The sequence below is a fragment of the Dendrobates tinctorius genome, unplaced genomic scaffold (assembly GCF_039654945.1).
Source record: "Dendrobates tinctorius isolate UK_male_01 unplaced genomic scaffold, ASM3965494v1 ptg000034l, whole genome shotgun sequence".
Classification (NCBI taxonomy): Eukaryota; Metazoa; Chordata; class Amphibia; order Anura; family Dendrobatidae; genus Dendrobates; species Dendrobates tinctorius.
Genome location: NW_027361702.1, coordinates 15,512,223 through 15,656,401, shown reverse-complemented (window position 1 = coordinate 15,656,401; position 144,179 = coordinate 15,512,223). Strand labels below are relative to the sequence as shown.

Here is a 144,179-nt window from a genome sequence, read left to right as displayed (position 1 = left end):
TGAATGCAAGGCCTGCCCCAAATTTGGACACACCCCAAACCCCTTGGAAGAGATGTGGAGGAGGTCCTCATAAAAATCTGTTCCCATTACAAAGGAGTGGGTCTCCTATACTTGTAATGCCTATACAATAAGAGTATGGGCTGACAAACATTTCCCGCCGGGGGGTATACATCAACATACTGTATAAAAAATGTGTTTACGGGCATCATAAACACCCTTTACAACACTAATGTGGGTGTTGCATAGCGGACAATGGTCACCCTGGTGATCTAGTGGATAAAAAGACGTGGAGGAGGGTCTCCTAAAAATCTGTTCACATTACAAAGGAGCAGGTCTCCTATACCTGTAATGCCCAAACAGTATCTGTATGGGCTGACAAACATTTCCCCCTGGGGGGGCATACATCAACATACTATTTAAAAAAATTGTTTATGGGCATCGTAGACACCCTTTAAAACACTAATGTGAGTGTTGCATCTCGGAGCATGCTCACCTTGGTGATCTAGTGGTGGTGGATGATGAGGATGAGGAGAAGGAGGAGGACAACAGCAAATAGCCAAAATAAGGAAGCGCATACTCATGTGTGGGTGTGAAGAGGTGCATGGGAATAGACCTCCCAAAAAGACACTGGATTTGTCTTTATGTTACACTGCTATCATTCGATGGTGTTGAGAAGTCTGGCCCAATCCAGCCCTTGTTCATTTTTATAAGAGTTAGCCAGTCAGCATTTTCAGTTGACAGGCAGATGCGCTTATCAGTTATAATTCCACCAGCAGCACTAAAGACCCGCTCTGACAAAACGCTAGCGGCAGGGCAAGCCAGGACCTCCAATGCGTAGAGAGCCAATTCATGCCACGTGTCCAGCTTGGATACCCAATAAAAAATAAGGCACAGAGGAATCACGGAGGATGTTGGTACAGTCAGCAAGGTACTCCCTCAGCATCTTCCAAAACTTTGCAGTCTGTTGTGAATTCCCTGGCTCAGACTTCTGAGCCGAAGCTCACTCTGCTCTCTCCGGTTACTGGAGGTAGTGGAGCTGGCCAGATTGACAGAGGTCTGCCACCTGATGATGATGATGACGATTGTAGGTCTGGGGTTACTGATTGGAGTATTTAAGTCTTGAGACTTCCTTCAATCCTTGCTGGTGATTGCTTTCCTGTGCATTCTGAGGTCTGATGCCTCCTGCCCTGATCCTGCATTGTTCAGCTAAGTGCTCATTTGCTAATCCTTTGCATCTGATCTGTTTTTGTCTATCTCTGCTTGTTGTGCGGGTTCAGCTTGCTCCTCTGGGGGCTGTGCTGGACCACCGCTCCATATGTTATAGCCTGTGTCAGTTTGTTCAGTCCCCTGTTATATTGGTCTCTTTTGCTTTGCTTCTAGTTCATACCAGAGTGCTGATATAGTGGGGGCGAAGTCGTGTGACTTCAGTGTTTTTTGTTCATCAGACGTGTTGGATTTTTCAGGGTTTTTGCGTGATTGCAGACAGTGTCTTTCCTTTCCTATTCCTATCTAGTCAGTTTGGGCCCCCTCATTTTTTCAGTTTATTTTTCTGCCTGTGTTTGTGTTTCATCTTGTCTCACCAACAATATATGTTTGGGGGCTATCTATTCCTTTTGGGGTCTGCTTCGGGGCAGTTTAAATTTCACCTTTCTTGCTTTAGGCTTAGTAAGCTCTCCGGCTGTGCCGAGGCGTCTAGGGCATCGTAAGTATGCTCCACGGCTACTGCTAGTTGTGTGTATAGGATCAGGGGTCTGCAATCCACTTTGTTACCAACCTCTCTGGTTTTCTGGTGGATTAGCCTGTTCCTGCCATCCTCCTCGGTGACCCATTCATAACAGCAGTCCTTGTGAGAGTACTCCGTGCCTCAGGGTCAGTGCGATGGGAGGGTCTGAGAAAAGTCTCCCAGAACTTTGCCAGTGTTCCCCTGCCTCTGCTGTATTGGAGTTGTGTCTCTCTCGCCTGTACTCCTTGGTTTTCCAATGAAGTGTGACCTCTGCCGCCAGTGTTTTCAGAATTTTTTTTAATAATTCCGCAACAAGAGCCGTCTAGTAATGCACCATTTTAGTACACTTTTCTGCCTCTGGAATAAGAGATAGAAAGTTCTCCTTGTAGCGTGGGTCTAGAAGTGTCACCAACCAGTAGTGACTGTCATTCAAAATTTTGAGAACGCGAGGGTCACGGGAAAGGCAGCATAACATAAACTCAGCCTTGCTTCCCAGACTGTTAACAGGCAAGACTTAAGTGTCATCAATAAGGGGACGACTGACCATGCTCTCCTCCTTCTCCTCCTCTTCCCTGTTCTCAGGCCATCCATGCTGAACAGACGGTATGACAGCTGTGCTTCTAGTACTGTCTATAGTGTGGTGCTCCTGAGGGTTCAGTCACCACAGAGGTACTGCACCTCACCTAGAGGTATAGTATCCCACTTCCCAGGTAAGGTGGAGGCACCTGACCACACTCTTGAACCTACATCCAACACACACTTATTACAGCAGGGCACCCTGGATGGACCCTAAGGGAGGATGATCTCATCCCTGCTGTTTAGGAAAGGGTGTTGGGAGGTGAGTGGAGCTTGAGGGTTCAGAGCGGGAGAATTGAAAGGAAGTCAGGAGCAGTTCTCCCCTAGAGTAAGAAGTGGAAGGATGTAAACAGAGCAGCTCCTAGTTGGGAGGAGCTGCTGGACAGAGGAGATATTGAAAGAAGCTCCCTGTAGAGGGAAGGGATCCCAGAGGCACGGGCTGAGCATAGGCCACCCGTAGGGCTCATTCCATGCTGACCGCCATCAGGTGGAGGGATCAGATCGCAGAAGGGTCTCGGCCCCTAGCCTATTGGAGTGAACAACAGGACTCAGCTAGAAGCCGATAACTGTGGTAACTTTCGGGCCAACAGCTACTAACCACAGTTATCTTTACAGGAAAGGTAGCCATAAAGAAGCAAGGAAACGCAGTGTACATGTTATCTGATAAGGTCCACGGCTGCTGGCCTGGGACACTGACTGCGAGGTGTTGTGTAGGAAGAGGCGAGAAAGCAGCACAGTGAGATGGCCAGGGAAAGCATATACTGACGGGAGTGTTTGAAAGGTGTCCTCTATCTTCCTGGAAGTTTGCTGGACCCTTCACCTGAAGGATACAGCATCAAGCGGGCATCTGTGTGCACCAGAACTGTGAGTAAAGCTTTGGAACGGCACCCAGCTGTGTCCTCTGAATTCTATCCTCTGCACTCAGTCCACTCTGCTACATCTGTCAACTCTAAACATCACATCTTTAATTACAACTACTGCCCTGGGACTCATCTCTGCCTGTGGAGAGCTAATCCAACTCTGCTGCATCACAGCAGTCCCAGAGGACCTGCATTGCAGCTCTGGTTACTACTGACTAGAAACCACAGGTGGCGTCAAAAGCACTGTACTATAAACTCTTTATTTCATCCCTTGTAAACATACCCCTTTTTAGACACCCAGGGCCACAGACCGGGTCACCGCCGCTGTGACACATCACTTTAAAAAGCGTCCTGTTACTGAGTACTCCCCATGGCCCTGGCGGGCGCTCCAATAGCGCATGAAACTAGCTCCTGTTCTTCCTCCTCCTCTTCCTCTTTGTCACCAAATCCACCGTTGGGATGAGATGAGGCTAGGCTGTGTGTAATCACCCTGTATGGTTTCTTGCTCCATCTCATCATGCTCCGCCTGCAATGCATGCTCTTTGATTGTGAGCATGGAGAGTTTCAGAACACAGAGAAGTAGGATGGTGATGCTAATTATGGCGTTATCGCTGCTCACCATCTTGGTGGAGTCCTAAAAGTTTTGGAGGATGGTGCATATTACTGACATCCATGTCCACTCCTGAGGTCTTATGTGTGGAGTCTGAACTGAATAAAGACATCCTTATTGATTCTGGTAGTCAACAACTGTCCTTTTCTGCTCACAAATCCTTTCCAACATATGCAGTGTAGAGTTCCGATGCGTGGGGACCTCACACACCAGTCGATGAGCCGGAAGCTGCAAATGCTGCTGAAGCATGGCAAGGGAGGTGGAAGCTGTAGCTGAGTTTCTAAAATGGGCACACAGGCGGCGTACTTTCACAAGCAGATCCGGCAGCTCTGGGTAGCTTTTGAGAAACCATTGAACAACGAGGTTAATCACATGGGCCAGGCATGGTACGTGTGTGAGCTCACCTTGCTTCAAAGCCGCCATCAAGTTCCAGCCATTGTCACACATGACCATGCTTGGCTGTAGGTTCAGCGGTGTCAGCCACAGATCTGCCTCCTCTTTCAGAGCTGTCCACAACTCTTCAGCATTGTGTAGTTTGTCACCTAAGCATATTAGCTTCAGTACAGCCTGTTGCCGCTTGGCTGAGGCAGTGCTGCAGTGCTTCCAGCTTGTGACTGATGTGATCATTTTGGAGATGGAGGCTGAAGAGAAGTAAGAGGAGGTGCAGGAGCTGTAGACTGTGGGGGCACCCCTGATTGACGTAGGGCCCGCAATCCTCGGCGTCGGTAGGACATGTTTCATTCCAATCTCTGACTGGGTCCTGGCTTCCTCTATGTTAACCCAGTGTGCCATCTGCGAGATGTACCATCCCTGCCCACAAGCACTAGTTCATGTGTCCATGGTTAGGTGGACTTTCCCAGTAAATGCTTTGTTGAGGGCATGGCTAATGTTGTGGGACATGTGCTTGTGTAATGCGGGCATGGCACAACGGGAGAAATAGTGGCAGCTGGGGTCCATCAGGTTTCAGAAAGCTTTTGTCTCCAGGAGCCTAAAAGGCAACATTTCGAGTGCAAGCAGACGAGAAACATTTGAATTTAGTATTGTGGCCTAAGGGGAGTGTTGACTGTGTATTTGTGCTTGAGTTCCAAGGACTGGGGTATGGACAACTGAGCGCTGTGCTTTGACAAGGATGTGGACCTGCTTGATGATGGTGCTAGTTGAGTGTGTGCAATGACAGGTGCAGGGCGGGAGACATCTTTGCATGCACCATGGAAAGAGGATTGGCTTTCATGCACAACAGCAGAAGAAGCAATGGTGTCACCCGCAGACACTGTTCGTGGACCCTGGGGTTTGGCCCTCAAAGTCAGGTGCTTTGCTGCCATGCGCCTGATCATGCTGGCAGTGGTGAGGCTGGTAGTTTTGCTACCCCTGTTGATGCTGGCATGGCAGGTTGTGCAAATGGCCTTTTTGGGGTTATCGGCAGAGTCTTTAAAAAACAACCAGACTCGAGAAGACCTAAAGTTGTACTGGCAACTTCCGTCGTGTTGGTGTTACGGGAAATGGTTGCCTGTCTTCTGTCTATGGCCACCACACTGCTTCTTCCTGCTGTGGTGTAGTGACCACTGAGTCCGCTAGGGGGCGCTGTGTGGATGTCCCAGGAGAAAGGATGAATGGCAGAATACTGAATGGCTGTTACGTATCTCAAAGTGGGTGGCTTTGGGATGGAGACTTTTGTGTTGATCAGCAGTGATACTGCTGAGGTGTTGTTTCAATGTGTAAGGGAGAAGTCTCCAGGTAACTAGAGAGATGGGCGAGCCTGGTTACCTACAAACCCACCCAGGGGGTGTGTTTAAAGCCCTATTGTAAAGAGTGTGTAAAGGCTTGAAGGACCTATGATGAGGTCAGAGTCATGTGACCCGATGGGCGTGGCTATGGACCATATAATGTGGCCAGGGTAGGTCACATGGGGGTGAATGCTGGGACCTGGTTGGTCCAGTGTGGAAGGTCCCGCTGAGATGGGGCTTCCTGCCTGACAGCACGTGTGGACGGTGTGTTTAATGGCTGCAAGTGCCTGAGAGTTCCCTGGAGGGAATGAATGTCTGCAGTATGGAGAAGCAGCCATGAGAGAACCCTGATGGGGTGAGATATAACTGTGAGGCTGAAAAGCCTGCGTGTTGGACATTGCTAACAGAGTGAAGCTCTGTCATGGATTCTATGCCGTTTATATATTGCTGGTCATGGTTTATGATGTTTAATAAACCGCATGGACCATTCTGAGTTTATTGAAAACCTGTGCCGGATCTGATTTTGTGGCTGCCAAGTGAGTGACCCCCTACTTAAATGACAGCGCTACCTCACATTGCCTGTTGGGGTGCTACGCCTCACTCCCCTTGTGTGCTGCTGTCCTCGCTCTGCATGCCCTCCTACCAGCTTGGGTCAGTTACTATATCATCCACCACCTCTTCCTCCTCCACTTCCTCACCCTGGTCCTCCTCCTGACTTTCTGACAATTGTGTCTCATCATCATCCAACTCTTCTGACACTTTCCCATCATCACCTTCATGGGACCATAGCTGCTCAAATATTTGGGCATTGCTACATGCAATCTCCTCTTGCCCCGCTTCAAATGGACCAAGTGAGAGGCCAGAATCTATAAATAGAAAAGTGAACAGCTCTTTGGAGTGTCCAAGTGTGGGATCAGTTGTCTCCGGGCGCTCGGCATGGTGGGAGGAAGAAGGATCAGGGTGAGGAATATGCGGTCCAGACTCACAGCTACTCAGACTTGACCGTGTGGAATATATATTATACCAAAATTAGTCCAAAAAATGTGTTATCTGGCACTTCCAAACAATATCAAAACAAGTATTTTTCAAGTCTGTATCACAAGAAGGAACCTAAAAATGGGGCGCCCTCGCACACCCAGGGCAGCGGGGTTACTCGGTACCGGGCCGGTGTCAGGCGGGAACGTGTCACAGCAGCGGTGACCCGGTCCATGGCCCTGGGTGCCCAATATCAATGGCGGTGATGTTAATGGCGTTAGAGTTTATATGAATAGTTTGTGACGCCACCCGTGGTGTTTGGCAAGTAAGATGTTGAGCCAACGCTGCATGCAGATCCGCTGGGACTGATGGTGTGGTGCAGCAAAGATAGTGTAGCTCCCCACAGGTGGAGCTGTAGTCCCAGGGCAGTGTAGGTGCAATGGATGTGGAGAGGCGCAGGCTGGTATGGATGCTGGTACCCAGGTGTTGTGGTGTGGGAATAACTGGAGGACACCAGAGTATGCGGTTCCAAAGCTTTACTCACTGTTTGCAGTTCACACACCTGCCTGCCTCCGTACTGTGTTCTCCAGGTCAGGGCTCCAGCCAACCTCCAGGCAGGATAGGATTCTCCCTTCCAAACTCCGCCAACATGTACCTTACTGAACAACTCCTCCAATGTGCCTTTAGGTACGAAGCACTCCAGTACTTATTTACCCTGGAATGCCTCTCTTTAGGTGTTCCTTGTCTTTACTTGTATGACAGACAGCTGTAGCCTGCTTCGGGGACTCCACTCTGCGTCCCGGCTCTCTATTATGTTGCTGTTGTGTCCCAAGTCTATGATGGGAGTAAGGCGTTAGCGGCTCACTACTCCTCCGGTGTCTGTTGCCGGACATAAAGATCCAATAAACCTCGGGGACCGGGCCCCGGCCTTTGCGCTCTGGACTGGAAGGGTTATCTCTCTTTCTCAACCTGCTTCCCACCGTCCTTCTATTCTCCTTTGTTCCGATCTGTTCTATCCCTCTTATGGAATCTGTAGTCTCCAGTCTATGTCTCTTTCTCCTTCTCTTCCTTAGACAAGACACAACATTATCAAATACGTTATCATAAAACATTCAAAATTCTTGTAAGGTGCTGAACACTGCTCCCAGCCGGGATTTCCTGCAGTGTCCCTTTAGGTAGACATCATTCTTCGAAAAGTGTCCATGCAAAAACATCATCTTCGCAAAGAGTCTTTATATGTAAAACCAAGAAAGAGCACCTAAAGAGGTGCAAACTATTTACAAGAAAGTTTTGGATCATACAGCGTTCATGATCTCCACAGTTCCATTGGTAGAAAAACACTGCCAATCAAAAGCAGGCAACAAAAGTGCTACCGTAAAAACATGATAGCAAACAAGGCACAACTGGTGCAAACAAAACCCTCCTGGGTATGAGATTTAGAAAATTATTTTTCTTAATTGTGGTCCCCTCCAGGGGTTCTGGTAGCTGAACTGGAACGGTTCTCATCCTGATTCTGGTTCCTTGCTATAGGGTCTTGCAACTGTGGTAAATGGAATCCATGATGCATCTCCATGGCCATCAACTGTTCTCCCTCGATAGGTGTTTCCGCTGTTCTGGTACGAGGTCTAGCTCCTAGGGCCTCTGCGGTGTGTTGGTGCTGATGAGCAACTGCCTGGGGATCTGGCAGTGAAGGGGTCCCAAGATCACCGTCCTAAAATGATCCAAACCCCCTTCTGGCCTGTAGATGTCGGATCGAGCGCGCCGGCTCCAACCGTACCCCCACCAGCATGGTCCTCCTCCTCATCAACCCATTAGGAAGGCCAGGGTAAATACCTGGGAGTTCCCGGTGGTGCGGCCTCTGCTCCGGTGCAGGCGTGGTGGTAGCGGGTGCCGCCCGGTGAGATGTTGGGGATAGTAGTGGAGCCAATAGCAGCTCTGGTTCCGCGGGGGTGGCTGGCGGGACCTGCGCAGCCGCGCCAGGTCCAAGCAGGGGCTCCTCTTCCTCCGCTTCATCTCCCTGGGCTGTGTACAACTCCTCCGGTATCAGCGGCAAAGAAGGGACAGAGCACGCTGCTGGTGGCATGGCAGCAGCTCCAAGCTCCGTGGGGTCTGCCAGGAAAAGATCCGGTGCAGCAGCGGCGGGTACCGGAGTCGCAGGTACTGCAGGTGTAGGCCCCTCCTGGGTGCGCTGCCGGCTCAGTCTCCCCAAGGCCTCCTGCCTCAGCCTCAGCCGGGTGGTCAGCGTGACTATTTCTTCCTCCAAATGCTGACAGTTCATCTCGCAGATCGGGTTGGAGCCGTCAGCCATGGCGCCGGGGGGTTTGCACTTCCCCGTCCTCCGCAGGCCTCCTTCCCTCACTCTCCAAAATGGCATTCTGGCATTCTTATTCTTGCTCTGCCCTTCTGCTCGCCACTGACTTTGTCTGCCCCTCCTTCCGGGGGAGGCATCTTCTTCCTGCGCCTCCATACCAAGCCAGTATACGAACCCCTCGGGGGGGGGTGGGCCATGCATCTGTCACATAGTAATTCAGGCAGGGACTGCCCGAGACTCTTCGCGGTCTTTTCTTAGGACCTCCCATCTCCTCACGCCCCTCTTCTCCGCGCCAGCGGCCATTTCTAATGTCCATTTTACAGTCTATTAAATTTGGTCTTCTGCACATTTTCAAAAGTTGTAAATCCAAGGCACACAGAACCCGATGGCATCGGGTCTCGTCATCCTGTTCGTGACGCCAAAATTGGGGCGCCCTCGCACACCCAGGGCAGCGAGGTTACTCGGTACCGGGTCGGTGTCAGGCGGGAACGTGTCACAGCAGCGGTGACCCGGTCCGTGGCCCTAGGTGCCCAATATCAAAGGCCGTGATGTTAATGGAGTTTGAGTTTATATGAATAGTTTGTGATGCCACCCGTGGTGTTTGGCAAGTAAGATGTTGAGCCAACGCTGCATGCAGATCCGCTGGGACTGATGGTGTGGTGCAGCAAAGATGGTGTAGCTCCCCACAGGTGGAGCTGTAGTCCCAGGGCAGTGTAGGTGCAATGGATGTGGAGAGGCACAGGCTGGTATGGATGCTGGTACCCAGGTGTTGTGGTGTGGGAATAACTGGAGGACACCAGAGTATGCGGTTCCAAAGCTTTACTCACTGTTTGCAGTTCACACACCTGCCTGCCTCCGTACTTTGTTCTCCAGGTCAGGGCTCCAGCCAACCTCCAGGCAGGATAGGATTCTCCCTTCCACACTCCGCCAACATGTACCTTACTGAACGACTCCTCCAATGCGCCTTTAGGTGCGAAGCACTCCAGTACTTATTTACCCTGGAATGCCTCTCTCTAGGTGTTCCTAGTCTTTACTTGTATGACAGACAGCTGTAGCCTGCTTCGGGGACTCCACTCTGCGTCCCGGCTCTCTATTAAGTTGCTGTTGTGTCCCAAGTCTATGATGGGAGTAAGGCGTTAGCGGCTCACTACTCCTCCGGTGTCTGTTGCCGGACATAAAGATCCAATCAACCTCGGGGATCGGGCCCCGGCCTTTGCGCTCTGGACTGGAAGGGTTCTCTCTCTTTCTCAACCTGCTTCCCACCGTCCTTCTATTCTCCTTTGTTCCGATCTGTTCTATCTCTCTTATGGAATCTGTAGTCTCCAGTCTACATCTCTTTCTCCTTCTCTTTCTTAGGGAGCTCGTTCCACTAAGACCAGTCCTCAGCCTCTCCTGACTGACTGCCTTCCTCTGCCTTGAGCTCCTCTCAGGCTGACCTGCTGTCAGCCTGCTCTCTCTCTCTCCCAGACCCTCATCTGACTGACCTGAAATCCTACACCTTCCCTCTCTTTTGTATCATCTCACTCCACCCGCCTCCCAGCACATCTTGTGTTACGAAGCAGGGTTCCACGAGAGGTCCTCTGCTAACCCCCAGCCTGAAGCTGTTAGGTGGCCCCACTGAACTATCCTGTGTGTGGAATGCAGGTGTGGAGCGTGGTCAGGAGTTCCCACCTTACCTGGATGGTGAGGCACTACACCTTAGGAGAAGGTGCAGTACCTCTGTGGCGACTGAAGCCTCAGGGGCGCCACAAAAACATGAAGAGATCCAGTACTTAATTAAAATATCAAATTTTTATTGAAATATTATTAAAAGAATTTTAACCCATTTCCTACATTAGGCGTACTATTCCGTCCATGGACCAGGGACCTAAGTCCCAAGGATGGAATAGTACATCTAGCGCAATCAGCTGTGCTCTCGGGGGCAGCGCAGCTGATCGCGGTCGGGTGTCAGATGATTATCACAGCTGACACCCGGCTCTATGTGTCAGGTGTGGTCACGGACTGCCCCCGACACGTTAACCCCTGGCACACTGCGATCAAACACAATCGCGGTGTAACGGGGGTTTAGGGAAGCATCGGGAGGGAGGGGCTCCCTCTGTGCTTCCCTGAGACCCCCGCAGCAGCGCAATGTGCAGCATTGCTGCAGGGGTCTCCTTCCCTGCAGGTCCCCGAATCCAAAATGGCGGTGGGGACCTTTGGGGGCCTGCAGGGAGGCAGCTTCCTCATGCCTGCAAAGCGCCGGCATGAGGAAGCCTGCAGCACTGTGATGTGACAGATCAGCGAAATCCTCAACGACTACACAGCGTTTTTTTTTTACCATTCATTTGAATGGTACTGTACACCGCAGCTAAAACTGCTGTGGGTCCGCAGCGGCCAAAACCACTGCGGAATCGCAGCGGAATCCGCAGCGTGTGCACATACCCTAAATAAATTAAAGAAAAAAAATATTCCCTAATAAATTCATTTTTTGAAAAAACAAATCCAATAAAAGTACACATATTTGGTATTGCCGCTTCCGTAACAACCCGTCCTATAAAACTGTCCCATTAGTTAACCCCTTTATTGAACCCCTTAAAAAATAAAAATAAAAAACGAAGCAAAATATAAAGCTTTATCATCATACTGCCGAACAAAAAGTGCAATAACGCGCGATCAAAAAGACAGATATAAATAACCATGGTACCGCTGAAAATGTCATCTTGTCCTGCAAAAAACGAGCCACCACACAGCATCATCAGCTAAAAAATAAAAAAGTTATAAGTCACAGAATAAACCGATGCAAAAAATAATTATTTTTTATATAAAATTGTTTTCATTGCATAAAAGCGCCAAAACATAAAAAAAGACATAAATGAGGTATCGCTGTTACCATACTGACCCGAAGAATAAAACAGCTTTATCAATTTTACCGCACGCGGAACAGTGTAAGCGCACCCCCCAAAAGAAATTCATGAAACGCTGGTTTCTGTTCATTCTGCGTTCCAAAAATCGGAATAAAAAGCAATGAAAAAATGTCACGTGCCAGAAAATGGCAGCTTTAGAAATGTCAACTTGTCCCGCAAAAATTAAGACCTCACATGACTCGGTGGGTCAAAATATGGAAAAATTAGAGCTCTCAAAATGCGGTGATGCAAAAACTATTTTTACAATAAAAAGCGTCTTTTAGCGTGCGACAGCCGCCAAACATAAAAACCCGCTATAAATAGTAAATCAAACCCCCCATTATCACCCCCTTAGTTAGGGAAAAATAATAAAATAAATAAAAGTATTTATTTCCATTTTCCCGCTAGGGCTAGGGTTAGGGTTAGGGCTAGGGTTAGAGCTAGGGGTGTGTTGGGGTTAGGGTTGGAGTTAGAATTGGTGGGTTTCCACTGTTTTGGCACATCAGGGGCTTTTCAAACGCGACATGGCGTCCGATCTCAATTCCAGCTAAAAAAGTCAAATGGCGCTGCTTCCCTTCTGAGCTCTGCCATGCACCCAAATAGTGGTTTACCCCCACATATTGGGGTATCAGAGTACTCAGGACAAATTGCACAATAACTTTTGGGGTCCTGTTACTCTTGAGAAACTAACTATTGGGGGTGAAAAGACCATTTTTGTGGAAAAGATATGATTTTTTTAATTGTACGGCTGTATGTTATAAACTTCTGTGAAGCCCTTGGGGGTTCAAAGTGCTCACCACATATGTAGATAAGTTCCTTGGGGGGTCTAGTTTCCAAAATGGGGTCACTTATTGGGGGTTTCCACTGTTTAGGCACATCAGGAGCTCTCCAAACTTGACATGGCATCCGATCTGAATTCCAGCCAATTTTGCAGTGAAAAAGTCAAACGGTGCTCCTTCCCTTCCGAGCTCTGCCATGCGCCCAAACAGTGGTTCCCCCCACATATCAGATATTGGCGTACTCAGGACAAATTGCACAATAACTTTTCCTGTCCATTTTCTCCTGTTACCCTTGGTAAAATAAAAAAATTCAACATGAAGTAATTTCTTTTGTGAAAAAAAGTTAAATGTTAATTTTTTTTAAACATTCAAAAAATTCCTGTGACGCACCTAAATGGTTAATAAACTTCTTGAATGTGGTTTTGAGCACCTTGAGGGGTGCAGTTTTTATAATAGTGTCACTTTTGGCTATTTTCTATCATACAGACCCCTCAAAGTGACTTCAAATGTGATGTGGTCCGTAAAAATAAAATGGTGTTGTAAAAATGAGAAATCGCTGGTCAACTTTTAACCCTTATAACTTCCTAACAAAAAAAATTTGGTTCCCAAATTGTGCTGATGTAAAGTAAACATGTGGGAGATGTTATTTATTAAGTTTTTTGTGTGCCATATCTCTGTGATTTAAGGGCATAAAAATTCAAATTGGGAAAATTGCGAAATTCTCAATTTTCGCCAAATTTCCATTTTTTTCACAAATAAATGCAAGTTGTACGAATGAAATTTTACCACTAACATGAAGTACAATATGTCACGAGAAAACTGTGTCAGAATCACCAGGATCCATGGAAGCGTTCCAGAGTTATTACCTCATAAAGGGAACAGTGGTCAGAATTGTAAAAATTGGCCCGGGCATTAACATGCAAACCACCCTTGGGAGTAAAGGGGTTAAAATAACAAAATGCCCAGTAGGAGGCACTCAAAAACACCAATTCATAATATAGTCACATAAGTAATGCAATAGCATATCTACACGCCCCGGGAAGAAGCTAAGGCGAAACGTGCGTTGGGGTGAAGGAGGCTTCACCATTTATAGTCAGCACAGTCAGCAGTGTCTTTTCCTCACAGGCACAGTCTTTCCTAAATTTTTAGTCTGGCTGGTTTTTGCAACAGCATTACAAGAGACTAGATTCAGACAATCATAGTTATACTGAGACATTAGGCGATTTGTTGGATTGGAAATATTGATCTTATTGCCTGTATTTTTTTCATCCTGCTATAGATATTATGTAAATTTATGGAGATGATATACTCCTTATATTATAATTAATATATATCTAACTGTTAGAGTCAGGATTTATTTGTAGATGTGCTATTGCATTACTTATGTGACTATATTATGAATTGGTGTTTTGAGCGCCTCCTACTGGGCATTTTGTTATTTTAAAATTCTTTTAATAATATATCAATAAAAATTTGATATTTTAATTAAGTACTGGATCTCTTCATGTTTTTCGGTTCCTTCTTGTGATACAGATCCAAAAAATGCTTGTTTTGCTATTGACCGTGTGGAATACAGGGTGGTGGTGGTTGTGGTGGCAGAAAAGTGACTGGAACCATTATCAGCTATCCAACCAACAACCTTTTGACACTGCTCTGGGTTCAATAGTGGTGTGCTGCTGCGGTCCCCATGGGACAGGAAGGTCAGGCGAGAAGATGTGGGTGTTTGTTGTGACACAATTACAGCTTGCCTACGGCCTCGTCCTCAGCCTCTGCATGCACCATGACCATTAAGTCCACTTCCCCATTCCTTTCCACGTGCCTTGCCCATTTTAAGTAGCGTACAATATTTTCTGCGTTCAGTACAAATGGCTAAATTTGGAGTGAACTTTTATGTGATCCATGTGCCGGAAAACTACAGTTTAAAATATCTGGCCTCTAAGTAAGGCTGGTTTCACACTTGCATTTTTTTGAGCTGCGTTTTTGCGCATAAATGCGCATGCGTTTTTTTTTCCTATACTTACCATGGGTGCGCATAGTCGTGCATTTGTACGCCGTATGTATGCGCATGTGTTTTTTGAAATGTGCGCCCGGGCGCACAAAATACATCCTGTTGCGTTTCTTGTGCGCCCGACCTGTCTCAAAAAAACGCATGCGCACGCAATGGGCACGAAATTCACCCAAAAACACATTATAGTCTATGGGCATGCTGACGAAAAAAAAAAAGCATGACCATGTGCACGTAAGCGCAAAAAAATTCATGCTTTTTTTTGTAAAAACCATGTGCAAAAAACAAGAAAATGCATAAAAAATGCATGATGCGTTTTTTATGCGCGTTTGCACTGCGCATGCAGCACAGCGCAAGAAAACGCAAGTGTGAAAGTAGCCTTACAATTGTTTTTTGCAGCAAACTGGTGCCAATAACTAGGCTAAGACACAGCAAAAAATGCAATGGAGGCATGAAATGGCACAATTTTGAGCGCACTGATATATGAGGCCTGTTACAGAGATGCCCACTTTCAAATATCTGTCCTGTAGTTTTTTATATTTTTTTACAGCAAACTGGTGTCAATAACTAGGCTAAGACACAACAAAAAAAATTTAATGGTGGCCTGAAATGCCACAATTTTGAGCGCACTGATATGTGATGCCTGTGATGGAGATGCCCCACTTTTAAATATCTGGCCTGTAATTTTTTGCTGCAAACTGGTGTCAATAACTAGGCTACGATACAGCAAAAAATGCAATGGAGGCCTGAAATGGCACAATTTTGAGCGCACTGATATGCGACCCGTGTGGCAGGGAAAACCCAGTGTAAAATATATCTGTCCTGTAGGTATCTATTTTTTTTCAGCAAACTGGTGTCAATAACTGGGATAAGACACTCCTAAAATTTTTTACAGTAGCTCAGAAATGGCAGAATTTTCTGCGTACTCAGATGTGATCGCTGTGACTGCCAAACCCGTTTCAAATAAATGCCCTGTAGGTAACTATTTTTTCTCAGCAAACTGGTGCCAATTAATTGTATCACACACTCCAACAAAATTTTACAGTAGCACAGAAATGGCAGAATTTTCTGGGCACTTAAATGTGATCGCTGTGACGTCCAAAACCCTGTTTAAAATAGCTGGAATTTCACGCTGTTCAATGGAAAGGATCTGGCTGTATTCTGCAGTGCGAACAAGCAAATGGCAAAAATAAACTGTGTGCGCTGGATTGCTTTTGAAGAAAATAATCAGTATCAAGATGAAAAAATTTTTTTTCCTCGCCACTAGTACCTGGGGCTATGTATATACGGTAAATATCTGTAATAAGCAGCAGCAGACAGTAATATAATGGACCCTCTTGCTGTGTACAATGAAGTATGCCACATACACTGCCTGCCTACCTAGCACTGATATCTATACACACAGTGTGACGACGAGCACACCCTGTGCCACCAATATGTCACGATCCCACCACTGACACCGGTATGTCAGTGGACGGAGGGACGCGATGCACTGCCGGCGCACGGCTATCACAGGCACAATGGGGGCTTATCTTAGTTATCCCACCACTGGTACCATGTGACAAAAATATACAGCAAGCTAAACTCGCTCTAACAATTTACCGCAGGGTGGTTATTTTGGATGCCCCATCACTGCTAACAACCTTCCAAGAACTGCGGGGATTTATGTATATCCCACTTTCTCCGTTCCACTTTGGAACTCGCAGCTCTCCGGTGCCCCCCTTACTCTCAGGTCAGTCAGGGAACTGCACCTAGGATAATTAGTCGCCAGATGGGCTGCTTGTTGTGCACGGGCAGTTAGACTACTGCAGTAAGGGAATTATCAATGCGTTGGCCTCAGCCACTCATTCAGCACTATAAGACCCTTCTGGACTGCCAACTAGCCTAACCAACCGCACACACCACGCTGCCACCAGACAAAATTCACTTAATCAAAGAGTTAATTAAGAGGGTCCATGGCAAACCCCCAAATTAGTAGCGATTATCTAACAAAGGCGCATAGTTCATTTCTTAGAGCATGAAGGCAGACTTATACTTTTATAATTTATTCCCAAATTGTGGGCAGTGACTACATAGGTAAAAGTTGCTATAAATTGAGACATTAAATATGTACATTACAAATATATAAAAATAAACATGATTAAGAAAACAGAGATTAGCACTTACATGTGCTTAGTTGGTATTAGGCAGACCATGTGTGGCAAGGGGGATGGGCAGCAGCCACATATCCCAGGACATCTGCACGTCTTGTCAGTATCAAAACTCCAGCTCAACTGAGCAGATTTTGGGAGGGAATACCTTATTCCTATGGGTTTGTGACCTCACGAAATGGGCGGTCTGGTGAGGTACAACCCCCCTACTCTCTAAGTTGAAATTTAACTAAAAACTTATAATAACCATATCTTAAAGAGGGAAGCTTGAATAAACTCACAAAGGGTATCATTGTTTGTAGTCTATTGAACCCAATAAGACAACATCAAACACGCCGTAATTAAGACACTCCGTTTGGGAGCAATCCATATCTCAGTTTTTGGAGGTCCGAGAACTTCGCAAGAGCCACCGTAGCGAAGCAGGGTCCACTCAGATGACAGAAATGTCTGTTTCATTTTTCCACCGGGGCCTGTGCTAGCTTAGTTTAATATTTCCCATAGTTTTCATTCGGCCACATGTTTGAGAACAAAAGGAATCCTGCCACTTAGCTGTGCAGGGAGGGGAGAGGAGAAGGCTATGAGAGAAGAATCTTACACTGAAGTTTCAGGTTTCACAGCTGCAGGCAGATAGCTGTGTGTGGAGGAAGGGAAGATTCTAGAAGTCATACCTTACAGACATTTTACATTACACACAGTAATTAGTCCTTAGAGGTACTGTTGGTTTAGCTGGATTTGTGTATTCTATATGGTATACCCACACTAACTTGTACGCCACCAACTATGTCCCTATCTCTGCAGCATCTCTCCCTACACTGCCTAAGTCCAGAGTTGACTGGGACGAGCATGGCGGCGCCAGGTCTGATATAGACCTGATGACACTGTGCAGCCAGCCAATCACTGTAATGCCACAACCAACACGGCTGTGGCATCACAGTGCATAAAATATGCTTTAGTGAGCTTTTTTATTGTTTATTTGACGGTGATGAAGCAACAGCTGACATTTCGGCCTAACAACGGCCTTTATCACATAGTCGGATTATCCAATATAGCTAAAAGTCCAGGTGCTAGAGGAGCAGAGATCCTGTTGGTGTGGCAAAAAAACATTGGTGGCGCAGTGGGGGATGCAGGCACCGCCGTGCATCAGCGGTGCTTGCATCCCCCACTGCGCCAGCAATGTTTTTTTGCCACACCAACAGGATCTCTGCTCCTCTAGCACCTGGACTTTTGGCTATATTGGATAATCCGCATTTTTCTGAAATATTGCCTAGCAGTGATAAACTATCAACCGGTGATTACCAAAACTCTACTTCCAAAGGGTGACTATGTGATAAAGGCCGTTGTTAGGCTGAAACGTCAGCTGTCGCTTCATCACCGTCAAATAAACAATAAAAAAGCTCACTAAAGCATATTTTATGTGTGCAGTGATTCTATATTGACTTTATATTGACGGGACCAGAGGCTACCTTTTCACTAGCACCATATATTCATTATACTAGTCGAGTGCTAGCCATCTTCTATATCTACTGCATCACAGTGCATGGCAGACAATCCCTGCATGTTGATTGGTGCTCTAAAGAGTGCAAAACATGCAGAGCGGTGACCAGAGCTCCCACTGAGCAACCCCGGAAATGCTCGGCGTTCGCCAAGCATCTCGAGCAGCAAGATGCTCAGGTGAGCACCGAGCACTAGTGAGCATGCTCGCTCATGACTAGTAAATAGATAGATAGAAAATAAATCCAGTATATAGATAATAGTTAGATAGACAGACAGATAGATAATAGATAGATAATAGAAAGATGATAGATAATAGACAGATAATAGATATATAGATAGATAGATAGATAGATAATAGATAGATAAATAATATATAGATAATTGATAGATTGATAGATAATAGACATATAGATAATAGCGCCTCCTGCTGCTGTCACTGCTGCTGCATTTGGTGTTGAAGCTGCTGTGCTAACAGCTTATTTGTTCCTTGTTGTGCTGCTTGCTGCTGCTGACTGGCGAGCTGATGTTGCTGCTGTACTTGGACGAGATGCTTCACCAGCTCCTCCATGCTTGTTCCTGGAATGGTGCCTGCACTCAAAACACCATGTGCGAGGGGTTGACACGCTTAGCTGCTTCCTCGGGTAGACACAGGAACACTTTGGTGGTGAAGCACCTACTGGTTTATTGGAATCAGTGTAATAGTAGGGCCGGGGGGTAGACATTTCAGCACATCCAGTACTCACTGTGCTGGCTGCTGCTTCATCCCTCATGCGTCCCATGTTCTTCCTGGAGTTCAAAGGACTAGAGACAGAGTCAAGGATAACTTCAAACAAGAAAGATTTATTTTCCTCAGGACACAGCACATCCAATATACCTTTAGCACACTCGATGCAGTACCAGCAATACATTTTCTTCAGCTTTACCTAGCTTATTCAGTTACACCAGAATGGACCACAAAGTATGAGCGGGACGAGAAGCCCGGTGAAAACAGCACTTCAATGTAACTCCCTGGAAACGACTTCAATCGAGACACAGAATTATCTACTAGGTTGTCCACCCCCTTCTGGTTATCCGGCCCAAGCACTCACTGGTGGCCCACTCGACTACTTCGTCAGCACCCTGACTATGGCAGACGCTTCCACAGTGACACAGTATAGGACCGTCTGAGCCGCACCAGGAGTCTACTCCCAACTCACTAAATCAAGGAAGTCCTCTCTGCCTAGTTCCCAGCTGCCACTCCTCTAATTAACTCTGACTTGTCCTACGTTTGCTCTATTATGAGTGTGCTCAGTGCCCCCATCATGTGTCCTTTTTTCTAACAGCACTGTCCCTAACTTGTAAATCACAATATGGCAATGAACACGTGTATACAATTCTCACATAATGCACCAATACATAAATATCGGACATTCAAGTATTGCAAACATATACAAGCAAACAGTAGTATCAAAACATTTACAGGGCTATGCCCTGTCCCTCTTACATCAGCATACACCAAGGCAGTGTTCACAAAACAAAACACAGCCTTTCTGGCTTAATGGAAAAATCAAAACAAATAAAGTGTAACAGAGTCCTCATCCTGCAGGCACCTGGCAATGTCCTCCACTCCTCCTTGGAGCTGCGAGGGAGAAATTCCAATCCCAAGACACCACACAGACTGTCTCTCATGTCCAGGTATTTAACCAGGACCATGTGATGATCACATGATTGTGACATCACCGCAGGTCCTGCTAGAACACCTGCCAGTGTCAGCTGCAGGAAGAGATAGGGTGAGCACTCTCCCTCCCACTCTGAGAGCACACATAAAACCAGCCCCTCTCAACACTTAGTGTGCTGGAGGAAAAATATCCTGGTTTCATACCACTGATGCCAACATATGCAGTGACACATATCTCCCTTCGTACATTGTACCATTGACTTTGTCACAATAGATAGATAGTAGATAGATAGATAGATAATAAATAGATAGATAATAGATTAATAGGTAATAGATAGATAATGGATAGATAGATAGATAAAAGATGGATAATAGATAGATAATAGATAGATAATAGATAGATAGATAGATAATAGATTATAGATAGATAATAAATAGATAGATATTATTATTAATAATTATTTATTTATATAGCGCCATTGATTCCATGGTGCTGTACATGAGAAGGGGTTACATACAAATTACAGATATCACTTACAGTAAACAAACTAACAATCACAGACTGATACAGAGGGGAGAGGACCCTGCCCTTTCGGGCTTACATTCTACAGGATGGTGGAGAAGGAGACAGTAGGTTGGGGGGTTGCAGCAGCTCCAGTGATGGTGAGAAATAGCTCCAGTAGTGGTGAGAAGGCAGCGGGGTCATTGCAGGCTGTAGGCTTTCCTGAAGAGATGGGTTTTAAGGTTCCATCTGAAGGATCCAAGTGTGGTTGATAGCTGGAAGTGTTGGGGCAAAGAATTCCAGAGGACGGGGGATATTCGGGAGAAGTCTTGGAGGCGGTTGGGTGAAGAGCGAATAAGTGTGGAGGAGAGAAGGAGGTCTTGGGAGATCGGAGATTACGTGAGGGAAGATATCAGGAGATTAATTCAGAGATATATGGAGGAGACAGGTTATAGATGGCTTTGTAGGTGAGTATTAGTAATTTGAATTGGGTACGCTGAGGGAATGGAAGCCAGTGAAGAGATTTGTAGAGGGGAGAAGCGGAGGAGTAGCGAAGAGAGAGATGAATTAGTCGGGCAGAAGAGTTAAGGATAGACTGGAGAGGTGCAAGGGTGTTAGCAGGGAGGCCACAGAAAAGGATATTGCAATAGTCGAGACGCGAGATGATGAGGGCATGCACAAGCATTTTAGAGGAGTGAGGGTTGAGGAAGGGACGGATTCTGGAAATATTTTTGAGCTGGAGGCGGCAGGAGGTGGAGAGAGCTTGGATGTGTGGTTTGAAGGACAGGGCAGAGTCAAGGGTTACTCCGAGGCAGCGAACCTCCGATACAGGGGAAAGCGTGATGTCGTCAATTGTGATAGATAGGTCAGGTAAGGAGGATCTGTGAAATGGGGGAAAGATGATCAGTTCAGATTTGTCCACATTCAGTTTGAGGAAGCGGGAGGAGAAGAAGGAGGATATGGCTGATAGACACTCCGGGATTCTGGACAGCAGAGAGGTGACATCTGGGCCAGAGAGGTAGATCTGAGTGTCATCGGCATAAAGATGGTACTGGAATCCGTGGGACTTTATGAGTTACCCCAGGCCAAGTGTATAGATTGAGAAGAGTAAGGGTCCTAGAACAGAGCCTTGGGGGACTCCAACAGAGAGAGGGTGGGATGAGGAGGTAGTGTGGGAGTGGGAGACGCTGAATGTGCGGTTGGAGAGGTATGAGGAGATCCAGGATAGGGCAAGGTCTTTGATGCCAAAGGAAGAGAGGATCTGTAGTAGGAGGCAGTGGTCAACTGTATAGAAGGCAGAGGACAGGTCTAAAAGGAGCAGTATAGAGTATTGTCCGTGCGGTTTGGCTGTAAGTAGGCCATTAGTAATTTTGTTCAGGGCTGTCTCAGTGGAGTGATGGGGGCAGAAACCAGATTGTAGATTGTCAAAGAGCAAGTTAGATGAGAGATGGGAGGAAAGTTCAGCGTGGACATGCTGCTCCAGGAGTTTGGAAGCGAATGGGAGCAGCGATATTGGGCGATAGCTGGACATAGCGGTTGGGTCGAGGGTTGGCTTTTTGAGGATAGGCGTGATTGTAGCATGTTTGAAAGCAAAAGGGAAGGTACCAGAAGTTAGTGATAGGTTGAAGAGGTGGGTTAAAGATGGGATAAGAGTGGTGGCGAGGTTGGGGAGGAGGTGGGATGGGATGGGGTCAAGTGCACAAGTGGTGAGGTGTGATTTGGAGAGAAGATGAGCAAGCTCCCCTTCAGTGATGTTGGATAAGGAGGTTATGGGGTTTTGGCATTGGTCTGGTATACAAAGGGGTTGTGGTGGTTGAATAATAAAGACTTGCAGTGTTTGGTCTATCTTGTTTTTGAAGTGCATGGCGAAGTCCTAGGCAGAGATTAAGGAAGTTGGAGGGGGCAGTGGTGAGCGGAGGAGGGAGCTAAAAGTATTCAACAACTGTTTGGGGTTGTGGGATAAGGAAGATACAAGGGATGTGAAGTAGGCCTGTTTAGCAGAGGTGAGAGCTGATTTGAATGCGAGTGTTGCTTGTTTGAGTGCAGTGAAGTCGTCTTGGGAATGCGTTTTCTTCCAGCGCCGTTCAGCAATTCTGGATGCTTGCCGAAGCTTTTTAGTGATGTTATTGTGCCAGAGCTGTCTATTGATTCGTCGCACTCTGTTATGCATGACAGGGGTGACCGAGTCGATGGCTGATGCAAGAGTGGCATTTTAAAAACTAGTGGCAGTGTCTGTTTTGTGGAGTGAAGATATGGAGGACAGTGGTAGGACAGAGTCAGAGAGCATGCGAGTGTCTAGATGTGCAAGGTTTCTGCGGGGGTGCGCGTGTTGCTGGACATGGGTGACAGGTGAGGAAGAAAGTGATGAGAAAGTGAGATAGATAGATAAAGAGATACAGTTGTGGCCAAAAGTATTGACACCCCTGCAATTCTGACAGATAATACTCAGTTTCCTCCTGAAAATGATTGCAAACACAAATTCTTTGGTATTGCTATCTTCATTTAATTTGTCTTAAATGAAAAAACACAAAAAGAATTGTCCTAAAGCCAAATTGGATATAATTCCACACCAAACATAAAAAAGAGGGTGGACAAAAGTATTGGCACTGTTCGAAAAATCATGTGATGCTTCTCTAATTTGTGTAATTAACAGCACCTGTAACTTACCTGTGGCACCTAACAGGTGTTGGCAATAACTAAATCACACTTGCAGCCAGTTGACATGGATTAAAGTTGACTCAACCTCTGTCCTGTGTCCTTGTGTGTACCACATTGAGCATGGAGAAAAGAAAGAAGACCAAAGAACTGTCTGAGGACTTGAGAAACCAAATTGTGAGGAAGCATGAGCAATCTCAAGGCTACAAGTCCATCTCCAAAGACCTGAATGTTCCTGTGTCTACCGTGTGCAGTGTCATCAAGAAGTTTAAAGCCCATGGCACTGTGGCTAACCTCCCTAGATGTGGACGGAAAAGAAAAATTGACAAGAGATTTCAACGCAAGATTGTGCGGATGTTGGATAAAGAACCTCGACTAACATCCTAACAAGTTCAAGTTGCCCTGCAGTCTGAGGGTACAACAGTGTCAACCCGTACTATCCACCGGCGTCTGAATGAAAAGGGACTGTATGGTAGGAGACCCAGGAAGACCCCACTTCTTACCCCGAGACATAAAAAAGCCAGGCTGGAGTTTGCCAAAACTTACCTGTAAAAGCCTAAAACGTTTTGGAAGAATGTTCTCTGGTCAGATGAGACAAAAGTGGAGCTTTTTGGGCAAAGGCATCAACATAGAGTTTACAGGAGAAAAAAAGAGGCATTCAAAGAAAAGAACACGGCCCCTACAGTCAAACATGGCGGGGGTTCCCTAATGTTTTGAGGTTGCTTTGCTGCCTCTGGCACTGGACTGCTTGACTGTGTATATGGCATTATGAAGTCTGAAGACTACCAACAAATTTTGCAGCATAATGTAGGGCCCAGTGTGAGAAAGCTGGGTCTCCCTCAGAGGTCATGGGTCTTCCAGCAGGACAATGATCCAAAACACACTTCAAAAAGCACTAGAAAATGGTTTGAGAGAAAGCACTGGAGATTTCGAAGGTGGCCAGCAATGAGTCCAGACCTGAATCCCATAGAACACCTGTGGAGAGATCTAAAAATGGCAGTTTGGAGAAGGCACCCTTCAAATATCAGGGACCTGGAGCAGTTTGCCAAAGAATGGTCTAAAATTCCAGCAGAGCATTGTAAGAAACTAATTAATGGTTACCGGAAGCGGTTGGTCGCAGTTATTTTGGCTAAAGGTTGTGCAACCAAGTATTCGGCTGAGGGTGCCAATACTTTTGTCTGGCCCATTTTTGGAGTTTTGTGTGAAATGATCAATGTTTTGCTTTTTGCTTCATTCTCTTTTGTGTTTTTACATTTAAGACAAATTAAATGAAGATAATAATACCAAAGAATTTGTGTTTGCAATCATTTTCAGGAAGAAACTGAGTATTATCTGGCAGAATTGCAGGGGTGTCAATACTTTTGGCCACAACTGTAGATAGATAGATATAGAGAGATAGATAATAGATAGATAGATGATAGATAATAGATAAATAGATAGATAATAGTTAGATAGATGATAGATAATAGATAGATAAATAATAGGTAGGTGATCGGTAGAACACATTTTCTGTGTGTGACGCTCCAGCAGTGACATAGTTTTGGTACTTTCCTAAGAATTTTTTCATTTTCACTATTAAAGTGCAGAGACATTTGGGATGATCGTCTCGTCATGTGTTTGGCTGTGACTCAGCTTATCCATAGATGTTGCTGTTCAGACTCAAATGTGTTGTTTAGAGCTCAGTCTTTGTAGAGCAGAATATTGATTATAGACCAGTAATCCAATTAGACTACTTTGCCTGTTGGTTGAATCTGTGTAACATGAACTTCCAGTGCTCTGGTACTGATAGGGCCCTGACTCCAGGCAGCTCACCCACTGTTAGCTCTGGCCAGTCGCTGATTGACAAGTAGTGTTCCCTCTGAATTTAAGATTTACCTCCTACATAATAATGGCAGCTTCACTTAGCCAGCAAATGGCTTTAGAGGAGCATTCTCTTTTAAGTTGATGTTCATTACTGGGCACAGTTTGAGATATATATATATATATATATATATATATATAAATATATAAATATATGTGTGTGCTTTACTCACCTTCCCCAGGTCCACCAGTAAATCTCGGCTGCTTCAGAGAGTTAGGGGATCCAGCTCTTGTCATACCAGAATCCCACAACCTAGAAGTTCTATCCCGACTTTTACAAGAAAGTCAGGTTCTTTCAAGTGGCATTAGGGGCATTTATCATTATTTTGGATGTTATTTAGGAAAAATGATCAGTCTGTGGCTGTTGATTAAATAGGAGGAAATCTTAGTAGGAAAAATTATTCTGAATGTGTCACAAACACAATTTTCAGGGTCAAGGTCAAGTCAAATGTTTTTTAAAAAAAACCCTCCTCCTTCACCTTATTAACCCCGGCATGTCCTTAAAAGAGGAAGCAGAGGCGTCTTGGTCAGGAAAGCACAAATTACGTTGCTTCAGAGGGGAGTATGGAACATACCAACAGAAAAATAGATTTTTTTTTTTGTTTTGCAGACATTGCAGAAAAAATCAAAACATTTTTATTTACATTTATTATTTGCATTTATTATTTTATTTGTAAATAATGTTATTATATGTATGATGTCTGTATCTAGAATGCGGATCAAAGAGCCGTTTGTTGAACTTATCAACGACTATCAGGAAGTGATCTTGATCTTACTTTCGCAGCCTTTGACGTAGCAACTTCTAGGACATGAAACATGTCCACAACTGCGTTCTCCTCTGAGCAAGACATATAGGACACTATAGAGGTGAAGTTTATGGAGTATGGAAGATCGGTGGATTTTATTGCTCAACCTGTGGTATGTGCTTCACTTTGCTCGGAGCTGCTGCATCGAGGTAGGTGCTTCGTTGTTCTACCTGTCTTCTACTTTTTGTGTTTTCACATTCAGGGTAAAAAATAGAAGTCTATATCTCAAATCTAGGAAAAATATTGTATATTGCTGGCTGCAGAATGAGTTATCTTAGAATCTGTCAGTGAGCTCATTCTGACTGTCCAATGGAATCGTTTCCAACTCTTTGATTTGTCTTTTTCTGAGCTCCTTTCCCCGGTGCTTTATCACCAGCGACCAAATCAAAGTTGATTGTGCGGGGGAACAATTAATCTGTAAAAGCCAAACTGTGCAACATTTTTAACGAAACCCAGTTGCAATTTTTTTTCTTTCAGTGCCAAATACTTGTATCTAAGTTAACAATATGTCTCCGAACATATATAACATCTGGGAATCACTCTCAGAGCCAGAACAAGGAGCTGTAGAAAATGACGGACTGAAATATACATTTATAACTGGCTAGCTCAGCACTGAAAGGTGTCTAAGGGCATGTAATCTAAGGGCAGAAGGAGGTAGGAGCTGAGACCCTGATTTCAGTGATGTGTTACTTATTAGGCTGTGTGCTGTCGTTTCACTACAATTAGTAATAATCACTCCCGGACTAGTGTCCTTGTGAGACTTAGTCCAAGCACTGATAAGCAGCTGTCAATATTCATCTTACACAGAAAGCTGCGGTATGGGGTCAGCTTTTGAGCTCTGCTACATGTAAAAACTCAGATTGCATCACAACTGCTGCACAAAGTAAATCACTGATACATCACTGGAATCAGGGCCTCTGCCCTTCCATTACCCTGCTCTCAGATGAGGTAGCAGAAACCTGATGACAGATTCGTTTGAAGAACTTTGCCTGCATGGAAGGGATATACTGTAGGTGAATTGAAATGGGTAGTAAGAAGCATAAATAAAATGGTAAATTGGTGAGAAAATGAGCAAAAGAAAACAATTTTATAAATCATTGTATGCCGTCTCAATATTCTCTTGAACAGGGACCATTGATAGTGGAGCACTTTCTGAAATCCCTTGGTTTTGGTATGAAAAAATGAACTGTATTTCCAGTCCCTGTTCCCCTTGACAGCCAAATCCTGACAATGTCATATGGAGCTGAAATATTTGAATCAGGCAATAAAGTCAATGCAAAATTGTCATCACTCAGCATCATTAAACATCCTACGTGACCAAGGCAAACTTGGGTTGTCTTTCACCCTGGGCAAATATTCAGTTTGGCTCCCCTTCCTATATAAAGTGTTATTCCCATCATCATATATGGCTTGTGATCCAAGCTACTTGGCAATTTACTGCTCAATAAAAATGGTACCGTTCCTAAGATGTTAAGACTTTTCTCTTTTGTTTACAGCTCATTGCTAATGATCAGCGAACCGTCTCAGATAATGTCTTATGCGAGCACGCTCGGGTGTTATCCGAGTATCTGGTAGTGCTCGTATATTATGTTCGTGTCCCTGCAGCTGCGTGATTTCTGGCTGTTAGACACACGTGGGGATTACATAGCAAACAGGCAATAACATCCGACCTTGCTCGCATAAGACGTTATCTGAGCACGTTCGGTCATTAATAGTGATGAGCGAGTATACTCGTTGCTCGGGTTTTTCCGAGCATGCTCAGGTGTCCTCCGAGCATTTTGGCGTGCTCGGAGATTTAGTTTTCGTCACCTCAGCTGCATGATTTGCGACTTGTAGACAGGCTGAATACATTTGGGAATTCCCTAACAAACAGGCATTCCTCCCATGTATTCAAGCTGTCTAGCAGTCGCAAATCATGCAGCTGAGGTGACGAAAACTAAATCTCCGAGCACGCCAAAATGCTAGGAGGACATCCGAGCATGCTCGGGAAAAGCCGAGCAACGAGTATACTCGCTCATCACTATTCATTAATCCTCATTACCTTAGAAACCGATCACCATTGCCAGATAGTAAAACATGCGCAGTGCTTACAAGCTGTTTTCTATTTAGCTGGTAGAGTAGTTGGAAACTACACCAGGATGGGAGGAATCTACCTCCAGCAAAACAAACACCAATAGGGACCCTACACATGAATCAATCACCAATAGATAAAATGAAGAGGATTACAACAGAGAAAAGTGGGCCCCACAGAGAGCCAACCCTACCATACCAATATAACTGGGAATCCCAATCTCCGAAAACCTCACAATTAGGTCAACAAATAGAGGGACCAGAAAAGGTAGAGGGTCAAACTTCTACCCACAAATTAATCAAGATTTTTTTCCAGCTAAAAACTACAAAACCAAAAGAGGCAAAAGAGGGGGGAAACTCACCCAAAAGAAAACAACAACAGCTATCACTACACAAAAAATCTTTAACATTATTATTATTATTATTATTTATTGTTATAGCGCCATTTATTCCTTGGCGCTTTACATTTAAGGAGGGGTATACATAAAAACAAGTACAATAATCTTAAACAATACAAATCATATTTGGTACAGGAGGAAAGAGGACCCTGCCCGTGAAGGCTCACAATCTACAAGGGATGGGTGATAATACAGTAGGCGAGGGTAGAGCTGGTCGTGCAGTGGCTTGGTCGATCGGTGGTTACTGCAGGTTATAGGCTTGTCGGAAGAGGTGGGTCTTCAGGCTCTTTTTGAAGGTTTCGATGGTAGGTGAGAGTCTGATATGTTGTGGTAGAGAGTTCCAGAGTAGGGGTGATGCGCAAGAGAAATCTTGTATGCAATTGTGGGAAGAGGAGATAAGAGGGGAGTAGAGAAGGAGATCTTGTGAGGATCGGAGGTTGCATGCAGGAAAGTACCGGGAGACGAGGTCACAGATGTATGGAGGAGACAGGTTGTGGATGGCTTTGTATGTCATGGTTAGGGTTTTGTAATGGAGTCTCTGGGCAATTGGGAGCCAGTGAAGGGATTGACAGAGGGGAGATGCTGGGGAATAGCGGGGGGGGACAGGTGGATTAGTCGGGCTGCAGAGTTTAGAATAGATTGGAGGGGTGCGAGAGTGTTTGAGGGGAGGCCACAGAGCAGGAGGTTGCAGTAGTCAAGGCGAGAGATGATGAGGGCATGGACTAGGGTTTTTGCAGATTCTTGGGTGAGGAATAAGTACATAAGTACATACTAACTATCCCAAACGCTCCTACAAAAAGGATTAAAATTTGCTCCAACAGCTGAAGTCAATCCTTTTAACCTTTCTATGAGCATGAAGAAATTCCTGTGCAATTTAGCCATAAAAATATTTTTTACAAAAAGGGGGATGTCCAATCCAAGTCGAATGACCAGACGATATGACAATCTACACAAGAATATATACATATTACTTTATCCAAACCCTCTACATTTAATACGACAAATTAATACTCTAACGCCTTCCGTTCTTTTGATACCATGGTAACTGTGGATGTCAGAAAAAAAATTGTAGGAGGGACCTCATATATGCATCGCAAAATTTTAGTAATAAAGAGAGAAAATCGATTATTGACCTTCAGGAGAATCATGACATCATTATCTGCCCAGCGGACAAAGGAGGGGGCATTGCGATCCTCAATCACACTATATACCATAAAGAATCTATTAGAAGACGAAGTCACATATAAAAAATTGATTAATGATCCCACTTTAAAATAGATTAAAAACTCAATATTTTAGCCCTAAAAGGTAAATCAGTGGGTATCCTAACTAAAAAGGAATTTTACTATATAATGAACCAAACTCCAAGTATAGCAGTCTTCTATTATATCACTAAGCTGCATAAGAGCACCACATGCCCTCTACGAAGACCAATTATATCAGGTGTCAACTGCCTAACTGCTAAATTATTTAGATATGTTGATACACATTTACAAAAATGCATGACATGGCTACCAGCATATCTGAAAGATATTTGTCATGCAATACAAATTCTAAAACCAAACCAGTGGAATTACAATTTTATTTTGGGCACCTTGGATATTAAATCTCTTTATACGGGCATTAGAGTAGTACAATGACAAAAATACTTCACTTCTTACATGACATGACTGATATCTATTTTAAATTCTACAATAGCTCAAAAAACAGACAGTATATTACTCCATACAGTATTATAGCCACCACATGGTGCGCCACACAGAATAATGAGCCCCATATATTTCTCCATACAGAATAATTGGTCCCATATATTGTTTCATACAGTATATGTTGAGCTCCGCATAATGCTACAGTATATGATGGTCCCCATGGATGATGCTCCAGTGTCTTATGGGCCCATATAATGCTCCATATATAATGGGCCCATTTCTAATGCTCCAGTGTATAATGGGCTCCGTAAATGCTGCTCCAGTGTCTGATGTCCCCCATTTGGAATGCTCTAATATATGATGGGCCTCATGGATGATGCTCCAGTGTCTTATGGGCCCAAATAATGCTCCATATATAATGGGCCCCATTTCTAATGCTCCAGTGTATAATGTGTCCCATAGATGCTGCTCCTGTGTCTGATCTGCCCCATTTAGAATGCTCCAGTATATGATGGGCCCCATGGATGATGCTTCAGTGTCTTATGGGCCCAAATAATTCTCCATATATAATGGGCCCCATTTCTAATGCTCCAGTGTATAATGGGCCCCATAGATGCTGCTCCAGTGTCTGATGTCCCCCATTTGGAATGCTCTACTATATGATGGGCCTCATGGATTATGTTCCAGTGTAAGATGGGCCCCATATATCATTCTCCAGTGTATAGTTCTCCTCAAAAATTGCTCCCAACCTTTAAAAAAATTAAATACCTCTCCTCGCTGGGCACTGCTCTACTCTGGACTCCTCAGTGTCACCATCTTTCAGTTCTCTGCACTTGGACTGTTTAGGCAGAGGGCATACAGACGTGATGTCATCGCAATCTCTGACCTCAATGTCACTGTCAGGAAACGCAGAAGACGTCATGGCTAGAAATGAGCGACTTTGCCTTTTTTCGGTCGAGCCGGGTTTCATGAAACCCAACTTTCTCAAAAGTCGGGTCGAACAAAATCGGCCGATTATCGTGAAAAGTCGAAGGCCGACTGAAACACGAAACCCAATTCAAGTCAATGGGGAACCAAGGTCAGCAGGGAGTGGAGGACAGGAAACACACTTACAGTGCCCATTTTAATGCTAAAAACATCAATTCTTATTACGAAGCTTGTCAACCTTAATTTACTTTATAATAATAGTTAGGCATTGAAAACTGGGGGTTATTTGGCTAAAGTTGTGGAAGGGTAGGACTAGATCCAGATTTTCGTGGGCCCAGGGCCAAAGAGTGTCAATGGGCTCCTTTAACACACGCCACAATTCATGATACTCTGATACCGCAGAGAAATAGCAGTATAGTACAATGAAAAATACTTCACTTTTTACATCTCATGACTGATATCCATTTGAAATTCTCCAATAGCTCCAAAATCGGACAGTATATTACTCCATACAGTATTATGGCCACCACATAGTGCGCTATACAGAGTAATGAGGCCCATATATTTCTCCATACAGAATCATTGGTCCCATATAATGTTTGAAACAGTATATGATGAGCTCCACATAATGCTACAGTATATGTTGGTCCCCATGGATGAAGCTCCACTGTGTTATGGGCCCAAATAATGCTCCATATATAATGGGCCCCATTTCTAATGCTCCAGTGCATAATGGGCCCTGTAAATGCTGCTCCAGTGTCTGATGTCCACCTTTGGACTGCTCCAGTGTATGGTGGGCCTCATATATCATTCTCCAGAGTATAGTGCTCCCCAAAAATAACTGTCCCAACATTGAAAACAATTAAATAAGTCTCCTCACTAGGGAATCCCTGTACTAGTCTGGACTCCTCGTCGTCCCCATCTTCCATCTCACTGCAATTGGACTGTTTAGGCAGAGGGAGTACAGATGTGATGTCATCACGCTCTCTGACCAGAATGTCACTATCAGGAAACGCGGAAGACGTCACGGCAGTGGAGCAGGGAGAGGTAAGTATTTCAACTTTGCAAGTGCTGTGATCCTGAGCAAGCAGGGGGGCCCACTCGTTGACGACGGCACTGGCACAGGGCCCCTCATGGTACGCCGGTGTGTCTGATGGTGGGTGTGCACCCCCACCGTCAGAGACACTTGATTCTACTAAGAGGGACCTTGTGCCAGTGCCGTTGCCAAAGAGTGTGCCCACCCACCTGTCCAGGGCAACAGCACTCGCACGGGTGCGTGCGCCAGGTGGTGACCCCAGCCCTGTGGGGGGAGGCAGCCCAGTTAGGGAGGTGGAAAAATTGGCATATGTAGATGTTGGACATTCAGCAGCTACAAATGGAGTAATTGGAGAAGTCCGCGGAAGAGGAGGACAAAAGCAAGTCATTTTTCTGGCAACCTACGTGTCAGCAGGGTAGGGTGGAACAAAATCCTTTGAAACCCATGCATGGTTCATTTTAATGAAGGTTAGATCATCAACATTTTGGGTCGACAGACGGGTCCTTTTTTCTGTCAGGATTGATCCAGCAGCACTGAAGACTCGTTCATATAACACACTAGCAGCAGGGCAAGCGAGCTCCTGTAAGGCATATTGTGCCAATTCAGGCCAGGTGTCAAGTTTACTGGCTCAATAGTCAAAGGGGAAAGACCGGTGAGGGAGAACATCGATAAAGGAGGAGAAGTAGTTTGTTACCATAGTTGACAACTGCTGTCTCCTGTCACTTTCCATCGATGCAGTATTACCAGTCGTGTGAGCGGTACTTGAAAAGTCAGTCCACAACATGGTCATGAAACCCCTGTGTCCAACGCCACTTTGGCTGTGTGCACCACGAACACCTCTTCCATGTTGCCCCCTACGGCTCATTGGAAAAACATCACCGCCGCTGTGTACTGGGAATGCCTCAAGCAAACGGTTAACCAGAGTTGCTTGTTTGTTAGCCATTATTAGCTCTAGGTTCTCCTGTGCCATGATGTTTTGGAATTTGCCTTTATAGCGTGGATCCAGGATGCTGGCCAACCAGTAGTCATCAGCGTTCATCATTTTGGCAATGCGGGGGTCCTTTTTTAGGATCTGCAAGGCATAATCAGACATGTGGGCCAATCTTCCAGGTGTCAATGATGCACTGCGATTGCTGGATGGAGGAGCACTTTCTGGCAAATCCACATCCCTCCAGTCACGCACAAACCCTGTACCTACCTTGCCACGCCAACATTTTTTCTTGCCCCCTGAGAAGCATCCTCTTCCCCAAAATAATCATCCCCATCATCCTCCTCCTCCTCTTCCTCTTCTTCCTCCACCTCGTCCTCGAGACTTCCCTGACCAGACAATGGCTGACTGTCATCAAGGCTTCCCTCCTCCTCTTCCTCCTCGGCTGCAGACGCCTGATCCTTAATGTGCGTCAAAGTTTGCATGAGCAGATGCATAAGTGGGATGCTCATGCTTATGATGGCGTCATCTGCGCTTACCAGCCATGTGCATTCCTCAAAACACTGAAGGACTTTACAGAGGTCCTTCAGCTTCGACCACTGCACACCAGACAACTCCATGTCTGCCTGCAAACTGCCTGCCCGTGTATCCTCCCACAAATGAATTACACCCTGCCTCTGTTCACACAGCCTCTGAACCATGTGCAGGGTGGAGTTCCACCTTGTTGCAATGTCGATAATTAGGCGGTGCTTGGGAAGGTGGAGCAATCGCTGCAGCTTCTGCATACGACTGGAGTGTACTGGCGACCAGCGGATGTGCGAGCACAGTGTTCGCACCTTATGGAGCAGGGGTGTTAACTCCGGATAATTATTGAGCAAGCATTGCACCACCAGGTTCAAGGTGTGAGCCAGGCAAGGTATATGTCTGAGTTTTGAAAGGGCTATGGCTGCCACAAAATTCCGGCCGTTATCACTAACTACCTTGCCTGCCTCAAGATGTAGACTGCCCAGCCATGTGTCACGATCTGGTTCAGGTTGGAGCCAGTGTTATTGCAACCACTAGAGGGAGCAAGGCAGGAAGCGTAGTCAGGTGAAGCCAGAAGTCGGTACACTGGATAAGCAATACTTTAGCAATGGAGCAGGCAGATAACGAAGTCAGAGGAAAAGCCAGAAGTCGGTACACGGGATCAGCGATACTTAGCAGATGGAGCAGCTGCAGCAGCAGCAGCAGCAGGAGAAGGAGCTGGACTACAGGCTGGAAGCACAATAATCACGCAATGAGGAAGTGTACTGGCTGAGGTTATATAGGGTGGGCAATTAGCAATCAATGGGCCAATTAGGAGAGCACAGGGTGGAGCTGATCAAGAACAAGAATCACTGGTATCTAGTTTCGCATGGGATCTTCCAAGCAGCCGCATAGCTCAGATGGCTGAGCTGCTGGCCAGCAGACAAGAGGTTCCAGGTTCGATTCCTGACAGTACTCCCCTCCTTCCAGGATGGCCTCTGGACATCTCAGGGACTGGTTTATCTGGATACCTCTGATGGAAGATTCTTGTTAGCCTAGGAGCATGAACATTTTCCTCCGGTTCCCATGAGTTTTCTTCTGGTCCGTAACCCTTCCATTGCACAAGATACTGCAGGTTACCTCGGATTCTCCTAGAGTCCAGAATCTTCTCCACAATAAATTCTTCCTCGCCATGGACCCTTTCAAGTGGAGGAGGAGGCTGAGTTCTTCCTGGAAATGGATTTTCACAGAATGGTTTGAGCAGAGATACATGAAACACTGGGTGAATCTTAAGACTGCTGGGAAGTTCCAACCGGAAAGCAACTTTGTTAATTTGTGCAGCAATTTGGAAGGGTCCTATGAATTTTTGTCCCAATTTAGAAGATGGCACGTGTGTTTTTAGGTTTTTAGTGGACAACCAAACCTTGTCACCCACGTGCAGATTAGGAGGTTCTCTACGGTGTTTATTTGCTGCTTTTTTATAGTCTTCTTGGGCCTTTTGCAATATCTCAATTAATTTCTCCTGGGATTCCTTTAATCTGTTGAGTCGGTCAGCAACAGCAGGGGTAGAAGTTTCAAAAGGAAGATTAGGAATACTTACTGGATGCAAGCCATAGTTAGCATAAAAAGGACTTTGGGCTGTGGAGCTGTGTTTAGCGTTGTTATAGGCAAATTCCGCTGTTGGTAAATAGTCCACCCAGTCATCTTGAAGATATGAAATGAAGCAGCGGAGGTATTGCTCGAGAGTCTGGTTCGTCCTCTCCGTCTGGCCATTTGATTGCGGATGGAAAGACGTAGAAAGATTCACAGTGACTCCCAGGGCTGTGCAGAAGCTTTTCCAGAATTTCGATGTGAACTGCACCCCTCTGTCGGAGACTACATTATCAGGAGTCCCATGCAGCTTAAAAACCTCTTTGATCATTAACTCAGCAGTTTGTTCCGCAGTAGGAATTCTTTTAGTTGGGATGAAATGGGCCATCTTTGTGAGTCGGTCTACCACAACAAGAATCACAGTCATCTTTTTAGATGGAGGTAGATCCACGATGAAATCCATTGAGATTGATCCCCAAGGTCTGGATGGAACTGGAAGAGGTTGTAGAAGTCCTAAAGGAGAGGAACGTGGTGTCTTGTTACGTGCACATGTTACACAGGAGGACACATATTTTTTCACATCCCTTCTACAATTAGGCCACCAAAAGGAACGAAGTAGTAGTTCTTGGGTTTTCATGACTCCGGGGTGTCCTGCAAGTTTAGAATCATGGACTAATTTGAGGACTTCGAGTCTCACCGATTCTGGGATATAAACCCTGTGGTTCAGCATCCAAAATCCCTTCTTGAAAAAAAGATTGACATCTTTAGGAGGATGGTTAAGAAAAGGGTCGTTGTGGTAGCCATTTTTAATCTGAGCAAAAAAAAACTTTAGAGTCCAATATTCCCAAAAAATTTTTGGGGCCCAGAATAGTACTGTCAGTATTAGAACTCTTCTGAGGTTCAGAACAAATCCTGGACAGGGCGTCAGCTTTGCCATTTCTCGAACCAGGCCGATAGGAAATTACAAAATTAAATCTTGAGAAAAACAAGGCCCACCGTGCCTGTCTTGCAGACAGTCTTCTTGCTGTGCGTAAAAACTCTAGATTTTTGTGGTCAGTGAGGACGGTCACCGGATGATTGGCACCTTCTAGGAGATGTCTCCACTCGGAGAAGGCGACTTTTATGGCTAAAAGTTCTTTATTCCCAATGTCGTAGTTCTTTTCCGCAGGTGACATGGTATGAGAAAGAAAAGCGCATGGATGAAGCTGCATCTTATCTCCAACTCGCTGAGACAGAATGGCTCCCACTGCAGAATCCGAGGCATCCACTTCAACAACAAATGGCAGTTCCGGATTTGGATGGACTAGTAGTGGTGCAGAAGTAAAAAGATTTTTTAATTTGTCAAAAGCCTCCTGTGCCTCTGTAGACCAAAAAAAAACTTGGGTTTTCTTGGTTAGCAAGGTGATTGGCAGAATAATTTTTGAAAAGTTTTTAATGAATCTTCTGTAGAAGTTGGCGAAGCCAATGAAGCGCTGAACGTCTTTCAAATTCTTTGGGGGTGGCCAATCCACCACTGCATTGATCTTACCAGGATCCATGCTCAGACCTTCTGGGGAGATGACATATCCTAAAAATTGGATCGTGGGTTGTTCGAATTCACATTTCTCAAGTTTTATGTAGAGATGATTCTCCTGTAGACGTTCCAAGACTAACTGGACTTGCCTGCGATGCTCCTCCAAGGTATCTGAAAATATAAGAATGTCATCGAGATAAACAACAACAAATTGATCCAAAAAATCTCGAAACACATCATTAATGAAGTGCTGAAAGGTGGCTGGGGCATTGCTAAGGCCAAAAGGCATCACTAGGTACTCAAAATGTCCGTATCTTGTTCTGAAGGCGGTCTTCCACTCATCTCCAGGGCGAATCCGTATGAGGTTGTAGGCCCCTCTCAGGTCCAGTTTAGTAAAAATTTTAGCAGAGCGGAGTCTTTCTAATAACTCTGGAATTAACGGAAGTGGGTAGCGATTTTTTACGGTAATTTTATTAATTTCCCTGTAATCGATACATGGCCGCAGAGTTGAGTCTTTCTTTTCAACAAAGAATAAGGGTGCCCCAGCTGGAGATGTAGAAGGTCGGATGAAGCCTTTCTCTAAGTTTTCATCCAGATACTCTCTCAGTACCTTCAGTTCCGGTTCAGAGAGATTATAAATTCGCCCGAATGGAATAGTTGTTCCAGGAAGCAGCTCGATGGGGCAGTCATACGGACGATGAGGAGGCAATTGATCAGCTTTTTTCTTGCTGCAGACATCAGAAAATTGTTGGTATTGTGGTGGTAGTTTATCTTCCTTCGTATGAGAAATCTCAGATACTTGGATTTGTTTAGGAACAGGTGGATCACTATGGCAATTGTTCTTACAGTATTCTGAAGGGAAGGTAATGGTCCTTGAAGCCCAGTTGATAGAGGGGTTATGAGTTGAGAACCAGGGAACTCCTAGGATAACGGGAAATTTTGGAGAGGAAATCAGATGGAAACTGACAGTTTCGTGATGATCAGGTTCCATACAAATCTCAAGTTCAATCGTCTCATGAGTAACAGGTCCAGAAGATAAGGGTGATCCGTCCACCGTTTCCATTTCGATTGGTATGGATTTAGTTCTGCTTGAAATATTATTATCCAACGTGAATTTTAAGTCCATAAAATTCCCTCCTGCTCCAGAATCCAACAAGGCCGAACATCGTACTGTTTGGTTGCCCATTATGACCTGAATGGGAGTGACAAAATGAGATGATGATGCACACATCTTGTTTTTCTCCTGCGTTACTGATGAAATCTTCTGCATACTAGGATATGGCTGTTGGGAGAGGTCTGTATCGCTTGCAGTCATGTCGCTTATGAAGGCTATAGTCCTTTTATTAGGACAATTGATGGCGAAATGACCTGAGCCCCCACAATAGAGACATAAATTTTCAGCCCGTCGCCTCTGCTTTTCTTGTGCTGAGAGCGGTTTTCGAATAACATCGATTTGCATCGGTTCAGACACACTTTGCGTCTTTTGTTCATGGTTAGACGAAGAGAAAGAAAAGGCAGGGTTATTTTCCAGTACTCGAAGTCTCTCCTTTCTCCGCTCGGTGAGCCTCTGGTCTATTCGAACACATAGGTGAATAAAGTCTTCCAACTGATCAGGGGTTTCGCCCCTGGCAAGCTCATCCTTTACTGACTCTGATAATCCTCGTCGAAACTGACTTCTCTGGGCCGCTGAGTTCCATGTGGTGTCGGCCACCCAGCGACGGAACTCTGATGTATATTCAGCGACCGAGCGTCGTCCTTGGCGTAAATTATGCAATTTGGTTTCTGCTGTGGCACAACGGTTTGGATCATCAAAAACTTGATTCATAGCTGTGATGAAGGAATCTAAGTTATTAAGGATGTCATAGTTCTTTTCCACATATGGTGAGGCCCATGCAAGAGCTTCATCAGTCAGGAGATTAATCAGAAAAAATACTTTCTTCCTATCGCTGGTAAATGGAGCAGGTTGCATTTGGAAGTATATCCGGCATTGGTTGAGGAATCCTTGGTACTGCTGACGATCCCCACTGAATTTTGCAGGCAGCGGCATTCGTGCGTTTGATTCTGGGCTTGAATTGCGCATGTCAAGAAGTTGCCTTTGTAGTTCAATTATTTCCTTTTGTTGGCCTGATACTACTGTTTGTAGTTTAGAATATTTTTCTTGGTAAGTGGTACAAAAACTTTGACGTTCAGAAACTTGTTATGTCAGGGTGGCTACAACGGACTCCATTTTGGCGCGTGATTATTCTGTCACGATCTGGTTCAGGTTGGAGCCAGTGTTATTGCAACCACTAGAGGGAGCAAGGCAGGAAGCGTAGTCAGGTGAAGCCAGAAGTCAGTACACTGGATAAGCAATACTTTAGCAATGGAGCAGGTAGATAACGAAGTCAGAGGAAAAGCCAGAAGTTGGTACACGGGATCAGCGATACTTAGCAGATGGAGCAGCTGCAGCAGCAGCAGCAGCAGCAGCAGCAGCAGCAGCAGCAGCAGCAGCAGCAGCAGCAGCAGGAGAAGGAGCTTGACTACAGGCTGGAAGCACAATAATCACGCAATGAGGAAGTGTACTGGCTGAGGTTATATAGGGTGGGCAATTAGCAATCAATGGGCCAATTAGGAGAGCACAGGGTGGAGCTGATCAAGAACAAGAATCACTGGTATCTAGTTTCGCATGGGATCTTCCAAGCAGCCGCATAGCTCAGATGGCTGAGCTGCTGGCCAGCAGACAAGAGGTTCCAGGTTCGATTCCTGACACCATGACTCAGTTTGTCACTGCAAGTAGTCGGCCAGTACCTCCGCGGTGTGTCTGTTGTCGCCCAAACAAATCATCTTCAACACAGCCTGCTGACGCTTACCACTAGCTGTTCGATTGTGGGACACCTCGTGTGCAACACTGGCAGCTGTGGATGGACTGCTCGTGCGACTGTGCTCTGTGGACGAGCTTTCGCTTGAGTAGGAGGAGGGTCGAACGCCTACAGCGAAGTGTTTCCTAGACCGTGGGCTATGTAGCGCTGTCCCCTGTGGACCCTGCATCCACCACATTAACCCAGTGCACAGTGATGGACATGTAACAGCCCTGGCCATGCCTACTGGACCATGCATCTGTTGTGAGGTGCACCTTTCCACTCACTGATTGCTTGAGTCCATGAACAATGCGGTCTTTCACATGCACGTGGAGGGCTGGGATGGCTTTTCGCGAAACGAAGTGCCGACTAGATAGGTCATAGCGTGGTACTGCGTAGGCCATGAGCTCGCGGAAAGCTTTGCTTTCAACCAACCGGTAGGACATAATCTCTAGCGAGATTAGTTTGGCAATGTGGGCGTTCAAAGCCAGTGTATGCAGATTAGAGGATGAGCACTTTCTTGTCCTACTCAGAGTCTCTGGTAGGGTGAGCTGGACTTGAAAGCTGCATATGGTGGAACTAGCGGAGGACATGGCGGACTGAGAGAGGGTTGGTGATGGTGTTGGTGGTGTTGCTGATGGCCTAGATTCAGTCTTTTGTAGCAATAACATTGTGATTCCATGACTGTGCTAACCGGTGGGCTTACAGTGGGGGAAGCGATGTAGCGTTGCTGACTTAAAAAAGATAAATGTCCAGCTCCACAATATAGTGAAAATGCAATTCTTTATTCACTTAATCCATACACATGAGGTTAAAAGCCAGCATGAGGTTACAAGGCTAGCGTTCTACGCGTTTCAAGTGACTAGGCACTCTTAATCATGATCAAATGTATGTCGATGTAGCGTTGCTGACTACCTTCATTCGGAGGAGGTGCACATGTGGTACTTGAGGTTTGGTGTTGTGTCCATGCTTGCAAGTGCATGGTGGTTAAATGTCTAAGCATGCAACTGGTATTCAAATTTCTCAGATTTTTCCTTCGGCTAAAGGTCTTTGCACACTTCTTACAGATAACTTTTGCCTGATCATTAGGATTTTGTTCAAAAAAGTACCACACTGCACTCTTCCTACTATGGAAGACATTTTAAGACCTTGCACGCTGTGCTAATTTGACCGTCTGGCCAAGCTGTCCTGCAACCCTTTTGGTTTTTGTAACACGTTTTTGGACTGCTACTGTCCTGCCAGATAACAGTTGTTGCGGTGTCGTTGCCTGCTGCGGATCCTCCTCCTCCTCTTCTGAGCTATTGGCAGCGGCACCCTCTTCCCCAATGGATGCCAATCTGGGTCAACAACTGGGTCATCCATCACCTCCTCTTCAATTTCATGTGCACCTTCCTCTGTGTCACCGTGTAAGGTGGTATAGTATGCGGGAAGGGGCACCTGAGTTTCCTCAGGGTCTGAGTCTGCCTCAGTACACTGCGAGGACAATGTAGTGCTCTGAGTGAATGTACCAGCAGAAAAATCTAGCAGTGGCTATGCATCAGTGCACTCCATGTCAGATTCATCTTGGACTGGGGAATTCACGATTTGACTTGCTAACCCAGGCATGGTATGTGAAAAGAGCTCCATGGAGTAATAACCAACAGAGCTGATGCACAAAAATAGAGCCTCCCCTGTCACTGCACACAAAGTGTTGTGTTGTAAGTGGAAATCACTAACAGCAGAAGCAGTTTTTTTGGTTCTTCTTCCCTGCCTAACGCTCTCCCTACAGAATCAGCAACAGCAGCAGTTCTCCCTATGCTAAGATCGGCATAAGTAAGATGGCGGTCGGCGTTCACGCCCTTTCATAGCCCCTGTGACGCCACACAAAGCCAGCAAATCACTTGCATGCCCTTCTCAAAGATGGTGGTGACCGATGCCTATGTCATCGCGTTGCCACAGTCCTCCATCATTGGCTGAAAAAGGGTGCTGGAAGCATCTTTTGAAACGCGACTTTGACGCTCTGGTCGCCGACCTCATGGCCGACCTCACGCTATGGTCGGGTTTTGTTTCATGAAACCCGACTTCAGCGAAAGTCGGCGACTTTTGAATATGACCGACCCGTTTAGCTCAACTATAGTCACGGCGGTGGAGCAGGGAGAGGTAAGTATTGCAAGTGCTGTGGCCCTGAGCAAGCAGGGGGGGCCCACTCATGGACGACGGCACTGGCACAGGGCCCCTCATAGTACGCCGGTGTGTCTGACAGCGAGTGGGCCCTCCCACCGGCAGAGACACTTTTGCGTACTATGAGGGGCCCTGTGCCAGTGCCGTCACCCACAAGTATGCCCCCTCACCTGCTCAGGGAACTGGCACTTTCATCTGCACCTTCCTCTGTGTCACCATGTAAGGTGGTATCGTATGCGGGAAGGGGCACCTGAGTTTCATCAGGGTCTGATTCTGGCTCTGTAGAGTGCGAGGGGAATGTAGTGCTGTGGGTGAATGTACCAGCTGAATCATCTAGCAATGGCTGTGCATCAGTGCATTCCATCTCTGATTCATGTTGGACTGGGAAATTCAGGATTTGACTTGATAACCCAAGCATGGTATGTGAAAAGAGCTCCATGGAGTAATCTGAAGTGTGGGCTGCCGCATCCTTCCCTTTTGGTGGGGGTGAAGGACACAAGGAAAGGGGTTGTTCCTGACCAGAAGCCTGCACTGACGACTCAGTGCTTGCATTTTTTGACACTTCAGAAGAGGAGGCGATAGAGCTGGAGGCTGTGTCAGCAATGTAAGCCAAAACCAGTTCCTGATGCTCCGGCTTTAAAAGCGATTTACCTACTCCCAGAAAAGGGAGCCTTCCAGGCCTTCTGGAGCCAGATCATGACGTAGGCTCAACACCTCCTGCCTTAGCTGCTATTGTGCTTTTGGCACTACCAGCAGATGCTCACCACCACCATCTGTACCAGCTGGCTCCCCACGCCCATGTCCGTGGCCTCTTCCACCATACTTCCTAATTTTTGTGAAAATGGACCCAAAATACCAGCAGATATATGGAACTGTGTTGTGAGTTCATTTTCCCCTTCGTCACTGAGGTCTGGTGAACTCCCTATTCTGGTAAAGGAAGGTAATGAGTCTGATTATAAGGCACCTGAGTCTAATGAGGATGACTGGCTGAGTGGAGTCACGGACTGGATATAAGGCTGCCTTCTGCCCTGCGGGTGATTTCTCTGTGGACTTCTAGGACACCAGTCTGATTCCTGCTCCTCTAAAGCTAAGTTTTCTGTTTTGCCTGTTAGCCTTTTTGTTTTGTTTTGTGTTTTCCTTGCTTTTCTGTATTCTGCCATTCCCTTCTGGGGTGAGCTGAATCTCCTTTTGCCTGTAGCTCTGTCTTCAGAATATTCCTGAGTACTGACATAGCTTTTTTGAAGCCTAGCGTCATCAGGGCCTTTTTTACTGTCAGTCTGTTGGCTCTTATTTTCATAGGGTTTTTCACGGATTGCAGACAGCAGCCTTCCTGTCCTTTTCTATCTAAGTTAGCTTGGGCCCCGTCTTTGCTCAGTCTATCTTTCTGTCTGTGTTAGTATTTTCATCTTGCTTCACCGTCATTATATGTTGGGGGCTGCCTATTGCTTTGGGGTCTGCTCTGGGGCAGTTTAGATTTCCCCTTTCTTTCTTTAGGCCTATTTAATTCTCCGGCTGTGATCGAGGGGTCTAGGGCATCGTAGGAACCCCCCTAGGCTACTGCTAGTTGTGTTGATAGGTTCAGGGGTCTGCAATCTGATAGCTGCCAACTCCTCTGGTTTTCTGGACTTAGCTAGCATTTCTGTTTTTGCCTCCTACGGTGACTCAATCATAACAGAATCACCTGCCCTACCGCAGATCCTAGGGTACTCAATAGCAGGAAAGAATTGTGTTTAAAAAAAAAAAAAGGTGTGTGTATATTCTTTCCTCTATATCTCTGAGGCCGTAGGGGGAATTTTTTTTTTCTCTCTCAATGGAGATAAAGCAATTGTCTGATCGTGTGGAGCAGCTCGCTGCGGAAGTGCGGGGAATTTCCGCCTACCTTGCTCGTTCGCATGCTGTTGAACCAAAGATCCCTACACCTGATGTATTTTTTGGGGATCGATCTAAATTTTTGAATTTCAAAAATAATTGTAAATTATTTTTTGCCTTGAAGCCTAACTCGTCAGGGAGCTCCGCGCAGCAGGTTAAAATTGTCATCTCTTTGCTGCGTGGCGATCCCCAGGATTGGGCATTTTCTTTGAAACCAGATGATCCTATTCTGACTAATGTGAACGCATTCTTTTAAGCTTTGGGGTTGTTTTATGACGAACCTAATGCTATTGATCAGGCTGAAAAGACCCTGTTGGCATTGAACCAGGGTCGAGATTCTGCAGAGTTGTACTGTCAAAAGTTCCGAAAGTGGGCGGTCCTTACTACTTGGAATGATAATGCCTTGGCTGCTCTCTTTCGGAAGGGTTTGTCAGAAGCCGTAAAAGATACTATGGTGGGATTTCCTGTTCCCTCTGGTCTGGACGATTCTATGTCATTAGCCATTCAGGTTGATCGGCGTTTACGTGAACGCAGGATTGCACGAGAGGTGTTGCCACCGGTTGAACAGACGTCTGAACCTATGCAATGTGATAGAGTTTTGTCTAAGGTGCAACGTCAGGAGTTCAGAAGGCGTAATAAGCTGTGTTTTTTCTGTGGAGATGCCTCGCATATTATTTCTGTTTGTCCTAAAGGAGAGAAACGCTTTGCACACACATTTTCTGTTGGTGGTGTTCAACCTAAGTTTCTTCTTGCAATTACTCTGATCTGCTCCCTGTCCACATTTTCCGCCAAGGCTTTTGTGGATTCGGGAGCAGCGCTAAACCTAATGGACTTGGATTTTGCTAAACGTTGTGGATTTCTGATGACAGCTCTGCAGACGCCTATCCCTTTGAGGGGGATTGATGCTACTCCTTTGGCTAAAAATAAACCTCAGTTTTGGACCCAGGTGGTCATGCGGGTCGCCCCAGACCATCAAGAAAATTCCAGATTTTTGGTATTGCATGGTCTGCATGATGACGTTGTTCTGGGGTTTCCCTGGTTGCAAATTCATAATCCAGTTTTGGATTGGAAATCTGTGTCTGTGGTGAGTTGGGGTTGTCGGTGTGCCTTTAGTGAGGCTCCGGTTTTTTCCACCTCTCCTCAGTCGCATGATGTTCCTGACTATTTGGTGGACTTTTATGATGTATTTAGTGAGAATGAGTCTGCGTCCTTGCCTCCTCATTGGAGTTATGACTGTGCAATTGAACTAAGCCCGGGGTGTAAATTTCCCAAGGGTCGGCTCTTCAATTTATCTGTACCCGAGCACGAGGCTATGCGGTCCTATATTAAGGAGGCGTTGGAGAAGGGTCATATTAGACCATCCTCTTCACCCTTAGGTGCCGGTTTTTTTTTTGTGGCCAAAAAGGATGGTTCTTTAAGGCCTTGTATTGATTATCGTGCCCTCAATAAAATTACTGTTAAATATCAGTATCCGTTACCCCTGATTTCGGATCTATTCTCTAGAGTTAGAGGTGCTTGCTGGTTTACCAAGCTTGACCTCAGGGGGGCGTATAATCTTATCCGTATTAAGCAGGGGGATGAATGGAAGACGGCGTTTAATACTCCGGAGGGACATTTTGAGTACCTGGTGATGCCTTTTGGGCTCACTAATGCCCCTTCTGTCTTCCAGTGCTTCATGAACGATATTTTCCGAGATTTTGTCGATAAATTTTTGATTATCTATCTGGATGATATTTTGATCTTCTCCAAGGATTGGGATTCTCATGTGGAACATATTCGGACTGTGTTCCGGATCTTGAGGGAGAATTCCCTGTATGTCAAAGGATCAAAATGCCTTTTTGGAGTACAGAGGATTTCATTTTTGGGATTTATTTTGTCTCCGTCAACTATTGAAATGGACCCGGCCAAGGTACAGGCCATTTATGATTGGGTTCAGCCCACTTCTTTGAAGGCCCTCCAGAAGTTTTTGGGTTTTGCTAATTTTTATCGGAAATTTATAGCAAAATTTTCTAGTATTGCCAAGCCATTGACTGATCTGACTAAGAAGGGTGCTGATGTGTTGAATTGGTCTCCTGAGGCTGTTGCTTCCTTTCAGGAGCTGAAGCGAAGATTTACCTCCGCCCCGGTTTTGCGGCAACCTGATGTCTCACTCCCGTTCCAGGTAGAGGTGGATGCTTCTGAGATTGGTGCAGGAGCTGTTTTGTCCCAAAAGGATCCTGTAACATCTAAAATGAATCCCTGTGCTTTCTTTTCCCGAAAGTTCTCTCCATCTGAACGTAACTATGATGTGGGGAATAGGGAACTGTTGGCCATGAAATGGGCATTTGAGGAGTGGAGACATTGGTTGGAGGGAGCTAAACATCAAGTTGTGGTCCTCACTGACCACAAGAATTTGATTTACCTAGAGTCGGCTAAACGCTTGAACCCTAGACAGGCTAGGTGGGCCTTGTTTTTTACACGTTTTGATTTTGTGGTCTCTTTTCTTCCTGGAACTAAGAATGTCAAGGCAGACGCCTTCTCTAGGAGTTTCTTTGCTGATTCTCCTGTGGTGACCAAGCCTGCTACCATCTTAGGCGAAGGGGTAGTTCTTTCTGCCATCTCGCCCGATTTGAGACTTGCTCTGCAAGAGTTCCAGGAGGACAAACCTGAGCGTTGTCCCAGTGGAAAGTTGTATGTTCCTGACCAGTGGAAGAAGAGAGTGATGTCTGAAGTTCATTGCTCTGCATTGGCTGGTCATCCAGGTATTTTTGGTACTAGTGATCTGGTGAGTCGCTCTTTTTGGTGGCCCACCTTGTCTCATGATGTCAGGAATTTTGTGCAGTCCTGTGGGACTTGCTCCCGGTCTAAATCTTGTTCTCGCTCTAGTGGGTTGTTGATGCCTTTGCCGGTCCCCAGGAGGCCATGGACCCATATTTCAATGGATTTCATCTCTGATATGCCGGTCTCTCAAAGAATGACTGTTATTTGGGTGATTTGTGATAGGCTCTCTAAGATGGTTCATCTTGTACCACTCCCTAAGTTGCCATCTTCCTCTGAGTTGGTGCCCCTGTTTTTGTAACAGGTGGTTCGCTTACACGGGATTCCTGAGAACATTGTATCTGACAGAGGAGTTCAGTTTGTGTCTAGATTTTGGAGAACCTTCTGTTCCAAGCTGGGAATTCAGTTGTCCTTCTCCTCTGCTTTTCACCCTCAGACCAATGGGCAGACAGAGAGAACAAACCAGACCTTGGAGTCGTATTTGAGATGTTTTGTTTACGCTGATCAGGATGATTGGGTTTCATTTTTGCCCTTGGCCGAATTTGCTTTAAATAATAGGGCTAGTTCTGCCACTTTGATGTCACCTTTTTTTTGTAACTTTGGGTTTCATCCTCGATTTTCTTCAGGGCAGGTGGAGCCTTCTGCCTGCCCAGGTGTTGACACTGTGGTGGAGAGAATGCACCAGATCTGGGACCAAGTGGTGGATAAGTTATCTCTCTCCCTGGAAAAGGCCCAGCGGTTTTCCAATCAACATAGGACCATTGGTCCCCAGTTTAAGATTGGTGATATGCTGTGGTTATCATCAAAAAATATTGCTATGAAGGTGGCTTCTCCTAAGTTTAAGCATAGATTTATTGGACCTTACAAGATTTTGGAGATTATTAATCCGGTCTCTTTTCGTTTGGCTCTTCCTGTCACATTTAAAATCCATAATGTGTTCCATAAGTCCTTGTTGAAGAGGTTTGTTGAACCAGTTGTTCCTGGGGTGGCACCTCCTGACCCTGTATTGGTTGAAGGTAACATGGAATATGAGGTAGAGAAAATACTGGATTCCCGTCTGGCTAGACGGAGACTCCAGTATTTGGTTAAGTGGAAGGATTATGGTCAGGAGGATAATTCCTGGGTCTCTGCCTCTGATATTCATGCCAAAAGATTGGTGCGTGCATTTCATCGGGCTCACCCTGATCACCCTGGTGGCGTGGTTGAGGGTTCGGTGACCTCTCCTCAGGGGGGAGGTACTGTTGTGAGTTCATTTTCCCCTTCGTCACTGAGGTCTGATGAACTCCCTATTCTGGTAAAGGAAGGTAATGAGCCTGATTATCAGGCACCTGAGTCTAATGAGGATGACTGGCTGAGTGGAGTCACGGACTGGATATAAGGCTGCCTTCTGCCCTGCGGGAGATTTCTCTGTGGACTTCTAGGACACCAGTCTGATTCCTGCTCCTCTAAAGCTAAGTTTTCTGTTTTGCCTGTTAGCCTTTTTGTTTTGTTTTTTGTTTTCCTTGCTTTTCTGTATTCTGCCATTCCCTTCTGGGGTGAGCTGAATCTCCTTTTGCCTGTAGCTCTGTCTTCAGAATATTCCTGAGTACTGACATAGCTTTTTTGAAGCCTAGCGTCTTCAGGGCCTTTTTTACTGTCAGTCTGTTGGCTCTTATTTTCATAGGGTTTTTCACGGATTGCAGACAGCAGCCTTCCTGTCCTTTTCTATCTAAGTTAGCTTGGGCCCCGTCTTTGCTCAGTCTATCTTTCTGTCTGTGTTAGTATTTTCATCTTGCTTCACCGTCATTATATGTTGGGGGCTGCCTATTGCTTTGGGGTCTGCTCTGGGGCAGTTTAGATTTCCCCTTTCTTTCTTTAGGCCTATTTAATTCTCCGGCTGTGATCGAGGGGTCTAGGGCATCGCAGGAACCCCCCACGGCTACTGCTAGTTGTGTTGATAGGTTCAGGGGTCTGCAATCCGATAGCTGCCAACTTCTCTGGTTTTCTGGACTTAGCATTTCTGTTTTTGCCTCCTACGGTGACTCAATCATAACAGTACTGTATCAGAAGCTTACAGCTGTATACAGTCTAGGGATAATTGTAAATCTCCGTATATATTTCATGAGTCAGACACAGACGCTCACAGGCTCAGTATGGATTAGACAATAATATAAAAAGTTGAAAAAGGGTACAGTATCACCAGATTCAAGGCATATATAGTATAGTTTAAACATTCTAAATCTCTGTATATATTTCCGGAGGCAGACACAAACGCTCTCAGGCCCAGTATGGATTAGACAAGAATATAAAAAGTAGAAAAAGGGTACAGTATCATCAGATAGCAGGTATATATAGTATAGTTAAGACATTTTAAATCTGCGTATATATTTCATGACTCAGACACAGACACTCACAGGTTCAGTATGGATTAGACAATAATATAAAAAGTTGAAAAAGGATACAGTATCACCAGATACAAGGTATATATAGTATAGTTTAAACATTCTAAATCTCCGTATATATTTCCGGAGGCAGACACAGACGCTCTCAGGCCCAGTATGGATTAGACAAGAATATAAAAAGTAGAAAAAGGGTACAGTATCATCAGATAGCAGGTATATATAGTATAGTTAAGACATTCTAAATCTCAGTATATATTTCAGGAGGCAGACACAGACGCTCTTATGCCCAGTATGGATTAGACAAGAATATAAAAAGTAGAAAAAGGGTACAGTATCACCAGATACCAGGTAAATATAGTATAGTTTAAACATTCTAAATCTCCATATATATTTCAGGAGGCAGACACAGATGCTCTCAGGCCCAGTATGGATTAGACAAGAATATAAAAAGCAGTAAATGGGTAATGGATCAGAAGCGTACAGCTGTATACAGTGTAGGGGTCATTGTAAATCTCTGTATATATTTCCAGAGTAAGAAACAGACTCTCACTGGCTCAGTATGGATAAGACCAGAATATAAAAAGCAGTAAATGGGTAATGTATCACAAGCGTACAGCTGTATACAGTGTTGGGGTAATCTTAAATCTCCAAATATATTTCCAGAGTAACAGACAGAGGTTCACAGGCTCAGTATGGATTACACCAGAATCTAAATAGCAAAAAATTGTACTGTATCAGAAGCGTACTGCTGTATACAGTGTTGGGCTAATTTTAAATCTCGGTATATATTTCCGGAGTCACCCTCAGACGCTCACTCTGTCTGGATTTGACCATAATACAAAATGTTGAAAAAAGGTACTGGATAACAAGATAGCAAGTATATATATTATAGGCTACAATTTAAATCTCCGTATATATTTCCGTAGTCACCCTCAGACGCTCACTCAGTATGGATTTGACTGTAATACAAAATGTCGAACAAAGGTACTGTATCACAAGATAGGAGGTGTATATAGTATAGGGTAAAATTCTTATCTCCGTATATATTGAAGGAGTAAACCACACACGCTCACTCAGTATGGATTATACCGTAATAAAAAATTTAGAACAAAGGTACTGTATCAGCTGATACCAGGTGTATATAGTATAAGTGAAAATGTAAATCTCCCTATATATTTCCAGAGTCACATACAGATAGTCAGCATGTATTTCTCCATGATACCAGCTGGTACATGGTAGTGTGTGAGGAGCGTACAGCACTATATGGTGTAGGAAATAATGAACATTTGTTCACTGTGCAGAAAAAAAGAATAAAAGTATTAGTGCTGTGTAAAAAGCAGTCTGCACAGCAGTGTACACACAGCAATACTGCTATAAGGCAGGCTAATAATCACCGCTGCACACAAGAAAATCCTCCCTGCCACTGGCAGGCAGCCTAATAACTAGCGCTGCTGCACACAAGAAAATCCTCCCCTGTCACTGCACACTAACTGTACACAACAATTGCGTTCAGCACACGCACATAAGAACTTCTGTTTACAGGTCTAAGTGTCTCCCTAATGATAAACAGCATCAGCAACTCTCCCTACTGTAAAGATGGGCAGAAGAAAAATAGTGATCGGCGGTGAGGGCTTTTATATACACTCTGTATATACTGTATTTCAGGAGTCACCCTCAGACGCTCACTAAGTCAGTATGGATTTAACCGTAATCCAAAATGTTGAACAAAGGTACTGTATCAGCAGATACCAGGTGTATCCAGTCTAGGGGTAATTGTAAATCTCCGTCTATATTTCCTGAGTCAGACACAAACTCTCACAGGCTCAGTATGGATTACACCAGAATATAAAAAGTAGAAAAAGGGAAATGTATTCAAAGCGTACACCAGTATACAGTGTTGGGGTACTTTTAAATCTTCGTACAGTATATATTCCAGTCTCAGTAAACCAGTCCAGACTCTCCGCTACAGGAAACTAGATGGATACAAGTACAAACAGAAAGTTGAGTGATTGCAGAAATTTGGGAATTACTAATCACGGGAAAACCTCCCTGGAGAATTCGCAGAGGTGATGCTGACCCTCAATTACTTTGTCTGTGGAGACAGCGAAAATGGTTCATTGTGAAGAAAGGGTTGCTGTATCGCAGTAGTGTGGATCCCATCACCGTTACTCGTCTCCATCAAATTGTGATCACAGGGAGAGATGTAGACATGGTCCTAACTGCCTATCATGAACTGTCTGGTCACTTTGGAGTGCAAAAGACAGAAGCCACAGGCCGTAGGCAATTCTATTGGATTGGCATGAGAGGAGATATTGAAAAATGGTGGCAGGAATGTCACACGTCTGTGACTAGGAAAACTGTGAAAGCTGTTCATAAAGCACCACTGCATCCGATTGTGAGTCGACATCCATTACAAATGGTAGCCATTGATCATCTGAAGGTAGAGGCCAGCAGGACAGGCCATAGCTACGTCTTAACCATCATCGATCAGTTCACCAAATTTGAAGTGGCCGTCCCTGTGAAGGATTTAACTGCCCAGACTACACAGCGGTGGAGCAGGGAGAGGTAAGTATTGCAAGTGCTGGGGCCCTGAGCAAGCAGGGGGGGCCCACTCGTGGGCGCCGGTACTAGCACAGGGCCCCTCATAGTACGCCGGTGTGTCTGATGGCGAGTGGGGCCCCCCACCATCAGAGACACTTTATTGTACTATGAGGGACCCAGTGCCAGTGCCGTCGCCCAAGAGTGGGCCCAACCACATGTTCCGAGGAAGAGGAGCACAAAAGCGAGCCATTTTTCTGGCAACCTATGTATCATCAGGGCAAGGTGGGACAAAATCCTTTGAAACCCATGCATGGTTCATTTTAATGAAGGTTAGATCATCAACATTTTGGGTCAACAGACGGGTCCTCTTTTCTGTCAGGATTGATCCAGCAGCACTGAAGACTCTTTCAGATAGCACACTACCAGCAGGGCAAGCGAGCTCCTGTAAGGCATATTGTGCCAATTCAGGCCAGGTGTCCAGTTTAGAGGCCCAATAGTCAAAGGGGAATGACCTGTGAGGGAGAACATCGATATGGGAGGAGAAGTAGTTTGCAACCATAGTTGACAACTGCTGTCTCCTGTCACTTGCAATCGATTCAGTATTACCAGTCGTGTGAGCGGTACTTGAGAAATCAGCCCACAACATGGTCATGAAACCCCTGTCTCCAACGCCACTTTGGCTGTGTGCACCACGAACACCTCTTCCATTTTGCCCACTATGGCTCGTGGGAGAACCAGCACCGCTGCTGTGTGCTGAGAATGCCTCAAACAAACGGTTTACCAGAGTTGCTTGTCTGTTAGCCAATATTAGCTCTAGGTTCTCCTGTGGCATGATGTTCTGTAATTTGCCTTTATAGCGTGGATTTGTAGGGAAGGTGACCTGACGGACGGACGGACTAGTCAGAGTGAAGAAGGAACGGTTTGCACAGTGTAGGTAGGTGTCAATTATTACAGTGGGGAAACAGCTAGGAAAGTGTAGTGGACGTGCAGTACCTTGGGTTGACCATTAGATGGCAGGGAGGAGTGTGAGCAAAGGACTTGACATCAGTTAGGGCTTTAGAAACCGTTGGTCATGGGGGGCGGAGTTACAGTGACAGGGGACCGGGAGTGCTATAAATACTGAGGGAGGGTTCCAGAAGGTTCCAGTCCCCAGGGGGAGCTCCAGTGACAGGAGGACTGTGACAGTCTGTGCGCTGAGGAGAATCTAAACCAGGGGGACTGAGGAGAGAGAGCATCAGGGGGGTGGTCCTGACAGGAAGAACCGCAGAAGGGACGAGGCACTGGGTGTGAGACACCATATTTGACACGACGACTGATCAGTGGAAGTGCTGTTGGTTTACGGGCCTAAGGCGGCCACAGTGACGGACCTGTCAGGAGCATCGACGAGCGAAGAGGGGACGGTGTATGCATACACGTCCCCAGTGTAACATACGGTGTGTGAGAAGCGGCCCTGGAAACGGAGGGCCGTGAGTTGCAGGAAGTGCGGTGTGCTGTTGAGGCCGTCAGGCAGACAGCGAGCGAAAATAAACTTGGACCTGTTGCACCCAGAAACTGCCTCCATTTTGTCTCTGTTACAGCTCTGCGCGGTATAAAGAGGGACCACCCCCCCCAGCCCGGCCCTCTGACCCTACACTTGGCGCAGTCGGCAGGATCGCCGCTGAAGGCAGGCCTGCGTCTGAAGGACTGAGAAAAAACTTGGGCTGCTCTATTTTGGATTATAAACACCTGTGGACTACCAATTACTGACCTGTGGATTACAAATGGGGACGCTGTGGCAGATCTGCGTTGCTGCTGAGGATCCAAGGCGGCAGCTGATTCTGCCCAAGATGGCGGCATTACTCCAACGCAGGAGAGAGGTCCGGGTATTTGCCATGGTTCCGGATGGACTGGGGCCCCCTCCAATGTACCCCTGGGGCAAACGATATGTGCCAGGAGGCCTCAGGCGCCTGGAGTGGCGATGGCATCGGGAGATCGAGTCCCGCTGGGAGTCATGGACAGTCTTCCAGATCTCAGGCGGAGAAGAAGAGGGGTTGCGGACCCTACAGGAGCGGCCGCCAAAGACATCACTGGGAAGCCTCCCCGCGGAGCCCCTGAGCCTGGAGGCCAGCCCCGCCGGACGGCGGGGTGAAGAACAGAGACTGTGGGAGAAGCCGCGGGAAGATGTGACGGAGGCCGCGACGTCGGGGAAGGTGAGAGTTCCCCCGGCTCTGCCAGCGGCTCCGCAAGAAGTCCCCGCTACTCAGCCGCAGCACGCGGTCCCCTGTGTATCTGAAAGTCTGGCCGAGGAGGCCCTTACTGTTTACGCTGAGCTGAGCAGGGCCTCCATTCCAGCTCCTGGACCATCCCACCCAGTGGCGCCACGCCTGGTGCCGCCGGTGCAAAGCCTAATTTTAGGAGGCGCTGATATGCTTCCCCCGCCGCTGGCAGCCTCTTCTCCCAAAACGGTCATCCCTCAGGCGCGAGCTGAGACTTTAAGTGCGACCCACCCTGCGGCCGCAGTTATGCCGGCATAAGAACCGGCTGCGGCCTGTCTGACGAGCCCGACAACATAGTCTTCCAGAAACATGACTGCCCCCATCCGCCACCCGGCCCCAGCGGCTGCTGGGCCGCAGAAATCATTGGCCGCCTCTGCCCCGCTCACCCCTTCGGCGGAGCCCCGCCCACCGGACTCCGAGACCTATACCGGACCCTCCGTTTGGGTCGCGGAGGTCATCAAAAAGAAAAAGGCCAGGGAGCAGGAAGTCTGGAACCTGCTCCATGAGAGGGGAGACGCTGGCATGGCGGCTGCACCATCCTTGGGATGGCTTGTATATTCTAACTTGCAGAAAGGATTTTAGAGACACTCCCTGCATCCCGGGAGCTCCACGGCTGTGGGGTCCCTTGCTACCGGTCACCAGGAGATGGCGTGGACTGTCAGGAATTCGTTGCAACGTTATGCAGGTCATAGGGACAGTGTGCGTCAAGAAAAAAAAAATGTTTTTTTTTTGATTTGTTAAAGTTGTTGAAGTTGGTTTACCTGACATGGACGGGGTGCAGATATAAAAAAAAAAGGGAGAGCTAATGTTAAAGGAAGGGGGAGAGAGCTTGTTTCATTTTTTTTTGTTGGTTAAAAAAAAAACGGTAAATGAAAAAAAATAGAAAAATGGGTACTTGTGCTATTATAAAGTTGTTTAATGTATAATATGCCAAAGTAAAATGCAACAGGTCCGGGTAAGGGAAGGTCTGCGGGACCAAAGGAAAGTGTGAGATCCGGTAGGGATCTAAGAGTTGAGGAGGTCTGGGAGACCGGGACGCCGACCATGACATGTAATTGAAAGAAGGGTAAATGAGTTGGAAGACGTGAGAGAGACAGCCGTCCTAGGTCAGGTCCCCAACACCACGGACACCCCTGAAGCAGGAAGGCGGGCGCTGGTAATGATCTGGAAGGTATGAGACCTGTTGTGAGTTCATTTTCCCCTTCATTACTGAGGCCCGAGGAACTCCCTCTTCTGGTAAAGAAAGGTAGTGAGCCTGATTGTCAAACACCTGAGGCTGATTATGATGACTGGCTGAGTGGAGTTACGGACTGGATATAAGGCTGCCGACGCCCTTCTGCCCTGCGGGTGATTTCTCTGTGGGTCCTTGGAGACCAGTCTGAATTCCTGCTCCTCCAAAGCTAAGTTTGCTGCTCGGCCTTTTGCTTTTGTGCTTTGACTTTGTTTTTGCTTTGTTTTTCTGGATTTCTGCCATTCCCTGCTGGGGTGTGCTGAATTCATTTAGCTCTGTCTTCTGAAAATACCTGAGTGCTGATTCAGTTTTTGAAGCCTAGCTGCTTCAGGGCCTTTTTCATATCAGCTGGTTGGCTTAAGTCTTTGATAGGGTTTTGGCAGATTGCAGACAGCAGCCTTCCTGTCCTTTCCTATCTAGGTAGTTTTGGGGCCCCGTCTTTGCTCAGTCTATCTTTCTGTCTGTGTTAGTATTTTCGTCTTGCTTCACCGTCATTATATGTTGGGGGCTGCCTATTGCTTTGGGGTCTGCTCTGGGGCAGTTTAGATTTCCCCTTTCTTTCTTTAGGCCTATGTATTTCTCCGGCTGTGATCGAGGGGTCTAGGGCTTCGTAGGAACCCCCCACGGCTACTGCTAGTTGTGTTGATAGGTACAGGGGTCTGCAATCTGATAGTTGCCAACTTCTCTGGTTTTCTGGACTTAGCTTGTATTTCTGCTTTTGCCTCCTACGGTGACTCATTCATAACAGAATCACCCGCCCTACCGCAGATTCTAGGGTACTCAATAGCAGGAAAGAATTGTAAAAAAAAAAAAAAAAAAAAAAAAAAAAAAAGTGTATATTTTTTCCTCTATATCTCTGAGGCCGTAGGGGGAAATTTTTTTTTTTCTCTCAATGGAGATAAAGCAATTGTCTGGTCGTGTGGAGCAGCTCGCTGCGGAAGTGCGGGGAATTTCCGCCTACCTTGCTCATTCACATGCTGCTGAACCAAAGATTCCTACACCTGATGTATTTTTTGGGGATCGGTCTAAATTTTTGAATTTCAAAAATAATTGTAAATTATTTTTTGCCTTGAAGCCTAACTCGTCAGGGAGCTCCGCGCAGCAGGTTAAAATTGTCATCTTTTTGCTGCGTGGCGATCCCCAGGATTGGGCGTTTTCTTTGAAACCAGATGATCCTATTCTTACTAATGTGAATGCATTCTTTCAAGCTTTGGGGTTGTTGTATGACGAACCTAATGCCATTGATCAGGCTGAAAAGACCCTGCTGGCATTGAGCCAGGGTCGTGATTCTGCAGAATTATACTGTCAAAAATTCAGAAAGTGGGCAGTACTTACTACCTGGAATGATAATGCCTTGGCTGCTCTCTTTCGGAAGGGGTTGTCAGAAGCCATAAAAGATACTATGGTGGGATTTCCTGTTCCCTCTGGTCTTGACGATTCTATGTCATTAGTAGTGTTGAGCATTCCAATACTGCAAGTATCGGGTATCGGCCGATACTTGCTGTATCGGAATTCCGATACCGACATCCGATATTTTTTCAATATCGGGCATCGGAATCGGAAGTTCAAAGTTGATTGACAGCCGAAATGACGTCATCATGATGCGCGGTGTGTGCGCATCATGATGCGCCGTCATTTCGGGCCTTCCGGGGGTCTCTGCCGGCCTACCGGGGGGCTGTGCCGGCCTGCCGGGGGGCTGTGTGGACTGCCCGGGGTCTGTACCGGCCTGCCGGGGGGCTGTGCCGGCCTGCCGGTGGTCTGTGCACCCTGTGGGGGTCTGTACCGGCCTGCCGGGGGGCTGTGCTGATGTCCGGGGGTCTGTGCAGGCATCGTCCGATGGGACTACAAGTCCCATCTGGCGATGCCTGCTACCATGACAGTGATTGACACATTAGCCAATGATGGGACAGTAGCAGTCCCATCATCCGGCTAATGTGTTAAATGTTTAAAAAAAATAAAAAATACTACATACATACTACATACATACTACATGCATGTTACATACATACTACATGCTACATACATACTACATATATACTACATGCATGCTACATACATACTACATACATAATACATGCATGCTACATACATACTACATGCTACATACATGCTACATACATACTACATACATACTACATACATACTACATGCATGCTACATACATACTACATGCTACATACATACTACATGCTACATACATACTACATGCATGCTACATACATACTACATGCTACATACATACCACATATATACTACATACATACTACATGCATGCTACATACTACATGCTACATACATACCACATATATACTACATACATACTACATGCATGCTACATACATACTACATGCTACATACATACTACATGCTACATACATACTACATACATACTACATGCATGCTACATACATACTACATGCTACATACATACCACATATATACTACATACATACTACATGCATGCTACATACATACTACATGCTACATACATACTACATGCTACATACATACTACATATATACTACATGCATGCTACATACATACCACATATATACTACATGCTACATACATACTACATGCATGCTACATGCTACATACATACTACATACATACTACATACATACTACATGCATGCTACATGCTACATACATACCACATATATACTACATGCATGCTACATACATGCTACATGCTACATACATGCTACATACATGCTACATACATACTACATGCATGCTACATACATACTACATGCTACATACATACCACATATATACTACATACATACTACATACATGCTACATACATACTACATGCATGCTACATACAATACATTCATACAATACATACATAGACATACAGTACATATAACAGAGTAACATACTTACCAATACTTGTCACATTGTTCCCCGAAGCCATTGTCATCTACGGAATAAATATTAACATAACAAACCACAAAAATACTCACCCATGATCCGAAGCAGTCCACGAGTGTGTCCCACGACGATCTTGGGTAGAGAACTGCAGCATCAGCTGATGCTGCCGCTCTCTACGGGCTGCAGGAATCCAATAACGGAAGGTAGGTATCCTTCTGCACTGTATTCCTCCGCCACTTAAAAAAAAAAAAATCCCTAGTCTCACTTTATGGTAAAAGCCTACCTTCCGTCATTGGATTCCTGCAGCCCGTAGAGAGCGGCAGCATCAGCTGATGCTGCAGTTCTCTACCCAAGATCATCGTGGGACACACTCGTGGACTGCTTCGGATCATGGGTGAGTATTTTTGTGGTTTGTTATGTTAATATTTATTCCGTAGACGACAATGGCTTTGGGGAACAATGTGACAAGTATTGGTAAGTATGTTACTCTATGTTATATGTACTGTATGTCTATGTATGTATTGTATGAATGTATTGTATGTAGCATGCATGTAGTATGTATGTAGTATGTATGTAGCATGTAGTATGTATGTAGCATGCATGTAGTATGTATGTAGTATGTATGTAGCATGTAGTGTGTATGTAGCATGCATGTAGTATGTATGTAGCATGCATGTAGCATGTAGTATGTATGTAGCATGCATGTAGTATATATGTAGTATGTATGTAGTATGTATGTAGTATATATGTAGCATGTAGTATGTATGTAGCATGCATGTAGTATGTATGTAGTATGTATGTAGCATGCATGTAGTATGTATGTAGTATGTATGTAGCATGTAGTATGTATGTAGCATGCATGTAGTATATATGTAGTATGTATGTAGTATATATGTAGCATGTAGTATGTATGCAGCATGTATGTAGTATGTATGTAGCATGCATGTAGTATGTATGTAGCATGTAGTATGTATGTAGCATGCATGTAGTATATATGTAGTATGTATGTAGTATATATGTAGCATGTAGTATGTATGTAGCATGCATGTAGTATGTATGTAGTATGTATGTAGCATGTAGTATGTATGTAGCATGCATGTAGTATATATGTAGTATGTATGTAGTATGTATGTAGCATGCATGTAGTATGTATGTAGCATGCATGCAGTATGTATGTAGCATGCATGTAGTATATATGTAGTATGTATGTAGTATGTATGTAGCATGTAGTATGTATGATGCATATATGTAGTATGTAGTATGTATGTAGCATGTAGTATGTATGATGCATGTATGTAGTATGTATGTAGTATGTATGTAGTATGTATGTAGCATGTAGTATGTATGTAGCATGCATGTAGTATATATGTAGTATGTAGTATGTATGTAGCATGTAGTATGTATGCAGCATGCATGTAGTATATATGTACTATGTATGTAGCATGTAGCATGTATGTAGCATGCATGTAGTATATATGTAGTATGTATGTAGCATGTAGTATGTATGTAGCATGCATGTAGTATATATGTACTATGTATGTAGCATGTAGTATGTATGTAGCATGCATGTAGTATGTATGTATGTAGTATTTTTTTTTTTTTTTTTACATTTAACACATTAGCCGGATGATGGGACTACTACTGTCCCATCATTGGCTAATGTGTCAATCACTGTCATGGTAGCAGGCATCGCCCGATGGGACTTATAGTCCCATCTGACGATGCCTGCACAGACCCCGGACATCAGCACAGCCCCCCGGCAGGCCGGCACAGCCCCCCGGCAGGCCGGTACAGACCCCCACAGGGTGCACAGACCCCGGGCAGTCCGCACAGCCCACCGGCAGGCCGGCACAGAGCCCCAGCAGGCCGGCAGAGACCCCCGGAAGGCCCGTACAGACCCCCGAGAGGCTGTACAAGGGCAGGAAAGGGTTTTTCCAATTCCGATACCGGAAGTCTCATAGACTTGAATGGGACTTCCGGTATCGGCATCGGCGATACCGATACTTTTTTTAAAGATCGGCCGATCCATTCCGATCCGATATTTTGAAGTATCGGACGGTATCGCTCAACTCTAGTCATTAGCCATTCAGGTTGATCGGCGTTTGCGCGAACGCAAAGCTGCACGAGAGGTGTTGCCACCTGTTGAACAAATGTCTGAACCTATGCAATGTGATAGAGTTTTTTCCAGAGAGCAGCGTCAGGAGTTCAGAAGGCGTAATAAGTTGTGTTTTTTCTGTGGAGATGCCTCGCATATTATTTCTGTCTGTCCCAAATGAGAGAAACGCTTTGCACACACGTTTTCTGTTGGGGGTGTTCAACCTGTTTCTTCTGGCTATTACTCTGATCTGCTCCCTGTCCACATTTTCCGCCAAGGCGTTTGTGGATTCGGGAGCAGCCCTAAACCTAATGGACTTGGATTTTGCTAAACGTTGTGGATTTCCGATAACACCTCTACAGACGCCTATCCCTTTGAGGGGAATTGATGCTACTCCTTTGGCTAAAAATAAACCCCAGTTTTGGACCCAGGTGGTAATGCGGGTCGCCCCAGACCATCAAGAAAATTGCAGATTTCTGGTGTTGCATAATCTGCATGATACTGTTGTTCTGGGGTTTCCCTGGTTACAGATTCATAATCCAGTTTTGGATCGGAAATCTGTGTCTGTGGTGAGTTGGTGTTGTCGGTGTGCCTTTAGTGAGGCTCCGGTGTTTTCCACCTCTCCTCAGTCGCTTGAGGTTCCTGATTATTTGGCGGACTTTTATGATGTATTTAGTGAGAATGAGTCTGCGTCTCTGCCTCCTCATAGGAGTTATGACTGTGCAATTGAACTGAGCCCGGGGTGTAAATTTCCCAAGGGTCGGCTCTTCAATTTATCTGTACCCGAGCACGAGGCTATGCGATCCTATATTAAGGAGGCGTTGGAGAAGGGTCATATTAGACCATCCTCGTCACCATTGGGTGCCGGTTTTTTTTTTGTAGCCAAAAAGGATGGATCATTAAGACCTTGTATTGATTATCGTGCCCTCAACAAAATTACTGTTAAATATCAGTATCCGTTACCCCTGATTTCTGATCTATTCTCCAGAGTTAAAGGTGCTTGCTGGTTTACCAAGCTTGACCTCAGGGGGGCGTATAATCTTATTCGCATTAAGCATGGGGATGAATGGAAGACGGCGTTTAATACTCCAGAGGGACATTTTGAGTACCTGGTGATGCCTTTTGGGCTCACTAATGCCCCTTCTGTCTTCCAGTGCTTCATGAACGATATTTTCCGAGATTTTGTCGATAAATTTTTGATTATCTATCTGGATGATATTTTGATCTTCTCCAAGGATTGGGATTCTCATGTGGAACATATTTGGACTGTGTTCCGGATCTTGAGGGAGAATTCCCTGTATGTCAAGGGATCTAAATGCCTTTTTGGAGTACAGAGGATTTCTTTTTTGGGATTTATTTTGTCCCCGTCAACTATTGAAATGGACCCGGCCAAGGTACAGGCCATTCACGATTGGGTTCAGCCCACTTCTTTGAAGGCCCTCCAGACGTTTTTGGGTTTTGATAATTTTTATCGGAAATTTATAGCAAAATTTTCTAGTATTGCCAAGCCATTGACTGATTTGACTAAAAAGGGTGCTGATGTGTTAAATTGGTCTCCGGAGGCTGTTTCTTCCTTTCAGGAGTTGAAGCGAAGATTCACCTCCGCCCCGGTTTTGCGGCAACCTGATGTCTCACTTCCGTTCCAGGTAGAGGTGGATGCTCCTGAGATTGGTGCAGGAGCTGTTTTGTCCCAAAAGGATCCTGTAACATCTAAAATGAATCCCTGTGCTTTCTTTTCCCGAAAGTTCTCTCCATCTGAACGTAACTATGATGTGGGGAATAGGGAACTGTTGGCCATGAAATGGGCATTTGAGGAGTGGAGACATTGGTTGGAGGGAGCTAAGCATCAAGTCGTGGTCCTCACTGACCACAAGAATTTGATTTACCTAGAGTCGGCTAAGCGCTTGAACCCTAGACAGGCTAGGTGGGCCTTGTTTTTTACACGTTTTGAATTTGTGGTCTCTTTTCTTCCTGGAACAAAGAATGTCAAGGCAGACGCCCTCTCTAGGAGCTTCCTTGCTGATTCTCCTGTGGTGACCAAGCCTACTACCATCTTAGGCGAAGGGGTAGTTCTTTCTGCCATCTCGCCCGATTTGAGACGTGCTCTGGAAGAGTTCCAGGAGGATAAACCTGAGCGTTGTCCCAGTGGAAAGTTGTATGTTCCTGACCAGTGGAAGAAGAGAGTGATGTCTGAAGTTCATTGCTCTGCTTTGGCTGGTCATCCAGGTATTTTTGGTACTAGAGATCTGGTGAGTCGTTTTTTTTGGTGGCCCTCCTTGTCTCGTGATGTCAGGAATTTTGTGCAGTCCTGTGGGACGTGCTCCCGGTCTAAATCGTGTTCTCGCTCTAGAGGGTTGTTGATGCCTTTGCCTGTCCCCAAGAGGCCATGGACCCATATTTCAATGGATTTCATCTCTGATATGCCTGTCTCTCAGAGGATGACTGTTATTTGGGTGATTTGTGATAGGTTCTCTAAGATGGTTCATCTTGTACCACTCCTTAGGTTGCCGTCTTCCTCTGAGTTGGTGCCCCTGTTTTTACAACAGGTGGTTCGTTTGCACGGGATTCCTGAGAACATTGTATCTGACAGAGGAGTCCAGTTTGTGTCTAGATTTTGGAGAACTTTCTGTTCCAGGCTGGGAATTCAGTTGTCCTTCTCCTGTGCTTTTCACCCTCAGACCAATGGGCAGACAGAGAGAACAAACCAGACCTTGGAGTCATATTTGAGATGTTTTATTTCTGCTGATCAGGATGATTGGGTTTCATTTTTGCCCTTGGCCGAATTTGCTTTAAATAATAGAGCTAGTTCTGCCACTTTGATGTCACCTTTTTTTTGTAACTTTGGGTTTCATCCTCGATTTTCTTCAGGGCAGGTGGAGCCTTCTGCCTGCCCAGGTGTTGACACTGTGGTGGAGAGAATGCACCAGATCTGGGACCAAGTGGTGGATAAGTTATCTCTCTCCCAGGAGAAGGCCCAGCGGGTTTCCAACCGACATAGGACCATTGGTCCCCAGTTTAAGGTTGGTGATATGGTGTGGTTATCATCAAAAAATATTGCTATGAAGGTAGCTTCTCCTAAGTTTAAGCCTAGATTTATTGGACCTTACAAGATTGTGGAGATTATTAATCCGGTCTCTTTTCGTTTGGCTCTTCCTGTCACATTTAAAATCCATAATGTGTTCCATAAATCTTTGTTGAAGAGGTTTGTTGAACCTGTTGTTCCGGGGGTGGCACCTCCAGACCCTGTATTGGTTGAAGGTAACATGGAGTATGAGGTAGAGAAAGTACTGGATTCCCGTCTGGCTAGGCGGAGACTCCAGTATTTGGTTAAGTGGAAGGATTATGGTCAGGAGGATAATTCCTGGGTCTCTGCCTCTGATATTCATGCCAAACGATTGGTGCGTGCCTTTCATCGGGCTCACCCTGATCACCCTGGTGGCGTGGTTGAGGGTTCGGTGACCTCTCCTCAGGGGGGAGGTACTGTTGTGAGTTCATTTTCCCCTTCGTCACTGAGGTCTGATGAACTCCCTATTCTGGTAAAGGAAGGTAATGAGCCTGATTATCAGGCACCTGAGTCTAATGAGGATGACTGGCTGAGTGGAGTCACGGACTGGATATAAGGCTGCCTTCTGCCCTGCGGGTGATTTCTCTGTGGACTTCTAGGACAACAGTCTGATTCCTGCTCCTCTAAAGCTAAGTTTTCTGTTTTGCCTGTTAGCCTTTTTGTTTTGTTTTTTGTTTTCCTTGCTTTTCTGTATTCTGCCATTCCCTTCTGGGGTGAGCTGAATCTCCTTTTGCCTGTAGCTCTGTCTTCAGAATATTCCTGAGTACTGACATAGCTTTTTTGAAGCCTAGCGTCTTCAGGGCCTGTTTTACTGTCAGTCTGTTGGCTCTTATTTTCATAGGGTTTTTCACGGATTGCAGACAGCAGCCTCCCTGTCCTTTTCTATCTAAGTTAGCTTGGGCCCCGTCTTTGCTCAGTCTATCTTTCTGTCTGTGTTAGTATTTTCATCTTGCTTCACCGTCATTATATGTTGGGGGCTGCCTATTGCTTTGGGGTCTGCTCTGGGGCAGTTTAGATTTCCCCTTTCTTTCTTTAGGCCTATTTAATTCTCCGGCTGTGATCGAGGGGTCTAGGGCATCGCAGGAACCCCCCACGGCTACGGTTCGGTGACCCCTCCTCAAGGGGGAGGTACTGTTGTGAGTTCATTTTCCCCTTCATTACTGAGGCCCGAGGAACTCCCTCTTCTGGTAAAGAAAGGTAGTGAGCCTGATTATCAAACACCTGAGGCTGATTATGACGACTGGCTGAGTGGAGTTACGGACTGGATATAAGGCTGCCGACGCCCTTCTGCCCTGCGGGTGATTTCTCTGTGGGATCCTTGGAGACCAGTCTGAATTCCTGCTCCTCCAAAGCTAAGTTTGCTGCTCGGCCTTTTGCTTTTGTGCTTTGACTTTGTTTTTGCTTTGTTTTTCTGGATTTCTGCCATTCCCTGCTGGGGTGTGCTGAATTCATTTAGCTCTGTCTTCTGAAAATACCTGAGTGCTGATTCAGTTTTTGAAGCCTAGCTGCTTCAGGGCCTTTTTCATATCAGCTGGTTGGCTTAAGTCTTTGATAGGGTTTTGGCAGATTGCAGACAGCAGCCTTCCTGTCCTTTCCTATCTAGGTAGTTTTGGGGCCCCGTCTTTGCTCAGTCTATCTTTCTGTCTGTGTTAGTATTTTCGTCTTGCTTCACCGTCATTATATGTTGGGGGCTGCCTATTGCTTTGGGGTCTGCTCTGGGGCAGTTTAGATTTCCCCTTTCTTTCTTTAGGCCTATGTATTTCTCCGGCTGTGATCGAGGGGTCTAGGGCATCGTAGGAACCCCCCACGGCTACTGCTAGTTGTGTTGATAGGTTCAGGGGTCTGCAATCTGATAGTTGCCAACTTCTCTGGTTTTCTGGACTTAGCTTGTATTTCTGCTTTTGCCTCCTACGATGACTCATTCATAACAGAGACCTCGATCATGGCGTACCAAATAGTGGAAGGTGACAGTAGGGGAGAGTAGGGGAAGGTACACGCCATAGAGAGAATATGGGTGTACCTTGCCCAATTTGAAAGACGTCATGTGGCGTGTGCGCTGGTGAGTAGCAGTAGGCTGCTCAGAGCATGGTGCTCCCAGTATGGTTCAGCCCCCCGCAGGTAGTGGGTTTGGCCCAACAGCTGGTCCGACAACAGAGTGTAGGTGAAGCTTCAGAACGACGAAGGCAGGGATGACGATTGTCGAGGATGGCAATGGACAAAGGAAGGGGGAGTGTAGGGAAGGTGACCGGACGGACTAGTCAGAGTGAAGAAGGAACGGTTTGCACAGTGTAGGTAGGTGTCAGTTATTACAGTGGGGAAACAGCTAGGAAAGTGTAGTGGACGTGCAGTACCTTGGGTTGACCATTAGATGGCAGGGAGGAGTGTGAGCAAAGGACTTGACATCAGCTTAGGGCTTTAGAAACCGTTGGTCATGGGGGGCGGAGTTACAGTGACAGGGGACCGGGAGTGCTATAAATACTGAGGGAGGGTTCCAGAAGGTTCCAGTCCCCAGGGGGAGCTCCAGTGACAGGAGGACTGTGACAGTCTGTGCGCTGTGAGGAGAATCTAAACCAGGGGGACTGAGGAGAGAGAACATCAGGGGGTTGGTCCTGACAGGAAGAACCGCAGAAGGGACGAGGCACTGGGTGTGAGACACCATATTTGACACGACGACTGATCAGTGGAAGTGCTGTTGGTTTACGGGCCTAAGGCGGCCACAGTGACGGACCTGTCAGGAGCGTCGACGAGCGAAGAGGGGACGGTGTATGCATACACGTCCCCAGTGTAACGTACGGTGTGTGAGAAGTGGCCCTGGAATTGGAGGGCCGTGAGTTGAAGGAAGTGCGGTGTGCTGTTGAGGTCGTCAGGCGGACGGCAAGCGAAAATAAACTCGGACCTGTTGCACCAAGAAACTGCCTCCATTTTGTCTCTGTTACAGCTCTGCGCGGTATAAAGAGGGACCACCCCCCCAGCCCGGCCCTCCGACCCTACAGATCGACCAGAATGTCGTCATCCTTCATCATTTTGGCAATGCGGGGGTCCCTTTTTAGGATCCACAAGGCATAATCACACATGTGGGCCAATGTTCCAGGTGTCAATGATGCACTGCCAGTGGTGAGTGGAGGAGCACTTTCTGGCAAATCCACATCCATCCCAAACCTCTGAGAGGGGAGGACTGGGATCGCCTCATCTTACAAAGAGAGGCAAGATGGATTTTTCTCCTCAATACAGTCGCCCCAAATGGCCTGAAAAAATCAGAGAACGGGGGCATCACCGAAATATCTAAAGGGATCCAACCATGGCCTATATAGCAATGTATCAATATAAAAGAAGAAAAAAGAAATAGGCCACAGACAGGGGATCACCCAAGGCCGGAATTAGCATAAAATATACAAACTTTATTTGACAGAAAAAACATGCAAAAAACATTAAAAATGGTTACACATCTGACATACAAACAAATCACACTAGACTCATAATAGAGCCAACCACCTGCAGCAAAAATACTCCACAAAATACCAAAATGTGTGATAGCCCTAGAACCATAAAAACAGCATATCAAGATGTGATAGGTGTGGACCATTTAAATAGTCAATGCATGACTTGTGTAGAGAATATAAAAATGACCCACACACAAATATACCTGTAAGAAATAGTTCAAAGCTTAATAGCACGTAGCTGAAATTGGTAACTAGGGGTCACCATGAGCAGGGCACACACATAATATAGATAGTACAAAGATAATGTCAAATGAATCAGTGTTATCTAAGAGCAGCTTATCCATATACATTACATAAAGGCCCTTTTACATTTAGCGATGCACCAGCGATCCAACCAGCGATCCGACCCGGTCAGGATCGCTGGTGCATCGCTAAATGATCGCTAGTGAGCTTTCATACAGAAAGATCTCACAGCGATTCAGTAGCGACGCAGCGCACGATACTTACCATTCACACACAGCGATCCTGCGTCCTCCCGCCCGCCTCCACGCGTCGCTGGACGTCACAGCAGGAAGCGCCCAACGAGAAATGGAGCCGGACATTCTCGTGCGATCAGCGATGGACAGCGGGGGAGCCGGTCGCTGGTAAGTATCACACATAGCGATATCACTAGCAATATCGCTATAACGTCACAAAACCAGTGACGTTTTAGCGATATTGCTAGCGATATCGCTTAGTGTAAAACCCCCTTAAGTGTCAGGAATGACAGGCTTAAATGGCCAGCCACCTCAATATAATAGACCAAGTCCAACAGCGGACATGAAACACTAGAAGCCCACAATGTGACCGGATGGTAATGGGTACATAAGGACAAATAATAAGGGCTAAAATAGCCACTTGCAAAAAAAAAAATAAAAAATCACCACAGATTTGCATTAGCTGTGTGCGGACTCCATGTGGAGTAAAGCCAGGCAGAAAAGAGACCCGACGCGTGTCGCCACCCTAAGTCAAAGTGCAGACCGGAATCCAATCGAGAATCTGTGGAAAGAGCTGAAAACTGCTGTTCACAAACGATCTCCATCAAACCTCACTGAGCTCGAGCTGTTTGCCAAGAAAGAATGGGCAAGAAGTTCAGTCTCTCGATGTACAAAACTGATAGAGACATACCCCAAGCGACTTGCAGCTGTAATGGCAGCAAAAGGTGGCGCAACAAAGTATTAAGTTAAAGGGGCCGAATAATATTGCACGCCCCACTTTTCATTTTTTGAATTTTCACAAAAATTTAAAATGACCAATAAATTTCGTTCAACTTCTCAATTGTGTTCCACTTGTTGTTGATTCTTCACCAAAAATTTACAATTTGGTATCTTTATGTTTGAAGCATGATATGTGGGAAAAGGTTGAAAAGTTCCAGGGGGCCGAATACTTCTGCAAGGTACTATATATACATATATATATATAAGATTAGATATTTATTATATATATTAGATATTTATTATGCGGAGCTTTGCGTGTGGAGTGAGTGTGGCTATGCGGAGTGTGCGGGGCTATGTGGAGTGGGCGTGGCTTGATATATACAGACACACACACATATATATATATATAGATTATTTTTCTCCTGCAAAACTAAGAAATTGTGGCTGCCCTATGGGTATGACACAGATGCTCACACTGCCTTATCCCTGCTCTAATCGTCTAAAGACATACTGATAGGAAATTTAGATTGTGAGACCCATTGGGGACAGCGATGATAATGTGTGCAAAAGCTGTAAAACTCTGTGGAATATGTTGGCACTATATCAATATAGAGATTATTATTATTATTATTAATAACCCTTACTCATTTGGTGTGATCCTTTCTCCACCAACACGGTCACCCTCGCCTAACTATGACTGTAGCAGAAATCAATAGAGTTATATCTGCTGGATACTGACCCGCAGAAAATTTTTGAAATAGAAACCCTCAGCATGAACATTTAGGAGACATCAACATGAACACTAGCGCTCTGACTGGCATCAAACAAAAGAAACTTTCAGAAGGCACTAGCTTTCTGAATGTTTCAGGATGTTTTGAAACTTTTCTAAAACTCTGAGTGGTTACCCTTGTTTAAGGGAACCTCCCATGTGTGATTATGTATGGATACAGTAAAATTATATCTGTGTTCCGTGTTAGCTCATAGATAGAGAAATATTAAAATTTGAGAGACCTCAGTAATTTATACCTTTTAATGGCTAACTGAAAAAATGGTAATAAATAACAACGTTTCCACACTACTTGGGTCTCTTCATCAGGCAGTATTGCATTCATTTTATCAGTTAGCCTTTAAAAGTGTCAGAGACACCGCACTGCACTTGCTCATAGAGCCAGTGCGCGTGTCCTGAGTACAGAAGCAGTGCTAAAAGATACCTGTGGAGCAGGGCAGCAGAGGTGACCATGCGTGCTTCAGGCTAATAGTGTCAGGGTCCAGTCAGCGCTGGAAAGTAAAGAGGCATAGGACCTGCGGACATTGAAACTGAATAGTCTGCACGGGACCTATGGTCATGTGACTGCAAGGGGGCTGGGCTTAGCGTCCTGTATTCAGATAGGACAGGACACCATACAACAACTCAGAGTCAGGCAAAACAGAGGTCACAGCAGTACGGGCAAACGAGGTACAGGAGGGACAAACAGACGGGTAGTCAGACAAAGCCAAAGGTCATACACAAGAGGGCGACGTGGTACCAAGGGGACAAGCAGAGAGAAGTCGGGTCACAAGCAGAGAGTCATACACGAGAGGTAGCGCAGTACAAGAGGGTCAGGCAGAACTCGTAACAGGGACAGAACCAGATCACAACCGAACAAGCAAGCAAGTTATCAGGCACAAGGCACACGTATACAAGAGGTCACTTAACTCAGCCGAGGGCAGGAGTATAACTGACAGCGGACCCAGGTCCAGTGAGCACTAGATAGCCTCCTTCTGCCAGAGAGAGGCAGCACATTTAACCCATAGTCTAACCAGGACGGGTCAAAGCGAAATCCCGTCCTGGATCATGACAGTACCCTCCTCTCAATGGGGGGCCACCGGACCCCCAGGTCTCTCAGGGTACTTGGCGTGAAAGGCTCGGATCAACCGATCCGTATGAACTGATCGAGCAGGAACCCACGAGCGTTCCTCAGGACCGTAGCCCTTCCAATGTATCAGATACTGAAGGGCGCGACGGACCAACTTGGAGTCGACAATTCGTTCCACCTCGTACTCAGCCTGCCCATCTACCAGAACCGGTGTCGGGGAAGATGATGATCCCTCCCCACTGGACCTCACAGGTTTCAAAAGGGCCTTATGGAAAACATTAGGGATCCTTAGAGATGGCGGAAGACTCAACCGAAAAGCCACCGGGTTAACTGCTTCGGTAATTACATAGGGACCTATAAACTTGGGTCCAAGCTTCGCAGAGGGGACCTTGAGCCTTATATTTTTGGTGGATAACCATACCTTACCTCCGACCTGAAACACTGGACCCACGGATCGTTTTTTGTCCGCAAAAAATTTAAATTTGTCCTGGGCCTTCGTAATGTTATTCTGGACCTCCCGCCATACCTCCCCCAACCGCTGGATCGTCTCGTACGCCCCAGGACACCCAGAATTCAAGCGGGAAAATTCTCCAAAATGAGGATGAAACCCATAATTGCAAAAAAAAGGAGATGTACCCGTAGACTGGTTAGTGCGGTTGTTAAATGCAAACTCAGCCAATGGTAACACAGAACACCAATCATCCTGTCGGGCTGAGGTCAAACAACGCAGAATTTGCTCCAGAGAGTGATTGGTCCGCTCAGTCTGCCCATTAGTCTCTGGATGGTAGGCGGATGAAAAGGACAGACCAATACCCAACCTCCTACAAAAAGCTCTCCAAAATCTGGACACAAACTGCACTCCCCTATCAGACACCACATTCAGGGGTACCCCATGCAACCGCACCACATGCTCCACAAACAATCTGGACAATATTTCCGCATTAGGTAGAGCTGCCAAAGGTACAAAATGTGCCTGCTTACTAAACCTGTCCACTACGACCCAGACCACGGTATTACCCTTGGAAGGGGGAAGGTTGGTGATGAAATCCATGGACAGATGAGTCCATGGTCTCTCAGGAATTGGCAGTGGTACCAATTCCCCGGCCGGCCGGTTATGGGGAGTTTTCGCACGGGCACAAACCTCACACGCAGACACATACTCCCCAACATCAGAGGCTAAAGAAGACCACCAGAATATTCTAGCAATGGCCTTCCGGGTCGCTGAGATCCCTGGATGTCCACCCAGAACTGAGTCATGGAACTCCTGGAGGACCTTGAGACGAAACTGAGCTGGCACAAAAAGTTTATCCAACGGCTTAGCTGGAGGTGCAAGAGCCCGGGCTTCTCGAATCTCCCGTTCCAACACATTTGAAACCTCTGCCACCACCACCCCAGGCTGAAGAATGGAGGATGGAGGTTCCGGGGGGACACCGGATCAAGACTGCGTGACAACGCATCCGCTCTGATATTCTTGGATCTTGGTCGAAAAGTGATCGAGAAATTGAATCGGGAAAAAAAAAGTGACCATCTAGCCTGTCTGGGAGTCAACCTTTTAGCCGACTCAATGTAAGCTAGGTTTTTGTGGTTCTTGATTACCGTTATAGGATGAACAGCCCCCTCCAAAAAATGCCTCCATTCTGCAAAAGCCAATTTTACGGCCAGAAGTTCCCAATTCCCCACATCATAGTTTCTCTCTGCAGGGGAGAACTTCTTTGAGAAAAAGGCGCAAGGTCTTAAATTGGTCAAAGTGGCGGGTCCCTGGGACAATACCGCCGCCACCCCCACCTCTGAGGCGTTTACCTAAACAATAAATGGTTCAGAGGGGTCTGGTTGGATAAGGACCGGGGCCGACATGAAACATTTTTTCAAAAACTGAAATGCCGCTACCCCTGCGGTTGACCAATTCTTGATATCGGCCCCCTTTTGAGTCATGTCTGTGAGGGGTTTAACCACCTGTGAGAACCCCCTTATAAATTTCCGATAATAATTAGCGAACCCTAGGAAACGTTGCAGACCCTTCAAATCACACGGTTGAACCCACTCGAGAATGGCCTGCACCTTATTAGGATCCATGCGATACCCTTCAGCAGACACGATGAACCCCAGAAAGGACAGTTCCTGAACAAAAAATAAACATTTTTCAAGTTTAGCAAACAGACAGTTCTCCCTGAGCCTTTGGAGAACTGCCCGAACATGACCAATGTGAGTCTGTTTATCAGGCGAGTAGATTAAAATGTCTTCCAAATACACCACCATAAAACGTCCAATCAAATCGGAGAACACATGATTTATGAAATTTTGGAAGACCGCTGGAGCGTTGGTCAGGCCGAAGGGCCTGACCAAATTTTCAAACAACCCTTCAGTAGTGAGAAAAGCGGTCTTCCATTCATCTCCGTCCCAGACTTGGATAAGGTTATACGCTCCCCGTAGATCTAATTTCGAAAACCACTTAGCTCCGGACAACTGATTGTATAAATCAGGAATAAGTGGAAGGGGATAAGTATTCCTCACAGTTATTTTATTTAACTCACGAAAATCGAGGCATGGGCGCAAGCCACCGTCTTTTTTTTTTTTTTACAAAAAAGAACCCTGCCGCCACAGGAGAAACAGAAGGACGAATATGTCCCTTACGGAGGCTCTCGGAAATATATTCCTTCATCGCAGCCCGTTCCGGACCCGAGAGGTTATACAGGCGGGCTTTGGGCAATTTAGCACCTGGAACCAGGTCAATGACACAATCAAATGGGCGGTGTGGTGGTAAAACCTCAGCCTCTTTTTCGGAGAAAACGTCAGTATAATCTATCAGGCACTCCGGAATGCCTTCTAGACCCACGGACGACACAGACACAGAAACAAGACATTTCTCAGAGCAATAGGGACCCCATTTAACAATATCCCGAGATTCCCAATTAATCACAGGATTATGCAGCTGTAACCAGGGGAACCCCAACACCAGTCCCGCAGGCAGGTTGTTCATTACAAAACATGAAATACGTTCCTGGTGTAAGGAACTCACTTTAAGGAGAAACTCTTCAGTACAAAACACAATGTCATTCTTAACCAGTGGTGTTTTGTCAATAGCAATAAGGTGAATAGGAGTTTCCAACCTAACTGTCCCTAACTTACACCTGGCCACCAAGTCAGAGTCAATAAAGTTCAATGATGAACCGCAATCCACGAAGGCAGAAGTGGATGTGGAGACACCCCCACAACAAAGTTCCACTTGAAATGACATTTTAGAAAATGCAGAAAAGGGTACCTGAGAGCCTGGGTGACCTCCACGATAATCACCCGGGCTCAGTCGCTTGTTGGTTAGTGGCCGGGAGGGTCAATCCTTTTTCCAATGTCCAGACTCGCCACTGTGAACACAGCATTTTCTCACGTGCCGTTGTCTCCATTCTTCCTCCTTAAGGTTGATGGTTCCCATCTCCGTGATTTTCAATGAAGAACTGGCTCCCCTTCCTTGGGAGAATAATGAAGTCTCGGTTTGTATCACTCCCCTTGCCCGTAACCTGCAATCCATCTGGACGGCCTGTGTCATAGCCTCCTCCAGGGAATCAGGTGGGGGGTGGAGAGCCAAGGCGTTTTTCAGATGCTCAGACAGGCCTCTACGGAACAACCCCCGGAGAGCGGCGTCGTTCCAGCAGACCTCAGCAGCCCAGAGTCTGAACTCTACGCAAAACCACTCGGCTGAGTGTTTCCCCTGGCAAACATTCATCAGCCTGTCCTCAGCCATACGCACCCGATCAGGCTCATCATAAATATGCCCCAGGGCCTCAAAAAATGCATCCACAGTCATACGCTCAGGGGCAGTGGTAGGAAGGGAGAAAGCCCAAGCTTGGGGGGCTCCCCTTAACAGAGACATAATGACCCCCACTCTCTGACTTTCATCCCCAGAAGAGTGTGGTCTTAAGAAAAAAAAAGCTTACAGCCTTCCTTGAAAACTCTGAAGTCATTTTTATCTCCAGAAAAGGTATCTAGTAACTTCACTGGAGACTCAGGGGAAATTAATGTAACATCCCGGGCCCCCAATGAAAGAACCCCCTGCACAGTGTCAGCGATCAGCTGCTGAGACTGAGCCAGGACTCTTTGTTCTCCAAAGAGTTTCTGAGACATCTGCGTCAGATGCTTAACCTGCTCTGAAAGAGCGTGAATAGGATCCATCACACACACAGGTGAATGGGAGCAGAGAAAAAAAAATGGTATGGGTCAGTTATAATGTCAGAGACACCGCACTACACTTGCTCATAGAGCCAGTGCGAGTGTCCTGAGTACAGAAGCAGTGCTGAAAGATACCTGTAGACGGGCAGCAGAGGTGACCATGCGTGCTTCAGGCTAATAGTGTCAGGGTCCAGTCAGCGCTGGAAAGTAAAGAGGCATAGGACCTGCGGACACTGTAAATGAGCAAGCTTGCACAGGACCTATGGTCATGTGGCTGCAAGGGGGCGGGGCTTAGCGTCCTGTATTCAGATAGGACAGGACACCATACAACAACTCAGAGTCAGACAAAACAGAGGTCACAGCAGTACGGGCAAACGAGGTATAGGAGGGACAAACAGATGGGTAGTCAGACAGAGCCAAAGGTCATACACAAGAAGGTGACGTGGTACCAAGGGGACAAGCAGAGAGAAGTCGGGTCACAAGAAGAGAGTCATACATGAGAGGTAGCGCAGTACAAGAGGGTCAGGCAGAACTCGTAACAGGGACAGAACCAGATCACAACCGAACAAGCAAGCAAGATATCAGGCACAAGGCACACGTATACAAGAGGTCACTTAACTCAGCCGAGGGCAGGAGTATAACTGACACCGGACCCAGGTCCAGTGAGCACTAAATAGCCTCCTTCTGCCAGAGAGAGGCAGCACAATTAACCCATAGTCTAACCAGGACGGGTCAAAGCGAAATCCCGCCCTGGATCATGACAAAAAGGTTTTTACTAGAGTTGAGCGACTTTGGTCAGATCGGGTTTCATGAAACAAAATTTGTTTCAGATGAAACAGGTCCGACTAGGGCAAAAAAAGTCAGAGTTTCGTCCGAAACCCGACCCCAATGCAAGTCAATGGGGAATAAAAGTCGGCATTGAGCGGATGACATTCATCCGCTGCTCGAGCGCTTTGACCCGTTGAAGCGCTCGAGCAGCGCGAATCGGCCATTGTCAGCCTTTCTTGCACTCCTTATGTCACTCCCCCGACTTGACATGTTCATGATAAGTCAATAAATCAGTGAAACTTTCATCTCGATGAGTGCGACCTTTTCTCTTTGCATGTATTTATATATACATTATACTGACAATTTTTCTTCAAATAGCTGATTTTTTTTTACATAAATAAGTGGGATTGTTGCATCCAAGGATAGCAAAAGATGGGGTTTTTAGCTTCTGAGAAGGGGGCAGTAGGTATGTGGAAGAGTAATCAGAGGATTGGAGAGTACTGTTGTTATGCGGGGGAGGGGATAGGGAACGGCAACTGTAAAGGAGTCAGCAGACAGGAAAATGCGGCTAAACTACAGGCATAAAACTTCTTTTGCATTTGATCCCTGCATCACTTTAGGTAGCTCTACAGCCTCCCCTCCTTATTGTTAGTGCCACCACACTTCTTGAATAGTACAGCAATGCAGGAGAGGGAGAAGGACAGAATCTCTACTATATTTCCCTCCCTAGACATTGTCAAGGCTTTATGAAAAAGCAGCATTCTGGCTTATCATTAACATGTCCGTGCTCCTTGGTTTGATTTGTTGCTTTGGAACACTTTAATGAGAGCAAGAAGGATGTCTGGACTGTGCCTCAGATGATTACTGCTGCAGCCACTGTACGAATCAGCAACTGATCACTGCTGAGTGGCACAATGTCTGCTCAGTGGCTGCAGCAACAATTTCCTGTTGGGGACTATGCAGTGTCTTTGATGCCCTTGTTTCATCCCAGCTGTCCCCCTCTACGTCCTTGCATTATGTGATGCATGACCAGTAAGGATGAGCGAGTATACTCGATAGGATTCGGTACTCAGCGAGTAATGCGGTACTCGAATCCTAGCGAGTAAATTTCACTACTCGCCTCGCAATATTCGAATCTCCCGCCTGGCATGTGTGAGCCAATCATAGTAAAGCCACCGCCTTCTTTGTTGTGGCATTACTGTGATTGGCTGGCTGGCTGCGCAGCATCATATGTGTGTGCGGGGGTCTGTGCGAGCTCTGCAGGGCTGATCTGGGGTCTATGCGGCACAGACCCCCGATCAGCCGGCAGAGCCCGCACAGACCCCCGATCAGCCCGGCAGAGCCCACACACACACAGCCCCACAGACTCCCACACACATTCTCCGACCGCACACATAGTCTCCGCCCATTACTCGCATTTCCCATAGACATACATTGGACTTGCTACTCGTTACGAGTACCCGAGTATTAGGAGGTACTCATAACGAGTACAGCGAGTCCGAGTATTTCACTACTCGCTCAGCCCTAATGACCAGCTCTACCCTCTCCTAGTGTATCCTCACCCATCCCCTGTAGACTGTGAGCCCTTGCGGGCAGGGTCCTCTCTCCCTCTGTACTTGTGTGTGCCTTGTTTTGCTCATGTTTATTGTACTTGTCTATATTATCCCCTTTTCACATGTAAAGCACCATGGGATAAATGGCACTATAAAAAATGTATAATAATAATAATGTGATATCAATGCATATTGCATAAGTGTCATTCACTAAATGAATCTGTATTTTATCAAAAAAGATGCATCCATTATTACCTTTCTTTTCTATATGTGTGTTTTCTACGAGGATAGATGTTCGGGATCTGAATTATCTCCATTCTTAGCCATTACAACAGAATGTTGGCTTTATCTTGCTGTCAGCACTCAATATTATTATTCTTATTTATTTTTAGAGCACCATTGATGCCTGGCTACTGTACATAAGAAGGGGTTATAAAAAGGATACAAATAGAAATTACAGAGAACAAACAATGACACAGGTACAGAGGGTGAGGGCCCTGCCCTTGCGGACTTACAGTGTACCGGATCATGTATAATTTGGAAGGAGAAAGTAGGTTGGGGGTTGCAGTAGCATTGGTGTTGGTGAGGTGGCACTGGGGTTATTGCAAGCTGTAAACTTTTTTGAAGAGATGAACTTTAAAGTTCCATCTGAAAGTTTCAAGGGTGATGGATAATTGGATCTGTAGTGACATAGGATTCCAGACGATGGGGCATATGCCAGGAATTGTAGCTGAGTGGGTCCCTCGCGTTCCTGGGCCAGCTCCATCTCTCCGGCGGGTGACCCATCGCCCTTCAGTGGCTATGAGCGGCAGGGTGTCACTCCAGAGTGCAGAGCTTGTGGGGGTGCTTGCTCAACCCAGGTATCGCGTTCTAGGAGATGCACTCATAGCATCACTGGGAGGCAGTACACCATTGCTTCCAGCGATTATGCTGTGCAATGACACCCAGGCCACCGAGCCCGTTGGTGTTAGGTGCTGCCAACAGGTGCAAGACGCCATACCTGCTGGGGCAGTCAGATAGTGGGAGGATCCCTCCAGTCTTTTCTCCCCTCCCCCGGTGTCTCTGTGGTCCTGGTCAGGTAACTGCTGGGATGCAAATTTAAACCTGGCATTTCCTCGTTTTGTTGCTGATTATTTCCCTTCTAGTGGGTGGTTAAGGTCTGTGTTCTGTGCTTCTGAGGAGCTTCATGCTTTGTTGACTGTGCCTGGTTTATTATTGTTCACCTTAGTTTATGCAGTTGTGCTGCATTTTTTTGGGCTTTGGTGTGTTTGCCCTGTCTGCTGATAGTATGTCTGGCCACCAGCTGCTGTGCTGTTCGCCGCCTGGGAAAAGCTCTGCTAAAACTCCCCCTTGCCAGGACAGGGAGGCGGGTGAAGAGTATACCCGGCTCTCAAGGGTGCACGGCAGTGCAACTGCTAGCGTCAAGTGTGACCAAGACACTCCCCTACTGCTGGCTAGCAGTAGGTAATTTCACCATCACCCAGCATCTACTATATAATCGTCTAATTCTGTCTGTCTGTCTGTAACGGAAATCCCGCGTCGCTGATTGGTTGCGCCCGGCCATCTGCGACCAATCAGCGACAGGCGCAGTCCGGTCGCAAATTGGCACGGCATTCGAACGACACACACTACCGCTACCGTTGGGAGATCTGTGGCGCTAGGCAAAGACCGGGCCCTGGCCTTTGCGCTTTCTGGACTGGAAGGGTTATCTCTCTTTCTCAACCTGCTTCCCACCGTCCTTCTATTCTTCTTCGTTCCGATCTGTTCGCTCTCTCTCATGGAAGGCTAGGTTATCACTCTTATCAGTCTCTTTCTCTGGTCTTTCTCGTGCCAGCAGCCCAGATCACTGGGACCTGCTGCAACACGTCCCTCAGACACCCATCTTCTCTCTTCTCTCTCCTCTAACCAACTAACACTAACTTTCACTCTTCCCACTCTTTTGTATCATCTTACTCCACCCGCCTCCCAGCACATCTCGTGTTACGAAGCAGGGTTCCACGAGGGGTGCTCTACTAACCCCCAGCATGAAGCTGTTAGGTGGCCTCACTGAACTATCCTGTGTGTGGAATGCAGGTGTGGAGCATGGTCAGGAGTTCCCACCTTACCTGGATGGTGGGGCACTACACCTTAGGAGAAGGTGCAGAACCTCTGTGGCGACTGAAGCCTCAGGGGCGCCACATACCCAATGCATTAGAATTGGGCCACCATCTAGTTACATAATAAACAGCCCAGATTAAATGGCTCCATTCGGTCAGCTAGTGGAGCAGATGCAGAATCTGCTTAATATGTTTCATGATTTGGCTGCTATTGTGGGGCATCATATCCACAAAGTGTCATCTCAGGTGGGACTGGTTATCTTCTTACTTTGGGGGATCCCCAGACATGGGGCTTTACCCTGGTGGATGATTACCTGGCCCGAAACTCCGTTAAGGAATTTTTTATGGCACGGGGACTCATTTATGATGAACGAGATAGAGCTGCCACCATGGGTGATGGGTGAGGATACACTAGGAGAGGGTAGAGTTGGTCATGCGGCGGTTCAGCAGACTAAGGATCACTGCAGGTTGTAGGCTTGTCGGAAGAGGTGGGTCTTCAGGATCCTTTTGAAGGTTTCCATGATAGGCGAAAGCCTGATGTGTTGGGGTAGAGAGTTCGAGAGTATAGAGGAAGCACAGTAGAAGTCTTGTATGCGGTTGTGGGAAGAATAGATAAGAGGTGCCATGATACCAGTGCTGGGTGACCAGCACTGCTGGGGTTAATGTTCTGACCTCAGTGCAGACTCTCACCTGCACATCTGGGAACTATTGTGGTGGCCTCTCATTGGTTCTGGGGAGGCTTCTTATAGCTTCAGGAAGCTCCCATCCCCCGTCAGTTATACTTTCGCCCTTGGCATTGTGTGGTGACCCCTGAGTGTGTTAGTGCTGTGTTCTGGTTGCATGATTCTCTGTGTATGACTCGGTCTGTTCTCTGCATTCTCCTTTGGATTCTGCCTGGTACCTTCTACGTCTGTTTGGTTTTTGATCTCTGCTTGGCCCTGACAATTCGTTCTGTCTCATCCCTGGTACTTTACTGAGATCTTGTGTATGACCTTTGGCTTTGTCTGACCTCCCGTCTGTTTATCCCTCCTGTACCTCGCTTGCCTGTATTGTGCATGACCCCCGCTTTGCCCGACTTTGAGTTTTCTACCTTCTTTGAAAGCAGGACGCTAAGTCCTGCCCCCTTGCAGTCACATGACCGTTCACATGACCATAGGTCCTGTGCCTGCTTTCTAAACTTCTACATTCAGGTCCCGTGCATCGTTATTTTCCGGCTGTTCTTGTCCCCAGGAGTCCCTACGGTGCGGGTGAGTCCCTGCTTAGCGGAGGCTGTACGCCGGCGCTGTCAGGACCCTGACAAGAGGGGAGTAGAGAATGAGTTCTTGAGAGGATCAAAGGTTGCATGTAAGTTAGTACTGTAACAGATGTATGGAGGAGACAGGTTGTTGATGGTTTTTGTATGTCATAGTTAGGGTTTTGAGCTGGAGCCTCTGGACAATAGGAAGCCAGTGAAGGGTTTGGGATAGAGGAGTGGCTGGGGTATAATGGGGAGACACGTGGATTAGTTAGGCAGCAGAGTGTAGGATGGATTGGAGTGATGCAAGAGTGCAAGAGGGGAGGCCAGAGAGAAGGAGGTTGAAATAGTCGAGGTGGGAGATGATGAGGGCATGCACTAATGTTTTTGCAGTTTCTTGGTCAAGGAATGCACGGTTCTGAGAAATATTTTTGAGTTGGAGTCAGCAGGAGGAGGCAAGGGCTTAGATAGGTGGCTTGAAAGAGAGGGCAGAATCGAGGATCACCCCTAGGTACCGAGCATGTGGGACTTGGAAAAGTGAGCAGCCATTGACATTGATGAATAGGTCTGGTTGAGGGGTAGAGTGAGGTGGGAGAAAGATGATGAATTCTGTTTTGTCCATGCTCAGTTTTAGAAAGCGAGCAGAAAAGAAAGCTGAAATAGCAGACAGACATTGTGGGATTTTGGTCAGTAGGGAGGTGATGTCAGTTCCAGATAGGTAGATCTGCGTGTCATCAGCGTAGAGATGATATTGCAAACCATGGGATTCTATGAGCTGTCCCAGGCCGAAGGTGTAGATGGACAAGAGTAGGGGTCCTAGAACTGAGCCTTGGGGAACACCGACAGACATGTGGCGAGGTGAGGAGGTTGTGTGGGAGAGGGAGACACTGAATGTCCTGTCTGTTAGATATGACGATATCCAAGATAGGGCCAAGTCTGTGATGTCAAGAGATCATAGAATCATAGAATCGTAGAGTTGGAAGGGACCTCCTGGGCCATCTGGTCCAACCCCCTGCTCAAAGCAGGATTCGCTAAATCATCCCAGTCAGATGTGTGTCCAGCCTCTGTTTGAAGACTTCCATTGAAGGAGAACTCACCACTTCTCGTGGCAGCCTGTTCCACTCATTGATCACTCTAACTGTCAAAAAGTTTTTTCTAATATCTAATCTGTGTCTCCTCCCATTCAGTTTCATCCCATTGCTTCTAGTCTTTCCTTGTGCAAATGAGAATAAAGTTGATCCTTCTACAATGTGACAGCCCTTTAGATATTTGTAGACAGCTATTAAGTCTCCTCTCAGTCTTCTCTTTTGCAAACTAAACATTCCCAAATCCTGCAACCTTTCCTCATAAGACAGGGTTTGCAGACCGGTCACCATTCTGGTCGCTCTTTTTTGAACTTGCTCCAGTTTGTTGATGTCTTTTTTAAAATGTGGTGCCCAAAACTGGACACAATATTCCAGATGAGGTCTGACCAAAGAGGAGTAGAGGGAAATAATGACTTCACGTGATCTAGACTGTATGCTTCTGTTAATACATCCTAGAATTGCATTTGCCTTTTTTGCTGCTGCATCACACTGTTGACTCATATTCAGTCTGTGATCTATTAGTATACCCAAGTCTTTTTCACGTGTGCTGTCACTTAGCCCTATTCCTCCCATTCTGTATATGCTTTTTCCATTTTTATTGCCCAGATGTAGTACTTTGCATTTCTCCCTGTTAAAAACCATTCTGTTAGTTGCTGCCCACTTCTCCAGTTTATTTATATCTTTTTGAATCCTCTCTCTCTTCTCTAGTATTAGCTATCCCTCCTAGCTTTGTGTCATCACCAGCAAATTTAATCAGTTTACCCTCAATTCCTTCATCTAAATCATTGATAAAGATGTTGAACAATACAGGGCCCAGGACAGAGCCCTGTGGTACCCCACTTGAGACATTCTTCCAACTGGATGTGCAGCCATTTACGACCACTCTTTGGGTCCGATCACTAAGCCAGTTATGAATCCACCTAACAGTTGCCTTGTCCATTCCATACTTAGTCATTTTTTCAATAAGGATTGTATGAGAGACTTTGTCAAATGCTTTGCTGAAGTCAAGATATACTATATCTACAGCATTTCCTTGATCCACCCAATCAGTGATTCCCTCATAGAAGGAAATTAAGTTAGTCTGACATGACTTATTAGTTACAAACCCATGCTGACTCTGTTTAATCACTTCATTCTTATCCAGGTACTGACATACATGTTGTTTAATAATTTGTTCAAAGATCTTTCCTGGTATAGAAGTCAGACTCACCGGCCTATAGTTGCCTGGGTCCACCTTCTTCCCCTTTTTGAAGATAGGAACAACATTTGCTCTTCTCCAGTCTTCTGGCACTTCTCCTGTTCTCCAAGAATTTTCAAAGATTATGGAGAGGGGTTGAAAAATTTCTTCTGCTATCTCCTTCAGTACTCTGGGGTGTAATTCATCTGGACCTGGAGACTTGAATTCATTTAGGTTAGCTAAGTGTTTGCTCACTATCTTTCTGCTTATAGATATCCTGGATTCTTCTATTCCCTTAATAGGACAGTGAAGAACAGTTGATGTTACATTTCCTTTCTGAGAGAAAGCAGATGCAAAATAGGAATTTAAAAGTTCAGCCTTCTCAACACCCTGTCTTACCATTTCATCATTTTCATCCTGTAAAAATCCTATAGCATCTTTGAATTTTCTTTTACTTTTGACATATCCCCAAAATCCTTTATTATTGCTTTTGACATCTCTTGCAAGCCTCAATTCATTTTCAGCTTTAGATAATCTGATTTGTGCCCTGCAGGTTCTGCAGACAGCATTATATTCTTCTTTAGATATGCCTCCCTCTTTCCATTTTATAAACATTTTTTTCTTCCTTTTTAGCATGTGCTTAAGTTCTGTGTTCATCCATCCTGGTTTCCGTAAATGCTTCCTATTCTTCCCTCTTTTCGGAATTGTTAACAACTGTGCTTTGAGAATTTCATTTTTCTAGATTTCCCATCCTTCCTGGACATTTTTGTCTTTAAGGATATCCAGCCATTGGATCCCTCCAATTCTCTTTCTGAATCCCTTAAAATCTGCCTTTCTGAAATCTAACCTTGACATCTGAGTCTTCACAGGTCTTCCGCCTCTAGTTATCCAAAATTCTAAAATAGCATGGTCGCTACCTCCTAGGGTCCCAGCCACTTTTACCTCCTCAACCATTTCCTCCCTGTTTATAAGGATTAGATCCAAGGTAGCAGTTCCCCTTGTTTTCTCCCCTACCTTTTGGAAGATAAAGTTGTCAGCAAGAGAGGATAAGAATTTCCTTGACCTGTTAGTTTTGCCTGAGAGAGATTCCCAACAAATGTCTGGATAGTTGAAATCTCCCATGACAACTATGTCATGTTTTTTGGAGAACTTGGCCATTTGATGCATAAAGAGTTCATCCATGTCTTCAGCTTGCACAGGCGGCCTGTAGTAAATGCCTACAATGGTGTCCTTTCCATTGTTCTGTCCTTGTATTCTTACCCAAACAGTTTCCACAGAACTCCCAGTCTCTGAAGCTTCAATCTCTGTGCAGATATACGCGTTTCTAACATACAATGCGACACCTCCTCCTCGTTTATCAAGTCTGTTTCTTGCAAATAAGTTGTATCCTTCTAGTCTTGTATTCCAATCATGTGTATTGTCCCACCAAGTTTCATTGATTCCAATGACATCATATTTCTTTTCCTGTGTTAGTAGTTCCAATTCTCCTTGTTTGTTGCCCATGCTTTGTGCATTAGTATAGAAACATTTTAGTTTGTGATAGGTTTCTCTTTCTCCAATATTTTTATTAATTAGATTCTTTTGTTTTTGTTCTTCCTTTCTTCTTCTAGAGATTCTATAACAGGAGGGAATGGTCCATAGTGTCAAAGGTAGAAGACAGATCCAGGAGAAGGAGGACAGAGTAGTGTTGCTTGTTTTTGGTGGTTAGTATTCCACTGGTGACTTTAGTTAGGGCAGTTTCAGTTGAGTGATGCGGTCGGAAGCCAGATTGTAACTGGTCAAAGAGGGAGCAGGAGGAGAGGTGGGAGGTAAGTTCTAGATGGACATGTTGTTCCAGTAGTTTTGAGGCATAGGGGAGAAGTGATATCGGGCGATAGCTAGACGCAGAGGATGGGTCGAGGGAGGGTTTTTTGAGGATGGGTGTGATTGAGGCATGTTTGAAGGAAAAGGGGAAGACACCATTTGTAAGTGAGCGGTAGAAGAGGTGTGTTAAGGTTGGGATGAAGACTGTGGCGAGGTTAGGGATGAGGTGGGACTGAAGTGGGTCAAGCGTGCAAGTGATGATATGTGATCATGACAGAAGGGTGGTGAGCTCATCTTCTGTCATGGTGGAGAATCTGGTTTTGGAAGAACAGGGCTGAACAGTCAAGAGTAGGGGCATTGGGGGCTGCGGGCCAAAGCTTTCTCTGATCTTATGGATCTTGTGCTTAAAGAAAGAGGCAGTCTTCAGCAGAAATGAGCGGAGAGGGAGGAGGTGCTGGCGGATGGATAAGAGAATTGAATGTTTTGAAAAGTTTTTAAGGATTGTGAGACAGTGAGGATATGAGAGATGAGAAGTAAGTTTTTTTAGCGGCAGTGAATATGGACTTGAAGCTGGCGAGGGACTGCTTTATGCAATGATGTGCTCAGTAGAGCAGGATCTCTTCCATCTCCGCTTGGCAACCTTGGAAGCCCATCTCAGTTCTTTGGTCAGGCTGATCAGCCAGGGTTGCCTGTTGATTGTACTAGTTTTGCTGTGCAGGAGGGGGGTGGCCCAATCAAGTGTTGCTGTTATTGTGGTGTTATAAAAAGTGACAGCAGCATCTGTGCCGTGAAGGGTAGCTATGTCTGTAAGAGGGAGAGTGAGTGTAAGTTAATGTGTTTGAGATTTCTGCAAAGGTGACTGAGTTTGTGGAGTGGGGGTTACACACTAGGAGAGGAGAGGGAAGAGAATGTCAGTAGGTTGTGGTCACACAGGGGGAGGGGTGAGTTAGTGAAATTAGTAAGGGAACAGAGGCAGGTGAAGATGAGGTCCAGCATGTGGCCATCTTTGTGAGTGGCCGCAGAGGACCATTGAGGAGGAGGCAGTCAACAATAAATGGTTAGAGGCAGCTGAGTTGGAAGTGTCAATGGGGATGTTGAAGTCACCCATGATGATAGAGGGGATGTCAGCAGAAAGGAAATGAAGTAGCCAGGTGGTCAAATGGTCAAGAAAGGTGAAGATGGCTAGTTCTGGGGGGCGGTAGATGACAGCCAGCTGGAGGTTGGAGGGGGAATAGAAGCGGACGGAGTGCACCTCAAACGAGGGAAGAGTAGCGGAGGTTGGTAGTGGAATTGGGGTAAAGGATCAGGTATATATATGACATAAAATACCCCAAAATGACACTATTCTAAAAACTGCACCCCTCAAGGTACTCAAAAACTACATTCAAGAAGTTTATTAACCCTTCAGGTGCTTCACAGGAATTTTTGGAATGTGGAAGGAAAAAAATAAACATTTACTTTTCTTTTACAAAAATTTTCCTTTAGACCAAATTTGTTTTTACTTTCATAAGGGTAACAGGAAATAATATACCATACATTTTGTTGTGCAATTTCTCCTGAGCATGGCGATACCCCATATGTGGGGGAAATCTACTGTTTGGGCACACGGCAGGTCTCATAAAGGAAGGAGCGCCATTTGACTTTTTGAATGTAAAATATGCTGGAATAATTAGCGAATGCCATGTCATGTTTGGAGAGCCCCTGATGTGCCTAAACAGTGGAAACCCCCCACAAGTACACTATTTTTGAAGCTAGACCCCTTTGGGACCTTGCTTAGATGTATATTGAGCACCTTGAATCCCCCAGGTGCTTCACAGAAGTTTATAACCTTAAGTCGTGAAAATATAAAAAAATTACATTTTTCCCACAAAATATTTTTTAGCTACATATTTTGTATTTTCACAAGGGAAAAAGAAGAAAATGGACTACAAAGTTCATTGTGCATTTTCTCCTGAGTTCACCGATACTCCATATGTGGATAAAAACTACTTTTGAGGCACAGTGCAAAGCTCAGAAGAGAAGTAGCATCATATTACAGTGCAGATTTTGCTGCACTTATTCTTAGGGTGCCATGTTACATTGACTGGTGCCAGAACAGCAGAACCCCACCATAAGTGACCCCATTTTACCAATTAAACCTTTCAATGAATTCATCTAGGGGTGCAGCGAATGCTATATTTTGCCGATTATAAGACACACCGGATTATAAGACGCACCCCAAGTTTTGAGGAGAAAAAATAGGAAAAAAAACTTTTTTTAAATAAAATGTTGGTGCTTCTTAAAATCCATGCTTCTTATTGCTTACAGGGGGTAGTGGCTGCGGTGAAGCAGGGTCCCAGGGTCGCTGCTGGAGGAAGCAAGAGTGGAGTGCTGCTGCAGGCCGTAGCTGGGATGAGGGGGTGTTCCAATGTGCGCTGCTGTGAGTATTCTGTGATGCAGGGGCTCTGCCGACATTTTGTGTAAGCCCAGAGCCCCTGTACTTACATGGTTTCATTTTCCCGGAGTCCAACGCACAGCAAACCCTGGGACCCTGCTTTTAGGGAAAAAAAAGTGCGTCTTATAATCTGATATACGGTATATTGGCACCACAGGTGTGTCACAAACTTTAATACCAATGGGCAGTGAAGAAAACATAATTTACATTTTAACCACCAAGATTGTGTGTTAGCCCCAAGTTTTACATTTCTACACTGGGAAGTGGGTAAAAATGGCAAGAGACTTTTGTCCCACAATTTCTGCTGAATGCTGAATGTAGAAATATCCCATATTTAACTGTACAATACTACTATGCCGTACAGAGAAACTCGGGAGGGACAGAGTGCTATTCGCCTCCTGGAGTGCAGATTTTCCTAGACTAGTTTGTGGATTCCATATAAAGAGCCTCTATGTGATAGAAAAGCAGAATCCCCCCCTTAGGTGACCCCCATTTTGGAAATTATAATGCTTCGGGAATTTATCTACAGATGTAGTGATGATTTTGACTCCATGGGTGCTTTCCAAAACAGGCAGCAGTGGATATTACTGAGTAAAAATTGTAAATTGCCATTGTAGTGACCAGTACATTATGCCCAGCTCATGCTTCTGGAGACACGCACCTGTAAATTAGGCGGGTTCTCAACACAACAGACATGCCAAACATGTCTGCACTAAATGTTGTTTAGACACACTGTGGCTCAGAAAAGGGGGGGGCATTTGGATTTGGGAGCAGAGAATTTGCTGAATTTCTTTTGGTGGGTGAGGAGCCATTTTACTTTTCCAGAGCCTTTGTGCTACCAGTAGATTTGAGCGAAACGGGTCGGTCAAATTCAAAAATAGACGACTTTCGCTAAAGTCGGGTTTCGCCGATCGAAACCCGACCATAGCGTGAAGTCGGCCATGATGTCGCCGATCAGAGCGCCAAAGTCTTGTTTCAAATAATGCTTCCAGCGCCTTTTCTCAGCCAATGATGGAGGATGCACACTGTGGGCAACGCGATGACATAGGCAGCGGCCACCACCATCTTAGAGTAGGGCTTTGAAGTGATTGGCTGGCTTTGTGTGGCGTCACAGTGGGTATAAAAAGCTGTGCCCACCGACCTCCATCTTACTTCTGCCGATCTTAGCATAGGGAGAGGTTGATACTGCTGATTCTGAATAAGGGAGAGCGTTAGGCAGGGAAGAAGAAAAAAAAACTGCTTCTGCTGATAGTGCTTTTCACTGTATAGTTAGTGTGCAGTGAAAGGGGAGGATTTTTGCTTTTGTGCAGCAGCGCTGGTGGTGATTAGGCTGTCTTTTAAGGCTAGCTGCATTGCTGTGTGCACACTGCTGTTCAAACTGCTTTTTTCAAAGCACTCCAACTTTCATTATTTTGTCCTGGTGAATTACTGATCGTTCATTTTTTCACACACCGTCTAGCGGTGTACGCTCCTCACACACTACCGTGTACCGCGGACAAATAGAAGCTGTCTATGTGTGACTCTGGAAAAAAAAGCCGAGGAGTTTTTCCGTTTTTCCAGACCTACACCTTAGAGTGAGTGCTGTCCGCTTTTCAAACAGTTTTGTATATCTGCTGTTTGATCACGGTCAAAATTAGACAGAGACAGCGTGTGTCAGTCCCTATACAAATAGACAGAGATTGACAATTTTCCATACAGACACCGTATAACGGTGTACGCTCCTCACACACTACCGTGTACCACCCTGTATCACTGACAAATAGAAGCTATCTGTGTGTGACTCTGGAAAAAAAAAGCCGAGGAGTTTTTCTGTTTTTCCAGACCTATACCTGTTTCATAAATCTGCTGTCTGATTACGGTCTAAACTAGACAGAGACAGTATGTGTCAGTCCCTATACAAATAGACGGAGATTGACAATTTTCCATAAAGACACCGTATAGAGCTGTCTAATTCTCAAACTGTATTGTATATCTGCCATTCGCATTACAGTCACATCTATACACTTCTGATACAGTTCCGTATATCTGCTTGTTGGATTACGGTCCAATACATACTGTGAGAGCGTCTGTGACTAACAAAATATATACGTAGATTTATTTTTTTAAAACACCTTACACAGCTGGATGCTCCTCATACAGTACCATTTCTCTGCTGGTATTTTTTGTACATTTTCCTAAACATGATGAATTATGGTGGTAGAGTCTGCGGACGTGGGCAGGGGGGCGCAGCTGGTACTGATGGTGGTGTTGCATCGGCTGGTTCCAGCAAAAGCACCTCTTCTGAACGTTCGAAACCTGCAAGCACGGAGTCATCAGTGCAGGGTTCTGGTCAGGAAAAACACCTTTCCTTGTGTCCTTCACCCCCACCAAAAGTTAAGGATGTGGCAGCCCACACTTCAGATTACTCTTTAGAGCTCTTTTCACACACCATGCCTGGGTTATCCAGTCAAATCCAGAATTCCCCAGTCCAAGACGAATCTGACATGGAGTGCACTGATGCACAGCCACTGCTAGATGTGTGGCGCCCCTGAGGCTTGGTCGCCACAGAGGTACTGCACCTTCTCCTAAGGTGTGGTGCCCCACCATCCAGGTAAGTTGGAGGCTCCTGACCATGCTCCAACACTGGCACCCCACACAATAGAGTAGTTCAACATAACCACATTGCAGCTCCTTGCTTAGAGAGAAGCAGAGTACCTTCGCTGGTTCCCTACTTGGAACACTAGATGTGCTGGGAGGTGGGGGGAGTTTAGAACACATAAAAGAGCGGGATGGTTTTGGATTACAGGTCAGTCTGACAGCAGGTCAGTGAGAGAGGAAGCCACTCGGGAGGAGTGGGGATCCCTGGAAGAAGGGATGGAGGAAGGAGTGCTGCAGCTGCCTCAGTGACCTGAGCCAGCTGGCACGGGAAAGGAAAGGAAAGGAGAAGGACGTTGACCTGAAGCCTGAGCTTCCATAGAAGGGAAAGGACAAGTACAGAACGTAGGAGTAAAAGGGAACACAGAGGACGTGGGTTAGAGGAAGAACCCTGCCTAGAAGTTCTAAGCGCAAGGCTGGGGCCCGGTCCCCGAGGTTGTATGAACACTAATGGTTCTGCAGCAGACAACGGTGGAGTAGTGGGCTGTAAATGCACTACTCCCATCTAAGACTTGAGGGCACAACAGCAATATGGATAGAGAGCCGGGACTTAGGAGGAGTGAGTCCCCGAAGCAGGCTACAGCTGTCTGCCATGCAAGTAGAGTTCTTGGGAACATCTGTCAGGAGGAACTCCAGTGTAACACGGTACTGGAGATCTTCACACTTAAAGGCGCTATAGAGGAGACGTTCAAGAAAGGCACATAAATTGGCGGAGTGTGGAAGGGAGCATTCCATCTTGCCTGGAGGTTGACTGAGTCCCTGACCCGGAGGACACGGCACAGAAGCGGGCACTACAGACTGTGAGTAAAGCTTTGGAACTACATGCCCTGGTGTCCTCCATTCCATCCTGCGTCCGTCCGCCTGACACTGCTACATCCCCTGCGCCTGCCACTACACCATCTAAGTGTCTCCACATCTACACTGCCCTGGGACAACAGCCCTGCCTGTGGAGGGCTATACCATCCTTGCTGCACCACACCATCTGTCCCGGAGGATCTGTCTGCAGCGTCGGCTTAACACCTCCCTTGCCGAACACCACAGGTGGCGTCACGAACTATTCATTTAATAACATTCACATCTTCCTATTACTTGGGTGCCCAGGGCCACGGTCTGGGGCACCGCCACTGTGACACATCCCACTGATACCGGCACGGTACCGAGTACCCCACAGCCCTGGGAGGGCGACCCAATTTTGGCATCACGAACAGGATGTTGAGACCCGATGCCATCGGGTTCTGTGTGCCTAAGATTTGTTGGACTTAAAACTTTTGAGAATGTGCAGAAGACCCAATTTAATAGACTGTGAAATGAACATTAAAAATGGCCGTTGGCGTGGAGAAGAAGGGCGTGAAGAGATGGGAGGTCCTAGGAAAAGACCGCGAAGAGTCTTGGGAGGGCGACCCAGATGATTCTGCTGGTACATTGACCCAGAGCACTACATTGCCCTTGCAGTCTATTGAGCCAGAATCTGACCCTGATGAAACTCAAGTGCCCCTTCCCGCATACTATACCACCTTACATGGTGATACAGAGGAAGGTAAAGAGGAATGTGCAGATGACTTTGAAGAGGAGGTGATGGATGACCCAGTTCTTGACCCGGATTGGCATCCATTGGGGGAGGAGGGTGGCGCTGGCAATAGTTCAGATAAGGAGAAGGATCCGCAGCAGGCATTGACATCGCAGCAGCGGTTATCTGGCAGGCCCGTAGTTGTCCAAAAACGTAGACCAAAAACTAAAAGAGTTGCAGGACAGCATGGCCAGACAGTCAACTTAGCACAGCGTGCAAGGCCAGAAAATGTATACCATAGTAGGAAGAATGCAGTGTGGCACTTCTTTGTCCAAAATCCTACTGATGAGGCAAAGTTTACCTGTAAGAAGTGCGGAAGGACCTTTAGCCGAGTTAAACAACTCAGAAATTTGAATACCAGTTGCATGGTTAGACATTTAATCAACATGCACTTGCAAGCGTGGACGGACTACAAAACATCAGGTAGCACGTGTGCACCTGCTCCAACTGAAGGTAGCCAGCAACGCTCCATCGCTTCCCCTACTGTAAGACCACCGCCACCGTTAAGCACACTGGGATGCCCTAACACCCAGGGCTGTGGGGTACTCGGTACCGGGTCCGATGAGCTTCAATGGGAGATGTCACGGTGGCTGTGACCCGGCCCGTGGCCCTGGGCATCCATTGTAAAAGGGGTTGTTTCATTGTGCTTATGGTGATGAAAGTTTATAAGTGATTCGTGACGCCACCTGTGGTGTTCGGCAATGAAGATGTAAGCCGACGCTGCAGACAGATCCTCTGGGACAGATGGTGTGGTGCAGCAGTGATGTTATAGCCCTCCACAGGCAGGGCTGGATTCCCAGGGCAGTGTAGGTTAGGTGACACATAGATGGTGTAGTGTCAGGTGCAGAGGTGGCAGCTGTGCTAGGCGGGATGGCGCAGGGAATAAGTGGAGGCACCAGGGCATGTAGTTCCAAAGCTTTACTCACAGTCTGTTGTAGAAACAGGTGTCCTCCGGGTCAGGGACTCCGTCAACCTCCAGGCCAGATGGAATACTCCTTTCCAACCCTCCGCCAACATGTGCCTTTCTGAGCGTCTCCTCCTATAGCGCCTTTAAATGAGGTACTCCTAGTACTGAGTTACATTGGAATTCCTCCTGTCTGATGTTCTTATGAACTCTACTTTTACGGCAGACAGCTGTAGCCTGCTTCGGGGACTTCTTGCTACTAAGTCCCGGCTCACTATCCAGTTGCTGTTGTGCCCCCAAGTCTTGTGTGGGAATAAAGTGGTCACTACTTCTATTCCTCCGGTGTCTGCTGCAGGACCATTAGTATCCATACAACCTCAGGGACCGGGCCCCGGCCTTGCACTTGGAACTTCTAGGAAGGGTTCTCTTCTAACCCACGTCCTCTGTTCCCTTTTACTCCTCACGTTCCGTACTAATCTTTCTTTCTATGGAAAATCAGGCTTTCGGTCCATGTTGCTCTCTCTCTCTTCCTTTCCCGTGCCAGCAGACCCAGGTCACTGGGATCTGCTGCAGCACTTCCATCCATCTATCCCTCTCTCCAGGGATCTTCTTCTCTCCAACTCCCTAACCAACTGACTACCAATCCTAAACTTTTCCCGCTCTTTTATTGTCAACAAACTCCACCCACCTCCCAGCATGTTTCGTGTTCCAAGCAGGGAGCCACCAATGGGTGCTTTGCTATACTCCAAGCAGGGAACCGCCGAAGGTGCTTTGCTACACTACTTTGTGGTGTGGGGTGCAGGTGTTGGAGTGTGGTCAGGTGTCTTCACCTTACCTTGATGGTGGGATACCAAACCTAAGGAGGAGGTGCAGCACCTCTGTGGCGACTGAGCCTCAGGGGCGCCACATACCCCCCTGTTAAACACAGCACATCTGCGGGCTGCAAGGCAAACGCAGTTGACAATACAGGAACATGCAACATTTCTATATTGCATAATAAACATGTCTTATACTAAACTTCCCAATGTGGGAGGCACTGTTTCTTGAACGTTGCAAACAATTTAACTGTCTACCTATATTGAAAGTTATGCTACCTAAGTTAAAGTGCTATGGAAGCAAATTCACTATCAGAACACATTTTCTAGCAACACATTTCTTTTCTGTTATCTGTTACACTTTCTACTTCCTTAATGAGTGACAACCGTCAGCACCTGGTTCGTCACCTGCATACTTTTATTCAATTCTCACATATTTATTCACGTATTGTAAAACATTCTCTATATTTCTTTCTCAATCGAACCCTATAAAATCTGTCATTAATACTTTTACTACAAATTATCACTTTCTAGTTTCTTGTTCAAAAATACTAAGCATTATTAATAAGTGCAAAGAGTAGACATTGGACCGGCCACCATGTTTGGAAATGTCTAGAGTTGAGCGAAACGGGTCGAAAAAATTCAAAAGTCACCGACTTTTGGCAAAGTCGGGTTTCATGAAACGAAACCCGACCCTAGGATGAGGTCGGCCACGAGGTCGGCGACTTACGCGCCAAAGTCGCGTTTCAAAAGTTTGTTTTGCGCTCTTTTTCAGCCAATCAGGATCCACGGACACTGTGGGCAACGTGATGACCTAGGCACGGGTCACCACCATCTTTCAGAAGGGCATGCAAGTGATTGGCTTGCTTTGGTGGGCGTCACAGGGGGTATAAAAGGGCGTGCACGCCGACCGCCATCTTACTTCTGCCGATCTTAGTATAGGGAGAGGTTGCTGCTGATTCTGTAGGGAGAGCGTTAGGCAGGGAAGAAGACAAAAAAACTGCATCTGCTGCTAGCGATTTGGCCTGCACAACACACAAGTCACTGTGTGTGCAGTGCAAGGGGAGGCTATATTGTGGTGTATCAGTGGTGTTGGTTGTTGGGCTGCCTTTTAAGGCTTCCTGACAGGCTGGCATTGCTGTTTACCCACTGCTCCGCAAACTGCTTTTTTAAAAGCAATCCAATCTCCCTTATCCTCTAGTCACTTTTGTCACAGCTGTGCCATCGAGCCTGTCACATAGCGCTCAGATATCAGTGGGCCTCACACAATCCACAAGTGTCTAGTGTCCAAAAGTGTGCGCAGAGATTCAAAATCTCCATTATCCTCTCGTCACTTTGGTCACAGGCAGCTGTGCCATCGAGCCTGTCACATAGCGCTCAGATATCAGTGGGCCTCACACAATCCACAAGTGTCCAGTGTCCAAAAGTGTGCGCAGAGATTCAAAATCTCCATTATCCTCTCGTCACTTTGGTCACAGGCAGCTGTGCCATCGAGCGTGTCACATAGCGCTCAGATATCAGTGGGCCTCACACAATCCACAAGTGTCCAGTGTCCAAAAGTGTGCGCAGAGATTCAAAATCTCCATTATCCTCTCGTCACTTTGGTCACAGGCAGCTGTGCCATCGAGCGTGTCACATAGCGCTCAGATATCAGTGGGCCTCACACAATCCACAAGTGTCCAGTGTCCAAGAGTGTGCGCAGAGATTCAAAATCTCCATTATCCTCTCGTCACTTTGGTCACAGGCAGCTGTGCCATCGAGCGTGTCACATAGCGCTCAGATATCAGTGGGCCTCACACAATCCACAAGTGTCCAGTGTCCAAAAGTGTGCGCAGAGATTCAAAATCTCCATTATCCTCTCGTCACTTTGGTCACAGGCAGCTGTGCCATTGAGCGTGTCACATAGCGCTCAGATATCAGTGGGCCTCACACAATCCACAAGTGTCCAGTGTCCAAAAGTGTGCGCAGAGATTCAAAATCTCCATTATCCTCTCGTCACTTTGGTCACAGGCAGCTGTGCCATCGAGCGTGTCACATAGCGCTCAGATATCAGTGGGCCTCACACAATCCACAAGTGTCCAGTGTCCAAAAGTGTGCGCAGATTCAAAATCTCCATTATCCTCTCGTCACTTTGGTCACAGGCAGCTGTGCCATCGAGCGTGTCACATAGCGCTCAGATATCAGTGGGCCTCACACAATCCACAAGTGTCCAGTGTCCAAAAGTGTGCGCAGAGATTCAAAATCTCCATTATCCTCTCGTCACTTTGGTCACAGGCAGCTGTGCCATCGAGCCTGTCACATAGCGCTCAGATATCAGTGGGCCTCACACAATCCACAAGTGTCCAGTGTCCAAAAGTGTGCGCAGAGATTCAAAATCTCCATTATCCTCTCGTCACTTTGGTCACAGGCAGCTGTGCCATCGAGCGTGTCACATAGCGCTCAGATATCAGTGGGCCTCACACAATCCACAAGTGTCCAAAAGTGTGCGCAGAGATTCAAAATCTCCATTATCCTCTCGTCACTTTGGTCACAGGCAGCTGTGCCATCGAGCGTGTCACATAGCGCTCAGATATCAGTGGGCCTCACACAATCCACAAGTGTCCAGTGTCCAAAAGTGTGCGCAGAGATTCAAAATCTCCATTATCCTCTCGTCACTTTGGTCACAGGCAGCTGTGCCATCGAGGCTGTCACATAGCGCTCAGATATCAGTGGGCCTCACACAATCCACAAGTGTCCAGTGTCCAAAAGTGTGCGCAGAGATTCAAAATCTCCATTATCCTCTCGTCACTTTGGTCACAGGCAGCTGTGCCATCGAGCGTGTCACATAGCGCTCAGATATCAGTGGGCCTCACACAATCCACAAGTGTCCAGTGTCCAAAAGTGTGCGCAGAGATTGAAAATCTCCATTATCCTCTCGTCACTTTGGTCACAGGCAGCTGTGCCATCGAGCGTGTCACATAGCGCTCAGATATCAGTGGGCCTCACACAATCCACAAGTGTCCAGTGTCCAAAAGTGTGCGCAGAGATTCAAAATCTCCATTATCCTCTCGTCACTTTGGTCACAGGCAGCTGTGCAATCGAGCGTGTCACATAGCGCTCAGATATCAGTGGGCCTCACACAATCCACAAGTGTCCAGTGTCCAAAAGTGTGCGCAGAGATTCAAAATCTCCATTATCCTCTCGTCACTTTGGTCACAGGCAGCTGTGCCATCGAGCGTGTCACATAGCGCTCAGATATCAGTGGGCCTAACACAATCCACAAGTGTCCAGTGTCCAAAAGTGTGCGCAGAGATTCAAAATCTCCATTATCCTCTCGTCACTTTGGTCACAGGCAGCTGTGCCATCGAGCGTGTCACATAGCGCTCAGATATCAGTGGGCCTCACACAATCCACAAGTGTCCAGTGTCCAAAAGTGTCCGCAGAGATTCAAAATCTCCATTATCCTCTCGTCACTTTGGTCACAGGCAGCTGTGCCATCGAGCGTGTCACATAGCGCTCAGATATCAGTGGGCCTCACACAATCCAAAAGTGTCCACTGTCCACAAGTGTGTGCAGAAATTCTAAATCTCCCCTGTCCTATAGACACCTTGTACCTTGTTTTACATTACTATATAGTTTGTTGGATTTTGTCTACATTTCTACCAAAAATGAGGAAGGCTGGTGGAAGAGGCCGTGGAATTGGGCGGGGGTTGGCAGCTGGTAATGATGGTGTTGGTGGTGGATCTGATGGTAGTGGCAAGAGCAAAATAGGACCGAATGCAGGAGGTGCTGACCCTGCGTCATCGTCTGGCTACATAAGGCCTCGAACGCTTAGTTTTCTATGAGTTGGCAAACCGCTTTTAAAGGCAGAGCATCAGGAAAAAGTTTTGTCTTACATTGCTGACTCAGCCTCCAGCTCTATCGCCTCCTCTTCTTCAGTTGTAAAAAGTAAAAGCACTGAGTCGTCATTGGAGGCTCATGTTCATGAACCACACCTTTCCTTGTGTCCTTCACCCCAACCAAGATTGAAGGATGACGCAGGCCATACTACTGATTACTCCATGGAGCTGTTTTCACATACCATGCCTGGATTATCAAGTGAAATGGTGAATTACCCAGGCCAAGATGAATCTGACATGGAGTGCACTGATGCACAGCCGCTGATGGATGATTCTGCTGGTACATTCACTCAGAGCACTACATTGTCCTCGCAGTGTACAGAGCCAGATTTTGACCCTGATGAGACTCAGGTGCCCCTTCCCGCACACTATACCACCAGGAGCATCCACAGCAGACATCGACATCGCAACAGCTGTTATCTGGCAGGCCCGGAGCACTCCAAAGACAGGTTCCAAACATCAAAAGAGTTGCTGGACAGCTTGTCCAGAGGGTCAAAAGATCACAGCGTGCTAGGCCGCAAAATGTCTGCCAAAGTAGGAAGAGTGCAGTGTGGCACTTTTTTGAACAAAATCCTCATGATCAGGCCAAGGTTATCTGTAAGAAGTGCGCAAAGACCTTTAGCCGAGGGAAAAATCAAGTGAAATGGTGAATTACCCAGGCCAAGATGAATCTGACATGGAGTGCACTGATGCACAGCCGCTGATGGATGATTCTGCTGGTACATTCACTCAGAGCACTACATTGTCCTCGCAGTGTACAGAGCCAGATTTTGACCCTGATGAGACTCAGGTGCCCCTTCCCGCACACTATACCACCAGGAGCATCCACAGCAGACATCGACATCGCAACAGCTGTTATCTGGCAGGCCCGGAGCACTCCAAAGACAGGTTCCAAACATCAAAAGAGTTGCTGGACAGCTTGTCCAGAGGGTCAAAAGATCACAGCGTGCTAGGCCGCAAAATGTCTGCCAAAGTAGGAAGAGTGCAGTGTGGCACTTTTTTGAACAAAATCCTCATGATCAGGCCAAGGTTATCTGTAAGAAGTGCGCAAAGACCTTTAGCCGAGGGAAAAATCTGAAAAATTTGAATACCAGTTGCATGCTTAGACATTTAACCAGCATGCACTTGCAAGAGTGGACACAACACCAAACCTCAAGTGCCACATGTGCAACTGATCACAACGAAGGTAGTCAGCAACGCTACATTGTTTCCCCCACTGTAAGCCCACCGGTTAGCACAGCAGCAAATGTTGAGGTGTCGTTGCAAGACCACAGCAGTCAGGGAATCCCACTGTTATATCAACGAAAGACTGATTCTAGGCCATCAGCAAGAACACCAACTCCATCACCATCATCAACCCTCTCTCAGTCCGCCCTGTCCACCGCTACTTCCACCATATGCAGCTCTCAAGTCCAGCTCACCCTCCCAGACACTATGAGTAGGTCAAGAAAGTACTCAGTCTCTCATCCGCGTACACTGGGTTTGAACGCCCACATTGCCAAACTAATCTCGTTTGAGATGATGCCCTTTCGGTTGGTGGAAAGCACAGCTTTCCGCGAACTCATGGCCTATGCAGTACCACGCTATGACCTACCCAGTCGCCACTTCTTCTCTCGCAAAGCCATCCACCATCATGTGAAAGACCGCATTGTCCATGCACTCAAGCAGTCAGTGAGCGGAAAGGTGCACCTCACAACTAATGCATGGTCCAGTCGGCATGGCCAGGGCCGTTACGTGTCCATCACTGCGCACTGGGTTAATGTGGTGGATGCAGGGTCCACAGGGGACAGTGGTGGTGGGACAGTGCTGCCTAGCCCACGGTATAGGAAACAGTTGGCTGTAGGCGTTCCACCCTCCTCCTCCTCCTCCTCCTCCTCCAGAAGCGAAAGCTCGTCCACAGAGCGCAGTCGTACGAGCACTCCATCTGCAGCTGCCACTGTTGCACACGATGTGTCCCCTTATCGAGCAGCTAGTGGAAAGCGTCAGCAGGCTGTGTTGCAGATGATGTGTTTGGGCGACAGATACACCGCCGAGGTGCTGGCCGAGTACTTGAAGCGACAAACTGAGTCATGGCTGGGCAGTGTACATCTTGAGGCAGGCAAGGTAGTTAGTGATAACGGCCGTAATTTTGTGGCAGCCATAGCCCTTTCAAAACTCAGCCACATACCTTGCTTGGCTCACACCTTGAACCTGGTGGTGCAGTGCTTCCTCAAAAATTATCCGGAGTTAACAGCCCTGCTCCAGAAGGTGCGAAGACTGTGCGCGCACATCCGCCGGTCGCCTGTACACTCCGTTCGTATGCAGAAGCTGCAGCGATTGCTCCACCTTCCCAACCACCGCCTTATTATCGACATTGCAACAAGGTGGAACTCCACCCTGCACATGGTGGAGCGGCTGTGCGAGCAGAGGCAGGCCATAATGCATTTGTGGGAGGATACACGGCCAGGCACTTTGAGAGCAGACATGGAGTTGACAGGCGTGCAGTGGTCGAAGCTGAAAGACCTTTGTAAAGTCCTTCAGTGTTTTGAGGAATGCACACGGCTGGTAAGCGCAGACGACGCCATCCTATGCATGAGCATCCCACTTATGCGTCTGCTCATGCAAACTTTGACGCACCTTAAGGAGCAGGCGTCTGCAGCCAATGTTGATGAGGAGGAAGAGGAGGAGGGAATCCTTGATGACATTCAGCCATTGTCTGCTCAGGGACCTCTCCTGGACGCGGTGGAGGAAGAAGAGGAGGAGGAGGAGGATGATGGGGATGATTACTTAGGGGAGGAGGATGCATCTCATGGGGCAAGTGAAAATGTTGGCGTGGCAAGGTCTGGTACAGGGTTTGTGCGTGACTGGAGGGATGTGGATTTGCCAGAAAGTGCTCCTCCACCCAGCACTCGCAGTGCATCATTGACACCGGGAACATTGGCCCACATGTCAGATTATGCCTTGCGGATCCTAAAAAGGGACCCCCGCATTGCCAAAATGATGAACGATGACGACTACTGGTTGGCCAGCATCCTGGATCCACGCTATAAAGGCAAATTACAAAACATCATGCCACAGGAGAACCTTGACCTAATATTGGCTAATAAACAAGCAACTCTGGTAAATCGGTTGCTTGAGGCATTCCCAGCACACAGCAGCGGTGATGGTTCTCACACGAGCCGTACGGGCCGGGGGCAGCTTGGCAGAGGTGTTCGTGGTGCACACAGCAGAAGTGGCGTTGGAGACAGGGGTTTCATGACAATGTTGTGGACTGATTTTTCAAATACCGCTCACACAACTGGTAATACTGCATCGATGGAAAGTGACAGGAGACAGCAGTTGTCAACTATGGTTACAAACTACTTTTCCTCCCATATCGATGTTCTCACACACAGGTCATTCCCCTTTGACTATTGGGCCGCTAAACTGGACACCTGGCCTGAATTGGCCCAATATGCCTTACAGGAACTCGCTTGCCCAGCTGCAAGTGTGCTATCGGAAAGAGTCTTCAGTGCAGCTGGATCAATCTTGACAGAAAAAAGGACCCGTCTGTCAACCCAAAATGTGGATGATCTAACCTTCATTAAAATGAACCACGCATGGGTTTCCAAGGATTTTGTCCCACCTTCCCCTGATGACACATAGGGTGACAGAAAAATGGCTTGCTTTGGTCCACCTCTTCCTGGTACTTCACCTATTTCGCCTTTTGCATCAGCTGAATGTCCAACATCAACATATGCCACTTTCTAAAACTCCCTAACTGTGCTGCCTCCCCCCCCATGGCCGGGGTCACCACCTACCGCACGACACCGTGCGAGTGCCGTTGCCCTGGACAGGTGGGTAGGCCGACTCTTGGGTGCGGGCACTGGCACAGGGTCCCTCATAGTGCAATCAAGTGTCTCTGACGGTGGTGGTGCACACCCGCCGTCAGACACACCGCTGTCCTATGAGGGGCCCAGTGCCAGTACCGACGCCCACGAGTGGTCCCCCCTTGCTTGGGCAGGGCCCCAGCATTTGCAATCTTTACCTCTCCCTGCTCCTCCGCTGTGTAATCTGGGCCGTCAAATCCATACTGTGCCTGACACCGTCTGAGCCTGCCTCCTGAGACATATATTTTGAATGTGTACGCTATCCATACATGTTATCCGGGGATACGGTACCCTTTCTAACCTTTGTGCAATCACGTGCAATCCATACTGGGCCTAACACCGTCTGAGCCTGCCTTCTGAGACATATATTTTGAATGTGTACGCTATCCATACATGTTATCCGGGGATACAGTACCCTTTCTAACCTTTGTGCAATCACGTGCAATCCATACTGGGCCTAACACCGTCTGAGCCTGCCTCATGCTGTATAGACATATATTTTGAATGTGTACGCTATCCATACATGTTATCCAGGGATACGGTACCCTTTCTAACCTTTGTGCAATCACGTGCAATCCATACTGGGCCTAACACCGTCTGAGCCTGCCTCATGCTGTATAGACATATATTTTGAATGTGTACGCTATCCATACATGTTATCCGGGGATACGGTACCCTTTCTAACCTTTGTGCAATCACGTGCAATCCATACTGGGCCTAACACCGTCTGAGCCTGCCTCATGCTGTATAGACATATATTTTGAATGTGTACGCTATCCATACATGTTATCCGGGGATACGGTACCCTTTCTAACCTTTGTGCAATCACGTGCAATCCATACTGGGCCTAACACCGTCTGAGCCTGCCTCCTGAGACATATATTTTGAATGTGTATGCTATCCATACATGTTATCTGGGGATACGGTACCCTTTCTAACCTTTGTGCAATCACTTGCAATCCATACTGGGCCTAACACCGTCTGAGCCTGCCTCCTGAGACATATATTTTGAATGTGTACGCTATCCATACATGTTATCCGGGGATACGGTACCCTTTCTAACCTTTGTGCAATCACGTGCAATCCATACTGTGCCTGACACCGTCTGAGCCTGCCTCCTGAGACATATATTTTGAATGTGTACGCTATCCATACATGTTATCCAGGGATACGGTACCCTTTCTAACCTTTGTGCAATCACGTGCAATCCATACTGGGCCTGACACCGTCTGAGCCTGCCTCCTGAGACATATATTTTGAATGTGTACGCTATCCATACATGTTATCCAGGGATACGGTACCCTTTCTAACCTTTGTGCAATCACATGCAATCCATGCTGGGCGTGAGAACGGCTGGCGAGCTGTTAAGCAAGCTACAGCACCTGTCCAGACAAGTACAGGGATTCCCTAGCGAGGAGACTTATTTGATTGTTTTCAATATTGGGACAGCAATTTTTGGGGAGCACTATACTCTGGAGAATGATAGATGGGGCCCACCATACACTGGAACATTCCAAAGGTGGACATCAGACACTAGAGCATTAGAAATGGGGCCCATTATGTTTGGAGCATTATTTGGGCCCATAAGACAGTGGAGCTTCATCCATGGGGACCAACATATACTGTAGCATTATGTGGAGCTCATCATATACTGTTTCAAACATTATATGGGACCAATGATTCTGTATGGAGAAATAGATGGGCCTCGTCATGAGATGTAAAAAGTGAGGTATTTTTCATTGTACTATACCGCTATTTATCTGCCGTATCGGAGCATGATGAGTTGTGGTATGTGTTAAAGGGGCGCTCTTTCGCCCAGGGCACATGAAAACCTGCAGCCAGCCCTCCCCCCCCACAACTTTAGCCAAATAACCCCCATTTTTCAGTGCGTAACTTGTATTATGAAGTTAATTAAGGTTGACAAGCTTAAGTAAGAAGAATTGATGCTTTTGGCATTCAAATGGGCACTGTAGGTGTGTTTCCTGTCCTCCTCTCACTGCTGACTTTTATTCCCCATTGACTTACATTGGGTTTCGTGTTTCGGGACGACCCCGACTTTTCCCTATAATCGGACGATCTTGCTCGACCCGACTTTTGGAAAAGTCGGGTTTCACGAAACGAAACGCGACCCTAAAAAACCAAAGTCGCTCAACTCTAGAAATGTCCTTATAACGAGGTAGTCCTTTTTCCAAGGTGAGGTTCCTATGTAAAACCAAGAGAGAGCACCTAAAGAGGTGCAAACTATTTACATTAGCAGTTCTGGATCACTCGGCGTCCATGATCTCCACAGTTCAAATAATAGAAGAAAGCTGCCAATAAAACTGGGCAACAACGGGATCAACAAATAAACATCATAATCAAAAATAGAAAAAATAGATAAGCTGGAAACTTGCTAATACCCTCCTGGGCAGCAAAAGTCAGTTTAAATTAATGGTATGGCTAGTGATCCCCTCGTGGGTTTCTGGAAGCTGGTTTTCTTGGCTGCTGCTTCCAGGGAAGATGCTCTGGGTGTCCACCAGATGCTATTGCAGTGGTTGAAGATGCTGCCTGAGGTACAGCAGGGGTGGTGACTTCAACAGTTGCTGGTGGCATCTCGGCTACCAGTAATTCAGTAGTAGTAGTAGCTGGTACTAAGGGATACCGTTCCTCAATTTTAGGCGGTACTGCTGTTAGTGGCACCACTACTTGTGGTTGCCGGTATAGGGCTATTTGGGTGCTTTCGCCTGATGCCTGAGCAATCACTGGACCGTTTCTGTCCACAGGCGCCGTCCCTAACACCAGGATCATAGTCAGGGCAGTGACCATACCGGGTGCTTCTCGAAGGAGCTCCGGTTCCTGCACGTGTACAGGGGGCGAATGATTCCAGCCATAACCCCCGAGGCTGCCCGGTAGACGGACGGCAGCTGGGTCTGTACTGATGCAGGGTTGGCTCCTGCCAAGGCCTCCGGGATGGACATGCGCGGCCGCGCCAGATCCGGGTAAGGCCTCAACCCCGGCTCCACTGCTTGCCCCGGGACTGTCATGTACCTCCTCCAGGCGGGCCGCATCCGATGGCGGCATCGGTTTGGAGGTGGAGGTGGGCGTTGTAGATGGTATCGCAGCGGTCGCACGTTCTGCAGGGGTGGCCTGGGGGCGAATTGCCTTTCTTTCCCACATTCTTCTGGCCTCTTCCCTCCTTCCATCATGGCGTTCTGGCATTCTTCTTCCTTCCTGGGTTCTTTTCCCGCCACTGGCTCTCGCCCCTCCTTCTGAGGGCGGCGTCTTCTTCCTATTCCTCCATACCAAGCCAGTATATGAACCCCTCGGGGGGTGGGCCATGTTGCTGTCGCATAGAAGTTCAGACAGGGGAGGCCCAGGACAGTCCGCGCTCTTTTCTTAGGACCACCCATATTGTCACGCCTTTCTTCACTGCACCGGCGGCCATTTCTAGCATTCATTTCACGGTCTATTAAATTGGGTCTTCTGCACATTTCTAAGATTTAACTCTTAGGATGATGAGACCCGATGCCATCGGGTTCTGTGTGCCTGTTTGTGACACCAAAAATGGGACGCCCTCACACTCAGGGCTGTGGGGTACTCGGTACCGGGCCCGATGAGCTTCAATGGGAGATGTCACGGTGGCTGTGACCCGGCCCGTGGCCCTGGGCGCCCATTGTAAAAGGGGTTGTTTCAGTGTGCTTATGGTAATGAAAGTTTATAAGTGATTCGTAACGCCACCTGTGGTGTTCGGCAATGAAGATGTAAGCCGACGCTGCAGACAGATTCTCTGGGACAGATAGTGTGGTGCAGCAGTGATGTTATAACCCTCCACAGGCAGGGCTGGAGTCCCAGGGCAGTGTAGGTGAAGTGACACATAGATAGTGTAGTGTCAGGCGCAGAGGTGGCAGCTGTGCTAGGCGGGATGGCACAGGGAATAAGTGGAGGACACCAGGGCATGTAGTTCCTAAACTTTACTCACAGTCTGTTGTACAAACAGGTGCCTTCCTCCATGCTGTGTCCTCCGGGTCAGAGACTCAGTCAACCTCCAGGCCAGATGGAATACTCCTTTCAAACACTCTGCCAACATGTGCCTTTCTGAACGTCTCCTCTTATAGCACCTTTAAATGAGTTACACTGGAGTTCCTCCTGTCCGATGTTCTTATGAACTCTACTTGTACGACAGACAGCTGTGGCCTGCTTCGGGGACTTCTTGCTACTAAGTCCCGGCTCACTATCCAGTTGCTGTTGTGCCCCCAAGTCTTGTGTGGGAATAAAGTGGTCACTACTTCTATTCTTCCAGTGTCTGCTGCAGGACCATTAGTATCCATACAACCTCAGGGACCGGGCCCCGGCCTTGCACTTGGAACTTCTAGGAAGGGTTCTCTTCTAACCCACGTCCTCTGTTCTCTTTTACTCCTCACATTCTGTACTAATCTTTCTATGGAAAATCAGGCTTTCAGTCTATGTTGCTCTCTCTCTCTTCCTTTCCCATGCCAGCAGACCCAGGTCACTGGGATCTGCTGCAGCACTTCCATCCATCTATCCCTCTCTCCAGGGATCTTCTTCTCTCCAACTCCCTAACCAACTGACTACCAATCCTAAACTCTTCCCGCTCTTTTAGTGTCAACTAAACTCCACCCACCTCCCAGCACATTTCGTGTTCCAAGCAGGGAGCCACCAATGGGTGCTTTGCTATACTCCAAGCAGGGAACCGCCGAAGGTGCTTTGCTACACTACTTTGTGGTGTGGGGTGCAGGTGTTGTAGTGTGGTCAGGTGTCTCCACCTTACCTTGATGGTGGGATACCACACTTCAGGAGGAGGTGCAGTACCTCTGTGGCGACTGAGCCTCAGGGGCGCCACAACACCACCGCACTAAATGTGGAGATGTTGTCTCAAGGCCAAAGCACTCAGGGAATCACAATGGTTTTGCAGCACAACACTGAATCTAGGCCATCACCACCAATACCATCACCAACCCCCTCTCACTCCGTCCGGTCCACCGTTACTTCCCCCATATGCAGCTCTCCAGTCCAGCTCACCCTACCAGACACTCTGAGTAGGACAAGAAAGTACTCATCGTCTCATCTGCGTACACTTTGTTTGAATGCCTACATTGTCAAACTAATCTCATTAGAGATGATGCCCTACCGTTTGGTTGAAAGCGAAGCATTCCGCGACCTCATGGCCTACGGTGTCCCACGCAATGACCTACCCAGTCGGCACTTCTTTTCTTGAAAAGCCATCCCTGCCCTCCACCATCATGTGAAAGACTGCATTGTCCATGCACTAAAACAGTCAGTGAGTGGAAAGGTGCACCTCACAACAGATGCATGGACCAGTAGGCATGGCCAGGGCCATTACGTGTCCATCACTGCGCACAGGGTTAATATGGTGGCTGCAGGCTCCACCGGGGACAGCGGTGGTGGAACAGTGCTGCCTAGCCCACGGTATAGGAAACAGTTGGCTGTAGGCTTTCGATCCTCCTCCTCCTCCTCTATCAACGAAAGCTCGTCCACAGAGCGCAGTCGCACGAGCACTCCATCCGCAGCTGGCAGTGTTGCACATGAGGTGTCCCACTATGGAACAGTTAGTGGTAAGCGTCAGCAGGCTGTGTTAAAGATGATGTCTTTGGGCGACAACAGACATACCGCTGTGGTACCGGCCGACTACTTGCAGCGACAAACAGAGTCATAGCTGGGCAGTCTACGTCTTGAGGCAGGCAAGGTAGTCAGTGATAACGGCCGTAATTTTGTGGCAGCCATAGCCCGTTGAAAAATCACACACATACCTTGCCTGGCTCTCACTTTGAACCTGGTGGTGCAGTGCTTCCTCAATAATTATCCAGCATTAACAGCCCTGCTCCATAAGGTGCGAAGACTGTGCTCGCACATCCGTCACTCGGCCGTACACTCCAGTCGTATGCAGAAGCTGCAGCGATTGCTCCACCTCCCCAAGCACCACCTAATCATAGACGTTGCAACAAGGTGGAAATTCACCCTGCACATGGTTGAGAGGCTGTGCGAACAGAGGCAGGCTGTAATGCATTTGTGGGAGGATACACGGGCAGGCAGTTTGAGAGAAGACATGGAATTTTTGGGCGTGCAGTGGTCAAAACTGAAAGACCTCTGTAAAGTCCTTCAGTGTTATGAAGAATGCACACAGCTGGTGTCATGGTCATGTGTGACTGGACACACCGCCTCCAGCAGGGCAAATTTAGATGATGCGCATGACCCTGGATACACTGCCTCCAGCAGGGCAAATTTAAATAATAGAATGTGCAGCCGGATACACCGCCTCCAGCAGGCGAATTTCAGTAGTACACATATGTCTGGATACACCGCCTCTAGCAGGGCGAATTTCAGAATAAACAGGAAAACCAGGAAAACAATTACAATAGTGGCCCTGCGATAGGGAACGGGGACGTGGAGACCTCCTGCACTCCCCTGAGTCAGTGTCTCTACACTCCTAATGATCCCTAGGCCGGTTCCGTATCGGGCACCGATCAGGATACCTGAAATCCATAGCTCGCCCTGAACCAATCCCTTACTAGTGAAGTGGACGGTGCAGAAACTAATCCCACCACTGCACTAGAACACACATTGAGGAAAGTGACAAACAGGAAAACACCACTTAGCTTTGCTCTGTTGCTAATGCTCCAAGCAACAGAGTCTGACACCTGAGTGCATCTTTTCCTCCATCCGGATCCAACACCTGAGTGCATCTTTCCAGCAACAGAGTCCTGCATCTGAGTTCAGCTTTACAGCAACAGTGTCCAGCATCTGAGTGCAGCTTTCCAGCAACAGAGTCCAACATCTGAGTGCAGCTTTCCAGCAACAGAGTCCAGCATCTGAGTGCAGCTCTCTTCCAGCAACAGAGTCCAGCATCTGAGTGCAGCTTTTACCATAGCTGCCACTCCTCCAAGCTGTGCAAGAACTCCTCGCTGACACCACAGCTGCCACTCCAGGATTCTGACTGGGCTGCCCGGGCTTCTTCTCAAGTTCCTTCCTTCACCAAGGATGGTTGGAAAACACCAATATCACCAACAGTGAGTGAATCCACCTGCTACACCTTTATAGGCAGGACCCAAGGAATCACACCTGCTTCATTATCATGTGCAATAACACTAACCACCACCGGGGGCAAACTAGAACAAAGACACCACCGTGCAATAACCCCAATGGCCACCGGGGGCAAAACCAACTCCAAACAACCAGCTCAAAGGAAAAAAATGGTTACTTATTCAAAACCTGTCATATCCAACCTGGATCATGACAGTACTCTCCCTCAATGAGGGGCCTCTGGACCCTCAAGACCACTCCTCATCAGGGAACCACCTACAGAGGGGACGCTTAGATCCAGAGTTCACCTCTGCAACTACCCGTACCTCAGGTTAATGACAAATGGCCACCGCTGGTATTGGCAATGTATGTTCTGGCGGCATTGCACATCCCCAGAGCACCGTCCTTGGGAGTGAGTTGTGTATGAGCATGTTTGGAGGTAAAAAAAGCTGACAAGACTCCGCACACACTTCCACTGGATGTTATTTGGTGGACACCCATACACGCTCGTTCACACACTGGTCCAGACCAGAACGTTTATTGCCACTCATTACTTTGTCAAATACTGTGAACTTTTACTGGAACTGACAACAGAGGTGTCCACCTGTGTCACCACACTCACACCCCCGCTATTCACCAAGGGAAACACCACCCTCCAACCCCTCCTACTACGAGGCCTGCACCTCTCTGGGTTGGGTAATGGCGAGGGTTGAGACTTGCCCCTACTCCCTGGCCGCACCCCTGCAGCCACAACTGGAGAAGGGGACAGGGGTATGGAGGAAATATACACTCCCTGGTCACCTTCCTCCACACAACCAGGAGGGGGCGGCTTCTTCAGTGGTATGGAAGGTTTGGCATGAGCCCCATGGACTATAACACAAATCCGCCCACCACAGGGAAGTACCCCTTCACCTCGGGGAATACCAGGCAGCACCATGGGGACACCCACTCCTCCCACCTGCCTGGGAGCATCCACGTGCATGAGCAAGTCCCGCTCACCAGCAGGGACTCTGGGGGCTTCATTGCCAGAGCCGCAATTTGATTTCCTGGTTGAGCCAGAGGGAAGGCCCCAGACCCTGATGACTGCCGCTGGAACTGCTTCAACACACCATGCAGCTCCTCACTCACCTCAGTGAGGCCCAGCATCAATTACTCACCGGCCTGAACCTGGCCAGAGGCCTGCCAGAAAAAAAAATGTAAGGTTGGTGATAATGTCATGGTCACTTGTGACTGGAACACCGCCTCCAACAAGGCAAATTTATATGACACGCGTGACCCTGGATACACCGCCTCCAGCAGGGTGAATTTAAATAATAGAACATGCAGCCGGATATACCATCTCCAGCAGGCGAATTTCGGTAGTACTTGTATGTCTGGATACACCGCCTCCAGCAGGGCGAATTTCAGAATAAAGGGGAAAACCAGGAAAACAATTACAATGGTGGCCCTGCAATAGGGAATGGGGACATGGAGACCTCCTGCACTCCCCTGAGCCAGTGTCTCTATACTCCTAACGATCCCTAGGCCGGTTCCGCAACGGGCGCCGATCAGGATACCTGAAATCCCTAGCTCGCCCTGAACCAATCCCTTACTAGTGAAGTGGATGGTGCAGAAACTAATCCCACCACTGCACTAAAACACACATTGAGGAAAGTGACAAACAAGAAAACACCACTTAGCTTTGCTCTGTTGCTAATGCACCAAGCAACAGAGTCCGACACCTGAGTGCATCTTTTCCTCCAACCAGTTCAAACACCTGAGTACAGCTTTCCAGCAACAGAGTCCCGCATCTGAGTGCAGTTGTACAGCAACAAAGTCCAGCATCCGAGTGCAGATTTCCAGCAGCAGAGTCCAGCATCTGAGTTCAGCTTTCCAGCAACAGAGTCCAGCATCTGAGTGCAGCTCTCTTCCAGCAACAGAGTCCAGCATCTGAGTGCAGCTTTCACCATAGCTGCCACTCCACCAAGCTTTGCAAGAACTTCTCGCTGACACCATAACTGCCACTCCACCAAGCTTTGCAAGAACTCCACCCTGACACCATAGCTGCCACTCCTCCAAGCTTTGCAAGAACTCCTCGCTCACACCATAGCTGCCACTCCAGGATTCTGACAGGGCTGCCCGGGACTCTTCTCAAGTTCCTTCCTTCACCAAGGTTGGTTGGAATAATTATAATAATATAATAAATTTTATTTCTATAGCGCCGACATATTCCGCAGCACTTTACAATTCAGAGGGGATTTGTACAGACAATAGACATTACAGCATAACAATAATCACATAGATTATAACAAATACCAAGAGGAATGAGGGCCCTTCTCGCAAGCTTACAGTCTATGAGGAAAGAGGTAGACACGAAAGGTGGGTGGTAACAATTGCCCTGATTGTTTGGACCAGCCATAATGTTAAGTGTGTAACAGTACAGACACAGAGGGCTAATGGATGCATAAAGCATGTGGGAACATGATGCGGGGAACCTGGTTATGGTAAAACTTTTGACTGTGCCACCCAGGGATAGATTAGGTTAATGTGTTGAGGTGGTAGGCCAGTCTGAATAAATGCGTTTTCAGGGCACGCTTAAAATTGTGGGGATTGGGGACTAATCGTATTGACCTGGGAAGTGCATTCCAAAGAATTGGCGCAGCACGTGTAAAGTCTTGGAGACGGGAGTGGGAGGTTCTGATTATTGAGGATGCTAACCTCAGGTCATCAGCAGAAATGAGGGCGCGGGTAGGGTGGTATACTGAAATAAGGGAGGAGATGTAGGGTGGTGCTGAGCCATGGAGGGCTTTGTGGGTGAGGGTAATAAGTTTATACTGAATTCTGGAGTGGATGGGTAGCCAGTGTAATGATTGGCACAAGGTAGAGGCATCGGTGTAACGATTGGTGAAGAATATGATCCTGGCTGCAACATTCAAGACAGATTAGAGAGGGGAGAGTTTGGTAAGAGGGAGACCGATTAGAAGAGAGTTACAATAGTCCAGATGAGAATGAATAAGAGAAACAGTAATAGTTTTTGCGGAGTCAAAAGTAAGAAAAGGTCGAATTCTAGAAATGTTTTTGAGGTGCAGATGACAAGAGCGAGCCAGTGATCGAATGTGGGGGGCAAATGAAAGCTCGGAGTCAAGTATGACCCCAAGACAGCGGGAATGTTGCTGGGGAGTAGTAGTGGAACCACACACAGAAATGGCAATGTCGGGTATAGGTACATTAGTAGAGTGAGGAAACACAAGGAGTTCAGTCTTTGACAGGTTCAGTTTCAGATATAGTGAGGACATGATATTAGACACAGCGTTTAGACAATCGCCAGTGTTTTCTAGAAAGGCTGGCGTGATCTCAGGAGAAGAAGCGTATAATTGGGTGTCATCAGCATAGAGATGGTACTGGAAACCAAATGTACTGATTGTTTGACCAATAGGGGCAGTGTACAAGGAGAAGAGGAGGGGGCATAGAACGAATCCTTGAGGAACCCCAACAGTAAGGGGAAGGTGAGAGGAGGAGGAACCGGCAAAAGATACAGTAAAGGAGCGGTCAGAGAGATAGTAGGAGAACCAGAAGAGAACGGTGTCCTTGAGGCCAATGGAGCGGAGCATAGTGAGGAGGAGCTGATGATCCACAGTGTCGAATGCTGCAGATAGATCCAAGAGAATTAGCATGGAGTAATGACCATTTGATTTAGCTTTTAGTAGATCATTAGAGACTTTAGTGAGGGCAGTTTCAGTAGAGTGTAAAGAGCTGAAACCGGAGTGTAGAGGGTCGATAAGAGAGTTATCAAAGAGATAGCGGATAAGATGGGAGTGGACCTGGCATTCCAGGAGTTTAGAGATGCAGGGAAGATTAGAGACAGGTCTATAGTTAGTGGCACAGTTTTGGTCGAGGGATTGTTTTTTTTAGTAGTGGATGTATGATGGCATGCTTAAATGAGGAGGGAAAGATACCAGAAGAGAGAGAGAATACACCAATATCACCAAGAGTGAGTGAAATCACCTGCTACACCTTTATAGGCAGGACCCAAGGAATCACACCTGCTTCATTATCATGTGCAATAACACTAACCACCACCGGGGGTAAAATAGAACAAAAGACACCACCGTGCAATAACCCCAATGGCCACCGGGGGCAAAGCCAACTCCCAGCAACCAGATCAAAGGAAAAAAAGGTTACTTATTCAAAACCTGTCATATCCAACCTGGATCATGACAGCTGGAAAGCGCAGACGACGCCATCATAAGCATGAGCATCCCACTTATGCGTCTGCTCATGCAAAATTTGACGCACATTAAGGATCAGGCATCTGCAGCGGAGGAGGAGGAGGAGGGAAGCCTTGATGACAGTCAGCCATTGTCTGGTCAGGGAACTGTCCTGGAAGAGGTGGAGGAAGAAGAGGAAGAGAAGGATGAGGGGGATGCTTCTCAGGGGGCAAGAGAAAATGTTGGCGTTCCAAGGTCAGGTACAGTGTTTGTGCGTGACTGTAGGGATGTGGATTTGCCAGAAAGTGCTCCTCCACCCACCACTGGCAGTGCGTCATAGACACTTGGAACATTGGCCCACATGTGCGATTATGCCTTGCGGATCCTAAAAAGGGACCCCCGCTTTGCCAAAATGATGAACGATGACGACTAGAGTTGAGAGACTTTTGGTTTTTTAGGGTCGCGTTTCGTTTCGTGAAACCCGACTTTTCCAAAAGTCGGGTCGAGCAAGATCGTCCGATTATAGGGAAAAGTCGGGGTCGTCCCGAAACGCGAAACCCAATGTAAGTCAATGGGGAATAAAAGTCGGCAGTGAGAGGAGGACAGGAAACACACCTACAGTGCCCATTTGAATGCCAAAAGCATCAATTCTTCTTTCTTAAGCTTGTCAACCTTAATTAACTTCACAATACAAGTTACGCACTGAAAAATGGGGGTTATTTGGCTACAAACTGTGGGGGGGGAGGGCTGGCTCCAGGTTTTCATGTGCCCTGGGCGAAAGAGCGCCCCTTTAACACATACCACAACTCATCATGCTCCGATACGGCAGAGAAATAGCGGTATAGTACAATGAAAAATACCTCACTTTTTACATCTCATGACGAGGCCCATCTATTTCTCCATACAGAATCATTGGTCCCATATAATGTTTGAAACAGTATATGATGAGCTCCACATAATGCTACAGTATATGTTGGTCCCCATGGATGAAGCTCCACTGTCTTATGGGCCCAAATAATGCTCCAAACATAATGGGCCCCATTTCTAATGCTCTAGTGTATAATGGGCCCTGTAAATGCTGCTCCAGTGTCTGATGTCCACCTTTGGAATGTTCCAGTGTATGGTGGGCCCCATCTATCATTCTCCAGAGTATAGTGCTCCCCAAAAATTGCTGTCCCAACATTGAAAACAATCAAATAAGTCTGCTCGCTAGGGAATCCCTGTACTTGTCTGGACAGGTGCTGTAGCTTGCTTAACAGCTCGCCAGCCGTTCTCACGCCCAGTATGGATTACACGTGATTGCACAAAGGTGAGAAAGGGTACCGTATCCCCAGATAACATGTATGGATAGCGTACACATTCAAAATATATGTCTCAGGAGGCAGTCTCAGACGGTGTTAGGCCCAGTATGGATTGCACGTGATTGCACAAAGGTTAGAAAGGGTACCGTATCCCCGCATAACATGTATGGATAGCGTACACATTCAAAATATATGTCTATACAGCATGAGGCAGGCTCAGACGGTGTTAGGCCCAGTATGGATTGCACGTGATTGCACAAAGGTTAGAAAGGGTACCGTATCCCTGGATAACATGTATGGATAGCGTACACAATCAAAATATATGTCTATACAGCATGAGGCAGGCTCAGACGGTGTTAGGCCCAGTATGGATTGCACGTGATTGCACAAAGGTTAGAAAGGGTACCGTATCCCTGGATAACATGTATGGATAGCGTACACATTCAAAATATATGTCTCAGGAGGCAGGCTCAGACGGTGTTAGGCCCAGTATGGATTGCACGTGATTGCACAAAGGTTAGAAAGGGTACCGTATCCCCAGATAACATGTATGGATAGCGTACACATTCAAAATATATGTCTATACAGCATGAGGCAGGCTCAGACGGTGTTAGGCCCAGTATGGATTGCACGTGATTGCACAAAGGTTAAAAAGGGTACCGTATCCCCGGATAACACGTATGGATAGCGTACACATTCAAAATATATGTCTATACAGCATGAGGCAGGCTCAGACGGTGTTAGGCCCAGTATGGATTGCACGTGATTGCACAAAGGTTAGAAAGGGTACCGTATCCCTGGATAACATGTATGGATAGCGTACACATTCAAAATATATGTCTATACAGCATAAGGCAGGCTCAGACGGTGTTAGGCCCAGTATGGATTGCACGTGATTGCACAAAGGTTAGAAAGGGTACCGTATCCCCGGATAACATGTATGGATAGCGTACACATTCAAAATATATGTCTATACAGCATGAGGCAGGCTCAGACGGTGTTAGGCCCAGTATGGATTGCACGTGATTGCACAAAGGTTAGAAAGGGTACCGTATCCCTGGATAACATGTATGGATAGCGTACACATTCAAAATATATGTCTCAGGAGGCAGGCTCAGACGGTGTTAGGCCCAGTATGGATTGCACGTGATTGCACAAAGGTTAGAAAGGGTACCGTATCCCCGGATAACATGTATGGATAGCGTACACATTCAAAATATATGTCTATACAGCATGAGGCAGGCTCAGACGGTGTTAGGTCCAGTATGGATTGCACGTGATTGCACAAAGGTTAGAAAGGGTACCGTATCCCTGGATAACATGTATGGATAGCGTACACATTCAAAATATATGTCTATACAGCATGAGGCAGGCTCAGACGGTGTTAGGCCCAGTATGGATTGCACGTGATTGCACAAAGGTTAGAAAGGGTACCGTATCCCTGGATAACATGTATGGATAGCGTACACATTCAAAATATATGTCTCAGGAGGCAGGCTCAGACGGTGTTAGGCCCAGTATGGATTGCACGTGATTGCACAAAGGTTAGAAAGGGTACCGTATCCCCGGATAACATGTATGGATAGCGTACACATTCAAAATATATGTCTATACAGCATGAGGCAGGCTCAGACGGTGTTAGGCCCAGTATGGATTGCACGTGATTGCACAAAGGTTAGAAAGGGTACCGTATCCCCGGATAACATGTATGGATAGCGTACACATTCAAAATATATGTCTATACAGCATGAGGCAGGCTCAGACGGTGTTAGGCCCAGTAAGGATTGCACGTGATTGCACAAAGGTTAGAAAGGGTACCGTATCCCTGGATAACATGTATGGATAGCGTACACATTCAAAATATATGTCTCAGGAGGCAGGCTAAGACGGTGTTAGGCTCAGTATGGATTGCACGTGATTGCACAAAGGTTAGAAAGGGTACCGTATCCCTGGATAACATGTATGGATAGCGTACACATTCAAAATATATGTCTCAGGAGGCAGGCTCAGACGGTGTTAGGCCCAGTATGGATTGCACGTGATTGCACAAAGGTTAGAAAGGGTACCGTATCCCCGGATAACATGTATGGATAGCGTACACATTCAAAATATATGTCTATACAGCATGAGGCAGGCTCAGACGGTGTTAGGCCCAGTATGGATTGCACGTGATTGCACAAAGGTTAGAAAGGGTACCGTATCCCTGGATAACATGTATGGATAGCGTACACATTCAAAATATATGTCTATACAGCATGAGGCAGGCTCAGACGGTGTTAGGCCCAGTAAGGATTGCACGTGATTGCACAAAGGTTAGAAAGGGTACCGTATCCCTGGATAACATGTATGGATAGCGTACACATTCAAAATATATGTCTCAGGAGGCAGGCTAAGACGGTGTTAGGCTCAGTATGGATTGCACGTGATTGCACAAAGGTTAGAAAGGGTACCGTATCCCTGGATAACATGTATGGATAGCGTACACATTCAAAATATATGTCTCAGGAGGCAGGCTCAGACGGTGTTAGGCCCAGTATGGATTGCACGTGATTGCACAAAGGTTAGAAAGGGTACCGTATCCCCGGATAACATGTATGGATAGCGTACACATTCAAAATATATGTCTATACAGCATGAGGCAGGCTCAGACGGTGTTAGGCCCAGTATGGATTGCACGTGATTGCACAAAGGTTAGAAAGGGTACCGTATCCCTGGATAACATGTATGGATAGCGTACACATTCAAAATATATGTCTCAGGAGGCAGGCTCAGACGGTGTTAGGCCCAGTATGGATTGCACGTGATTGCACAAAGGTTAGAAAGGGTACCGTATCCCTGGATAACATGTATGGATAGCGTACACATTCAAAATATATGTCTCAGGAGGCAGGCTCAGACGGTGTTAGGCCCAGTATGGATTGCACGTGATTGCACAAAGGTTAGAAAGGGTACCGTATCCCCGGATAACATGTATGGATAGCGTACACATTCAAAATATATGTCTCAGGAGGCAGGCTCAGACGGTGTTAGGCCCAGTATGGATTGCACGTGATTGCACAAAGGTTAGAAAGGGTACCGTATCCCCGGATAACATGTATGGATAGCGTACACATTCAAAATATATGTCTATACAGCATGAGGCAGGCTCAGACGGTGTTAGGCCCAGTATGGATTGCACATGATTGCACAAAGGTTAGAAAGGGTACCGTATCCCTGGATAACATGTATGGATAGCGTACACATTCAAAATATATGTCTATACAGCATGAGGCAGGCTCAGACGGTGTTAGGCCCAGTATGGATTGCACGTGATTGCACAAAGGTTAGAAAGGGTACCGTATCCCTGGATAACATGTATGGATAGCGTACACATTCAAAATATATGTCTATACAGCATGAGGCAGGCTCAGACGGTGTTAGGCCCAGTATGGATTGCATGTGATTGCACAAAGGTTAGAAAGGGTACCGTATCCCTGGATAACATGTATGGATAGCGTACACATTCAAAATATATGTCTCAGGAGGCAGGCTCAGGCGGTGTTAGGCCCAGTATGGATTGCACGTGATTGCACAAAGGTTAGAAAGGGTACCGTATCCCTGGATAACATGTATGGATAGTGTACACATTCAAAATATATGTCTCAGGAGGCAGGCTCAGACGGTGTTAGGCCCAGTATGGATTGCACGTGAATTCACAAAGGTTAGAAAGGGTACCGTATCCCTGGATAACATGTATGGATAGCGTACACATTCAAAATATATGCTCAGGAGGCAGGCTCAGACGGTGTTAGGCCCAGTATGGATTGCACGTGATTGCACAAAGGTTAGAAAGGGTACCGTATCCCCGGATAACATGTATGGATAGCGTACACATTCAAAATATATGTCTATACAGCATGAGGCAGGCTCAGACGGTGTTAGGCCCAGTATGGATTGCACGTGATTGCACAAAGGTTAGAAAGGGTACCGTATCCCCGGATAACATGTATGGATAGCGTACACATTCAAAATATATGTCTCAGGAGGCAGGCTCAGACGGTGTTAGGCCCAGTATGGATTGCACGTGATTGCACAAAGGTTAGAAAGGGTACCGTATCCCTGGATAACATGTATGGATAGCGTACACATTCAAAATATATGTCTCAGGAGGCAGGCTAAGACGGTGTTAGGCCCAGTATGGATTGCACGTGATTGCACAAAGGTTAGAAAGGGTACCGTATCCCTGGATAACATGTATGGATAGCGTACACATTCAAAATATATGTCTCAGGAGGCAGGCTCAGACTGTGTTAGGCCCAGTATGGATTGCACGTGATTGCACAATGGTTAGAAAGGGTACCGTATCCCCGGATAACATTTATGGATAGCGTACACATTCAAAATATATGTCTACACAGCATGAGGCAGGCTCAGACGGTGTTAGACCCAGTATGGATTGCGCGTGATTGCACAAAGGTTAGAAAGGGTACCGTATCCCCGGATAACATGTATGGATAGCGTACACATTCAAAATATATGTCTATACAGCATGAGGCAGGCTCAGACGGTGTTAGGCCCAGTATGGATTGCACGTGATTGCACAAAGGTTAGAAAGGGTACCGTATTCCTGGATAACATGTATGGATAGCGTACACATTCAAAATATATGTCTCAGGAGGCAGGCTCAGACGGTGTTAGGCCCAGTATGGATTGCACGTGATTGCACAAAGGTTAGAAAGGGTACCGTATCCCCGGATAACATGTATGGATAGCGTACACATTCAAAATATATGTCTCAGGAGGCAGGCTCAGACGGTGTTAGGCCCAGTATGGATTGCACGTGATTGCACAAAGGTTAGAAAGGGTACCGTATCCCCGGATAACATGTATGGATAGCGTACACATTCAAAATATATGTCTATACAGCATGAGGCAGGCTCAGACGGTGTTAGGCCCAGTATGGATTGCACGTGATTGCACAAAGGTTAGAAAGGGTACCGTATCCCTGGATAACATGTATGGATAGCGTACACATTCAAAATATATGTCTCAGGAGGCAGGCTCAGACGGTGTCAGGCACAGTATGGATTTGACGGCCCAGATTACACAGCGGAGGAGCAGGGAGAGGTAAAGATTGCAAATGCTGGGGCCCTGCCCAAGCAAGGGGGGCCCACTCGTGGGCGTCGGTACTGGCACTGGGCCCCTCATAGGACAGCGGTGTGTCTGACGGCGGGTGTGCACCACCACCGTCAGAGACACTTGATTGCACTATGAGGGACCCTGTGCCAGTGCCCGCGCCCAAGAGTCGGCCTACCCACCTGTCCAGGGAAACGGCACTCGCACGGTGTCGTGCGGTAGGTGGTGACCCCGGCCATGGGGGGGGAGGCAGCACAGGTAGGGAGTTTTAGAAAGTGGCATATGTTGATGTTGGACATTCAGCTGATGCAAAAGGCGAAATAGGTGAAGTACCAGGAAGAGGTAGACCAAAGCAAGCCATTTTTCTGTCACCCTATGTGTCATCAGGGGAAGGTGGGACAAAATCCTTGGAAACCCATGCATGGTTCATTTTAATGAAGGTTAGATCATCCACATTTTGGGTTGACAGACGGGTCCTTTTTTCTGTCAGGATTGATCCAGCTGCACTGAAGACTCTTTCCGATAGCACACTTGCAGCTGGGCAAGCGAGCTCCTGTAAGGCATATTGGGCCAATTCAGGCCAGGTGTCCAGTTTAGCGGCCCAATAGTCAAAGGGGAATGACCTGTGTGGGAGAACATCGATACGGGAGGAAAAGTAGTTTGTTACCATAGTTGACAACTGCTGTCTCCTGTCACTTTCCATCGATGCAGTATTACCAGTTGTGTGAGCGGTATTTGAAAAATCAGTCCACAACATTGTCATGAAACCCCTGTCTCCAACGCCACTTCTGCTGTGTGCACCACGAACACCTCTGCCAAGCTGCCCCCGGCCCGTACGGCTCGTGTGAGAACCATCACCGCTGCTGTGTGCTGGGAATGCCTCAACCAACCGATTTACCAGAGTTGCTTGCTTATTAGCCAATATTAGGTCAAGGTTCTCCTGTGGCATGATGTTTTGTAATTTGCCTTTATAGCGTGGATCCAGGATGCTGGCCAACCAGTAGTCATCATCGTTCATCATTTTGGCAATGCGGGGGTCCCTTTTTAGGATCCGCAAGGCATAATCTGACATGTGGGCCAATGTTCCCGGTGTCAATGATGCACTGCGAGTGCTGGGCGGAGGTGCACTTTCTGGCAAATGCACATCCCTCCAGTCACGCACAAACCCTGTACCAGACCTTGCCACGCCAACATTTTCACTTGCCCCACGAGATGCATCCTCCTCCCCTAAGTAATCATCCCCATCATCCTCCTCCTCCTCCTCTTCTTCCTCCACCTCGTCCAGGAGAGGTCCCTGAGCAGACAATGGCTGAATGTCATCAAGGATTCCCTCCTCCTCTTCCTCCTCATCAACATTGGCTGCAGACGCCTGCTCCTTAAGGTGCGTCAAAGTTTGCATGAGCAGACGCATAAGTGGGATGCTCATGCTTAGGATGGCGTCGTCTGCGCTTACCAGCCGTGTGCATTCCTCAAAACACTGAAGGACTTTACAGAGGTCTTTCAGCTTCGACCACTGCACACCTGTCAACTCCATGTCTGCTCTCAAAGTGCCTGGCCGTGTATCCTCCCACAAATGCATTATGGCCTGCCTCTGCTCGCACAGCCGCTCCACCATGTGCAGGGTGGAGTTCCACCTTGTTGCAATGTCGATAATGAGGCGGTGGTTGGGAAGGTGGAGCAATCACTGCAGCTTCTGCATACGAACGGAGTGTACAGGCGACCGGCGGATGTGCGCGCACAGTCTTCGCACCTTCTGGAGCAGGGCTGTTAACTCCGGATAATTTTTGAGGAAGCACTGCACCACCAGGTTCAAGGTGTGAGCCAAGCAAGGTATGTGGCTGAGTTTTGAAAGGGCTATGGCTGCCACAAAATTACGGCCGTTATCACTAACTACCTTGCCTGCCTCAAGATGTACACTGCCCAGCCATGACTCAGTTTGTCGCTTCAAGTACTCGGCCAGCACCTCGGCGGTATGTCTGTCGCCCAAACACATCATCTGCAACACAGCCTGCTGACGCTTTCCACTAGCTGCTCGATAGGGGGACACATCGTGTGCAACAGTGGCAGCTGCAGATGGAGTGCTCGTACGACTGCGCTCTGTGGACGAGCTTTCGCTTCTGGAGGAGGAGGAGGAGGAGGAGGAGGGTGGAACGCCTACAGCCAACTGTTTCCTATACCGTGGGCTAGGCAGCACTGTCCCACCACCGCTGTCCCCTGTGGACCCTGCATCCACCACATTAACCCAGTGCGCAGTGATGGACACGTAACGGCCCTGGCCATGCCGACTGGACCATGCATCAGTAGTGAGGTGCACCTTTCCGCTCACTGACTGCTTGAGTGCATGGACAATGCGGTCTTTCACATGATGGTGGAGGGCTGGGATGGCTTTGCGAGAGAAGAAGTGGCGACTGGGTAGGTCATAGCGTGGTACTGCATAGGCCATGAGTTCGCGGAAAGCTGTGCTTTCCACCAACCGAAAGGGCATCATCTCAAACGAGATTAGTTTGGCAATGTGGGCGTTCAAACCCAGTGTACGCGGATGAGAGACTGAGTACTTTCTTGACCTACTCATAGTGTCTGGGAGGGTGAGCTGGACTTGAGAGCTGCATATGGTGGAAGTAGCGGTGGACAGGGCGGACTGAGAGAGGGTTGATGATGGTGATGGAGTTGGTGTTCTTTCTGATGGCCTAGAATCAGTCTTTCGTTGATATAACAGTGGGATTCCCTGACTGCTGTGGCCTTGCAACGACACCTCAACATTTGCTGCTGTGCTAACCGGTGGGCTTACAGTGGGGGAAACAATGTAGCGTTGCTGACTACCTTCGATGTGATCAGTTGCACATGTGGCACTTGAGGTTTGGTGTTGTGTCCACGCTTGCAAGTGCATGCTGGTTAAATGTCTAAGCATGCAACTGGTATTCAAATTTTTCAGATTTTTCCCTCGGCTAAAGGTCTTTGCGCACTTCTTACAGACAACCTTGGCCTGATCATGAGGATTTTGGTCAAAAAAGTGCCACACTGCACTCTTCCTACTTTGGCAGACATTTTGGGGCCTAGCACGCTGTGATCTTTTGACCCTCTGGACAAGCTGTCCAGCAACTCTTTTGATGTTTGGAACCTGTCTTTGGAGTGCTCCGGGCCTGCCAGATAACAGCTGTTGCGATGTCGATGTCTGCTGTGGATGCTCCTCATCTGAGCTATTGGAAGCAGCACCCTCTTCCCCCAATGGATGCCAATCTGGGTCAACAACTGGGTCATCCATCACCTCCTCTTCTATGTCATGTGCACCTTCCTCTGTGTCACCGTGTATGGTGGTATAGTGTGCGGGAAGGGGCACCTGAGTCTCATCAGGGTCAGAATCTGGCTCTGTACACTGCGAGGACAATGTAGTGCTCTGAGTGAATGTACCAGCAGAATCATCCATCAGCGGCTGTGCATCAGTGCACTCCATGTCAGATTCATCTTGGCCTGGATAATTCACCATTTGACTTGATAATCCAGGCATGGTATGTGAAAACAGCTCCATGGAGTAATCAGTAGTATGGCCTGCGTCATCCTTCAATCTTGGTTGGGGTGAAGGACACAAGGAAAGGTGTGGTTCATGAACATGAGCCTCCAATGACGACTCAGTGCTTTTACTTTTTACAACTGAAGAAGAGGAGGTGATAGAGCTTTAGGCTGAGTCAGCAATGTAAGACAAAACTTTTTCCTGATGCTCTGGCTTTAAAAGCGGTTTGCCAACTCCTAGAAAACTAAGCGTTCGAGGCCTTATGTAGCCAGACGATGACGCAGGGTCAGCACCTCCTGCATTCGGTCCTATTTTGCTCTTGCCACTACCATCAGATCCACCACCAACACCATCATTACCAGCTGCCAACCCCCGCCCAATTCCACGGCCTCTTCCACCAGCCTTCCTCATTTTTGGTAGAAATGTAGACAAAATCCAACAAACTATATAGTAATGTAAAACAAGGTACAAGGTGTCTATAGGGCAGGGGAGATTTTGAATTTCTGCACACACTTGTGGACAGTGGACTCTTTTGGATTGTGTGAGGCCCACTGATATCTGAGCGCTATGTGACAGGCTCGATGGCACTGCTGTGACAAAAGTGACTAGAGGATAAGGGAGATTTTGAATATCTGCACACACTTTTGGACACTGGACACTTTTGGATTGTGTGAGGCCCACTGATATCTGAGCGCTATGTGACAGGCTCGATGGCACAGCTGTGACAAAAGTGACTAGAGGATAAGGGAGATTTTGAATTTCTGCACACACTTTTGGACACTGGACACTTTTGGATTGTGTGAGGCCCACTGATATCTGAGCGCTATGTGACAGGCTCGATGGCACTGCTGTGACAAAAGTGACTAGAGGATAAGGGAGATTTTGAATATCTGCACACACTTTTGGACACTGGACACTTTTGGATTGTGTGAGGCCCACTGATATCTGAGCGCTATGTGACAGGCTCGATGGCACTGCTGTGACAAAAGTGACTAGAGGATAAGGGAGATTTTGAATATCTGCACACACTTTTGGACACTGGACACTTTTGGATTGTGTGAGGCCCACTGATATCTGAGCGCTATGTGACAGGCTCGATGGCACTGCTGTGACAAAAGTGACTAGAGGATAAGGGAGATTTTGAATATCTGCACACACTTTTGGACACTGGACACTTTTGGATTGTGTGAGGCCCACTGATATCTGAGCGCTATGTGACAGGCTCGATGGCACTGCTGTGACAAAAGTGACTAGAGGATAAGGGAGATTTTGAATATCTGCACACACTTTTGGACACTGGACACTTTTGGATTGTGTGAGGCCCACTGATATCTGAGCGCTATGTGACAGGCTCGATGGCACTGCTGTGACAAAAGTGACTAGAGGATAAGGGAGATTTTGAATATCTGCACACACTTTTGGACACTGGACACTTTTGGATTGTGTGAGGCCCACTGATATCTGAGCGCTATGTGACAGGCTCGATGGCACTGCTGTGACAAAAGTGACTAGAGGATAAGGGAGATTTTGAATATCTGCACACACTTTTGGACACTGGACACTTTTGGATTGTGTGAGGCCCACTGATATCTGAGCGCTATGTGACAGGCTCGATGGCACTGCTGTGACAAAAGTGACTAGAGGATAAGGGAGATTTTGAATATCTGCACACACTTTTGGACACTGGACACTTTTGGATTGTGTGAGGCCCACTGATATCTGAGCGCTATGTGACAGGCTCGATGGCACTGCTGTGACAAAAGTGACTAGAGGATAAGGGAGATTTTGAATATCTGCACACACTTTTGGACACTGGACACTTTTGGATTGTGTGAGGCCCACTGATATCTGAGCTCTATGTGACAGGATCGATGGCACAGCTGTGACAAAAGTGACTAGAGGATAAGGGAGATTTTGAATTTCTGCACACACTTGTGGACAGTGGACACTTTTGGATTGTGTGAGGCCCACTGATATCTGAGCGCTATGTGACAGGCTCGATGGCACTGCTGTGACAAAAGTGACTAGAGGATAAGGGAGATTTTGAATATCTGCACACACTTTTGGACACTGGACACTTTTGGATTGTGTGAGGCCCACTGATATCTGAGCGCTATGTGACAGGCTCGATGGCACTGCTGTGACAAAAGTGACTAGAGGATAAGGGAGATTTTGAATATCTGCACACACTTTTGGACACTGGACACTTTTGGATTGTGTGAGGCCCACTGTATCTGAGCGCTATGTGACAGGCTCGATGGCACTGCTGTGACAAAAGTGACTAGAGGATAAGGGAGATTTTGAATCTCTGCACACACTTTTGGACACTGGACACTTTTGGATTGTGTGAGGCCCAATGAATATCTGAGCGCTATGTGACAGGCTCGATGGCACAGCTGTGACAAAAGTGACTAGAGGATAAGGGAGATTGGATTGCTTTTAAAAAAGCAGTTTGCGGAGCAGTGGGTAAACAGCAATGCCAGCCTGTCAGGAAGCCTTAGAAGGCAGCCCAACAACCAACACCACTGATACACCACTATTTAGCCTCCCCTTGCACTGCACACACAGTGACTGGTGTGTTGTGCAGGCCAAATTGCTAGCAGCAGAAGCAGTTTTTTTTTCTTCTCAGCAGGACAAAAAAAAAAATTGGGATTGCTTTTAAAAAAGCAGTTTGCGGAGCAGTGGGTAAACAGCAATGCCAGCCTGTCAGGAAGCCTTAAAAGGCAGCCCAACAACCAACACCACTGATACACCACTATATAGCCTCCCCTTGCACTGCACACACAGTGACTGGTGTGTTGTGCAGGCCAAATCGCTAGCAGCAGAAGCAGTTTTTTTGTCTTCTTCCCTGCCTAACGCTCTCCCTACAGAATCAGCAGCAACCTCTCCCTATACTAAGATCGGCAGAAGTAAGATGGCGGTCGGCGTGCACGCCCTTTTATACCCCCTGTGACGCCCACCAAAGCAAGCCAATCACTTGCATGCCCTTCTGAAAGATGGTGGTGACCCGTGCCTATGTCATCACGTTGCCCACAGTGTCCGTGGATCCTGATTGGCTGAAAAAGAGCGCAAAACAAACTTTTGAAACGCGACTTTGGCGCGTAAGTCGCCGACCTCGTGGCCGACCTCATCCTAGGGTCGGGTTTCGTTTCATGAAACCCGACTTTGCCAAAAGTCGGCGACTTTTGAATTTTTTTGACCCGTTTCGCTCAACTCTAATGACGACCACTGGCTGACCAGCATCATCAATCCATGCTACAAAGGCAAATTAAACAACATCATGCCACAGGAGAACCTAGAGATAATATTGGCTAACAAACAAGCAACTCTGGTAAACAGGTTGCTTGAGGCTTTCCCAGCACAAAGCAGCGGTGCTGTTTCTCCCACGAGCTGTAGTGGGCACAATGGAAGAGGTGTTCATGGTGAACACAGCTGAAGTGGCGTTGGACACAGGGGTTTAATGACCATGTTGTGGAATGATTTCTCAAGTACCGCTCACACGATTGCTAATACTGCATCGATTAAAAGTGACAGGAAACAGCAGTTGTCAACTATGGTTACAAACTACTTCTCCTCCCATATCAATGTTCTCCCTCACAGGTCGTTCCCCTTTGACTATTGGGCCTCTAAACTGGATGCCTGGCCTGAATTGGCACAATATGCCTTACAGGAGCTCGCTTGCCCTGCTGCTAGTGTGTTATCTAAAAGAGTCTTCAGTGCTGCTGGATCAATCCTGACAGAAAAAAGGACCCATCTGTCTACCCAAAATGCTGATGATCTAACCTTCATTAAAATGAACCATGCATGGGTTGCAAAGGATTTTGTCTCACCTTCCCCTGATGACACATAGGTTCCCAGAAAACTGCCTCGCTTTTGTCCTCCTCTTCCTCGGACTTTCCCAATTCCGTCCTTTGCAGCAGCTGAATGTCCAGCCAACACATCAACATATGCCATTTTTTTAGACCTCCCTAAGTGGGCTGCCCACCCCCCCAATGGCTGGGGTCAACACCTGGCGTACCCGGGCAAGTGCCGTTGCTCTGAACAAGTGGATGGGCCCACTGATGACCGACGGTACTGGCACAGGGCCCCTCATAGTACAATACAGTGTCTCTAATGGTGGGGGTCCCACTTGCCGTCAGACACGCCAGCGTACTATGAGGGGCCCTGTGCCAGTACAGTCGACCACGAGTGTGCCCCCCCTGCTTGGTCATGGCCACAGCACTTGCAAGGTGCAATACTTACCTATCCCTACTCCACCGCTGTGTAGTCTAGGCAGTTAAATCCTTCACAGGACGGCCACTAGACATTTGGTGCATTGATCGATGATGGTTAAGATGTAGCTATGCCCTGTCCTGCTGGCCTCTACCTTCAGATGATCAATGGCTACCATTTGTAATGGACGTCAACTTACAAGCGGATGCAGGTGCTTTATGATCACCTTTCACAGTTGTGATAGTCATAGACATGTGACATTCCTGCCACCATTTTTCAATGTCTCCTATCATGTCAATTCAATAGAATCGCCTACGGCCTGTGGCTTCTGTCTTTTGCACTCCAAAATGACCAGACACATCATGATAGGCAGTGAGGACCATGTCTACATCTCTCCCTGTGATCACAGTTTGATGGAGACGAGTATCGGTGATGTGATCCACGCTACTGAGATAATGCAATCCTTTCTTCACAAAGAACAGTTTTCGCTGTCTCCACAGAAACAGTAATTGAGGGTCTGCATCGCCTCTGCAACATCTACCGGGAGGTTTCCCCGCGATGAGTAATTCCCAAATTTCTGCTAACACTCGACTCTCCGTCTGTACTTGTATCCATGTAGTTTGCAGTAGCGGAGAGTCTTGACTGGCTTACTGAGATTGAAATATATATGAAGATTTAAAAGTACCACAACTACCTTTCCCTTTTTCTACTTGTTAAATTCTGGTGTAATACATACTGAGCCTGTGAGTGTCTGTGTCTGACTCCGGAAGTATAGATGGAAATTTACAATTACCCCTAGACTGGATGCACCTGGTATGTGCAGATACAGTACCTTTGTTCCAAATTTTGTATTACAGTATCATCCATAGTGAGCGAGCGTGTGTGAGCATGTGTGGTTTGCGCCTTCTATATATATGGTGAACTGGAGATACCAATTTTTACTCTATACTCGATACAGCTTGTATCTCGTTATTCAGTAACTTTGTTTGACATTTAGTATTATGGTCAAATCCATACTGAGTAAGCATCTGAGACTGACTACGGGACTATGTATACAGAGATTTCAATTGTACCCTATAATATATATACTTGCTATCTTGTTATCCAGCACTTTTTTTACAACATTTTTTTATGGTCAAACCCAGACTGAGTGAGCGTCTGAGGGTGACTCCGGAAATATATACCGAGATTTCAAATTTGGCCAATACTGTATTCAGCTGTATGCTTGTGTTACATTACCCATTTACAGCTTTTCATATTTTTGTGTAATCCATACTGGGCCGGAGAGCGTTTGTGTCTGCCTCCTGAAATGTATACGGAGATTCAGAATGTTTTCACTATACTATATATACCTTGTATCTGGTGATACTGTACCCTTTTTCACCTTTTTATTTTATTGGGTAATCCATACTGAGCCTGTGAGCATCTGTGTATGACTCATGAAATATATACAGAGATTTACTGTTATCCCTAGACTGTATAGAGCTGTACGCTTCTGATACAATACCATATATCTTCTGGTATTTTGGGTCAATTTTCTAAAACATGAGGAAGTATGGTGGAAGAGGATGCAGACGTGGGCATGGGGCTCACCTGGTACTGATGGTGGTGGTGGTGCATCTGCTGGTAGTGCCAAAAACACAATAGCAGCTAAGGCAGGAGGTGTTGAGCCTGTGTCATGGTGTAGCTCTGGAAGGCCAGTAAGGCTCCGTTTTCTGGGAGTAAGTAGACTGCTTTTAAAGCCGGAGCATCAGGAACTGTTTTTGGCTTACTTTGCTGAAGCAGCCTCCAGCTCTATTGCCTCCTCTTCTGAAGTTTAAAAAAATGCAAGCACTGAGTCATAAGTGTAGGCTTCTGGTCAGGAGCAACCACTTTCCTTGTGTCCTTCACCCACACCAAAAGTGAAGGATGCGGCAGCACACACTTCAGATTACTCCATGGAGCTCTTTTCACATACCATGCCTGGGTTAATTAAAAATGGGGCCCATCATATACTGGAGCATTCCAAATGGGGGACATCAGACACTGGAGCAGCATTTACGGGGCCCTTTATACACTGGAGCATTACAAATGGAGCCCATTATATATTGATCATTATTAGGGCCCATCATACACTGGAGCATCATCCATGAGGCCCATCATATACTGGAACATTCCAAATGGGGGACATCAGACACTGGAGCAGCATTTACGGGGCCCATTATACACTGGAGAATTAGAAATGGAGCCCATTATATGTGGAGCATTATTTGGGCCCATAACACACTGGAGCATCGTCCATGGGGACCATCATATACTGTAGCATTATCTGGAGCTCATCATATACTGTATGGAACATTATATGTTGCCAATTATTCTGTATGGAGAAATATATGGGGCTCATTATTCTGTATGGCGCACAATGTGGTGGCCATAATACTGTATGGAGTGATACACTGTCCTTTTTTTGAGCTATTGTAAAATTTAAAATAGATCAGTCATGTCATGTAAGCAGTGAAGTATTTGTCATTGCACTATACCTATATAGTGTTGTATAGGAGCATCATGAGTTGTGGTATGTGTTAAAGGGGCGCACAGACACTCTTTGTCCCAGGGCACACGAAAACCTGGAGCCAGCCCTAGCCCCCCCCACAACTTTAGCCTAATAACCCCGTTTTCAATGCGTAACTATTATTATGAAGTAAATTAAGGTTGAAAAGCTTCAGTAATAAGAATTGATGTTTTTGGCATTGAAATGGGCACTGTAGGTTTGTTTACTGTCCTCCACTCCCTGCCGACTTTCCTTCCCCATTGACTTGCATTGGGTTTCGTGTTTCAGTCGGCCTCCGACTTTTCCCAATAGTCGGCCGATTTCGTTCGACCCGACTTAAAAGTCAGGTTTCATGAAACCCATCTTGACCCGAAAAAAGGAAAAGTCACTCATCTCTAGCTACCAGTAACGTGGAAGCCACCTATATTTTTTTGTGGATTGAGTGGAAGCTTTTATTGGGAACATTTTACACAACGTGTGGTACCACAGTTATCTGGCGCTCTACGCTGACCACTTACTTTGGGGTTTCCATCTAAATCCCTGAATGACGTGATTCAGATGAAACACTGAAACCCCTGATGGATCCATTCACTATAGTGAGGCAGCAGAGATACTCTGGTCTCTGTCTGGCCTCTGTTCCGCAGTGTCCTTTTCAGATGTGCACAAAACTGTGACTGATGGCAATTTTATGCAGTCCTAAAAAGACAGACACTGTTGGTTCACAGGTCAGATTTACACGGAAACTCCGATGTAAGCGCTTAGCACAGAGCGCAGGAAAAATGTGCGCCAAGCCTTACTGTGATCTTTGGGAGGCAGAATGAAAAAATGAACAGCATGTGAAGAATTGTTTTTATTTATTTTTTATGTTGTTCTTCATGTGGTATAAGTGATTAGGCAACTTTATTCTTCGGGTCAGTGCGATTAGAGCGATATCAGATTTATATCGGGGTTTTATGTTTGGCTGCTGTCACACACTAAGGCTAGTTTCACATTAGCGTTTTTTTGCGCAGCGCATCGGGCGCATAAAAAACGCAAAGAAAAACGCAAAACAAATGCGCGTTTTTTTAACGTCATGCGCACGCTGATGTGTAAAAAAAATGCAGCGTTGTTTGCGTTTTACATGCGTTTTTTGCATGCGTTGGCGTTTTTTATGCGCATGCGTTTTTAAGTGTGACGTTTTTTCCATTGTCTAGAGAACATTCTAGACTTGTTTAACTCAAAAACGCATGCGCAAAAAAACGCAAGCGTGCGCAAGACCATGCGCACGCATGCGTTCCCATAGGCTCCAATGTGGCGTTTTTGCGCATTCCGTGCGCAAGCGTGCGCATGCGTTTTTTTGACGAGACAGGGCGGAACCAAAAATGCAACATGTTGCGTCTGGCGCGCCTGGCGCAAAAGACAAAAAAACGCATGCGCACGAAAACGCAAGTATGCGCAAGACCATGCGCACGTCATGTTAAGTATAGGTGCGCAGTGCGCATGCGCACGGGTGCGCACGATGCGCTGCGCACAAAAGCGCTAATGTGAAACCAGCCTAAAAGGTGCTTTTTATTGAGAAAACAAGTTTTTTTTGCGTCACCACATTTTGAGAGCTATAATTTTTTTATATTTTGGCTGACAGAGTAATGTGAGGGCTTGTTTTTTGCGAGACAAGCTGACGTTTCTATTGGTACCATTTTCGGGCATATGCCATTTTTTGATCGCTTTCTATTCATATTTTTGGGAGCCAGAATGAACAAAAACCAGCAATTCCGGAATTACTTTTTATTTTTTATACCCTTCCGGTCAGTATGATTACAGCGATACCTCATTTATATTTTTTTTATGTTTTTGGCGCTTTTACACAATAAAATCTATTTTATAGAAAAAATAATTATTTTTGCATCACTTTATTCTTAGAGCTATAACTTTTTTATCTTTCTGCTGATGGAGCTGTGTGGCAGCTTGTTTTTTGCGAAACAAGATGACATTTTTAGTGCTACCATTTTTATTTACATGTCTTTTTGATCACATTTTATTGCACTTTTTGTTTGGCGGTTTGACAATAAAGCATTGTTTTTGCCTCTTTTTTATTTTTTTTACGGTGTTCACTGAAGGGGTTAACTAGTGGAATACTTTTATAGAGCGGGTCGTTATAGATGCAGCGATACCAAATGTGTGTACTTTTATTGTTTTTTTTATTTGCATTAATATATGTATTGTTAAAAAAATTTTTTATTTTTTTTCTTTATTTGGGGATTTAAAAAAAAATATTTTAACACATTATAATTTTTTTAACTTTATTACATTGTCTCAGTATGGGATATTACTATATTGCATCAGATCAATGATCTGATACTCTGCACTGCAGAATATCAGACCAGGATCTGACAGGCAGGGAAGGAGGCATGCCGACAGGCGCTCACAAGCCACCTTCCCTGCAGGATCTGGAAGGACCCCACAGCCATCAGAGGGTTTAAATGCCCATGATTGATGCTAGCACTGATCGTGGGCATTGCTGCGGGGTGTCAGCTGTCACATACATTTGACACACACAAGTGATCGCCGCAGCGCTCAGTGTGAGGCCACGCGATCGCGTCACCGTACTAGTACTGCTCTGGGCACAAATGTACCTCCCGCAGAGCAGTACTGGTACGGTGCATGTGCATATTATAAGCTTCTTTTTAATTGGACTGCCAGTAGCATGCTTCCCCGTGGATTGCCAGCTTGATCCAAGATCAAACTAAAAGGTTTTCATCAGTGGCATTTGTAGCGTACACTACTGGGGCAGATATTTTGGAGCTGTGGGGGTACTGTGCCCCATGCTCTGTGGGTGAAGTTTATAAACTGCTTCTGTGGGGTACTGAGCTCCACTCTTTGTGGGTGAATTGTTTAACTGAATTGGCAGTAGCATGCCTCAGTCTCTGTGAGGGCACTGATAAAATGTTTGTTATTCAATTACTTCCTATTTTACTATGATTGCTATAGAGACAGAACCCACTTAAGTCATTTCCCTATTCATGTTTGTTTGTAGGGCAATTATTCTGCTCTTACCTACATTTTTCTTCCTTTTGCAGTCCATTAGCCCTTACTCAATCCATGTTGCAGCCATTTTACAGCATTGAAGTTCAGGTCCCCATTGACTTATGTTCTGCCTTCTTCCACGTATGACGCTGTGTGGATTCCAACATATGGCTAAACCCTACATCCACTCCCAGTAAAAAGACTGTATGGGTGCTTAATTCTATGTTTATTGAGATGATGATGAACCAAGTAACGGAGAGCAACAATGGTGGATGATATCGGATGATATAGTGGATGAGATCGGATGATATAGTAGAGGATGATATTGGGTAAAAACTACTAAGAAATAGACAGTACAGTATATCAGTCCTGGCAGATAACAAAAACAACAGTGGTAATACAGGGTGCTATTACATCAGTAACAGGAGCATTACAGAGGTTGCACAGTATGACACATAATGCACTTTTAAGAGGGATATGTTATGAATGGGGCACCAAGGAAAAAAAAAAAGCACAACAAGCTAAGTCACATAAAACCAGAGAGGTTGGTAACTATGCAGATTGCAGATCCCTGATCTTACAACACAACTAGCAGTAACTGTGGAGCATGCCTACGATGTTCCTAGATGCCTCGTCACGGCTGGAGGACTAAATAAGCCTAAAGCAAGAAAAGGGAAAACTAACTGCCCCAGAGCAGACCCCAAAGGAATAGATAGCCCCCACACATGTATTGACGGTGAAACAAGATGAAGGCACAAACACAGACAGGAAAATAGGCTGAGCAAATGATGGGGCCCAAACTAACTAGACAGGAAAGGAAAGGAAAGACACTGCCTGCAACCTGCAAAAAAAGCTACAAAAATCATGTCCAACACTTCTGATAGCAAAATTAACCCTGAAGTCACTAGACTTCTCCCACTATATCAGCACTCTGAAATATTCTGAGACAGAGCAAAAAGAGACTGAACTAGTAAGGGACAAAAAGCCGATTTTGCAAAATACTGATAAATAAGAGTGGAAATTCAGCACAGCCCACAGCAGGGGCTGGCTGACAACACCAAAAAACTGAATAGACCAACAAAATAAAGTGTGAACATTAGCAGAAAAAAACTTAGCTTTAGGTGACTGGAACAGAGCTGAAAACCAAGAGCTGACAAGCCAGAAAGAATCACCAGCAACTGAATAGGGCATCGGCTGTCTTAAATCCAATCTGAGACTCCTGAGATCCAATAGTCATCCTCATTCTCAGGTGGCAGATTTCCCCCTATCAAATCAGCCTCTCTACCTCCTGTTACCACCAGAGGGAGTCTGGAAGGAGAACTCACATCTGGTGAACCAGAGAATGAACTCGGGGCCCTTGAGGAGGGGTTACCGAACCCTCATCCACACCACCAGGCCGATCAGGATGGGCCCGGTGAAAGGCACGTACCAATCTATTGGCATGAATATCGGAGGCAGAGACCCAAGAATTATCCTCCTGACAATAACCCTTCCATTTGACCAAATACTGGAGTCTCCGTCTGATCAAACGAGAATCCAATATTTTCTCTACCTCATTTTCCACATTGCCTTCAGCCAACACAGGGTCAGGAGGTGCTGCCATAGGAACCACTGGCTCAACAAACCTCTTCAACAGAGATTTGTGAAATACGTTATGGATCTTGAACGTAACTGCAAGAGCCAATCGAAACGAAACAGGATTAAGAATTTCCAAAATCTTATAAGGACCAATAAATCTTGCTTAAATTTAGGAGATGCAACCGTCATAGGAATATTCTTAGACGACAACCAAACCATATCACCCACTTTAAACAGGGGACCAATAGTCCTATGCCGGTTGGAAAATCGCTGGGCCTTTTCCTGAGAGAGTGACAACTTATCCACCACTTGGTCCCATATCTGCTGCATTCTCTTAACCACAGTGTCCACACCTGGGCAGGATGAAGATTCCACTTGCCCTGAAGAGAATCGAAGATGAAACCCAAAATTACAGAAAAAGGGTGACATCAAAGTGGCAGAACTAGCTCTATTGTTCAGTGCGAATTCGGCCAAGGGCAAAAATGAGACCCAATCATCCTGATCAGCAGATATAAAATATCTCAAATAAGACTCCAAAGTCTGGTTTGTTCTCTCAGTCTGTCCATTGGTCTGGGGATGAAACGCGGAGGAGAAGGATAACTGAATTCCCAGATTGGAACAAAAGGCTTTCCAGAATCTGGAAACAAACTGGACTCCACTGTCGGACACAATATTCTCAGGAATCCCATGTAACCGAACCACCTGTTGTAAAAACAAGGGCACCAACCCAGCGGACGAAGACAACTTTGGGAGTGGTACAAGATGGACCATCTTTGAAAATCTATCACAAATCACCCAGATAACAGTCATTCTCTGAGAGTCAGGAAGATCAGAAATAAAATCCATTGAGATATGGGTCCATGGCCTCTTGGGCACCGGCAAGGGCATCAGCAACCCACTAGAACGAGAACAGGGTTTAGACTGAGAACAAGTCCCACAGGACTGTACAAAATTCCTGACGTCACGAGATAAGGCAGGCCACCAAAAGGACCGACTCACCAAATCTCTGGTACCAAAAATACCTGGATGACCAGCCAATGCGGAGCAATGAATTTCAGACATCACTCTCTTTCTCCACTGGTCAGGAACATACAATTTTCCCATAGGGCAACGCTCAGGTTTATCCTCCTGAAATTTCTCCAGGGCGCATCTCAAATTGGGTGAAATGGCAGAAAGAACTACCCCCTCACCTAGGATGGTAGTAGGCTCGGTCACACTAAGAGAATCGGCAAAGAAACTCCTAGAAAGGGCGTCTGCCTTAACATTCTTAGTGCCCGGAAGAAAAGAGACCACAAATTAAAATGCGTGAAAAACAAGGCCCATCTAGCCTGTCTAGGATTCAAACGTTTGGCCGACTCCAGATAAATCAAATTCTTGTGATCGGTGAGGACCACAACTTGATGTCTAGCTCCCTCCAATCAATGTCTCCACTCCTCAAATGCCCACTTCATGGCCAACAACTCCTGATTCCTCACGTCATAGTTGCATTCAGATGGGGAGAACTTTTGAGAAAAGAAGGCACAGGGATTCATCTTAGAAGTCACAGGGTCTTTTTGGGACAAAACAGCTCCTGCACCAATCTCAGAAGCATCTGCCTCCACCTGAAATGGAAGTGAGACATCAGGTTGCCATAAAGCTGGAGCTGAAGTAAATCTCTGCTTAAGCTCCTGAAATGCTGAAATAGCCTCAGGAGACCAATTCAGCACATCAGCGCCCTTCTTGGTCAGATCAGTCAGTGGTTTCACAATACCAGAAAAATTACCTATAAATTTTACGATAGAAATTAGCAAAACCCAAAAACTTCTGGAGGGCCTTCAAAGAAGTAGGCTGAACCCAATCATAAATGGCCTGTACCTTGGCCGGGTCCATTTCAATAGTCGATGGAGATAAGATAAATCCCAAAAATGAAAGAGGTATTTCGATCCCTTAGCAAACAGGGAATTTTCCCTCAAAATCCGGAACACAGTCCGGACGTGTTCCACATGAGAATCCCAATCACTAGAAAAGATCAAAATATCATCCAGATAGATGATCAAAAACTTATCCACAAAGTCACAGAAAATATCATTCATAAAGGACTGGAAGACAGAAGGGGCATTAGTGAGCCCAAAAGGCATCACCAGGTACTCAAAATGTCCCTCCGGAGTATTAAACGCCGTCTTCCATTCATCCCCGTGCTTGATGCAAGTAAGATTATATGCCCCCCTGAGGTCAACCTTAGTTAACCAGCAGGCACTCTTAACTCTGGAGAATAAATCAGACATCAGAGGTAACGGGTACTGATATTTAACCGTCATCTTGTTAAGGGAACGATAATCAATACACGGTCTTAATGAACCATCTTTCTTGGCCACAAAAAAAAAACCAGCACCTAAAGGTGACGAGGATGGTCTAATATGACCCTTCTCCAATGACTCCTTAATATAGAATCGCATAGCATCATGTTCAGGTACTGATAAGTTGAAAAGCCGACTCTTGGGAAATTTACACCCAGGCATCAACTCAATTGCACAGTCATAACTCCTATGAGGAGGCAAAGACGCAGACTTGCTCTCACTAAATGAACCAGAAAAATTGGCTAGATAATCAGGAATATCATGAGACTGAGGAGAGGTGGAGAAAACAGGAGCGTCCCTAAGAACACACTGACAACCCCAACTCATCACAGACCCAGATTTCCAATCCAAAACTGGATTATGAGTTTGCAACCTAGGAAAACCCAGAACAATAGTATCATGCAGATTATGCAACACCAAAAATTTACAATTTTCTTGGTGGTCTGGGGCAACTCGCATTGTCACCTGGGTCCAAAACTGAGGTTTATGCTCTGCCAAAGGAGTAGCATCAATACCCCTCAAAGGAATAGGCATCCGCAGCGGCGTCATGGAAAAACCACAACGTTTAGCAAAGTCCAAATCCATCAGATTCAACGCTGCTCCTGAATCCACAAAAGCCTTCATGGAAAACGTGGATAAGGAGCAGATCAGAGTAATTGACAAAAGAAACTTAGGCTGTATACTGCCCACAGCAAATGTGTGTGCAAAACGTTTCTCTCATTTTGGGCAGACAGAAATAATATGAGAGGCTTCTCCACAGAAAAAACACAGCTTATTACGCCTTCTAAACTCCTGACGTTGCGCCCTAGACAAAACCCCATCACATTGCATAGGTTCAGATGTTTGTTCAAAAGGTGGCAGCGCCTCCCGTGTAGTTTTACGTTCACGTAAACGCCGATCAACTTGAATGGCTAATGGCATAGAATCATCCAGACCAGAGGGAACAGGAAATCCCACCATAACATCTTTTACAGTCTCTGATAAACCCTTCCGAAAGAGAGCTGCCAATGCACTATCATTCCATGTAGTAAGGACCGCCCACTTTCGGAATTTTTGACAGTATAACTCTGCAGAATCCTGACCCTGGTTTAATGCCAACAGGGTTCTCTCAGCTTGATCAACAGCATTAGGTTCATCATACAACAACCCCAAGGCTTGAAAAAATGCATCTACATTAGTCAGAATAGGATTTTCAGGTGTCAGAGAAAAAGCCCAATCCTGGGGATTGCCGCGCAGCAAGGAGATGACAATTTTAACCTGCTGCACAGAGCTCCCCGATGAGTTAGGCTTCAAGGCCAGAAATAATTTACAATTATTTTTTAAATTCAGAAATTTAGACCGATCCCCAGAAAACACATCAGGAGTAGGGATCTTAGGTTCAGCAGCATGTGACTGAATGAGGTAGGTGGAAATTCCCTGCACTTCAGCAGCGAGCTGCTCCACACAAGCAGACAATTGCTTAATCTCCATTAGGAAAAAAGAAAAAAAAATCCTCCTACGGCCCCAGACAAAAAAGAGGAAAAAATATAAAAAAAAAAATTCTGACACTTATTTTTTTTTTTAACAACTTTTTCCTGCTTTTGAGTACCCTAGAATCTGCGGTATGGCTGTTGATTCTGTTATGAATGGGTCACCGAGGAGAAAAAAGCACAACAAGCTAAGTCACAGAAAACCAGAGAGGTTGGTAACTATGCAGATTGCAGATCCCTGATCTTACAACACATCTAGCAGTAGCCATGGAGCGTGCCTACGATGTTCCTAGACGCCTCGTCACGGCCGGAGGACTAAATAAGCCTAAAGCAAGAAAAGGGAAAACTAACTGTCCCAGAGCAGACCCCAAAGGAATAGATAGCCCCCACACATGTATTGATGGTGAAACAAGATGAAGGCACAAACACAGGCAGGAAAATAGGCTGAGCAAATGATGGGACCCAAACTAACTAGACAGGAAAGGAAAGGAAAGACACTGTCTGCAACCTGCAAAAAACCCTACAAAAATCATGCCCAACATTTCTGATAGCAAAATTAACCCTGAAGTCACTAGACTTCTCCCACTATATCAGCACTCTGAAATATTCTGAGACAGAGCAAAAAGAGACCGAACTAGTAAGGGATAAAAAGCCAATTGGCAAAATACTGATAAATAAGACTGGAAATTCAGCACAGCCCCCAGCAGAGGCTGGCTGACCACACCAAAAAACTGAATAGACCAACAAAATCAAGTGTGAACATTAGCAGAAAAACTTAGCTTTAGATGACTGGAACAGAGCTGAAAACCAAGAGCTGACAAGCCAGAAGGAATCACCAGCAACTGAATAGGGCATCAGCTGTCTTAAATCCAATCTGAGACTCCTGAGATCCAATCGTCATCCTCATTCTCAGGTGGCAGATTTCCACCGATCAAATCATCCTCTCTACCTCCTGTTACCACCAGAGGGAGTCTGGAAGGAGAACTCACAACTGGTGAACCAGAGAATGAACTCACAACAGGGATATCTACAGCAAACTTAGGCTGAAAGCATTGCATTACCCTAAACAAGAAATGCATCTATCTACATGCAGTGCAAAGAGCATTACAACTAGCTAGAAAATACATTGCATCATATACCTCTCTCACAAGACACTGCACGGGGGCTGCATGATGGCTAGCTTACACAGATACATAGCACAAACACATAACTGTATTGAACCCTCACCAGAATCCGTTTGACAGAAGCAGTGATTTTTAGGGAAAGCCAGGAACACGTGTGTGTAACTCAGAGATCCAGGGAGAAAATGGCTACAAGTTCTCTAATCCCGGGGAAACTGAAGGGGCGGTTCTAATCAGAGCAAGATGTATAAGGGAAAGGATCCTAAATCCAGGAACAGGAAAAAAGAACAGCTATGACATCTAATGGTCATAGCTGGTACAGCACTTACTTGCTGCACATGAAAGGGCAGAACAACTTATATTGGATTCAGTTTTAAGGGTCAAGTTCGAATCCTAAACCGAACTGACTGAACCCGGCGCACCCGAACATCCACGGGTTTGCTCATCCATAGCTGCTAAGACTGAAACTTGTATTTTTGTGCCAGATGCCACCCATTTTGGGAAATCTTATATGTCCCCGAAACTCTATAATATCTGAGATGAGTGGAGTACATACATGTTCTTAATTAAGTCTTAGAGGATTGAAGACTGAACGTGTTTTTCATCTCACTATAGAAACAAAATAGGGTAATACTTTGCTATCACAATTAGTAGGGTGCAATTTGCTGATATCATTAATAAGTTGCACTCCTCTGGCACTATTAATTGGGGTGCAAAATGTCGCATAAATTAATCAACATTAAGTTCTGCCTTTAGCTCTTGTAAGCATGAAGTTACACAGGGTCATTATGCTTGTATTTATCTTTGATGTGTAATTTGTTTAATTATACAATGTTTTGCAGTTTTTATTATACTGGCGTTTTATACATGCATAAATGCTAAATGAGCTATATCCAGGGGGATCACAAGAAAACTCTTCTGCCTTTAGTAACCACAGTTTTATACTATATTATATTAACAATTCATGTTCTTAGAACATGGGGAACTGAGATAAGGGCCGTTTTTTTGTTTTAATAACAGTAAGGTTGTGTAAAGAGGTATTCCCATATTATGCTTTTATGGCATAGCCACTAGAGTCAGTGCAAATAGATTTGCAGTATCCAGTCAATCGGCCATGTTATATTCTGTAATTACTGAATGAGAGGCCTACCTCCCAGCTCTTCTATTAACTTGCTGACTGGCCTCAAGCATTAAGTTAGAAGTGCGGCCAGGCCGACTAAAGAAGAATCCTGGGGATTCCGGAAAGTAGGAGGTGATTGTCAGGGCTCTATTAAGTGACCACAGATTTCTGACGTGGCTGGTGGACCCACTTTTGCGAATCGATTCGCACCAACTCTAATAGCTTCAATATATACTATAAATGTATAGCAGATGCAGATCCTGCCAATGAGACCATATCTATTTAGACAGCAGATGGTGATGGTGAAGTGGTCATATTTCCCATTTATCTGTTATTTCAATTCTAACCACCCCTCCACTTAAAGTAGCTCGTGAGAGTGCCCCATTTTGGAGACAAATGCAGATATTATTAGTGGATATGCCTTTAATATACTACATGAGAAGATCTTTTTAAATGTCCACTACAAATAATTGATTGATCATACTGTTATGTAATGTTAACAGAACATTTCTGTATTCACTCTAGGAACTTCCTCCAGTATCATTGAACTGCTGTAATTGCAAGTTCTCTACAGTGCCCCAGGATTTGCCTACACATACCATAAGATTAGACCTTAGTTTTAACCCACTCAGGAGTCTTCACAAGAAGAACTTCTTCCATATGTCAAAGCTTGAACTTCTAGACCTTACAAGGTGAGCGTTCCACCAAATCCTCCAAAGTGGTTTGTGAAGGCTTTTGTGCCTATATTTCTTTGTAATATAATTGTATACTTTGTGTATCCATCTTTATAGGTGCAGTATAACCTCAATTGAAGATCATGCTTTCTTTGGTCTTGAGAATTTGCATACATTACTCCTCACTGGAAACCCGATAGGATTGTGGTCTCCACTAGCATTTTCAGGCCTTGATTCCTTACATCGACTTGTTGTTGTTGAAACATCTCTTACTTCACTATCAAAGCTTCCTGTGGCTCAACTTATCTCGCTAAAGGAGCTGAATGTTGCCAAGAATTTGCTGAAGAGTTTGTACCTGCCCATTTATGTGTCTTCCCTGAACGCTCTGGACCTCCGTGCAAATCAGATTATTGACATAAAAGAAAATGATCTAGAGAACATACGGAATATAAATCTTTCCAATTTTTCACTCATATTATCACAGAACCATATAGACCACATTGATCCTGGTGCCTTTACATTAATTTCTTTACGTATGTTACATTTAAAAGACTGTTTTTCTAATGCGGATATTATGAAAAGGAGCTTTAATGCCATGTATGGACTTCATGTTGAGACTGTAGTGATTGGCCATTACAGAAACTCTCTAACAAAGATTTCAGTAGAAAGTGAACATTTTGAAGAATTATGCGGAATGAAAATTAAGGAGTTGGCAATAAGTGGTATGCACTTTTCTAAAGAAAATATCTTCTGCGAATGTTTTAGAAACATCACATCTCTCCGTGTGATAAATACAGATTTACATTTTTTGTACTTTAAATCTGTAGCCTCCAACCTTCAAAAGATTGAAGTAAAAAAAAGTTTTCTCAGTAAAATGCCTTCGATAGTCATCTCAAAGCTTGAAAAACTGAAAGAGATTCGGATAACACAAAATGAGCAGCTTTCCTATTTCTCAGACTCAATAGAAGCCCCTAACCTTGAATTATTGGACTTGAGTGGGAATAAACTAAATATTGACCCTTGTTGCACTTTGATTTCTAATGGGGTACCTTTTCTTAAACACCTAAACCTCAGTTACAATCCTCAGATATTCCTGAGCAGTATGTTTCTAAACATGTCTCATCTCCGTGTACTGGATCTCAGTCACACACAGCTGACCAACGTAGGCTCATATCCAATCTTTTACCTTATGGAAAGACTAATTTACCTTGATCTGTCATACACATCATGCCATTTTTCTATTCAATGCTCTTTTTGTGGCCTGAAGAGTGTAGAAGTGCTTAAAGTAGCCCATACTACCTTTGATACTAATATCCTTGCTTCTGTATTTGCAAACTTGACTGAGCTCCGCTTACTGGATGTGTCATCTTGTGGACTGAAGAATATTCCCGTTGAAACATTTGCCAGTCTTAAATTTTTGCAAACATTAGACCTCAGTAAGAACAACCTGCTAGAACTCCAACCACCAATGCTCAGCCCATTAACAGCACTCACGATATTAAATGTGAGTTCCAACAGATTCCAGAGTTTCTCTGAAGAAGCCACTAAATTTCTATCCAAAAATTTGAAAAATGTGGACCTATCACATAATCCATATGACTGTTCTTGTCATCAGAAGACATTTCTCCTGTGGGTACATGCGCAAAGCAGCAGAGGATTGAAATTCAGTAAAAATCTAAAATGTAGTACCCCAGAATCTCTCAAGGATATGCAGCTTAGTGAAGTGAACTTAAACTGTGATTTGATTATTTATGTTGGTTTGGGAATTTTTGCAATAATAATAGTCATTGCTGGGGGCATATTTTATTGTTATAAACAAAAGTATTTTTACCTTTGCTATTTATTACAAACTGATAAAAATGAAAATTATGAAAAGGAATATGATGCATTTGTTATCCATTCCAGCTTAGATGAAGAATGGGTAAAAGAGCAATTAGTTCCCAAATTAGAAGATGGTAATCCACGCTTTCAATTATGCCTACATTACAGAGATTTTATACCAGGCATGCCCATCACTACCAATATCGTGAATGAAGGCATTCGAAGAAGCAGAAAAGCTTTAATTATCCTGTCTCAAAACTTTATTGAGAGCAAATGGTGCAGCTTTGAATTTGAGATGGTCATGTCCTGGCAGTTCTTGGAAAGCCAATGTGGAATCATCATTATTCTCCTGGAGGCAGTTAATATGGCTCATCTTAGACATATGCTTGGACTAAACAAATACATTCGCAAGAACACTTACTTGAAGTGGGTGGATGGATACGTAGAGAGAAGAATATTTTGGATACGCTTAAGAGAAGCTTTACAGCATGGGGATAAAAAGACAAAAGGCAATCACCAGGTAGATGTTGATGGAGAACTGTTTGAGAACCAGAAAAAACACAACAAAATGTACGAATAGGGGAAAAACTGTAATTTGGGGGTAAAATGGACTTATGCACAATCCAATTAATGAATGCATTTTTCTATTCTTATTGGTGTTTTTCCAATTCAGAAAGTTGATGGTTCCCATGTGTCAAAGAAACACTTCAATCAAAATTTTTATCATCTTAGCTTATTGTCGTCATCCTAATATATAGCACTGTGTACTTACAATTGCTTATTTTGCCTTTCTACCCAGATAATTTTTCTCTTTTCCATTAGGTTTATCACCACATGATTTAAAACTGACAGGATGAATCCTTCTAAGCTCTATGTAGAATCAGGAGGTCGATTTTCCCTGCATGACTCATTAGTCAATGAAAAAGTCCCTAGCAAGGGGAGGAGGAGCAGCTGGGTCAGGAAATGAAGAGGGGAGTAATAAATGCAGGGAAAAAAAGACTTCCTGCTTCTACATAGAGCAAAGAAAACAGAAGAATTATCTGGGTAGAAAGGCAAAATGAGCAATTATAAGTACACAGTGCCATATAATATGATGACTGTAATATAGTATATTAAGAGGATAAAAACTTTGATGGGAGGAGGAGGAGGAGGAGAAGGAGAAATGGAAGGGGAGCTTCTGTAATGTTTGGTTAAATTATAAGTAAAATTGCACTAATTAAGGGATTATATTTTATATATTTTAGGTATGAGCTATGATACTTGAAATCGGGCTTGAATTATCCATGTATGTACTATATTGTATATATTATAGTTAAAAGTTGCGATACTAAGCATTGGGCCCAATTTATCCAAGACTTTACGCAAAAATTTTGGAGAAAAGTAATACCATCAAATGTCACAATTTGATTTGCAAAAAATTGTTGCAATTTTTGCTGTTTTTTCTCCAGTTTTGTCCATTTTCTCCAAAGTTGACGCAACTAATATAGGATGGGGCATGACAAAGCCCACACAGATAATTCAATCAAATTTACGACACTGACGTCACTGACTGGAGTAACATTTCTAAATTTCTGGTGAAGATGCATGCTGCTTGTAAGCTATGCCTAATTTACTAAATGTTGTGTGCCTCTTAATGAATTAGGCGCATCTTACTGCAGCGGTCTTTTCATTAAGGCTGGCGTACAAAACGTCAACCTTAATGAATCGGGCCAATTGTTTTTACAAAAGATAGCACTGTTTTGGGAAAATGCATAGCCATTATTCTTTAATCTTTGTCAATTTAACTATTGGGCTGATTCACCAAACTGTTTTCACCAGAATTCTTAAGTAAAAATGTCACAAATTGTTTGCTCAACTCATATTTTAGTATTTTTATCGTAGTCCAACCCCACCTTTATTTAGTGGGCAAAGTTTCAGTGGAAAAGAGTATGGCAGTGCAAAAAGTGGTTTAAATCATGACAGAATTGTACTTTTGAGAAAAAATTGGGGGGGAACAATACAAGCGCATTAAGGCGTTATTCATAGAATCATGACCAGTTTGGATGATAACACGATATTGCACTGCGCTGCTGTAATAAAGAATCCTTGGGACCAAGATAAATTTGAGAGGATGTTGTAGACCTCTTTGATGTAGTCCTTTTTATTCAGAATGACAATCCCTCCTCCTTTGTCAGCTGACCTGATAACTATGTTGTGGATGTTCTGAAGGGATTTAATAGCAGTTTTTTTTTTGTTTTGTTCTTTGTGAGATTATGATGAGCTTTCTTAGTTTTTCCACATTTGTGTAATGTGCGTTGCACATTGCTTGCATGGACTTCTATGATCTCACTATTACGAAGCATACAAGACACCTCCACTGCCGTATTTGTCGAACCAGAATTGATAGACCTTGTGATGAGCCGACTTGTTGACTTCAATATTTTGCCTGGATGTCTACCTCTTGGCTTTTGAAAGGATAGATAGATTTTATTTGACATTTTTCCAATTGTCATGGCACTCACATTTTGCAGTTTGACAATTTTCTTGGCTGAGGGATCGCTTTCGATAAGCTGGACGATGCTTTTTCTTTTTTCTTGGGAAATCTTCTTGGCTGCTTCTCAATTTAAATCAACCTAATAATACACTGAGTTATTATGGAATGTGAAAACAGGCTGTAATTTGTATTATACAGGAAAAAAAATTTTTTTCCACCACCAGGAGCAAAACAGTAAAAATGCAGTGACATAACAAGAATCTGCATAACTAATCATATGCTAAATATTTGCAAGTTGAATTTATGTATGAGATAGCCAAGATGATTGTCTATAAAATGATGGTCACCTCACATTCGAACCAGTAGTGGATGGTGAGATATGGAGCCTGAAAGTCAAAAATTCAAAACATTGTTACCCTTTTGCTCATCAGTGTATGGTGATGTGGCAGTGCTCTCCTGGTACTGAGCACTTATAGGGCTCAAGATATAAATCCAGATGCTGCTCCACAGGTTGGGTGATCCAGCATTGAAATGAATAGTAGGAGATCAGAGTGTGCTATACTGCTGGCCGGTATGAAATAAGAAATATCCAGAGAGTCCAGGATATTGTAAATTAGTCGCGATAATGTTCTCAACACAGTTCAAAGTATCTAAAACTTCTTCATCAGGAAAAACCACAGAAAATCAAGAAAGTCACACAGCTTTCTGTGGCTTTTCCTGATGAAGACATTTCAGATACTTTGAAACTCATTGAGAATAAAACCTAATTTATGATACACTGGACTCTGGATATTTCTCATTTCATACCCACCAGCAGCGCGACACCCCCCATCTCCTACTATAGATAAATGTACTTTTTGTATTTTTATGCCAGTCACACTCTGTCCTACCCACATTCTGAAAAGTGAGCTGAGCTTCAGTGGAAAGGGTTATAGTCAAGCAAAGCCAGCAAGTTCATCATAATTTGGTCATAAAAGGTACGTAAATTATGACAATAAACACTGGTGGAGTAAATTTCTGGAGGTGGCAAATTGCAGTTATGCATGCCAAATTCTTTAAGAGATGCATGCCTTGTAAAAAATTGGACGCATCTTACTCCAGAGCATTCTTAAACAATACTGGAGTACAAATCTCCTGTCTTGATGAATCAGACTTCAAGTGTTTTGTGTAGTTATTTCCTAGCCCAACCATAACTACCCCAGAAAACAGATGCTAATGCTTGTTATTTTTTGTTCCAAAATGTTTCCATAATTTCTATGCTTGTTCAAATCTAACAGCTTATAAATAAGGCTGGGCTCACATTGCGTTAAGGGAGTGTGCTTAACGCATCCGTTACATAGTGGCACTAATGCTATGTAATGGATGCGTTAACGCACCCATAGACTGCTATAGACGAGTGCATCGCTAACGCATGTCATAATCGGCATGCGTTAGCGATGTGCCGTCTTTCTGTGATGGACCCTCGGACGCGGTCTACAGAGTCCGAGGGTCCGTCATAACGCGATCCAAAATAGGCAGTTGCGCTAGCGCAGTCCGTTTAACGCATACGTTGAACGGACTGCACTAACGCAATCTGAACCTGGCCTTACAGTGGTCAATCAAAATGGATGTCCCCAAATACAAATATTGAAAAATTGACAGAATAAAAGGAATTTTACACATTTGCATTTCCTAACAAATCACCATGAAGTTTGAATCTTCCCATGCTACTCAATAACAAGGAGAAAAAATAAAACGATAACACTATATCTTCTTGGTATCAAAGTGCAAAATTACCTTGGCCTTTCTAACGGAAAGAATACAGAAAGTGTATAAATCCATTAGGCATATGTTCTATGGTATAAACAGCATATTGTGAATAAATCCTTCAATGCCTACATAATTGTTCACATTCTCACATGGCATTATAATATGTGCATCAAAACAGATTTATAAATCAGCTACCTGAAAGAAGGGCACACCTTTTTCTTTATCTTTTACGCTTTTAATTTATT

General features: G+C 46.0%; 1 protein-coding gene across 1 annotated transcript; it reads left to right on the top strand.

Annotated features, from left to right (window-relative positions):
• The first annotated feature begins 25,550 nt into the window (after positions 1-25,550).
• On the top strand, positions 25,551-141,712 carry TLR4 (toll like receptor 4). The gene is made up of 3 exons (XM_073573123.1): positions 25,551-25,718; positions 137,743-137,909; positions 138,009-141,712. Exons 1-3 carry the CDS (start codon positions 25,647-25,649, stop codon positions 140,290-140,292), a joined length of 2,523 nt encoding a protein of 840 aa, XP_073429224.1. The 5' UTR covers positions 25,551-25,646; the 3' UTR covers positions 140,293-141,712.
• The last annotated feature ends 2,467 nt before the right edge of the window (positions 141,713-144,179 follow it).

What these genes read in the sequence shown, in the direction of transcription:
- TLR4 (XM_073573123.1), top strand. Translation starts at nt 25,647, where the DNA reads ATGGAAGATCGGTGGATTTTATTGCTCAACCTGTGGTATGTGCTTCAC. An exon ending in CTCGGAGCTGCTGCATCGAG is followed by an intron (nt 25,719 to 137,742) that starts GTAGGTGCTTCG and finishes TATTCACTCTAG; the next exon opens with GAACTTCCTCCAGTATCATT. An exon ending in GAACTTCTAGACCTTACAAG is followed by an intron (nt 137,910 to 138,008) that starts GTGAGCGTTCCA and finishes CCATCTTTATAG; the next exon opens with GTGCAGTATAACCTCAATTG.